Source organism: Candoia aspera, chromosome 8 (assembly GCF_035149785.1).
Source record: "Candoia aspera isolate rCanAsp1 chromosome 8, rCanAsp1.hap2, whole genome shotgun sequence".
Taxonomy (NCBI): domain Eukaryota; kingdom Metazoa; phylum Chordata; class Lepidosauria; order Squamata; family Boidae; genus Candoia; species Candoia aspera.
The window spans coordinates 75,143,460-75,260,844 of NC_086160.1; the positions used below are offsets into that span (position 1 = coordinate 75,143,460).

General features: G+C 48.3%; 1 protein-coding gene across 2 annotated transcripts; it reads right to left on the reverse strand.

Moving 5' to 3' along the window:
• Positions 1-28,307: 28,307 nt before the first annotated feature.
• Positions 28,308-108,589, reverse strand: ADAM33 (ADAM metallopeptidase domain 33). 2 transcript variants are annotated; one of them, XM_063309964.1, is made up of 24 exons: positions 108,377-108,589; positions 101,476-101,558; positions 72,884-72,960; positions 64,523-64,598; positions 62,440-62,516; positions 53,848-54,037; positions 52,944-53,009; positions 51,778-51,849; positions 50,325-50,491; positions 49,400-49,484; positions 48,287-48,429; positions 46,484-46,661; positions 45,445-45,534; positions 43,316-43,511; positions 40,677-40,785; positions 40,003-40,207; positions 38,654-38,731; positions 36,879-36,987; positions 36,092-36,239; positions 34,382-34,487; positions 31,738-31,980; positions 30,730-30,893; positions 29,696-29,713; positions 28,308-29,265 (listed from the first exon to the last, which is right to left on the reverse strand). In XM_063309964.1, exons 1-24 carry the CDS (start codon positions 108,525-108,527, stop codon positions 29,214-29,216), a joined length of 2,883 nt encoding a protein of 960 aa, XP_063166034.1. In that variant the 5' UTR covers positions 108,528-108,589; the 3' UTR covers positions 28,308-29,213. The 2 variants fall into 2 exon arrangements, with proteins under 2 accessions (XP_063166034.1, XP_063166035.1); XM_063309965.1 differs by lacking the exon at positions 38,654-38,731.
• Positions 108,590-117,385: the final 8,796 nt, after the last annotated feature.

Sequence of the window (117,385 nt, forward strand, 5' to 3'; positions counted from 1 at the left end):
TTCCTCTGATCAAAAGGTTCACAGAACCCCTTATTGGAGCATCTTCCATCGCTTCCTTATCCATGGGTAGACTCTGGGTCGCTGGATGGGAGGGGGTGTTGAGTTGGAGTGTGAATGGCATTATTATGGCTAGAGATTTATGGTGGTTCGCATCAAGGCCAGTCAGTAGAGATACACCAGCAGCACCACCTGGATGGGAAGGGGGGTGACATACTTTCGTGAGAAAGGAAGGCAATCAAGGAAATGTGGTTTTAAATATGAGTTTTAGCGGGAATTCTCCATTGGCAGCTTTACCTCTGTCCTAGCCATTTCGCTTCATTAAACAGGTTAAAGGATCCTGGGCTCCTGACTGCCATTGTGTGAATGCTCGAATGGTCTAGCGCTGACACTGAGTCTCTGGATAAACAAGAACAAAAAACATGGGAGGAATCCTAACATCCCTTTTGATGAAGCTCAGTGCTGGATCTGACACCACCAGAGAATTTCCAAACTTTAGGCTAGACTGGAAGAATATCCCAGAAGAAGGCGGGGACTAACCACTGCTGTATTGCTAGCAAGAAGCCCAACATCGATGTGTTCATTTAGTCACCAGAAATCAAACTTACCTAAAAGGAGATTTTTGTACCTTCAGGTGTGTATAAAATTGGACTGTAGGGCTCTGAAGGTATTTGTTTTTGGCAATAAATAATTTCCTATAAGTAAAAATCCATTCAGCAGAAACCTTCTGCCTAGTTATTGGGTGGGGGGGGGGGACGTACGCTACCTTTTTCAAAATTACTGGGGTGGTTTACACAAAGGGTGCCTTTCCAAATACAATTTCAACAGTCGGGATTTAGAGGAAGGGAAAAAAAACTAGAAAGCAAAAAGACCTCAAACTAAGCTGTTTGATGTTCAAGAACATGTTGGAGACCATAAAAATCTCCCTCTTTGGCACTCAGTCAACAGCAACTTGCAAACCTCCTTGGGGAAAGTATTTTATGATTTAGATGGCCACCATGGAGAGATATGAAACGTATCTGTGTTGCCTGGTTACAGGGAAGGCATCCCTGCCAATGGACTTCGCACATAACTTGGGACGGAGGTCTGCAACAGGTAACTGAGCTGACACAGGATACTGTTCCAAAGATATCATAAAAACAAGTCCTCCTAAGGGATCCATTTGAGCCTGAGGCTAGTGGGCAAAAAGAGGAAAGGCACTCTGTTTTAATACTTTTTCTCCTTATTTACTACAACATATCTGTTCCATGTTTTGATATTTTTTTAATAGAGATTGCCCACCAGGTCCCCTACTGAGTTCACTTGATCATCCTGTTAGAGGCTGCATCTCTTTCTCCGAGCCAACTGTTGGAAGCCTTTATCCTCTGGGACCACGCTCCGGACACCACTTATTTCACAGAGTCTTAGGGTAAGAAGGCACCACGGAGGTCTTCTAGGCCAACCTCCTAACCAGAGCCGGAAGCCACAGACCATCCCAGACAAATGCCCAACCTTGGCTTGAAAACCTCCAGGGAGGGAGCCCCATCAGGAATCAGGCTGTTCCACAGCTTCCTAGCTCTCACGGTCAGGAAATAAATTATAAATTCAAATGAAGTAATACAATTTCTCCTTATTTAGCATTTGGATCTCCCTCTGTAAAGCCTCCACCTGCTGGTTCCTGTCTTACCCTTGGGTGCTAAGGAGAACCACTCCACACCCTTCACCCTGTGACAGCCCTTCAAGACCGCGGTCCTGTCTCCCCACAGCCTCCTCATCTTTAAGGTAAAGAGGCCCTATTCTTTTAACGGTTCTTCATCAGATTTAGCCTCCAAGCCTTTCACCATCTTTGTTGCTCTTTTCTGCACCTTTCCTGCTTCCTTCCTTCCTTCTTTCCCTTCCTCCCTCCTACATTTGTCTTTCCTTCCTTCCTCCCTCCCTCTTCTTCCATTCTTTTCCCCCTCTTCCTCCTTCTTCCTTCCTTTCTTCTCTCCCCTCCCTCCCTCCTTCCTTCTTTCTCTCCCTTCCATCCTTCCTTCCTTCCTTCTCTCCCCTCCCTCCCTCCCTCCCTCCCTCCTTCCTTCCTTCTCTCCCTTCCTTCCTTCCTTCTCTCCCCTCCCTCCATCCCTCCTTCCTTCCTTCTCTCCCTTCCTTTACAGTATCCTCTCCCTTCCTTCCTTGTTTCCCATCCCTCCCTCCTTCCTTCCTTCTTCCATTTGTGTCCATGTGCTACTTCCTTGTCCATTTTTCTCTTTTTGTTCTCTCCGGGACAAAAGGGAGTGCCGTAGGAGAATAACTTTCACTTGTGAGCAATGGTAAACCATTGCAAGGAATTTCACCTCGGCTGCTCCTTTGAACTGAACGGAGGAACTGTTTCAATAAAACCAATAAATGTCTCATAGATTTAATTTTTTCTACAGCGTGGGATGTCAGACTGAAAATCTGAAGCCAAATTGGAAGTTTGCCTTCTGGGATAGATCCGAGCAATGTTGACCGAAGGAGGAAAAAAAAACGGCTGGGGGGTGGATTATATGAATCTACCACATTTCGGAGGGGGGGGAACAATTTTCCTACTGGAAGGGCGCCAGTTCCACTTCCTCTTTCCCCAAATAGCTTGATTATAATTCCCGATGGATCAGATATCCGAGAACTGCAGAGAAGTCCGCATCCAAGGGCCACCTTACCTTCATCTACTCAGCTCTGCTCTGACATAGAACCAAGTCCTCTGAAGCTGCAGAAGAGTGAAGACATTCTCAAACTTTATTACATATTTATTTTTATAGCACTTTAATGCTTCATGTAACTAAAGCACTTTAACTAAAGTCTTTATGACTAAATAATCTTAAAGATGATGCAATAAAAGCGTTTTTATTCCTTGTAGCCTGGTGCAGGCTTATCTAACTCTACATATGGAGGAACCCTAACCATGGCTGCTCAGAAGCACATCCGACGGAGCTTAATGCCAGAAAAGTGTAATTAAGATCTCAGTCTTTACGGGAGTGTGGCTGAGGTGTAGCACAAAATACAGATTTTTCTCACACACAGTTCCGTCTCTGAGCTCCTGGGCTACACAGGAATGAAAATTTCTAAATTCCAGACAGCTCAGTCTGTCATCAGCATCAGCATCAGTTGTTGTTATTATCATTATTATTTTATTGGACTTATGAAGTTGAGCCTTCAAATCAGTTTTGACTCCTGGCAACTGTCCCCTGAAGTTTTCTTAGCCAGATGTTCCAAAGGGGTTTGCCCTGGCCTCCTCCTTCCTGGGGCTGAGAGAAAGAGAGGGGGACTGGCCCAAGGTCACCCAACTGGGTTTGTGCCTAAGGCGGAATTAGTCCCCTGATTTCTAGCCTGGCTGGGGAATTCTGGGAGTTGAAGTCCACACATCTTCAAGCTGCCAAGGTTGAGAAGTACTGCTTTAACCACTACACCAAACTGGCTCTTATGGAACGCATGGGTCACTCCAACAATGAACGACCAGATCTGACCATGATATTTCTGAAGCAGCCAATAAGATGTTCCTGGAGATTTCAGAAGCCAGAAAGAAACATGTGCATCCTTCGTTCTTTGTTCACAGCATTTACCAGTTTGAAGTACAGTTCTCCTTACTTGTCATAGCGAACAGTCCATAAATGGATTCTCCTTTTATTTGCCAGAATTGATCAGTGCACCAGAGCAGCTTGAGTTGGTTCTTCCCTGTAAGGGATCTGTTCATTTCTCAGCTAGGACTCTAGGATGGTTCTGGCTAAATCATGATCATTGGAAGAAGAAGTTCCGGCTCACTCAGAACCCACAAACATACATAAGGCCAAGTTTCAACCCTCAACAGCATCTCACAGAGAGAAGAAGAGATTTGCACAGGGGCTCCTGTCAACCAGCATCAACAAGGCGGTGAGAAGCTCTGGGTGAGTGATTCAATTTCCAGCATGCACAATCAAATCAGCCCCTTCAAATCAAATCTTCAAACCAGTTTTGAGCACCCAATGGAAGCTGATGCTTCCACCTCACTTCAAAGAAATTCATTCAGTGATTCTGTGCACTCTCCGAGGTTTCCTGGGCTTTGCAGGATCTCAAGATCGTTACAGCTTTCCTTCCAAACTAAAGAGGGAGGTTGAGAGGCTCTTACGACTGATGAGATAAGCAGCCGGGGTATTTTATCACCTCTTCAAGCCCTGCCTGTTAGAGAAATGCTGCCCTGCACTGTTTCTCACTCTTCCATTAGCCTTTCTTTAGGTTAGGCTTTGCTTAGACAAGGCTTTGTTAAGCTCGGCTTTGCTTATGCTAAGCTTTGTTAAACTAGGCTTTGTTTAGGCTAGACTTTGTTTTGCTGGGGGGGGGGAGGGAGGGAGAGACTTAGATTTATTTGGCTGTTTTTGTGTGTGTGTGTGAGTTTCCTGTTCCTTGTATGTGATCCTCTGTCTTTCCCCAAATCCATATCCTTTTATCCTGATCTTTTCTTAACTCCCAATCTGTTTATCTGATCTGTGGCACAATCCCTGTTAGATGCTGCCCAGTCTCTCAGCTGTTCTTCAGCTCATTCAACCCCTTTCTATTCTCCTTCCCTTCTCAGTGAAGCCATTAGTGGACAGCCAGGACCACTGAATGGAGCACAGCTTAACGCAGAAGAGAAGCTGTGCACAGAAAAAGAATATTATCTTAAATAGCATTAATGAGCACGTTAGAGAAATATAGGTTATTGATCTTACACACTTAGCCCAGCCAAGCATAAAGAATTACACACTTAGACAAAGTAGGCTTAGAAGTCAGTAAAAAGAAGCCGTACTCATTTTATTTGGTCCAGTTACATCCATTCAGGAAAGATGATTCTTGTTCTTCTGTCCCTAAACTGAATTGACCCTTGGCCCTCATTGCTGCTGAAGGCTGCATGGAGAAAGGGGGAACCTCCTGACTCTAGGCCCATTGCATGGCCCAAGATGGAAGAGCTGGAGCTGCATGCTTCTTCCCAGAATGGTGAGGAAGTGAGGAATGTGGGAGGGGCAACAAACAGCTTCCTCCAGAAGCACATAGAGAATTTGCATCCTGGAGCTAACTCAACCACATGCTAAGGAGGCATGCAGATTTGCTGGGACCTCCAACACTCAGCACTACCCACCGTCCAAAACACTCTTTTCTTTCTTTTTGTCTCTGTCTTGTGGGAGAAAGTCTCCTACATGTCATATATGGACCTGTGATAATGTGCTTGCTATTAGGCTACTGCATATATTATATATGTATATACATCCTTGTATATTACATACGTAACAGTAGCCATATACTTCTCAAGGATAATTTTTTAAAAAATTGTTACTCGAGCAGCATTCCTGGAAGAGGCTAATCTTGCCGATGAGCCAGGCCAAGAAGACTGCCAGCTCAGAAAAGCAGCCAGTTACCAGTGATGAGCATTTAATACTTTAAAAGAGCTTATTTTTTAAAATAGTTTTTGAGAAATTTTATTCTTAAACTGAAGTAAAGCACTTTCTGCTTAGTTCAGCACAACTCCTTGGTAGGCTCTTTGATAGGTAAATTAGAGGCTGCTTTGCAGTTCGGTCCTCTTCCCTGCACTTTCTTCCTTAGAAAAGGTGCAGCAGAAATATTTTAAACATCTAGGGTGAAAAACCCTTGAAGTTCTCTGGATGAAATTTCTCAGGGTTCATGTCCTCTGAAAAGCCTACTGCCCTCGTTAATTTCACCTTACACCAAAATAATGAGAAGAAGGCAGCTGCAGTCCTTTTGCTGCTTTGCCATAGGGTCAAATCTTTTACTGAGTCCAAGGTCAAATCAGTTTGAATTTAATAGCATTGCCTTTGAAATCTGAAATTCAGATGGGCATGTGCCCCTGTCCGTTTCTGAATCTGGATCAGATCTTGCTCATTTACAGAGCCCTACAGTTTAGACCAGTGTTTTTCAACCTTGGCAACTTGAAGAGGTATGGACTTCAACTCCCAGAATTCCCTTAAAGTTGCCAAGGTTGAAAAACACTGGTTTAGACTGTCCTCTTCAACCTTTTAAGACCTCACTTTCTTTAACATCACACTGGTGTGGCAGGAGCACTGTTCTTGCAACCCTTCTTGTTAGCAGCCCACCCACCACTTGAAGGCTGAGAGTGCCAACAGGGTTGAGGTAGCTGGAGCAATTATTTTGTGAAGCGTGGGGCATCTTCTGCACCCCTGGGCTGCACACATAAGCAGCTCCTCCAGCTAAAATACACATTGTAAATGCTACTTACTCACTGTCACGGCAAAGCTCAGACTCAGAAGAGGAGACCCACAAATAACAGTCTGCTCCCGTTCCTAGATGAACTGTCTGAGGACCTGTAGACAGTCGAGGTGGGGCTGACCCGTAATCAACAGGAACGGCTGCCGTCTGGCTCTGAAGATGAGGGGTGTGAGCTGCTGACCACCACCCCCAGCACAAGGGCTCACTCTGCTCGGCTTCTTGCAGGAATGGAGCCACACCCTCCCATAACGGGCAACGTGAGTGCTGGCTTTACTTACGTAGAGCAGCAGACCCATGCTTCTCCACTGAGCCAACTGTTTGCTAACCCCAGCTCAGGGCACCTTGAATCTTGACTTTTGAATCCTGTGACTTTGACCGGCTGGCAAACCTTCACGGATGCCTTGACTCTCAGATCTCGCTGAGATTACTGTTTCGCTGCTGCTTTGGACTTGGAAATTTTGAGTAGGCCAGACCTGGAAACCAAAGTTATGAATACTGAAACTGCTTTTATCATTGGGTCACAGTAACGGAATTTTGCAAGTCTGAAGGCGCTTCCCCCCTCCCTCCCTTTATCTTCATGAGAACTATGGAGGGTCTTGTCTGAGACACTTTCGCAGATTACATTTCTGCCCTGGACTCAGATTTCTCTTATCTGACCATTGCCTGGGCTGTGGCTCTTCCTCTTGTCTCTCACAGCCCATTACACTTCTGGACTGTCTTAAGGCAAGCTTGCTTGACTTAAGGCAAGCTTGTGTGTGTGTATTTGTGCTTACACTCTTCCTGTCATTCAAGCCCTTGTTTTAAACACTGCCAATAAAACTTGCAACCGCCTCTCTTGTGAGTTTGTACATGTTTGGCCCGAGAGAGGAACTTCCAAATCAGTTTGATATATTGGCTGCCAGGGGTCAGAAAGGCAACAATGAAGATGTCAAAGTTGGCCAAGCCGATGATCATGGAAGAACCCCTTTTGCTGACCAAGAGGAAGGACAATGAGAACTTTCCATAAACACGAGAAAGGTGTGTGACACCATCAAAGCTAACAAATCAATTATATATAGTCTTTCATGGACTTGGTTGAAATACCCTGGATTCCTGCTGAGGCATCAGTATCAGTTTTTCCACAGAACCACGTGGCTATTGCTGAGGCAGCCAAACCAGGAAGGCTTGGCTCTTTCCTTGTACAGAAATGAGCTTGGCTTATTTAGAACAAATATAACTGCAAAAAAACAAGGGAGACCCACTTTTTCAATGCTCATCATTCTGAGATACTTCCATGTAAATACACCTCATCTTCAGGGCAAAGCTTCTTTACAAAAGGACAGGGGTCATCTCCTTCCTCTGGAAGGCTCAGAAAAATATGTCACAGACGTACTCAGGTTTCTTTCTCTTCCCGACTAATTTCTTTTTGCCTTAACCAGAAAGGTGTCATTTAGATTCTATTAAAACAAAGCCTTCCATTAAATGCCATGGCACATCCTTCGGGTCACGCTGTCCATCCAATTGCGGCACAGCCATTAACAAGGCAGAAGCGACAGGCAGAAAAGCGGTGCAGAACATTAAGTGACAGGCGTTCTCCAAAGAATCAGCCACGGCCCCCATTATCGTGATGCAGAGTTGGCAGAGCGTGTAATCATCCCCAGTTGGTATTCATGACGGAACATCAGATGTTTGCTTTGGCCCTTGGGACGTTCCAAACATCCCCAGTCTCGTGGCCACTGATGGAGATGCTTCTGCACAGGGTGGGTGAAGGGAGTCAACACAGCGATGGTAAAGGAGGGAAGGAAGGGACTTCGACTGCAGAGTTCCACCATTTTGGAATTTCATTTCTGCTGGAGGTTGTTGCTAGTGTTTCTTAATCCTGATTTATCTGATTTAATCCACTACATGATGAGCGTCAGTCTAACCAGCTGGAGACTGAAAGGCCACTGGTCATTCATAAGGGATTTTTTTTCCACCCTCCAATCATCCCTCCTTTTCTCCTGCTTCATGAGGTGAGCCATGGCCTGGTAATTCTCTTGAAGGACAAGGAAAAACATTGGCTGAACACAACTGAGCAGCCATTTAGTTATTTGCTTCCAACCTCCGGTGAACCCTCTTTGGGGTAACAGACCAAATAATAACATCACCACTACCCCCCATAAACCAAGAGGATATGTCATAGGAAGAGGTCTAGGAAGATATCCCTCAAGAGGTGGGTCCTGCACTCCAATGATGCTGAGCCAGCAACCATCCCCCTCCTTGAACCCAATCTATGGAGTCAGCAGACTGATCCAGGCCAGATCCAGAGCGACCTCCAACCAGCCCTTGAGAACATCAATCCATAAAACTCCTAGCTGTAAAACCTACAGAGATTGTCTTATCTGTTTGCTCCTTTTGACCCTGTCTACCCAATGAATCTATTTGTGTTTGTATACAGAACTTGGTCTGAATTTACAGCTTTGAGATAAGCCTGACATATTTACGACAACCAGATAAAGGCTGCCATTTGTGAAACCAGGACACTATAATACAGTCACAGCTGCCTGGACCACCAGCAGCCAAATTGGGCAGCAGGCCAGGGAAAGGTGGAAAATGGTGTCCCAGCAACCAACCTTCACCTGCAGCTTCATCTGAGTGGTCATCTTTGTTGGACATTCTCAGAAAGAGGTAGGCAATCTTATTAAGCCTGAAGGTCACTAGAATCTGAGATTTATGGGGTATGTGCATTCACAAAAGGCCTCCAGGGTAGAATGGCCACAAAACATCCATTGACCACAAGATGAACCTGTCCTCCAAGGATGTTCTCTGCCATTTCAGTGGAAGTCTGTAGGTCCCAGTAGTATTGCTGCAAAAAAAAAAAAAAATACAAGAAGCTTGCGCTTTGCTTTGCTGCTGACCAACTTCCTTCATTATTATTCCTGCTTTTATTGTTGTTGTTAAAAATCGGTGGGACAGGAAGCCTGGTGGCAACCAAGGAGGAACCCTTCAATCTGATGCCAAGAAACTGACAGTTGAGCTTTCCAGAAGACAGACTGAAAATTGAGGAGGAGGTACCTAGTGTAATTTAAAGTGTCACTCACCCTCCAGTTGATGCTAAGGCATGATCAACAACGTTAATGGGTAAAGATGTGTTTAGCTAGTTAATCAATGATATTTAAATTAATATATGAAGCACAGCCTTTCACTGAGGAGCCTTTTTTGAAGATCTCACCCCCAAGAAACTGGAAACCGGTTAAAATATAATTGACTCCAGCTATCTATCATTACTGAGCTGAAAAGCTATGTTAGGTTTATTATACACAAGAATACTAGATACTGTGTGTGATAATAGATTAACATCAACAGAAACCCAAGTTAAAGCCATTTAACCTTATTAGAAATTGTTAAAAGCTAGGCTGAGAAGATGGCTCCATAGTTCCCCTGAAGACCTTTAAGAAGATAGTCCTCCGATATCTGTATCAAACATGTTCTACAAGATGGAGGCAAACAACGGAAGAGTTTGGTCCCAAATCACCATCAGATGAGCCAGTGAGCCCATTTACTGATGGACCACTTGAAGATGGACTTCCAATCATACCTTGGAGATGATGTCTAATGATCGTGGCTAAGAGCCATCAGATCTGGGCTGCAGATGCCTGTTAGAAGTTTGGAGCAGCAGAAGTTTGGAGTTCCTGTATCTCTCTGAGGCCACACAGTAATCATCTGACATTTTGCATCCCATATTTGATAACTCTAGACCTTAATAATACTTAGATGTGTGTGTGCCAGTCTCGACTCCTGACAGCTACCTGGACAAGACCATGCAGTTATCTTGGCAACCTTTTTGGAAGTAGCTTGGCATTGGCTTCTTCCTGGGCTGGGAGAGAATGACTGGCTTAAAGTCACCCAGTTAGGCTTCGTGCCTAACTAGAACCCTTCAGTTCCTGGTTCTCAGCCCAGTGCCTTTAGCCACTACACCAAAATGGCTCTCTTAATAATACTATCATCCATAAATTTGTCTAATTTCCTTGGGAAAACTATCCAAGTTGGAAGCCATCCCTACATCTTATAATGAGCACATTCCACAGATTGTGTCCTGTCTCAAGAAATAACTGCCCTGAATCTTCCATAACCCTGAATCCTCCCAATGGGAAAGAGGGAGGAAAAAAAATCTAATTTAACAAAAAGAATATGGAGGAAATCTTCTTATCCACTTCCTTCATTCCAAACATAATTGTATACTGTATATTTCTATTACAGTTTCTATATGCAGCTTTTGCTATAAACTAACATTTGGAAGAGATTCAGTTTTATAAATGTGCCCTTCATTTCTCATATTGGCCTGGGTGGTGTGAATGGAACACATTTCTCCTTCATCCTTAGCCAAAGACAGCCAGTATATGGGCATTTGGCTGAATCCAGCTAATTACGTTCTTACAGGCCCCATTAATTCATTAAATCAGACTTGGCCACCACCTGGTGCCTCCAGATGTTTGGACTTCAACTCCCAGAATTCTCTAGTGAGAATGGCAATAACTGAGCATCCTGGGAGTGGAAGCCCACACATCTGGAGCCCACACCTCAAAGGTGCACCCTTCAAAACCAGAAATCTGGCAGGCAAAGCGGTTTGCCAGAACTAGAAGCCACCATTCCCGTTAACAAAAAGTACATTTTGGAAATTGATGAAGCCAACCATTTGCAATTCATTCTTCATGAGATTTGGCAGTACAATTGTTGATGTGTCCAAACCGCAAGCAGGTATTTTTTTTTATGATTATTATTGTGCAGCTCTCATCATCATTGTAATTTCAATAGCACAGCGTAGCTCATTTGTTTTGCGGTTCTAGCCGACTCAGACTGGATGTGAGTCGGGAGGGGGTGAAACACGGTGGGAGGAAAGTTTCCAAATTACATTCACAATCTGTCCTGATTAAGAACATTTGGAATCCCTTTTCTGCCTCTTGTTTAATTTAATGTCTTTCCATTTTGATCCAGTGAGTGAGATGGACTGAAAGAGGAGAAAATGCACCTCTTCAAAAAAGAAGAAAAGAAAGCAAAATATAGAATGGTCATTCTGACATCAATGCCTAGAGCATATCATAAAAAGATAGATTTGCAAACACCTTGAAAACAGTGTGGTTGTTGCAGAAATCAGCATGGGTATCTCCAGCAAAAACCTTGCTAGATTCATCTTATCTTGTTTTTGATTGGGTAACTTCTTTAATAGATTGTGGGAATGTGATAAACATACTATACCTTGACATAGTATACCTTGGTAAAGGACTTGACAAAGAACCCCATAACATGCTAATTAGCAAACTAGTTAAATATGAGATGAATGGTGTGAACATTAAATGAATACCTAGCTGGTTCAAAATCATACTCAGAAAGAGCTTGTCAAAGTTTCCTCATCAAAGTGGGAAACGGCATCAAGTGGGTCCTGCAGGGGCCTGTCTTCAATACATCTTTCCAAAAACCTGTCCAAGGAAGCTTACAAACGGTAACACTGATGATCGTAGATTATGTTGTTGACACCTAATGCAGTTGCTGGTCAGGTATCAAAAAAGGTGAATAATAGGAAAGATGCCCAGAATGCTTACAATTAATAAAGATTTATTAAAATGGTCCCCATACTTACAGCACTGGAGATTCACCCCCTCAGTATACCGTGGTGAGTCAGGATTGCTGTGAGGTGGGTAGTCCACGGGTTGGACTCACAAAAGAGTTGCTTTCATTGGGTGAGTTTTCCATTCCTTCAACCTCCCCCCACACCCAGATCCCTGGAGTTGCTTAGGCACCAGCAAAGGTTAGCACCATTAATCCCTATTAATGCGGATTAAGTGTCCAGCAGGTATTGGGTGCCTGCTAAGACAGAGAAGGGAAATAATTATCTAACGGGGGTTAGAGCAGGACGTTATCTCGCAGCTCCCGAGAGTAAATAGGAAGAGCTGGTTCGTCTAAGCAGCCTCTCTTCCAGGTGTTAATTGAAAAATGAGGGTCAATCACCAAACAGATGTCCCCAGCATTTCCACCAAGATGGAACTTGAAACCTAACAAGAAATAAGAGGGGGGGGGGAAGACATAAATGACTGGATTAAATAAAAGCTTGACGCCCCAAGTTCTTACAGTCTCAAGATAAACCTGTGAATCTTCTCCAGTTGACAAGTGAAGGAGGCAAAACTTCTCGGCTGCTAAGATGGCAGTGTTGAATTTTCTGCAGTTTCTGATATAGTCCATACATACATTGGATAAATAATTGGTTGCTTAGAAGTTTTGGGAATGTACTTTCAGCTTTTTCTAGGACCTATAAAGTGCATGTGTTTTATTCTTTATTTTTAGAAGTTTGCAAAATATAAGCAGAGAACCCAAATACACAATAAGAAAATTAAACTAAGCCAATGAATAAAAAATTAAGAAGGAAAAGGGGAAGAGGAAGGGGAAGGGGAAGGGGAGGAGAAGGAGAGAGATCTCAACCGAGAAATTCTTAAAGAACTTAACAAAATTTAACAAATTACCATACTAAAGGGTTAGGTTTGGAAGTAACACATTAAATAAACGTATGTTAAACTTATAGACAATCACTGATTTACAAAAAATACCATATATTACTATATTATCATCAGATAAAAAAGAAAAAAAATACTTAATAATAACACTGGATTATTGTAAAGTATCATAACATCTATGCCAAAGAAGGACATATTGCTTCATCATTTGGTTAGTACATCAGTGTTTCTCAAACTTAGCTGGCTGGGGAATTCTGGAAGTCCACACTTCTTAAAGTTGCCAAGGTTGAGAAACACTGGGCTATAGTAACAGAAGCTTGCAAGCCTGGTTATGCTTTACTCCCTTCCCCTTCTTATACTCATGTGAATGAGGGAGGTCTCTGTCCAAGACATTTACACATCCCTTCTTGTTTTGGGCTTAAGCCATGATTTGTTCCTAATTTCTTTGATCTCTCCTCTCTCTATCAAGACCATCCTCTTTACTCTTGAGAAAAGAGGGTGGGCTCCAATTATAAGAAGGAAGATTGTGACTCAGTGCTTGGGGGGTGGGAGAGAAGGACTTTCTAACAGTAAGAGCAGTTGGACAGAGGAACCAATAAAACAAGGAATGACCAGACTCTCCTTTGTTAAATGGGTTCAAGACAAGGGTGGTTGGGCATCCGTCTGGGAGGTTTTAATTTGTGCAGGGGGATGGACTAGATGACCTCAAGGACATCAATGATTCTGAGCAAATATTAAATGTGGGCTACTCTTTTGTTTGTTTCAGGGCCATGGTGAACATGAAAAGGGAGTGATTGAATGTATGCAGAGGAAAAACAAAGCCCTCTAAAATCACAGGATAAATGGCGCCGTAGGATTCCGCTGAGTCTCCTGGCAAATGTGCACCAGAGCAGTTTCCCAGCTGAGAATTTTCTATACAGATCCTTCTGGGCCTTGGAAGAGGAAAAATAGCTCCAGCCCAACTTGAGTCTCCAACAATAATTCAACTTTCATCTTCCGGTGTGCGTTTGCTTGTTTTCTGGGAAAAGCAAAAATAGAAACAGCTATTGTGACATTCGTGCCCAGCAGAAAATGAGCCTATTTACCAAATTATCATTCATTTTATGTCCATTAAGCAAAACCCGGCACAGAAAAAAAACACCGGCTCCGTTTCTTGTTAGAAGTCTCCATGTTCAGGCTAGCAGCCATGACCCCTGCGAGGAGGTGGGCGATCTTCACCTCATTTGCACTGCTTTCATGCAGTCAAAGATTCTTCCAAATAAACAAAACCTGTAAACACCAAATGGTCTCATCAGGGAGAAAGCAAGAGACTGGGGAGAAAACCTGGGCGTCAATTTAAATTCCCTTGTTACAAATAATTGCAAGCAAAACTGTATGCAATGCACATAAAGAGGTGTGTGGGGGGGTCTTGACTTTTTTTTATTCTCCCCCACCAGATGCTCAGGGACATGGGACAATGCCAGTCAGGGCCCGCAGACCAGGGGAAGCAAGCCCCACTGAGTCAGAAAAGGGTGCCCAGAAACCCACCGATAGCCTCCAATAACTTCCAGAGTCCATGAAACACGTCTGGGAAAGGGCCTGCCTTAGCGACAGCCTCCCTCCCTCTGTGCCCAGCAGTCAGGACGTGGCAATGCTCAGGGTCCATTTAAACATAATCACGAGGGATACGATTCGCCCTGAACGTGTGCAGGAAAATTACTCTTCTTTCTGATGAGCAGAACAGGTTGGCCCAAAGAAGGCACTGAAAGGGTTAACCTCCCAGGTAAGAATCTGCCAATATGTTAAAAGAAAGGGGAAACACAGAAACTCACCTGTATTCCAAAGGTGTAAGAAGAAAGAAAGAAAGAAAGAAAGAAAGAAAGAAAGAAAGAAAGAAAGAAAGAAAGAAAGAAAGAAAGAAAGAGGGAGGGAGGGAGGGAGGGAGGGAGGGAGGGAGGAGATGTGGAATAAAATACAGAAACAATCTCTTAGCTGCGAGATGAGTTGTTCAGAAGATTCAAATCAAAATCATATCCAGTATCTTTATGAGGGCCTTTGACCAGCCTTTTGTTCAGAAGATTGTTTCAAGAGGATTGCTCTAGCAAATCCCACGGCAAGGGAGGGGTTGGACTGGATGACCTCGGGGGACCCTTCCAAGGCTGTGATTCCATGGTATGATTTTGTGAGATCACACGCTTACAGCGACCCACAACTCAAGGCTTCGATTATCATTACATCGGTCAGGTTGCATTTACTGTTCCATCTGCCAGTAAAGACAAGTTCGAATTGTCGTCCTTTGACCCTGCACACCGGGTTTAGTTGCAAAAGCAAGGAAACAGCCCTTTCTGCCAGCCAATTTCTGGGAGGAGCAGAGATGGCTTCCCGGTGTTCTGCCTGTTCTTTAATCAAGCCCACAACCCACTTCACCAAGAACCCCAACGAGTCCATTTCATAATCTCTTAGGTTCACCCTGTAGTTGCCTTTTTGGGTCTTTGCAAGCCACATCCCAGAAATGGCTGGTTCCGAGATGGGAAAAATGTGGCCTCCGTCAGTTTTCCCCACAACTATCATACAACTATTCAGAGGAGAGGAACACACAGATTTTTGCCAGAAAATAGGGTCAGGAAGACAGGATGGAAACTGTATCGTCTGTGGCCAAGACCACATTATTGAGATAAAACTGTGTTAGTTCCACCATAATTAAGGGAGGGGTGTTGAACAAGGGTCCTCGCTCTTAGCTTCTTGCTCAAGTTTAAACCTCTAGTAGTGTCTGAGAAAGGCCATTTCATGGAGGAAAAAGGTAACATAACCAACACACCACATGATACTACAGCCCAGAGTCCCCTTTTTGGGAGAGATGGGCAGTGATAGAAATCTGAAATATAAATAAATAAATACTACATGCGACCTGCTGGGCTTGAGGAATCCAAGGCTGGGGTTAAAATCACTGGAAGAAACATTAACAGTCTCAGATATGCAGATGATACCACTTTGATGGCTGAAAGCGAAGAGGAACTGAGGAGCCTTATGATGAAGGTGAAAGAAGAAAGTGCAAAAGCTGGCTTGCAGCTAAACCTCAAAAAAACCAAGATTATGGCAACCAGCTTGATTGATAACTGGCAAATAGAGGGAGAAAATGTAGAAGCAGTGAAAGACTTTGTATTCCTAGGTGCAAAGATTCCTGCAGATGCTGACTGCAGTCAGGAAATCAGAAGACGCTTCATCCTTGGGAGAAGAGCAATGACAAATCTCGATAAAATAGTTAAGAGCAGAGACATCACACTGACAACAAAGGTCCACATAGTCAAAGCAATGGTGTTCCCCGTAGTAACATATGGCTGCGAGAGCTGGACCATAAGGAAGGCTGAGCGAAGGAAGATCGATGCTTTTGAACTGTGGTGTTGGAGGAAAATTCTGAGAGTGCCTTGGACTGCAAGAAGATCAAACCAGTCCATCCTCCAGGAAATAAAGCCAGACTGCTCACTGGAGGGAATGATATTAAAGGTGAAACTGAAATACTTTGGCCACATCATGAGAAGACAGGACACCCTGGAGAAGATGCTGATGCTAGGGAGAGTGGAAGGCAAAAGGAAGAGGGGCCGACCAAGGCAAGGTGGATGGATGATATTCTAGAGGTGACAGACTCATCCCTGGGGGAGCTGGGGGTGGTGATGACCGACAGGAAGCTCTGGCGTGGGCTGGTCCACGAAGTCACGAAGAGTTGGAAGCGACTGAACGAATAAACAACAAACGTGCTGATATTGACACCTCCAGAAAATATTAATATATTTACATTTTTCCTTCATGGCCAAACAGTGAGGGCCATTTATACTTGTCAGAAAAGAAATGTGATGGCACATCATCTGATATGCTGAGTTCTCCTTCTCTGGAGCTCTTCAAAGGGAGGCTGGATAGTTCTCTGTTTAGGGTTGCTTCGGATGGTGGCAGGATACAAATGGAATGAATATCGTCAGAGATATTCTAGAGGGTTGTACTAGGTGACCTCTAAGGTTCCCTCCAACTCTGGGATTATGACATCTGACGAGTGCCATCTTGGAAAAGGCTGATCTAGGTATCATCATTTTTGCTCATCTGGGCCATTGTTTGTGGGCAGTGTGTCACATCTGTCAGTTGTCCCCAAACTTCCATATTTCTTCACTATATATTTTGAGATAACATCCAGGTTGTTTATCTAACTTCTTATTAGTGACCTCGCTGGCATAAAAGACTGTGCCGGGGGGGGGGGGTCTGTTAATTCTAGGACCTACATCTGGAAGTATCTGTTGGACAGGAACATGTGGGCATTTGTCGGTATGGGTGCATGTGTGAATGAGGACACAGTTGAGTGTCCTTCCTTGTCCACCACCTTGCCCACAGTCTCTCCCACCATCTTTCCATGTTATGTAGAGACTTTCCACAAAGCCCTCAGCTTTTTACGCACAGGATCCCTCAAGGCCCAGAGCTCTTGAAGGCAATTGTGTGCAGCCTTTGCAACTCTGGTGCAGGAAGAGGGAAATCATTCCATGTTAGGTTCTTCAGGGCCAGACCAACATGCAAAGAGCTAGGCCAAACTATTTTCACATTAATTTAGCAAAGGTTTTAAAAGAAGACCCCCAAAGGGTTATGCTCCAACCCCTGCTGTGCTGTTCCTAATCCAGCCCCCAAGGGAAAGGCTGCTGTTACGATGGGCCACCTTCATGTTTCCCATGGGCTGGAGATTTTTGGCTTTGAAAGAGCTCCCCCTTTAAAGCAAGGGTGGGCAACCCGCAGCCCCCGGGCCAGATGCAGAAAGCGTCTTCTGAAATTCATTGTCGAAACGGCCAATTTCAGCAGCCCCATTTTAGGCTGCTTCAGAGGACTGAAGAAACACATCAACGGATGGTTTTCTGTAACCCCGGAGAAAGTTGGGAGGCTGGCTTGCAGGATCTAACCCTTCAAAGGTTGCCTATCCCTGGCTAGATAAATGGAGGAAGCTGGGAAGATGCTGATTCTTACTGGGGGTGGGGTCCAGGGGGGTGAGGGAGTATTATTTCCTAAAATATGCCTCACCCCACCTAAATTGAAGCTGGTAAAACATCTTCTCCGGCAATCCTCAAGAAACCATCGCTGGACCCTACCGTGCTGGACAATTTTCGTCCAGTCTCCCACCTCCCCTTTTTGGGGAAGGTGGTTGAGAAGGTGGTGGCTTTGCAGCTCCAGAGGGTCCTGGAGGAAATGGATTATCTGGACCCCTTTCAGTCAGGTTTCAGTCCAGGATATGGGACAGAAACAGCATTGGTTGCACTTATGGATGACCTCTGGCGGGAGCGGGATGGAGCGAGTGCATCCATCCTGGCTGTTCTTGACCGCTCGGCAGCTTTCAATACCATCAACCAAAGTATCATTTTGGGGCAGCTCAGGGAGTTGGGGGTGGGCAGTGGGGTTCTGCGCTGGTTCACCTCCTTCCTCCAGGGCTGGTCCCAATCGGTGGTGATAGGGAGCGAGAGATCTGACCCTCGACCCCTCCATTGTGGGGTGCTGCAGGGCTCGGTTCTCTCCCCTCTCCTATTCAACATCTACATGAAACCGCTGGGAGAGATCATCCGTCACCACGGGGTGAGGTATCATCAATATGCCGATGATACTCAATGTACATCTCCATCCCAGGTGAGGTAAGTGAGACTGTGACTGCCCTCTCTCAGTGCCTGGGGGCTGTGAGGGCCTGGATGGGGAACAACAGGCTTCAGCTGAACCCTGGCAAGACGGAGTGGCTGTGGGTTGATGGCTCCTTGGTTTCTGGGAAATTGTCATCTTTAGTTCTGGATGGGGTGGCATTGCCCCATTCAGAACCTGTGCTTAATCTGGGGGTCCTCCTGGACTCATGGCTCCTGCTCGAAGAGCAGGTGGCAGCCGGGCTAGGAGGGCCTTTGTGTAACTTTGTGTTGTGCGCCAGTTATGCCCCTTCCTGGAGCGAGAGGCCCTTTGAACGGTCACTCACGCCCTGGTCATCTCCTATATAGACTACTGCAATGCGCTCTACATGGGGCTACCCTTGAAGAGTATCCGGAAGCTACAGCTGGTCCAGAATGCGGCCACGCGGGCGATTTTGGGTGCTTCAAGATCAGCACATATTACCTCTTGGCTTCGCAAGCTGCATTGGGTGCCAGTTTGCTTCCAGGTCCAATTCAAAGTGTTGGTTATGACCTTTAAAGCCCTACATGGCATGGGGCCAGGTTACCTGAGGGACCATCCCCATAACATCGACCCGTCCCACCCGGTCATGCAGAAAGGACATGCTACAAACCCCGCCGATAAAGGAATTGCACCTGGCGGGGTCCAGGAGGTGGGCCTTCTCTGCAGCGGCCCCCACCCTTGGGAACATTCTGCCCCCAGAGCTGAGACAGGCCCATTCGCTCCCAGACTTCCGGAAGAACCTAAAAACCTGGTTCTGCCGCCTCGCTTGGGGCGGGAGGGGCACCAGTTCATCTTGTGGGTGGCTATTATAGATCTCTCCCCAACAAACAAGATCTGCGCTGCTGGATTTTATATTTCCTACTGTATATTTATGTTATTTTATAGAGTATTTATATTGTAATTTATGTGTTTTAACTGACCACAAACCGCCCAGAGTCCCCTTTTCAGGGGAGATGGGCGGTGATGGAAATTTGAAATATAAATAAATAAATAAATCCTGCCCTGTTCAACGGTCATCCACAAGGAGGAAGGGGAGGATCACAGAATCATAGAAGGAAGAGTTAGGAGAGACCCCAAAGATCATCCAGTCCAACCCTCTGCAATGTGCAGGAAAACCAGTTACACCATCCATGAGACCTGACTCTCCAGCTTCTCCTGAAAAACCTCCACAGATGGAGAACCAACAACCCTTCTCTTTCATACTGTACATGTCCATTCATACTTTCACACTAATACAGGGGAGAAAAAAGGAGATGATAGATGATAGATGGACAGACAGAGATATGGAGATGATGGACAAACAGATGATGATGATGATGAGAGGGAGAGAGAAAGGTAAACATGATAGATGATTGATAGATAGATGATTGATATAGATAGATAGATAGATAGATAGATAGATAGATAGATAGACAGACAGACAGACAGACAGACAGACAGACAGACAGACAGACAGATATGATGCAGAAAGAGAGACAAATCTAATCCACTGTAAATTAATATACTAAAAACCTCCACTAGTAAGATGCAAACCTCATCACTTGTGCCATTTGTGTGTGATGACTTGCATGCTCCAATCAAAGACATGTGTTCCCCTTTCTTCTCTTTCCCCCCAGCCACCCACTCAATGTTGGCATTTTTAATGCTGCAACTTAAAAGGGCCATAGATCTTTAAAATCCACCACCACCTTCCTCGCAAGCAAAGGAGATAAGGGAGAAATTCCAGGCAATTTGCAGAACAGCAGTGCTCCCAAGCCCTAAGTTTCCAAGAATGTGATAGGTTTATATATGCACTCCACCTTTTATCTCCCCTTTCCCACACAGAGCTTGGAAAGCTGAATTAAATTCAGGGCATGCTTCCAGGCCCCTCCCCATGTGAGAAAGCTGCCAAAACCTCTGAATAAGGCCCAAAAGTCATGCTGTGCAGATTTCCCCACCCCTTTTTTAAGCCAAAAAATGATGAGTGGATGATGCATTCTTTCCTGAAGCAACCCTTTCCTTCATTCCCACAACCAAGCTCTCTGGGCACCTGCCTGTGTTATACAGTATGTCCTCTTCTAATGGTTTGGGGTTTTGTTAATTTTGGCTTCAGCCCTGCAATTTGGAGTCTAATTTGGATCATCATCACCATCACCATCATCATCATCTTTATCCCTGAAGCCCAGTCCCATCCAGTTTCACACCAAGATCACAACCGTTCATTTCAAATAGTGCAGGAAAATGGAGAAGGGAGCTGTGGATGAAGTGAAGGAGACCCTTGGAGATGGCCCTGCGGACTTTCAGATCTGCTGACCACAACTCCCATCACCCTTCACCAGAGGGACAACCTCTGCAAGAGGCCACAATCCAGAGTCCCTGGCCCTTCCTCTAACCACCATACTCCTTTGCCACTTTGCCACCCTCCTGGCACTAGGGTGGAGGGGGAGAACTTCCAAACAGAAGACATAGCTAGCTTGAGGGCTGGTGTTCTACTGCTACAGATCCCTTGAGAGCCAGCCACAAGTCTTGTGGCCTGCAGGCTTAGGAGACCATAAGAGCTGAGAAGATGCTACCTTATCTACACTCTCTAGCCTGGGGCCCCACAAAGACCAAGAATGGGTTTTCTGGAAGGCCCACCTGCTCCCCCTCACTGGCTTTCACAAGAACTGGGGAGACTACAAAGGAAGAACCTCTTTTTATCTGTCGCGTCCTATCAAGGAACCTGTGAAACCATGGGCTGAGATTGAACAGGGACTGTCTGACCGAAACCTCTGGTTTAGGAACAAAACAGACGGGATGTAGCATCCCAGCAACACTCACATGAGATGATGTGGTGGTGGTGGCGGTGCTTGTTACTTATTGAGCAAGAACCCTTGACAGGCACTGGGACTCTAGGACAACCTTCCATACACAACAGGCCTAGCCAGGTAGCTACAGACTTAGTACTGTGTTTGCACAGTGGGAGAAACCTGCTTAGTTGTAACCAGATTTACCACTTGGTCTACGGTTCAACGTATTTGGTGAAGCAAGTCATCCAGTTACTTCAGGATCCAGCTTAAGCATCCATTCTTTATCAAGTCAGTGTCTCTATAAGTCTCCTGGCCTCTGGTACTTTTCTATTTGGAGTTAATAGTTGCAAGTTGGATGTCTTCGGGGGGATCAAAAAGGTCAAGATGGCAGCCAGGACCATGCAATCGAAGCCCTGCCCCTTTTTAATGTGTGATTTTCCATCAAATCGGAAAAGACAATTCACCGGAACATGTTACAACTGTAGCATAAGAGCAAAAGCGCTTATGGGGCTGGGGGGCGGGGAAGAGTGCAGCTGATGAACAGCACATTGTGGAGGACTAAGCAAGTCAAACATGTGCCCCATATCCAGCCCCACAACTTGTGGGTTTTGGTCTCGCAACACATGGGGTGGATGCTCGCATCCTGCCTCTGCGGTTTGGATCCCTCACGGAAGCTTTACTAGATGTCCTAATGATTGTTAATGCCTTAAGTGCCTTTTGGAGAGGATTAAACAAATCCATGAAGGTTAAATCCTTATTATTCCCATTAACATGACAATTTTCAAATATTTACTTTCGAAGGGAGCAGCTTCTTCACAACATAATTAAAACCAAACCATTGCTGGTTATTAAGCTCAAAAGGAGCAGCGAGGTGGGAATTGCAAAGAAGCAGATTTTGGCTATGTGGAGACAGGACCTTCTCACTGCACAGACCGTCAGATGGAGGATGTCCAAGGTTGGATGAGCCACAGAGCCTAAAACGGTTGTGTTGGGGTTCTGCAATTAAACATCCATGTGCAGGCGAAGTATAGCTTTGAGGATGAGATGAGAGGGAAACTCAGGAGGACCAGAAGGGGGAAGGAACTTCAGAATTGCTGGCTGGGGAATTCTGGGAGTTGAAGTCCACCCATCTTAAAGTTGCCAAGGTTGAAAAACACAGATCTAGTCCAACTCCCTGCCCAGTGTGGAATATATTCATTTACTGATTAGATTTACATCCCACCTTTCATTCAGAACCTCAAGGTGATGTACATACTGCTCCCTCCTCCCTTTTTTCCCCACAACAACCCTGTGAGGTAGGCTGGGCTGAGAGAAAAGGGACTGGCCCAAAGTCATCCAGGGGGCTTCTATGGCTGAGAGTGAACTTGAACCCAGATCTCCCTGCTCCAAGTCCAGCACCTTATTAACACTGGTATTCCAAGGCATGGAGCTTCCTGCCTATTCATGTCTAGGTTGGTCTGTCAGTTCTTCCTCAGCTGTACCCTATCCCTATCACAACCCTGTGGGGTAGATTGAACTGAGAGAGAAGAGGGAAGGACTTGAACCTGGATCTCCTCACTCAGTCCAGCATTTCCACCAGCCTCCCACATTGGCTGACCACCACAACATCCTCAACAGATGGCCATCAGCTTCTGCTTCAACATCTCCAGTGGAGAGTCCATCTTCTGAGGTAAACTACCCCATTCTAGGAGGCTCCATCTTTGATGATGCCTAGCCACGTATTTTCCAGGGTGGATCAGATGCCCCAGTCATTCGCTTTGGCTTGGCCCATTCCCATCAAGCTTGCACCTCCAACGTGTCAAGCATTATCCTCAAGATCCCTGTCTTGAGCGCCCAGTCTCAGCAGTTGGCAGCCTCAGGCTGATCTGTTCTGGACACGGAAACTCAGCTGGATCCAGCCTGCTCACACTTGGATGGGAGACCACCAGGGTATCCCAGGATGGTAGACTAGCCTGGAAACTTGAAAAAGAAATCCCAGAAGAAAACAAGGGGAAATCACCTTCATTCTACTGCCACAAAAATACATCAGTTGTTCATATGGTCAGCAGGAGCTAGGACTGACTTGAAAAAGATCACTTACTTTAACTTCAGCTGGTTCTCTGTATGTATCTTGCAATGGGGTATCTCCAGAAAATAAGGCCAGTAAGACAGAAACCTGCAGTAATATCCAATCCAAGAAGAGGTTCTTCAAGAAGCTCATAGAAAGCATTCCACGGGGTTCCTTAACTTACTCCGGATTTGCACCTTGAACCACGAGAAAGGACGGTTTCTGTTTTTCACAATGCAGTCACACTTGTAACCTTGGTTAACTAGCTGATGTTTTACACCAGCCTGGCTGAAGCTGATGGTTGGGAGCAGGCCAGTAGGCCAACAAGGAGGCCCGGGTGGGAACAGCATGTATAGTAATTACTTCATTGCTTAAACACTAATGTTTAAAAACCCTGTCTCTGCAGCAACGTGCAAATGCTCCCCTTCGTGGGTTGGAACGGAAGCGGTCACACCAAGGAGGAGAAACCAGTAGAACATCTAGGACACCTTGGAAGTCATGGACTCCCGTTGAGCATTGAGCAGCCAAAATCTGGCCCGAACATTTTCAGCTTCTCCAGCTTGTTCCAAATTCTCCAAGGACTCAGGTCCACCTTGATGTCAACATCTGGAGTCCCCCCACCACCCAAGAACAGTTAAAGTCAAAAAGCAGAGTGTCTCTCTGAGGTGTTGATGGCCTTGAACATTTCATGCCCATGTAAGTCATCAGAAGGAAATCTTTGCCTTTTATGATGCCCACAGATATAATAAAAATTCTTCCCCCTTTGACTTCTGCCCAGCTTGGTTCCAGTGAGCACCTAATCCCTCCACCAGGACCCTCTCTCTGGCCTGTACACTGGTTTCTTTGGAGACCTCTCAAAGTCAGTTTGGTCTAGTAGGCTAGAAACCAGGAGGCGGTGAGTTCTAGTCCCGCCTTAGCCATGAAAGCTGGCTGGGTGACCTCGGGCCAGTTCCTCTCTCTCAGCCCAACCCACCTCACAGGGTTGTTGTTGTGGGGAAAATAGGAGGAGGAAGGAGTACTAGGTATGTTCCCTGCCTTGAGCTATTTATAAAAATAATAAAGGTGGGATTTTAAAAAATCTAAAAAAATTATAAAAGCAACTCCAGACCTTCGCTTAGCAGAGCAGCAAGAAGAAACTGACTCGAGGCCCTCCTAGCTGCCACAAGAGATGTTTGATGGGTTTCATGACAAAGACCATCAAAATAAGATTTAGAGATGAGAGGGTTGGAAACACACACAAAGAAGAAAAGTTTCCAAGGAAAAACGGCCAATGCAACAAGAGCAGAAAATGTATTAAAGCATCGTTATTCCGAATTGTGGTGCTCTGTTGCCATCTGGTGGCCACTATGCATAATAGCAGGCACATAACTGACACATCCACATACACCGGATTGACTCTTTTTCTTGGCTTGCCCAAGCACTTACGGACTGGGCTGGATTTGGGCGTCATGGTAGCTATCCTAGAGTCATACTAGCCAGGTTTAGCAGAGATGAGAAGCCACCAGGTCTGCACTTGTTGGTCTTCAACTGGATGTGGGCACCCTCACCTCTCCTGCCAGGACGCCCCGCCCAGACTGCTTTCGGGATTTCCACAAAGCAGGAATCATGGAGAAAATCCATCTATGTGGCCACGAGGAGTCAAAAACTACTTGATGGCACATAATCAAGAACCAAAAAGCAGGAAGGTGAACAAATGAAACTTCCCACATCCTGAGTGACCCTGGTAACTTGGTTATACCAAAGCAAGGGAAGCCCGGCTACCAAATTACCGGTCTCTTCCCCGCATCAGCCAAAGCGCCTCGTTCTGCATGGGTCAGCCAGCCCGCTAAGCTAGCAGGACCTTTGGCTGCAAGATTCACTGGCGAGCCCAGAGCATCCCTCCAAAACACTCCCATTGGCTGTATCACCTAAGCCACGCCCACGGCTGTCCTTCTGGCCAATGGAGAAAGGGCATTGACGCAAGAGCGCAAAGGCACCTCTGGTCAGTGGCGGGGCTGGAGGAACTGGGCAGCGGTTCTGTAGTATCCCTGCCCAAAGGGGGTCCTTGACCCATCGGCATCGGGCATGGACTGACGCCAGCGGAGCCACGACTGGCTTAGTGCAGTTAAGGGTTCGTGTGAACGCAACTGACACAGCATAAGCCAGGATTTGCACCCAGAAAAAGATGTCTTTTCTTCCCAAGCCCCACCTTCGCCACACTGGCGCAGAGGAAGAACAGCAAGAAATGGCCCCAACCAGTTAGCCCCTCCCACTTCTTGCTTTAGCTCCTCCCACCAACCACATGCATTCCTCAACAATTCCCGCCCCCCAGGGAAATGCAGCTGTTGATCAAAATAGGGCCCCCCACCAAAGTAAACAGAATGGAGTTACTGCAAATTAAAACATGCCGTTTTAGTAGTCTACAATGCCAAACATTATACTGTCATATTTGCAACTTTTTTTATTATAATTTGAAAGGAGCACGTCAAAGTCTGTTCTCAGTGGATTTCAGGGATAGGCAAATAAGGATTTTAGAAAAATGAGAAGAGAGCACGTATGATTAATTTCCTGCAAAATGGACATGGCAGGGATGAATTATTTGGCATTTTCCCTGAATGTCTTAATGGTGCTTCATCAACTGCTTCTCTTTTAAAATTTGGGCTAGGTCTTCTACTCAGAATGATTTTTCATTTTACTTTAGTCTCTTTTACAACTTTTCCCGTGTAACTGTGGTGTACAAAAGTTAAGAGGGGTGAGTTACAATGAAAATAATTATCTTGACGGTATCAAAAGACTGCCAAGCATCTATATATAAATAATAATTCCCAAATAAGTTTATTCCTTATTGTTCAGAAAGGCAGCAGAGTTCTTCAAGTCAAAAGCACAAACATTTGGCAGAAAGATGCATAGCTGGCAGAGGCAGGGCAAAAGGAGTCAAGACGGGGTTCCAATTATGCAATCAAGGCAGCCATCTTGACTTTTCTGACCCCCCCAACCTCCTGGATATCCATTGCCACCTTGGATGCAAAGCAAGAAATGGCTTGCTTGTCTGAACACCACACTGGCATGGCAGGAACAACTGAAAAAGTGTCAGGACATCTTGCAGTGGTTCATGAAACGCCCCCAACGCGTTTGCATACGTCTGGCCCGCTTCCCTAATCCGATTCAATGCCCAAATAAATAATATTAATTAAAAAAAACTTTAAGAGGTTTCAGAGAGATTTAAGAAACAGGGAGGAGGCAGGCACTGGGTTAGAGCAAGGAAAACAGTCCCCAACTGCTAGAAGTAATGATGCAAAGCGCTGAAATAGCATTCCTGTGACTCACGAAACCTTCCCCAAGTCCATCCCATCATCTCACGCAGCGGCCAAAGGAGGGCCAGACTAAAAGACAGCGCCCCCCAAAAAAAGTCACACACTCTGAGATGTGGGACTCCCCGCCCTGCGCAACCCTGAGCATAGAATGCAACCTGCATTGCCTCTGAAGCGTCTCCTGAAACGACAGACAAGAATTTAGGTTTTTTTTAAGTGTTTATTTTTTTTTAAAAAAGACCCAAAGATTTCAGAGGGCCAGATTTTTCAAGTGGCCTTCTTTGTGCAGAGAAACGCAGGCGTCCCTTCTAGGATATACGTCGCAAAGTCTTCTAAGGGTATAGCAAAAAAAAGGGGGCGGAGCAGGGTTGGGAAGAGGAAGGGCCGTGCTGTTCCGACTTGGGGCCAGTTGAAATAGTCACCCAATGGCTGGTTTCCCCAGTCAAAAGAAACTTCTGGCAACGCAGTGGCATCACCGCGCACGAAAAGAAACCATTCACGAAACAGTGCCAACATCCCTGGGGCAAAAGCTTGCTACCGAGAGCTAATCAGTGCTTCTCAAAGGAGGGGAGGGGGCCTCCCAAGGGGGTCCAAGCCCCCCTCTTGGGCTCAGGACGTTTGATCCCAGGAGGCTGGAAGGAGGCTGTGTAGAAGGCACCTGGTGCGTGTTCAGAGGGGCTCCTAGACCCTGAAAATAAGGCCTTGGCATTTGGCCCCCCCTCCCAGGTCCAGAGGAGGTCCCAAGAAAGGAGCGGTTCACAGGTTTCATGGTCAGACTGGCTGCTTGGTCCACAGAGCACCAGTGCTCAACCTTGGCACGCACCTCTGGCCAACAGAAAGATGCCTCCTCCTCCTCCTCCTTCCCCGCGAATGGATCCACTGGGGAAACTGAGGTACGAAGCATCGGTGAGTAGAGGCACATTTGCCATTCACATCGAGTGTCCTTCCTTCCTTGCTTGGCGAGAAACTAGGACAGAAGATGACCTCCTAACTTAGTACAAAAGTGCAGCAGATGAAGCCATTCTCTCCTGTCCCCCCAGAGCCATGAGGAGAGGACAGTCCCTGAGACACCACTCTGCTTTGGACCTGCAGTACAAATAAAGCATTTTTCCCTCCCTCCCTCCCTCCCTCCCTCGAGTGCAGAACAGTCCCTAACCTTGGGGCAGCCCCCATCCTGGAGCTGTTCCGAGCCCATCTGAAGTCACAGACAGTGTTGGCTTTTCTAGCCCAGTCAAGCATGGTGAACTCCAGGCTCCCTAAATAATTTCAGTCCCAATCTGGTGTGTTCACTGTAGGCACAGCAGAAGAGCAGGGTGGGACGTGATCTTCCCCAGGAACCAAACTGGGGCTGAGCTTTCAGGTCTACCCCACAGTCCAACCCCAACTGGGTCTTCTTCTTCCATATGACTAAGCCCAACCCCAACCAGCCACCGCTTCAGAAAGCATCCTTCTAGGTAATGGGGGTGCTTTGAAAGTGGCCACAGATTGGCCTCCTCTCTTCCTGATCAAATCTCCACCATGCTCTTGGCCCTGGGTGGTGGGGACAGAGCAGGAGGGGATGGACAGGAACAGGATGCCAATAGGCAGAGTGGACGTCAAGACTTGGCCCACCTTCTATGATGACATCAACACTATCCTATTGTTGGCCATCAGTGCCTGTGCTGAGTTGGAAAAGGGGATCAAGCTGTTCCTCCTACGCTGTTCTTCTGCTGACCTTTGCCCCTCAAAGCAACAAGTTGACCCCCAAAGTGGAACTTCCTGGTGCAACTAGGGAGGGGGCACTTTCCAGTCCCAAAGAAAAGGTGAGGTGCCCTCCCCCGATCCCAGTTTTAATTCCCCGCCAACCCCAGTAATTTCTTTTCTTTTTCAAGAATGGAATACAATGAGATCAGCTGCCGTGGATTTTCATGTTGATTTCCTGCAGAGACACATCCTGAACCTTGTCGCTACAGATGTGTGGGGTAGAAACGCCCACCCAACGTAACTGGAGGAAGGAGGGTTGAGGGAGACGATGTTTCCTGTGCCCAATGAAGTCTTGGGTCTCCCTACTTCAAGGAACCAAGAAGTTGCCCAGGAATGTCTGTTCTGGCCAGCAGCATCTTCCCAGGGCATCAAGCAATTTTCCAAGGCCTTTCCTGTTCTCTGGAATCCTTTACATAGGAGATGTGCTCATAGGGAACCACTGGGCCCTCTTCCCCAGAAGGAAGAAGCAGATGTCAACAGCGACTCCAACAGAACTCATCAACCCCTGGAATAGCTCTACATCGTCTTCCCAAACTGGTGTCTTCCAGACGATTTGGAGCTGACTCCTATCATCTTCCAGATAGGTGATGGGAGCTCAGCCCAACATACTTGAAGTACGTCCAGCTGGGGAAACTGGTTTCACTCTAATGCTTTGCTCCATCATATGCCTGGGAAACTGGAGTATCAAACTGTTAATCTGGGACACCAACTCAGGGACAGGTCCACCCTATTCGTACTAGCAGTCCAGAAGAGAACATCTCATGAGGTTGTGCAAAACAAGGAGGTAGGTAATGATAGTCTCTCACGTTCACGAAGCTTCTGTGGATTGGAGTCATGAGTCTCAAGGTCCACCCCACTCTCTACAGCCCCACAATACACAGAAGGACCAATCGCATGAACCACAGCTCTCCCCTAACAGTTTCTCCGTTATTTGTAGAACTGTTTCTCTTCCCCCCCCCCAAAAAAAGTTGAAAAGGTCTCTGGTAACAAAAATCCCTGCGTTGGACCGCAGTAGTGCAAATGAGAAAGGCAATGTTCCCCAAGGGTCAGCCGAGCCTTGTCACTTCTTGAAGGGGAAGGAAGCTGGCTGGACTTTTAAGCCTGGGACGGGTCTAAAGGAAAAAGAAAGGCGACAGAACTCATAAATTCCTCAAAAGAACCTGGAGGAAAACATCCAAAGCCAGCCATGGTCCCACCTCCCACCTCACCCTCTTTCCGTACGTAGCAACCACACATTTTCAAAAAGTTCCTCAATAGGAATGTCCCCAAATGCATCCAGGTGGCCATTGGGGAACACAGAAGGTTGAACCTCATAGACCTGGGGCCCGAGCCCCTTCAGTGCAATTTGCACCCTCTTGTATTTCCTTCCACCCCCATTTCTGAAATACAAGCACCAAAATATGACACGCGCTGAAGCTGCTTCCACCGTGTGATCTGAACGGCCAGCAATCTTTCACGCAAAGTGCAAGCAGGATGAGGGTAAGCAACAGGGGAAGACGTGGCATTTCCCTGGAAGAGGCCCAAGGGCACGGTCACACTCACCTTTGAGGTGGCGCTGGCCTGAAAGAGAGGGGGGAAAAGAGGCATGTTATTAGCTTGGACGCCAAAGTTGTTTGCCATTGGGTGAAAGCACATGGCCAAAAGTCTCCCAACGTTTCCCACCTTTCTGGCTCCCTCCCATTTTGCGAGTTTGTAAATTCTGTGTCCTAATCTTGAAGTTGCAGCAGCTTTCAAGACTAACTCAATTTTTCAGGCAGAGACAGGCCCGCAACTAGGGTCTGCGTCACCCGGGGCAAACATGGATTCCGCACCCATTTTGGTGCCCCCCAGTGCTCATTTTGGCGACCCCCCAGCGTGGCACCTGGGGCACATGCCCCGCTTGCCCCACCCCAGTTGCAGCCCTGGGCGGAGAAGGGCAAATTGGAAAATGGCCCTTTTAATTGTTCAATAGGAAAAGCACCAGGACGTTGCTTTTTTATTTATCTGTATGTTATTTTTCAGAGTCAGTGTAGGGTGGTGGTTGAGGTGCTGACGTGGAACCGGGAGAACCCAGAAGCCAGCTGGATGACCTTGGGCCAGTCCCTCCCTTTCAGCCTTACTCCGCATCAGGCTTTGCAACCAGATGCCGATAAAGACAAGCCCCTTGTCACGTCACGCACTGATAGCTTTCCTGTAAGAACTTGGTGTAAAAACAGGTGTGCCCTGCAACCGGGTGGGACAATGCTAAGAAAATATATTTTTCGGTTTTAGAATCGGGAGCCTTTCTGCAGCTTCCTTAGAAAATAAGCAACGGAGCCTCTCAGATTAACGTCTGCCGAGATAAACGTTGCTTTAGACCGTCTCCCAATCTCCCAAGCTTAACAGTCACAAAATGCATTGGACCAGAATTGCTGCAACTTTCTAGCCGAACGTTAACGCTCAGACATAATTGGGGAGGGCAAAAGATGGAGAAAGTTTACGGTGGTGATGGAGGGCTGGCAAATTTCTGACCGTTGACATGGCTTCTGATTCCTCATCCAATTCCACCCCCAATTTCTCCATCAACAGAAAGGCATCCTCTTTCATGGCCAACTTACTTGAGAGGTTTTGAGAGACGGTTCAAGGCGCCAATTCCTGCTGGCTTGGAGTTGGCAGGAGGGACCATGACCAGCAGGGCTGGGCTCTGAGCTGATGCCACGTCCTTTGCCACAAGAAGATTCCTGGGCAAGGGTTTGTAAGGCAGCCTGTGCTGCGGGTTGACCTGACAAGGGGAGAAATGGCACGAAACCGCAGTCGGTCAACAGGATTTGGAGCCGGTGGGATTCTGCCCACAAAACTTCATTTTCTAATGGCTGCATAAGGCCATGGAGACTCCCAACATGGTTTGTTGAGCAAGCAGCGACTGAGGTGTGGTGCTGAGTTCCAAGCCAAGGTACACCGACCATGACTGGCAAAGCACACTCAAAAGGCTAAGCCATACATCAGGCGTGACCACACCATGGCTTGTGTGCCCAATGCATTTCCCCAGCGCTTGAGACAGGCCCCTGATAAACAGCAGGAAAAAAGCCCAATCTTCATGGTGCAACTTTGGGGTTTTTTCCTTCCACAATAAGGGGGGAACGAGGAGTGGGAAAGTTCTTGGGGGAAAACCTTATTCAACCCTCTATGAGAGGCCCAATTCCTACCTTTGAAAAGTGGCCATCTACGCTTAGCTCTAACCTGCCCCAATCCCTAAACATGGGGCAATTAATTGGTGCTCCCCAGTCGCCCTCTTGCCACCCCCAGGCCAAACAACCTGCATGGGTCCAAAATGTCGTACAAAGTGGGAATGTGCCCACGGCCTCCTCCAGAGCAACAGGATTCTGGTGGGCTAACCCCATCCCAGCCTCTGGGCACCCTTGGAGGAGGCATCTACAGGGGTGCAAGGGGGGAGTGACATCACCTGCATCATGATGTCATCGTGCGAAAGAGGCCGGGATGCGCACCAGATCTCCAGGACTTCTACTGGACATCTGTGGCCCTTGGATATATAACCTGCCTGCAGCAAATCGTGGGTCTCAGAACTAACCCCCAGCGAATGGGGTAAACGGGAACGGGCAACTCACCGGAGGGGGGCGGAGGGGTGTGCTAGGAAGGGGCTTCTTTGGAGGGGGCAGTTTGGTGTCCCCGGCTTTCAGAGGTGTGGCTGGAAACTTGTGGAGAGGTGGTGGTGGAGGCCTGGAAGGTTTGATGTCCCTCTGGAGAGGGGCTGAGGGGCCACAGCCAGGCCGCAGGGGCCGTACCACGTTGATGGGGTGGGGTGGCTCTTGAGGAGGGTTTTGCTTAAGCACAGAAATGCCTCTTGCTGCCTGGAGGGAGAGAACAGAGAAGAGAGAGGGGCCGTGAGGCTCTCTAGCAGAGACGAACCCCAGCACGAAGCAGATCTCCAGCCTCCCAGCCCTTCTGAGGCCAAGGGACCTGGTCTTTGAGCTGGAGAACTCCTTCACAGATTCTTCCACTTCCCCAGCGAGAAGGGACCCGTAAGGCCATCCAGGCCATCCCCACCCAGCTCAATGCTGGAATCCAAATTCAAGGATCCCTGAGATTCCTTTTGGGTCACTGATTTCATTATCAAACTGCTCTTTCAAAGTTTTTCTAACCTTCAGTCAGAAAAAACCTTCCTGTGCCTTAAATCTGACTGTTCTGCGCCCTGCACATGACTATATTTAATCCTACAGAGATCCAGGAAGCTCATGGTGCAGGTGGGCTTTGGCCTCCTGAGTTCCAGCTCGTCCTTAATTAAGTCACCTCTGGAAGACTTTTTTTTTCCAAATCACAGTAAATCACTATTTGGATAGATTCAGAGAATTCACAGTCCTGTTGGCCAAGTCATGATATCAAAATATTAGGGCTCCAAAAAGTGATCGCTCAGAGCTTCAGGTTGAAGATCATGTCGCTGATTTTATCACAAGGAATGAATTCTCAGAATCGAATCAAGTTTCTGAATGGAATCGATAATTTGAACCAAAGCAGGAGCCAAGCTATTTAGTTTCAAGCCAACTTGATATATTTATTTATTTGTTTGTTTATGGAATCAATAATTTGAACCAAAGCAGGAGCCAAGCTATTTAGTTTCAAGACAACTTTATTTATTTATTTATTTACTTATTTATGGAATCAATAATTTGAACCAAAGCAGGAGCCAAGCTATTTAGTTCCAAGCCAACTTGATATATTTATTTGTTTGTTTGTTTGTTTATGGAATCAATAATTTGAACCAAAGCAGGAGCCAAGCTATTTAGTTTCAAGACAACTTTATTTATTTATTTACTTACTTATTTATGGAATCAATAATTTGAACCAAAGCAGGTGCCAATCTATTTAGTTTCAAGCCAACTTTATTTATTTATTTATGGAATCAATAATCTGAACCAAAGCAGGAGCCAAGCTATTTAGTTCCAAGACAACTTTATTTATTTATTTATTTATGGAATCAATAATTTGAACCAAAGCGGGTGCCAAGCTATTTAGTTCCAAGCCAACTTTATTTATTTATTTATTAATGGAATCAATAATTTGAACCAAAGCGGGTGCCAAGCTATTTAGTTCCAAGCCAACTTTATTTATTTATTTATTTATTTATTAATGGAATCAATAATTTGAACCAAAGCGGGTGCTAAGCTATTTAGTTTCAAGACAACTTTATTTATTTATTTATTAATGGAATCAATAATTTGAACCAAAGCAGGAGCCAAGCTATTTAGTTTCAAGCCAACTTTATTTACTTATTTATTTACTTATTAATGGAATCAATAATTTGAACCAAAGCAGGAGCCAAGCTATTTAGTTTCAAGCCAACTTTATTTACTTATTTATTTACTTATTTATGGAATCAATAATTTGAACCAAAGCAGGAGCCAAGCTATTTAGTTTCAAGCCAACTTTATTTATTTATTTATTTATTTATGGAATCAATAATCTGAACCAAAGCAGGAGCCAAGCTATTTAGTTCCAAACCACCTTGACTGACTGAGTGATTGATTGATTGATTGATTGATTGATTGTATTTCCGTCCTACTGCAGCCAGAAAGACTCTTGCCAGCTTACAGAGAATATAGCACAACAATTTAAAACCAAATTGATGATTTAGTTCCAAGGATCAGATCAAACCGACTAACTTCCCAAATCCGCCGGATAATCTGAATGAAGTCAGTGACCCCGACTGGGTCAGAACTGATCTGTGCACTCCCACATAGCGTAAACCACATATCAGCTAAAATTACCAGGTGCTTTAAATTTCAAGCTGTGACAGCACCAACTTGGAAGTTGCCTTTTTGTACCTGAAGCTTTTTCTTCCTCCGGGCATATCCACCTAAGTTCTAAAATGGGAATGAACGTTATTCTGCATCCCATCAAGGACCCTGTCTTTTCTACTATCCCTCATTGGTTATGCTGTTTGTTCAGCAGCAGAATAGTGCAGAAGACAGAGGAAAGACATGAAGCAAGTAGCCATTGGACAGCATTTCTCAACCTTAGCAACTTTAAGCTGTGTGGACTTCAACTCCCAGAATTCCCCAGCCAGCATAGCTTAAGTCCACACAGCTTAAAGTTGCTAAGGTTGAGAAAGACTGCCACAGAGTGTAAAGTATGTACGCTAAAGTCTAACTTAAAGGGGATCCTTTAAGAGAAAGAAACACTGGAGAAAGAAAGAAACACTGAGCACAGAAGGTGATCATCAGCCATCCACTGAGCTGGCATGAGCTTGTTTACCTGGCTGGTCGTGCCGGGCTTTGCTTTGCTCGAAGAGGAAATGTCTTGCAAGGTGAAGGCGGAGTTAGCGTGCCCCTGGGTTGCTTTCTGATGAACAGCTCCATTCCTGCCAAGCAGAAGTAGAGAACAGGCAAGGCCCTTTAAGTACTCGAAAAAAATGAAGGTTACTTTCAGGCCTGTACACGGAAAACCTGACTTCAAATTCCGTGAAAAGAAAGAAGAGTTAAACACAGCAGCATCCGTGGGGAGGGGAAGGGGGTCAAAATCTGCAAGATGGTGGGTGTGGCTCACTACTGAAGCTCTGCCCTTTAGCACACATGCATGTGCAAAAGGGGTGTGGCTTCCACCATGAGACTACCCACCATCGTGCAAATGGTGACTTCACCCAGCAGAAGTCCCTAGTTGGAGAACATGATTCCTTAAATCTCTTCTCGCTCTGCTAAGCATAGTTGCCAGTTTTCTTACATTATTATTATAGGTGGTCCTCGTTCATTGACCACAATTGGGATGGGCAACTTGGTCATTAAGCAAAGCGGTCGCTAAGTGAAACCATGACTCTGCTTATAATTTGACTTCTGCTTTTCTTTGCTATACAGACCTGCGAAGATCATGAATGCAAGGATTGGTCACAAAGTTACTTCTTCATCACTGTTGTTAACTGCAAATGATCACTAAATAAGGCAGTCACTAAGTGAGGACTACCTGTATTATAATTTTTATTAAGTTTACAGATACAATCAGGGAAAAGACAGAAGAAGAATAAAAAAGGGGGAAAGCAATCCAAAAAAATAGAAAGGAGATTTACAAGCATCCAAAAGCTTGCTATTAAATTTTAAAATAACAGTTTCAGCCAATTTTCTACTGGTTTTTTACTGGTTTTAAAGCACCTTCCACTTTCCAGTAGCCAAGGTTTGGGGCTTTTTTTAAAAAAAATTAAAGCATTACATCACATTTTGGAAACCAGTGGAAGCCTAGAGATGCTTAGAGGCACTGTGGCGTCCAGAGGTCCAACTCAGAGTGAAAAATACTCCTGGATGATATTGTGATATGAGGCAACCTGACTGTTCAAGCATGGATCTTTCCAAGGCTCTGACAAGGTTTGGGGGCAGAATGAATGTTTGCCCGAGCCCCCTCCTTTTTTCCCATTTCATTTAATGTTTTCTCCATTGTCTTTTCTCCACTGAGATCAATGATTTCCAGTTTACAACAGATTACAACGAAAGCCAAATAGCAAAATAATTCTTGATGTTCTACAAAATTAAGTTTGTTGCCTTGAAGGAATAGCATTGATTCTCTCAAGCACCGATGTCTACTTTGGCTGGGTCTGTTCCCAGGCTCCCACAACTAGATCCGTTTAAGAGCTAGGGGCTGCATTCCTACAACTCGATAAGCCAGGATTTCACCTTGGGCAAGTTTGGGGTGGGGATGAGAGCTGGTTTCGCCTCTTGTACAAATCTGGAGCACTGGGTGAGTGTATGGTTCAGTGAAACCCAAAAGTGGGTTCATTCGTAACTGGATTAAAGCATGTTGTGTAAACAAGACCCACAGGTGGATATGGGGTGCCTTCCCGTGAAAAACAGCCAGGTAGAAGAGTTACCCATGTAATGACCCTGCAACTAACAGTGCGAAGGAGAGAGGGGGCTCATGGCAAGTATTCGGAAAAGAGGGGAGAGAGGAAGAGGGCTCAGAAATTGTTGGGGAACTGCCCACCTGCCTGTCTTCTGTCTCTTCCTTAAGCCCTTGACCCACTTGTTGAGGAGCGAACTCTCTCGCCTGTAGCAGGTGTAGAGACCCAGGAGCAGAGCTGGCACAAACAGCAGGAAGATCACCAGCAGAGTTATCAAGATGGCTTCATAATCTGCGAGAAGATCCACGGAGAAGGAGAAGGTCACAGCTGCAGACTTCAGTTGCCCACGCTGCCCAGCATTCCTCCATCCATCCATCCATCTATCCATCCATCCTTCATCCATCCATCCACCCAACCTTCATCCATCCATCCATCCATCCTTCATCCATCCATCCTTCATTCATCCATCCTTCATCCATCCATCCTTCATCCATCCATCCACCCAACCTTCATCCATCCATCCATCCATCCTTCATCCATCCATCCACCCAACCTTCATCCATCCATCCATCCATCCATCCTTCATCCATCCATCCATCCTGCATACACCCATACATCCATACATCCGTCCTTCATAACCTTTATCCCCACCTCAATCCCAGATAGATTCTAGGTGGCTGGGACGTGGCACTCAGAGGTAGACCGAAGAACAGCAACATGGAACCACCCCCCGTGGGGAGATGGCTCACTCATGGTTTGGCACAAACCCAGCAAGAAGGTGGCATTCCACTGTTTCAACAGGTACAAGCCCACACCTGCCCCCGTGTCTCACATGTGTCTCAGCTGGCCTGATTGCCCATGGTGGGGTGCACTGGGGGGGGGAGGCAGAGGAGGAGGGGGGGAGGAGAGGAGGGGGAGGCGGCAACTCACGGTCTTGCTGGACGGGGCCGCTGTCGACGCTGCCTCCCAGCCCCGGCTTCTCGCAGAACGGGGGGGCCCAGCCGGCGTCACAGTGGCAGTTCTGGTTGCTGTTACAGACCTGAGGCAGGCAGAGATCGCCTGGGGTGAGCCTCGCGCGCGTCCCCAGCTCCAGGGGCAGCAAGCACTGGAAAGGGTGGGCAGGCGGGCAGGCAAGCACGATCCTAAATGCGCGGATCCACCCGGTTCTGTCCAGGATAGAACCTTTTCCTTAATCCTTTCGAGTCACTTTTCTTCCCGCCCCTCCGTTGTCATGCTGACCAGCAAAGCCTCGCTGGACTGATCGTTTTTCTTTTCTCTTTAACGAGAGGGGACGCAATTCAATAGGCAGCCAAGGTACATTTTCCCCTCTTCTGTTTAAAAGGAGAGGCAGGCAGGCAGGCAGGCGGAACCGTAAAAAGGAGCGTCCGTCTGGTTACCTGGCTGAGCAGCCTACAGATTATTCCCAGTGTGCTGCCTTGGCCAAAACCACACTTGACGCGTTTCCACCCCCCTGAATTTCGTGGGGCTTAGACAGCGAAAGCTACTTAGCATGTGCCAATTTGGGAAGACTAGTGACGGGCCGAGGCACAGACTCTCTGCAGAATCACCTTAGCCTCGGACGAAGCACTGGAACACACCCCCAGCCCGTGCCACTGTTCGCTTCAATTGCTGTACAGGTAGTCCTCGACTTACAACCACAATAGGGACTGGAAAATTTGTTATTAAACAGTGTGGTCATTAAGCGAGGCATCAGGTGAGTGCAACTGATTTTACATTTTTTGCGGCGGTGATTAAGAGAATCACATGATCATTAAGCAGACCACGTGCTTCCCCATTGATTTTGCTTGTCAGAAGCCAGCTGGGAAGGTCACAAATGGCAATCGTGTGACCCCGGGATGCTGCAATTATTGTAAATACAAGCCGGTTGCCAAGTGCCTGAATTTCAATCATGTGACCACATGGATGCCGCAACGGTCGTAAGTGCAAGGACTGGTCACAAGTCACTTTTTCAGCACTGTCTTAACTTCTAACAGTCACTAAATAAATGGGTATAAGTCGAGGACTACCTGTAATTCCACAGAGAAGAACCTTTTAGGGCATTGGATGAAGCTGTTGACAGCCAACTACCCAGTGCTCTTCTGCTAGAGAGTCAGGAAGGTAACCTTGATGGAGATACGCAGGAACTGTTCCCTCAGCAAAAGAGACTGAAACCCTTTTTAAGTCCAGAACATCCAGATAATGTTAGGAAGCGGATGAGATAGAGACCTCCCCAAGTCACTGGAGTATAAGCGGGAGGAGGAGGTCCAGCACACTCCAACTTGCAAGGTTATTGTAGCCATCTCAATAAAAGTAGTTTTAGCCTTCCTGTGGAGTTGATTTCCTGGTCTGGTCCACTTAGTGGGGCTGACAGAAATCACACAGAGTGAGTTTTCCCTGGAAGGTCCGTTGGAACAGCTGCAGCTCTAACTGACACCCCCGTCTCACATTCAAAGGTGCACAAGATCAGCAATCCCTAAGGCTGCTAGCGGTGGATCGCAGGGACAGCCCCCAGAGACACACGCCGAGGGTTTAACTGGCTTGTGCAGGCAACGTCCACCCCCCGCCTCTCGGTCAGAAACACCCTGTTGTTTGAAAACTGCAACACATTAAATCAACGTCTTGCCTCATTTCTCCCTCAGCATCCCCCCCGGAGAAGATCGGCATCTAGCCTCAGAGGCAAGCGAAGGCTTGAGCCGCCTACTCACCCCGTGGCCGTGACATTTGGAGATGCATTTATCCAGTTCAAAAAAGGAAGCATTCTGACACCGCTGGTCTCTGCATACCTGCAAGGAAAATCCCCCCCCAGTCCGATTAGCTAATGAGAAAGAATGCTCTGAATTGATTTTAGAGTCAATTGTGATTAGACGTGTCTAATTGATTGACTGATTGATTGATTGATTGATTGATTATGTGCCATCAAGTCAGTGCTGATGCTCAGCAACCACATAAATAGATTTTCTCCCTAGCCTGGTCCTTCAGGTCTTCCAACACCCATCACCGCTGGAGACATGCCACCTCTGGGAAGCATCGTGCTTGAGATGGAGTGCTCTGTTTGCATGCCATCAAAGGCCCATGCGGACCTTGGTTGGAGAAGCTGATGTCACCACCGCCCCCGCCATGCACTTCAAAGGAACACAGAATTTATAGCCACCAAGTAGTAATTAAGAGGTCACCAGGACATGGAGACTTTTAGTTACCATTCAGTTCTGTGATGCACAAGCACGAAGGCAGACAGATATACCTGACAGTCAGCTACATGTAATTTTTCCCAGATTCCCCCTCTGGTGTCATCACATCTCCCAGGTCAGGAGGTTTATGGCCTGAGTGTCTCTCAGTGGGACTCACTGGAGTTCTACCCTCCAGCCAGAGGTCTGTTAGCACAACTGGGAGAGAGCATGTTTTGGTTCCATGGAGCTTCCAGCTTAACCCCAATGGCACCCAGTAGTGATGAGGGCAGGAACACTTGATGCTGTGTTCATACCACAAGCTTACTAGGTCAGGAGAAGACTGCCTGTAGATTACTTGGCAAGCACCTCAAAGAGAAGTTATTCTTCCAAGCAAGATTTTCTCAGGGTTTTCTTTAACAAGGTTTATTGAGATGGAAGGGATGAGTTACAAGAATTTCGGTTGCCAATTTCGAACCAATTTTTCCCCTTCATAGATCAAGGAAGAGACTTCCTTGGTTTCTTACCAGAGTTTTTCTGTAACACAAGGAGGTTGTCCTTTTCACTGATCATGGAGGAGACTGCAGGGGGCTATTTGCAAAACCATCTCCTAAATCCTGAGTGGTTTGTGAAGCATTCACATCCTGCACTCACAAAGATGCAAGCACCCAGAGACACAGACACCTAATACAGTTAGGGTGGACCTGAATTACTTCTTCTAGCTTAGCACGTCATAAAAGCCCAGCCAGTTTGCTGAGTTTATTACAACTGGGGCAACCGAATGAAATCTGCTGTACGGACATGACCACCTGCATCATGAAACAGAGAGGCTGGAAAATGTCCTGGTTTCTCTTCCCCTTCTCCTGAGGTTGCATCAGGAAAGGACTCACCAACCCATTTCCACACTTGGTCCCCGTCATCACGAGCCCCGGGTCAGACAGGTCTCCCTCATCATCCTTGGTGGCATAGACCAGGGTTCCTCGGCACTTGATCTCCTGCCCGTTAAACCGGATGGTGGTGTCCATGGAGATGGTGTTGGTCCCTTTGGGCTTGGCAGCTGGGCTTTGACACTGGATCTTCCCACACTTGGCATCTCTGGAAGGAAAGATGTCATGTCAGGAAGAGAATCCAAAGACTCAAGGAGAGGATCCCTTGCATCCGTCCAGGTGGCCCCGCAAACCCAAATATCAAGGAATGAGACTGAGCAGGACTCAAGCCAGGAAGCGCAACCACAAGCTGTGGAAAGCACCAGGGTCCCTCCCCAAGTATAGAATCATGGATGGAAAGGCTGCAAGGAACTACTGAGAGGATCTACACCAACCTTCTGCCCTGGGCAGAAATCTGCTGTACCTGTGCCAAATGGGAATCCAAGCTGTGAAAAGTGAAGCAAGAAGCAAACTTTTGGGACCCCTTAACTGTGATGGATTTGGATCGGAAACAGATGGGGAGCGGGGACCTGCAGGCTGACGATGTTGCAAACACCATCTTACTTGGCAACATCTGGGAATCAAAGGCAAGGCTCCCAAGAACAAACGTCTGGATACCTCTGCTGATACACACTCACCTCTTGGCACACTTCACGTAGTAGCCATGCCGGTCCTTCCCACAGTTGCCATACATGTCACCAGCCTTGTTGACGTCCTGGAAGCAGGCATCTGGGGCCGGCCAAGCTCCTGTGGGGTGAGAGAAGACCTGATTTAGTATTGGAAATAATTCTGTAGTGCTCTGCCATCTGGGCATGGAGCAAAATGTTAAAATACCCTCCATCTTCCCTCCCCCACTTCCCTCCTCCTCCTCCCTATATTTGGCGTGATCAGGAGTGAGGATCAGGACCGGGACCCTTCAGTTAGAGCCCCCAAGATTCCTGCAGGAACTCTGGGGCTTGGTGGGATCAACTCTTCCGGTGGATGCTTTTGGGGGGCTAAATTTGAGTGACCAGGCTAACAGAAGCCCTCTGAACCAAGGTCATGCTTCTGCTTTTCCCAGACACCCAAGAAAAGCCTACAGTGCTTCATAGGCTTGGTAGTCCTGCCCCTTTGCAACTCGGGCTTGGTTCTCCCCACCCAGGTCCCCACAAGAGAGACAAAAGCCCACTTCACCCAAGCTGTGTCCCCACCACTTCCTTAACCTGGTTGACGGCATTTGCCTCGCCTGCTATACTCGGCCACTGCTTCCCTCCCTGAGGCGGGTATGCGGTGTTGTGTGAACGCCCATCCCTCTGGCAAATTTAGGGTTCACTGTATTGTGGGAATCGAGAAAATAGGAAAATTCAGTGACCAACTGAAAGCCCAAAGGGATACTGCAGGACCTGGTTTTCAGAGACTGGGTCGCCACAGCTGCCAGATCTCTTTGGCTCCCTCTTCAACCAGCCTAAGCCAGTGTCGGGGAGTTCCCTAGGCTAGGATGCAGTGTGCAAAAAAGAACAGCTTTCTTCTGCCTGCCCCAAATCACTCGCCCACCGCTTACTTTCCACACATTGCTGATCATTTCAGAAAGCCCCTTCACCAATCTGTCCTCCTAAACTAGACTAAAATACACTTCAGAGTTTCCACTTCTTCGACCACTTCGGTTGTTCTTTCAAGCCCCTTTTCCATTCCATGAAAACCTCTGTGGAATGCCTTCCACAGAGAACATGGCATGCAGTGCACCGTGCTTTGATGTGCCAAACTGGTTGTTGTTGTTTTTTATGTTGCAGAGACTGTTCTTATTTATCTATGCCCTGCTAGATCTCAGGGTGATGTTGCATTCTATCCTGGTTTCAGTGAGGGTTTTAATACTGCTTTTACAACACGCACACCCCAGTGGTCTTTCAGTAAAACTAAAAAAAATAATACACTCAAATTTTGAGCAGCCTAAATACAAAAGGTGCAGATATGCAGGCACACCCACCCACAAATATGCCTATTAGCATCAGGCACACCAAGGGTCTTTGCACATACAGGGCTTGTAAGTTGTCGACCCCCACCCTGGCTTCCCTCCCACACTTGGGGATCGAAGACCGTAAGGGCATTAAAGGCAGGTCAACTGGAGAAATGAATAAAATTGTTTTTATGGTGTGTTGGTTTCGTACTGCCGTTATGACCGCCCAGAGTTGTGTCACGTAGGATGGGGTGGGTGGGGTTGGCAGTATAAATCAAATAAATACATAAATAGGCTGCAAATGCACCAGGGCGTTAGTCTGGTCCAGCCTAACCAGCAGACTCTGAGCAACTTCTGTGGCAGGACCGAGGTTATACCACGCAAGCTGCAGTACCCAAAGTGTCCAGGTGATGGTGCCCATCTCCCAACCAAAAGGAGAACTGGATATCATGGGGACAATTCCAACAAAGGAAAACAGGACCATGGTACAGGTAGACCTCACTTAACAACCACAATTGAGACCAGAATTTTGGTTGCTAAGTGAAATGGTCATTAAAAGAATCTGACCCAATTTTATGACCTTTTTTGCAGCAGTCATTAAGTGAATCACTGCGGTCATTAAGCAGACCATGTGGTCTTTAAGCAAATCATGCGGTTCCCCATTGATTTTGCTTGCCAGAAGCTGGCCAGGAAGGTTGACCATGGCGAACACATGACCACAGGATGCTGCAATGGTCATAAATGCAAACCAGTTGCCAAGTGCCCAAATTGTGATCACATGACTGCAGGGATGCTGCCACAGTCATAAGTGCGAGCACTGGTTGTAAGTCAATTTTTTCAGCACCGTCGTAAGTCTGAACCATCACTAAACAAATGGTCATTAAGTGAGGACTACCTGTATATACGATTATGTGCCATCAAGAATCTTAGCAACCACATAGATTTTCTTCATGAATGGCATGTGTATATGTATGCGTATACACACACACAAACACACATGGCTGCCATCCAAGGCTTGACTGCCTAATTCCAGGGGCCCTGCATGGCCCTGGCAGTCCTTATTCCACGATGTCCAGAGGAAGGGGCTGGATCTGAGTGGGAGAGCCCTGTCTGTCTGCAGACAATCCCAAGAGCAAGTCAACGCATCACTGATTAAGGCCTGGGAAGACTCCTACCAGGGACTTTGCAGGGCATCTGCCAGTCAATGTGGGAACAATGCAGTTAATCCCCTCCCACCAACCTCTTCCTCTGCCAAGAGGAGGCCAGCCTAACCAAAGATGGGCCTTCTTCTCAGATGGGAAAGGCTACTAGCTGAAAGAGAGCCAGAGGGAAGGGGGCGCTCACCTGGTCCCCACAGCTGGATGCACTGTTGATGGTGTGTCATGCACATGCCGTTGTTACAGTACTCTTTGCCATCGGAGCACATCGAGCCATCCAACAGGTAAACGTTGGCAGGGCAGTAAGGTGAAGCACCAGTACAATATTCCGGGAGGTCGCATGACCCAGCCGGCTCTCGACACGTCGTCCCGGCCGACTTTAGCTACAGAGGCCGCAGGGAAGAAAAGAGACAGAGAAGTTTCCATCAAAGCGGTAAAGGTGACCCAAGATTCACATCCTTCGTCTCGGCCGTCTTTGATGGGGTGTGGGGAATGCCGGCTCTGCCACAGCCAGAGCTGTCATGCAGGAGAGCACAGCCACGGGAGCACAGCTGATGCCCAGGATCCTTTGAAGACCTCTGGAAGTGATGGCCATACTGCCTAGGTCAGCCTTAAGATCACTCCCACGCAGAAGGATCTGGTACGTTGGGCAGGGGAAGCTGGGCTTTGGACCTCGATGGCTTATTCTCCGCGCTGCGGTAGCAGCTCGCTGGAGGAAGGGACTGGCAGTAGAAGGCGACACGGCAGCTACCAACTCAGACTGAGGGACCACAACAGGGAACACTGAGGTCCAGTGCACCAGCCGGAGGTGGTGGACGCAACAGCTACTTCCAAGGCTGGTGCTGATTCAGGAGACTGGTATGAACAGCCAGCTGCCCTGTTTTCAGTGAAAAGATCTATGTATCTCCTCATCGGGTCACAGGAAGGCTGTTGGGAGAAAAATCAGAAAGTCTCCACCATCATCCACAGGGGTATCTATTCCTTCTAAATGGGGAATGGTCCAGTTGGCGGATTGCCCTCTCTTCTCAATAGATCGTGCTACAAAGGATTCTGTGAGGACATGCTTAGATTTGGGCATAGGCAACTGGGAAGAATCAGACACTGGGAATTCCAGTCAGCCATACCTCGACAGCTACAGAAGCCAGGCCACCAGGAGCAGGGGAAGAAAAAACAAAGGTGGGCATTGCTTAAGGTTCTTCTTTCCTCTTCGCGGGAAGCAAAAATGTGCCAATTATTCTCTTGTGTATCTGTACTGGAGCCCAAGTTTGGGATTGAGGATGACACGCAAAATGCCTCCACTTTTGTATTTTGCATTTATGATGCTTTTTTTTCCCTTGCTTACTGCCCTGTTTAGTGACCGTTCGAAGCTACGACGGTGCTAAAAAAGTAACTTTATAACTGGTCCATGTGCCTCTGACCTTGCAGTGTCCCAGGGTCATGTGATCGCCATTTGCACGCTCCCAACAAGCAGAGTCAATGGAGAAGCCAGCAGGAAGGCACAAATCAAGTCACGTGATATGCCTAACGACTGTGGTGGAAGTGAGGTCATAAGTCTGTCATGGTCACGTGATGTCTTGCTTAATGACCATGTCACTTAGCGATGGAGTTGCTGGTCCCAATTGTGGTCATTAAGTGAGGATTACCTGTAGTATTTCTCCATCTCTTAAACCTTATTCTTTTTTTTTATTGTTAGAGAACAAAAAGCCCATCTTTTTAATCCCAGACATAAAAGACTGGATTTCAGAGATGTGTGATTTAACCATTTTTAAGAAAACTATATATTCAGTTAATCAGAAAATGTCACATTCTCCCTTTGAGGAAAACTTTTGAATAGGATTGGTCCATAATAAAAGCTTAGTTTTGCTTTTTAAAGATTTAAAGCAAACTTTAGGGGGGTAATCTCACACCAACCCTCAGAAAATTGCTCGTTTTAGGAAATACCAGAAAAGTATTTCTTTTTTTCTCATTTCAATTGCCATCTACAGGTAGTCCTCGTTTAGCAACTGCCTCATTTACGACCGTTCGCAGTTACTACAGTGATGAAAAAGTAACTTCCCAACCCATCCTCACACTGACGACCTTTACAGGTCTGTAAAGCAAAGGAAAGCTGAAGTAAAACTGTAAAATCATGATGTTCCACTTAGCAACTGCTTTGCTTAACAACCGAGTTGCCAGTCCCAAGTATGGTCACTAAACGAGGACTACCTGCATGGAAAGGTCCAATTTCCATTTCCACCCAAATCTGGAGAGTGTTAGACCCTTTGGCCTCGAGAGTCCCCATGCTCCACAGCCTTTGCCCGAAAAACCCTTAATCACCTTGCAGGAATCACAGCATTCTCCATGGGCACACTCAGCTCCAGCTTTCAGCGTGCAATTCTGGGGGTTACAGCAAGGGTTTGTGCACTCCTGAAAAAGAAGGTACATTTTTTTCACTCAGCGTCTGTATCTAAAGCAGAGGATTGTGGGGCTGGGAAGCACAGCACATTCTTCAGGTCTCTGCTGAAAATGCTGATTTTTTTCCACCCACTGTAAACACCCAGCACATCTGGCTAGTTGATGGTTTGGTATAGAGTGTGAGCCCGGGCAATTGGTACCCAAGGCTACTAATGTATTAGGTGAACACAATTCGCAATAGTTATTCATTTATTTGTGAAATGCATCAGGGCTGGGGCATCATCCTGGGCCACAAAGGAATTTGTAGGGGACATCCAGCATCTGGATTTGTACCCAGAAGCTCCCTGGAAGCCAGTGCAGCACACAGTGTAGTGGTGTCCCCTAACTACATGTGTGGCTGCATCCAGGACCAAATGCAGCTTCTGGATGGCCTTCAAGGGCAGCCCCACCCAGAACGCATTACAGCAATCCCAAGAGCAGGCGACCACGGCATGTGACTGATACGACTTTCAAGCCCTTTTGCAAAGCGAAAACTACAGCACTTAAGGAAGGGCAAAAATTATATTCAGCAAGAGCCACAAAAATCCTCTCGGCGATATAGATCAGCAAAAGACTTAACATTTAATCTAGAAAGTCCCAAAGGAAAAAGCAGGTCTGGTCTGGCGCCAGGCAAACAGGAGGGAAGGGTCTCCAAAAAAGTAAAGGAGGGGCTTGCCCAGTCACGGTTGACCTCTTGACTTCTTTTGACACCCTCCACAGCTGCCTCAAGAGATGATCCCAGGTGGGAATGCTGCCATGCTTCCTTTCCCCCATTTGCCCATCAGATGGGCCTGCTCGGGTTCGTCCCTCTCCCTGGCTCGCCGCGAGACCCAGCCTATTGCCTGCTCCCAGACAGCCTCTGCCCCCCCCCCCGCCACCCTCTTCTTGCTTCCCAGTGCCGGCCCCGTGACCCCCAACCTACCTCAGCCTCCCCACAGTCACATTCCTCCCCTTCCTCCAGAAATCCGTTGCCACACTTCTTGCCCACCACCAGGTCCTTGGTGTCTGGCATGTTGAACAGACAGGCGCCCCCCCCTTTCTGGAAGTAGCTCTCCAACTGTCTGCGGCTGCAGGAGCTGAACACTCGGGGGAAGGGGTGGCTGCAGGGAGGGGAAAGAGAAGAGGCCAACTCAGGGCAAGAGCGGGGTTTGGCAGAACTTAGCCAGCTGGTCAAAATCCAGGACGGAATGCCCCATTTCAAAACATTTCAACGTGATTGCTTAATGTCCTGTGCTCTCCACGCTGATGTCCGGATAGAACGGTCTGGGATTGGACCAACGTTCCTGGACTTGATACCTTCAAGAAGTGCTTGGACTACAATTCCCAGAATGCCTGTGCTGGTGAGGAAGCCCTGTGATCCAACCACATCTGGACGGCACCCGCTTTGGAAAAAGCTGAGCCTGGGTTATCTTTCTGGCCTGCCAGTGGTCTTCTCTACCCTTCTCCAGCCCAGCTGCTGAAAGTCTTCCCAGATGTTGGAGATGTTGAACACCACACCTGGAGAACCTTCCTGGGTGCAAAGCTGGATTTGTCTGGGGCCGGTTGGAACGCAAAGCCTCTTATCTGGAGTTCTTCCCCCACTCTGCACCTGAGTAAGCCTCCCCAACAGAGCCTCACCTGTGCATGCACACGCACAGACAGGCAACACCCACACCCACACACAAAACACCTCCTTGCTTAAAGTTCGCTAGGAACCCCGAAAGGTTACCCAGCTCCTGCAGAGCCCTGAAAACCCATCTTGCCGGTGCAAAGCCCCACTTTTCTTCCCAGCGCACGTGGTGTGCTCTGGAAGGGGGGCTGCAAATGGCAGACATTTGATCCGGCCCTTGTTCCATCCTGCCTGTTTGGAACCGCCCCTTTCCCTCACCAGCAGCTCTTCCTTGCTACCGTACAGCTGTCCGGTCCCAGCTTCCTGGCAACTTCAAGTAAACTGGTTTTAATTTACAGCTGCTGCAGTTTCCTCTGCAGGGCCTGGCTCTTGTGCCCTGAAAAGCTGGAGGAGAGCGGAGAAGGAGAGGGAGTTCGGGAATTCTCACCCAACCAGCTAGTCCACCAGGAACTGATTAACATCCTCGCCCCAAATTCAAAGTTTTTGCATTATTCTTTGGAAAATGTAAACTCCTTTGGGCTTTTTGTGAGGCTGTTATGAGCAGAGCTGCGCCATTCCCACATATAAACCCGTATAAAATAGCTTTTTCTTCCCCAATCCAGCATCCTCCAGATGTGCTGGGCTATAAATTCCATCATTCCTTGTCCAACTTGATAGAATGAGACTTAATGCAACTTGGGGAGAGAGACATGGCTTAATGGAGGCAACATGTGAACAGAGCCCACTGTTTACTGCAACAGCTCCATGCCCCTCATCCCCAACGCCAGCTTCTCTTTGGCTGTGCAGCAATGAAAACAAGGCAAGCTTCTAGTCCTTAAGAGTGGGAGGAACAGGGAGCAATCTCAGAAGCTGGCGCAGCAGCTGGTTGGGTTTCAGCGGTCCAGTTTCAAGAGGATCTGGGGGAACACAACCAAGAATTTGGGGGACCCAGGAAGTCTGAAGCCCCCATCAAACACCTTTGACGCACGTCCCTCTCTCTACTCACTAGGAGGCCGGTGACGAAGAATATGTCCCTTGACTCTGATGGCCACCTTCTCGTTCCTACCACATGCCCCTTCGGTGAGCCAGGAACAATCCAAGACAATCGCACCCCCAAACAGCAGGTCCCCCCTTTACCCGGTGGCAGCAGCCATGACACAGCCCCCCTGGGACGCCGTGGCCTCAACACAGCAGCCTTCCACGTCATGGCTCATGCCAAAGTTGTGCCCAATCTCGTGGGCCATGGTGGCAGCAGCTCCAATGGGCAACTCCGAGTGGTCCTGGGAGGAAAGAGGAGACTCATCAGCCAGAAGATGGGAGGGAGGCCAAGTTGGAAGGCTGGAGGGGGCAGAATTTGGTTTTCCAGGCATCTTACCCGGGGGGCTACCTAAAGAATAGGTGGCATCACCAGAATTGTGGGACTTTTATTTTTCAGTTCAATTTAGGGGTTTAAAGGATGTACTGCGTGATTCTTTCAAGTTGGGGGAGGAAAGGAAGTCCCCCATTCATTGGCAAGCATTCCCATCACCATCCTTAAAGCCACCAAAGAGTCACTTTGGCGAGATGGGTGGTGAAGAAATGTGAGGAATGAATGAATGAATAAATAGATCCTTAAAGCCACCCAGAGGAAAGCACGTTGCCGAAATTCAGCCATTTTGCTGCCAAATTTGGTGACAAAATCTCAGGGGTCTGGGGAATGCCCACCCCTGAGCTAAGAGGAGAGATGGGAGTCTGTGACCAAAATACAAGGGCCACATTGCCATGCCCTAATCTGGCCCCGATTTTAGCTTAGAGGGAGGGTGTTAAAATTCTAAGGAAGGAAGTTGAAGCGAGACATCAGGAGGAGCTTCCTAACTGTATAAGCTATCAGCCAGTGGAACAGGCTGCCACATGATGTGGAGAGTTCTCCTTCACTGCAGGGTTTCAAACAGAGGATGGATGATCCTCTGGTGGATCCTGCACAAAGCAAAGGGTTGGACTAGATGACCTCCAAAGTCCTTTCCATATACTTCTAATCTGTTACAGATAAACAGAGGATCCCAATAAGTTCTAGTGCTGGTCTTAGGACAAACTTCTGGTGGATCTAAGTCAGATTTGAACCTCAACACTAAAAGGTCTAAGGAAAAGCTGTCAGAACCACATGGCTTTCCTGGGAGAAACAGGATGTGTTGTGAGTAAAGAGCACTTTTGTCCCATATCTTTGATGGAGGAGCTTCCAATCACCAAAGAGGGGGGACATCTCCTTCTTACCATGCTTACACCACCAGAGTTTTCTGCACTGCACATGCCCTCCAGTGGCGCCATTCCAATGGTGGTCCCTTTGAATGTCATACCTCTGCAAAGAGTCATGAGAAAATGATGGGGGACGGAGGCAAGAATATTAATTGTGATCACTTGGTTTCACACTACATGCTGAACCAGGTGAGGGCAAGAGCTAACGGGCTCCCATTTGCCCAACAGGTGAACCTTGGTTAAGAATAACCTTGGTTTGCTTTTTTGCAGCTTATTCTGTTGCGTGAATCCACCCGACGGGCAAGCTTATGCTTCGATGCATTGTACAAGCCCAGAAAAGGGATTAATTCAGTTTACCAGCTGGGCTGTGTGGGCTTTGAAAGCGATTTGGAAGCAGTGCTTCAAAATGTGTGCAAATACAGGACCTCTCAGCTACCCATTAACACCAAATGAGAAAAGAGGTGACTTGTTTAACAAGTACCCAAGCGGTTCTGTGTTCAGGTGAGTTGCAAAGCACAGCACATCTTCCAAATTATTTCCAAAGTATGCACAGCATTAGCCACCAAGATGATTGAGTGACTGGCCGCATTACGATTCCACCATAAGCTACAGGACCTCCCAGCAACTGACAGCAGTAGAAGCATAATTCATGTACTCAGCATTGAACTAAGATCACAGCTAGAAAGAAAATCACGCGCAAGAAAGCAAGGGGTGCAAGGGAGCCCAGGAATGTCCTTCTGTAATCGCCAAGTTGAGAGGGTTGTGTGAAGGCTACCTACCTACATATCTATCTATCTATCTATCTCATCCCAGGGGGGCAGAAGTTTCAGCAGTCAGGGGGAGGTCAACGTCAAGATGGCAACCATACCACTGAAGCCCCAACCCTTTGTAACAAGTATTGTGCCACCATCTTGACTTTTTTGACTGCCAAGGAAGGACTCACGTCAGGAGCTGCGAGTTGTCGTACTTCTTGCGAGCTCTCAGCGTCTTTTTCCACTGGAGAAAGGAGATGAGGGAGGCGTGAGCATCATCGCTGATGGTGCACTTGTCTTGGTCCGTCCACACTTCCAGACCAATCAGCGCAACTTTGATGTTCAGGGACCTGTAAAACTGAGGAGAAGCAGGAAGAGGCGTCTGGGAGGAAAAATTGGACAAAGGAGGCCGCCGATGCCCCGTCGGATCCTGATGCCGACTGTGGCAACCCTGGGCAGATGGGAAGGTATTCACACCCACAGAAAGGCCCAAGGGAGACAGGATGCCAGTGGCATCTGGAGGGGGTCAAAAAAGTCAAGATGGCAGCTGTGACTCTGTAGTTGAAGCCCCAACCCTTCCTCCCCTCACATCCACTTTCTTTTTTCCTTTTAAGAGTGGATTTCCTGCCCGCTTACTTTCCACCCGAATGGGTCAGCTGCCTGTCAAAACACGAAGATTAGCTCAAAAGAAGCATCGTGCCCCTTTGTCCATCTTTGGCAGCAGAAACGTCGGGTGTGACTTTGATTTGTACCCCATTCCTCAACCCCCCACCCCTGCCCGGTGCTTTCCTGCCGATCCCATGAGATGCTCCGGAGCCTGCTGGAGAACAAGGAGGGTGGCGGTTCGGGTGCTGGACCAGGAGTGGGGAGGCCCAGATTCTAGCACCCCTCAGCCACAGAAGCCCTGGGGGGCTGTGAACCGGGGCAGAAGCATCTGTCCTTTTCGGGCATGCAACGTTGCAACACCTACTGTACATGAAAGGGGCAGGGCTTGTGCTGCAATGCCTTCTATCAGTCTGAACACACACCCACGCCCCTCTGCAAGCACCAATGGGCCAGTTCCTCCTCTCTGCCTCCCAGGGTTGCTGCCCTGAGGACAGACTGAAATGAGATTTCCCCACCCCCAATACACCAACTTGGACCCTTGGAGAAAAGGTAGGAGAAATGCCTAACCGTTAAATAAATAAAACCTGCATTCCTCTCCAGTGCAAGTACAGACAGTTCTCGTTTAACGACCACAATTGGGACTGGAATTTTGGTTGCTAAGCAAAGCAGTCATTAAGCGAATCCAACCCAATTTCACAACCTTTTTTGCTGCAGTCATTAAGAAAATCACCGTCGGCATTAAGCGAACCACACCGTCATTAGGCAAATCACGTGGTTCCCCATTGATTTTGCTTGCCAGAAGCCAGCCAGGAAGGTCGGAAATGGCGATCACGTGGCACTGTGACATTCATAAATGTGAACCGGTTGCCAAGCACCAAATCGTGATCACGTGATCGTGGGGATGCCGCAGTGGTCATATGTGTGAGGACTGGTCACAAGTTGGTTTTCCCAGCACTGCCATAACTCCGAACCATCACTAAACAAATGGTCGATAAGCGAGGACTACCTGTAGTTGGAATTCACCCAACCAGCAATTACCTTGTCTACGTAATTAGCAATCTCCAGAATCCGTTGCTTTGTGACTCCCAAGTTCTGCTTTTGAGCTTTAAACTGAGAAAAAAAAGTGAGTGAGAAAAAGGAAAAGAGCAGCACAGCAAAAAGCAACTGGTGGTTTCCTTCTTCAAAAAAGGTAAATTATCTCTCCCACAACCACCAGCGTGCGAGGGCACACATCTATCGTCACAGACGTTCAGGAAAAAACAAAAGACATTAAATAGCAAAACACCCATTTCAGGCCTAAAATGCACCCGCCCTGCTTCCCACCCCGCAACCCTTTTGAGCTTCTTCTAAATGCAAAAACAAAGCTGGGGGTGGGGGTACATTCAATGATTATACAAGCAAAAAAAGTGGTATGTTATCCTGGCTTTATAAAGAGGTCCAACAAATCCCTGAACAATCTAACTCGGGATAATCCCGGAAGTCCTTCAGATGACACCACAGATCCCCAGGAACGCCATAGAATGTGATGGTGGCCATCAACTTGATGCCTTCCAAAGGGATTAGACCAGCCTTTCTCAACCAGGCTGGCTGGGGAATTCTGGGAGTTGCAGTCCACACATCTTCAAGTTGCCAAGGTTGGGAAACACTGGGTTAGCCTAATATCTCGGAAGATAAACTTTCTGAGCGCCCCCATACCTTCTAGGTCACACAGCTTCTGCAGTTCGACTCATGGGAACCCAAGACAGGCCTAACGTAAGAAAGTTGGGTGGGTGTCACATTGTCCCCCGAGTTTGGAAAATGCATGGTGTTTTCGTTGTTTAATGTTTTTCATGGAGTTTGGCAATTCTAACACTGGGCTAAACTCAAAGCCCAGCTGATGGGAGCACTGGGGAGGGACCTTTGGTGTATGAAAGCTCTCCAGGCATCTTCAAGATTCAGGGGGACGTCAGAGAGAGAGGGAATACTTTGACCGTGTTCTAAAGCCAGCCTGACCCACAGACAATCCTTACATTTTTCCAGCAGTACAAGATGGGTGGAGAGTCCTCCGGGTTTCTGTGTTCCTGCCAAGGGAACATTGACCTCCAATGACAGGGTGGGGCCTCTACTGGTATATCCTTGTGGCGAATTGGGCAGCTATGGAGCTAACCATGGGTTCATTCAAGGACATGCTTGCCCCTTCCAGCTGGAAGAGAAAGGAGGCTCACCAGGGAATAATCTGCAACAATGAAGAGCTCCATGTATTTCAGGGTCCTCCAAGTATCCCTTCTTTTCTGCAAGACAAATTGCTTCGTATCACTGGGAGACAAAGAACGCAGCCAAGAGACCCCAGAACTGGTGCTCCGTCTTCTCTGCTCCCTTCCTAACCGTTAGGACCACATATAGAAACTAAATCAAACTGGGCAGAAAGCAGCACGTTCCTTCTTGCGTTTGGTAGAAACCCAAACAGATGTACCCTTAGTTATGGCAAAGAGCATAACTAAGGGTGGGTAGTTAACCAGATGGGTATTTTGTGGCTGGCCAGCCCCATCTTGGGAATCGTTTTGTAAAAAGGCACAGCTGCCACGGTCAGCCATTGTGTGGGTGCGCCCACCACACAAAGTCAAAACCTGTCCCTGCTTGATAGAGCAAGAAAGGGGAGCAAAGCAGGAGAATAGTATGGTTATTCAACTCACTGCACAGACCCTTGACCCCACAGAGGAATAAAGGTGGCAGTGGAACTGACTTCGTGCCAGAAGATTCTCTAACAAGTTTGGGACTTGGCCCCTCTTGACATACTCTTCCTCAATCTGGTCCTCTTGAGATATACTGGACTTCAGCTGTCCTAACCCCGGTAAGGAGGGCTAATGGGAGTTGAAACCCAAGAAATCTGGAGAATACCAGCTCTGGGAACACTGATAACTCCTCCTCCTTTTCAGACAGCCTTTCATTTCTTCACCCTACAGAACCTTACTTTCTGCCCCTCTCCTAACTCCAACAACTCCACCCAACAACTCCTTCCTTCTCCATCTGTAGCCTCTATGGCCTGACTTGCATTGACACATCTAGTAGAGGCTGGCCTGAATCCCCTCCATCAGCCTGGGCAAAGATCTGAAAATGGGGTCCTCCTACCCGCTGAAGTGCAGCTGGTCTGAAGAATCCAGCGATGTCTGCCACACTGTTTGGTAGCAGGCCACCTTGCTGGCAGGCTCCACCTTTGATCAACAAATCCTCCGCCCGATACAGGGTATGAGGTTCAGAACTGGAGTTTGCTGGAGGTTTCAGGTAGTAACTGCTGTTGTGATCGAGTATGATCAGCCCACTGGTTAGAGACCAAAAGAAAAGGATTATAAACCACCACCATTTCACCAAATTGCCAATATCCGCTGGATAATGGGAAAAGCCAGGGAGTTTCAGAAAAACATCTATTTCTGTTTTATTGACTATTCTAAAGCCTTTGACTGTGTGGACCAGAACAAATTGTGGCAAGTTCTTAGTGGTATGGGGATACCAAGTCATCTTGTCTGCCTCCTGAAGAATCTGTGTAACGACCAAGTAGCAACAGTAAGAACAGACCACGGAACAACGGACTGGTTTAAGATTGGGAAAGGGGGAAGGCAGGGCTGTATACTCTCACCCTACCTATTCAACTTGTATGCAGAACACATCATGCGACAAGCTGGGCTTGAGGAATCCAAGGCTGGAGTTAAAATCGCTGGAAGAAACATTAACAATCTCAGATATGCAGATGATACCACTTTGATGGCTGAAAGCGAAGAGGAACTGAGGAGCCTTATGATGAAGGTGAAAGAAGAAAGTGCAAAAGCTGGCTTGCAGCTAAACCTCAAAAAAACCAAGATTATGGCAACCAGCTTGATTGATAACTGGCAAATAGAGGGAGAAAATGTAGAAGCAGTGAAAGACTTTGTATTTCTAGGTGCAAAGAACACTGCAGATGCTGACTGCAGTCAGGAAATCCGAAGATGCTTAATCCTTGGGAGAAGAGCAATGACCAATCTCAATAAAATAGTCAAGAGCAGAGACATCACGCTGACAACAAAGGTCCGCATAGTTAAAGCAATGGTGTTCCCCGTAGTAACATATGGCTGCGAGAGCTGGACCATAAGGAAGGCTGAGAGAAGGAAGATCGATGCTTTTGAACTGTGGTGTTGGAGGAAAATTCTGAGAGTGCCTTGGACTGTGAGAAGATCCAACCAGTCCATCCTCCAGGAAATAAAGCCAGACTGCTCACTTGAGGGAATGATATTAAAGGCCAAACTGAAATACTTTGGCCACATCATGAGAAGACAGGACACCCTGGAGAAGATGCTGATGCTGGGGAGAGTGGAGGGCAAAAGGAAGAGGGGCCGACCAAGGGCAAGATGGATGGATGATATTCTAGAGGTGACGGACTCGTCCCTGGGGGAGCTGGGGGTGTTGACGACCGACAGGAAGCTCTGGCGTGGGCTGGTCCATGAAGTCACGAAGAGTCGGAAGCGACTAAACGAATAAACAACAAACCATTTCACATGGTTCATCCAACCAGGTCAAGAGGATGGGGCAGTGGCAATCTTGGGAAGACTCTGGTGGTTGAAAGGGGAGCCCAAGTGACTTCTGGCAGCAGAAACATGTCACTTGGCCAACCAACCCACCATGCTGGCTCTGCCCCAGCCCACAAGTGCCTGGAGTTGGGGATGAATTTAACATGTCCTTCTCATGCCTTGTTTTGTTACTATGTAATGTATGACACAACTATTTCCACATTTCATACACTGAGATGTCTCTTTATCCCCATACAGTTTATTTATGACTATGGCATGTAAATGATTGCTTGTGATTTTTGCCAAACCCTCAACTCAGGCACCTTGTAGAAGCTATGCTGATGTCCTGCATGCCGTGATGTCATCACACAAACAATACGATTTTATGGAATTGGCTTCAGTCATAATGCAATTTCATGCACATCATTTGTATGATGACATCGTAACACATGAGATGTTGCTGACCTCTGAGGACACCCTTGTCCCTCACCCATCCCTAGCAGAGTTGGCTGGTTTTCTGGATGTAGTTCTTTGACACGGGATGAGAGCTGAACCAAAACTCAGAGGTCTCCACTGGTGGACTCCACAGAAGTTATTTTGTCTTGGGCTCAACCTTCACCTCACCCTCACCGCAAACTCAGAAAATAGCCACGTTGGAAAAGATAGAAAACCGTCATTTCTCAAATTGAGACCTTGAGTTCATCTCACCCAAAGCTGGCATGCAATTGGTAGCAAACTTCTCAACCAGTGCTATTTTCCAAGAGGCAAATGCAGGAAATACTTCATTCTGAATTCAAAACGGCCTGCTCCAAGTTAAAAATAGTCATCCTGACCATTCTAAAAGTGTTCCACATTGCAGACAGTCCTCCATGGACTTCAAAGCAAGTGTCTGGAACTCAAACAGAACCTTCTCAATCGCAAACCATTTCCTGAACAGAGACAGAATACTTCCAAAATCTGTTTCAGGCTCAGGAAGAGTTGCAATTTGAAGAGTTTTGCATACTCTTACTATTTTCCTGAATATTTTTATGGAGGTTAACTTTGATGTTCTGCACAAAAAGCAGGCGACAACTTGCAGGGTTTGGGGGGGGGGTGTCGCTTTCTTGTGTCCTTCTGGCTTGAGGATCTCATCCCCACTAGGACTGGAGACCAAGACCTCCCAATTCTTACAAGCTTCTGCTGGTCTCCAGAAAGAGGATATCTGGGACAGAAGCCGCTTCCACCCCCTTGACTCTGATCCTGGCCAAGGATCATTTTTAAAAGACCAGTTAAAAGGAGGCTGAACGGAGACTGTTTTTCATTTTCATAGACTTTCATAGAGGGGAAGGGCCAAGGAATCCAAACGAGGGCATCCCAAAGACATGGTTGTCCATCCTCCACCTGAATGCAACCAACCAAGGGGGGCCCACCAACTCTCCAGGGAACTGATGCCACTGCAAAGCTCTTTGTATGATTAGGAAGTTTTTCCTAACTTTCAGTCGGAATCTGCCTTTCTGTAAGCTAAATCATTACTCCACGTCCTGCTCTGTGGACCTCTGTAGATGAAATTCAGTAGACATTGTCTACTCATTGCAAAACGCGCCCTTCCAATTCTAAGCCACGTTGTCCTGGCCTTCCCCGTGAGAAAGGGGAAAGGAATGTATGATTGTAGTCTTCTTCTTCTGAGGCCAGTCTGAGCTCACCACTTAGCTGGTTTTGTGGGTGGAGGGGGAGACATTTGCCCTCGATCCCTGACCTGATTTCCCCTGGAGTCCTCCAAGCCCCTGCAGATGTTTCAAGACTGGGCTGCTTCATGCACATCTGGGCGAAGCATTGCACGGCTTCCTCACCATATGAGTGGCCCGCTCTTCCATTCATCTGGTTCAACTTTCTCCCATTATCATTTTCTGCTCTGGAGGCATTGCTCAAAACTCACCACTGACCCTGCACTGCTCTCTCACTATGTTGCAGGGGAATGCTGTAAATGTCATTTTTAGAAAAAGGGACTGGCAGTTATCCAGGGGATAATGTGTTGCCAGAGCAGGAAAGAGACATAAGGGAACAGCAACAGCACCCCAACAACAAGTAATAAATTGGAAGAATCTTCATTTTATTTGCGAAGGAAGCTGCTAGTCCTCAGGAACTAGCATTCTGTCACCAGCATTCTCAACTACAGGACTATTTAGAAATCTGGTTTGCATCTATCACTCTGAATGTTTAATCTGTTGTTCTTTCTCTCTTTTAAAATTAGATACAGGTAGTCCTCGACTTATGACCACAATTGGGAGTGGAACTTCCATTCCTAAGTGATGTGGTCATTAAGTGAGTCACGCCTGATTTTACAACCCTTTTTGCTGTGGTTGTTAAGTGAATCACATGGTTGTTAAGCAAATCAAGCTTCCCCCATTGACTTTGCTTGTCAGAAGCCCCCTGGGGAGGTTGCAAATGGCAATCACGTGACCCCAGGATGTTGCAATGGTCGTAAATACATGCCGGTTGCCAAGCACCTGAGTTTTGATCATATGACCACAGGGACACTGTGATGGTCATAAGGGCGAAAACCAGTCACAAGTCACTTTTTGCAGCTGTTGTAACTTCGAACAGTTGTTAACAAAAGGTCATAAGTTGAGGAGTACCTGTGAAGTAGTTCAAAGAGAAGCAAATTCATTGCAGAGTAAGAGATACAGTAAGTATTCATGTAATAATACCAGACTGGATTCCAAAAAAGGTGCTTTCGGTCCAGAGGGGTGCAAATATAGTGCCTCGCTGCAACTCTTTAAAATCAGCCACCTTTTTCCAGGTTCCTCTGTAGCTGCCTTATGATGGCAGAAAAAGACGCAGCTGCTTTAAAGAATTGCAAAAAGGTGCTACAACATTGCAGACTGGCGTGGCAAAGCAACTTTCCACAATCTGATCCAAAGAATCGTGTGTCCTTAATAGGCAAGTCCAACTGAATAATGTCGGAGAGGTAAATATTCACCTAAAACCTTCTCTTTTTTCTCCTTCGGTAAATAAGAAAAACCGAGAGAGAGAGAGAGAGAGAGAGAGAGATGGGAAATATTCAGACAGCGCAGGCAGAGGATGGAGAAACTGAATGAAATTCTCAAGTGGGGACTGAGCAGGACATCTCAGACTGAACCCTGCAGCTGTTGGCTTGACCTGACCCCACTCAGCACAATTCCCTTCTTCTCTTGTCCACTTGCAGAGTTTCCTGCCAGCTAAAATGGGCCAATTTTGCTCTCCCCAACCCTGACGCTGCAGCACCACCTTTTCAAAGTGCACGAGTGCATTTTCTTCCTGGGGAAAAAAAAAAAAATAGCCTCAAGGCTGCATCTGAGCATGGCAAGATTTGGCTTGTGCATCGTGCAAAAGGCAACGGTGTTACCGTTTGCTCCTTTGCCACAGTCGTAATTCACATCTGCCCTGCCATCACCCAGCTGCTATTAGTTTAGGGCAGTGTTTCTCAACCTTGGCCAGTTGAAGATGTGTGGACTTCAACTCCCAGAATTCCTCAGCCTGGCTGGGGAATTCTGGGAGTTGAAGTCCACACATCTTCAACTGGCCAAGGTTGAGAAACACTGGGCTTAAGAGTTAAGTCTCCCTTCAGTTGCTGCAAGGACACCAAATACCAAATGCCTCGGGCGGCCTTCCTGCTGCGTCTCAATCCCTGCAAATTGGAAACAGGCCCAGCTTGGAATGTGTTGGTCCTTATCAAAACACAATATAAAACCATCACTTTACGGAGAGCAAACGGACCTCCTCGGAGCCTCGCTTGGGGTTTGCAGCTCCAAGCAACAAAAAGGAGGAAAAGAAGCAAAGCGGCAAGGCACACACACACACCCCAGGCAGGAATTCGGGGCTAGGCAGGCCTGAAAGCAGAGGGGTCTCCGTGGCCCCCCGTGGCCCCGCAAGGGCCGAGGGGCAAATGTGGAAGGCCCCCTGCTTCCTGCTGACATCAGGAGTCAGGAATGAGAATTGGCAGGAGAGAGAACGAGGGTGTCTGTCTGCGGGGCTACATAGCTGGGCAATGACTTCACTTGCCAGCATTCCTCAACCAGAGACAGGCTGGCAGGGCTATTTTGGGTCCGGCAGAAGCCAGCTCTGCTGCGGGGACGCCAAGTGGGAAGGTATCCATGCAGGAAGAGCCAAGGGCAGCCCCCAGCAATTCCCCCTTCCTTCCCACGCTCCCCAACCCTAAATGGCTGGAAGAGCATCAGCCTCCATTCAAAGGCATCCCCGCTTGCAGGACTAGGGAGGAATGGGGAGTCAGGAGAAAGTGGGGGGTGGGGGCGTTGCACAGCCCCACAGGAAACAGGAGCTGTGGCCTCAGCTAAGGCCCCTGATTCCAGGCGCCACAGAAAGAAGTCGGGGATTGAACGAGGCCAAGGGTTTGGGATCATCTCAAGAAAGAAAGAAGCCGGGAGGGCATTTGGATGAGGGGCCACCAGGAAATCTCAAGCTTATCTTCGAAGGCACAAAACTCCCCGGAAGGAGCTAGTAAAACATCACGTCTGCTTGGCTAACACGAAAACTCCAGGGTGCATCTGGAAATCGTTTGGAGTCCAACCCAACTGGAAAGAGACTTGACCTATTTTTTTCCTGTTCATTTTATATGTTAAAATGCTGTATGTATTTCTGAAATGCAGAAGTAAGAATTGGGCAGAGGCTGCACTATAGCTGACACGGTAAAAAATCCTGGAATACTGATGGATGAGTATTTAAAAACGCATTAAGAAATACGTGTAATAACCAGGTAAAAAATGAATTAGTAATACAAGGGAATTTTTCAACAACAGAGTCCAACTGAGGTACAGATTCGCCAAAAGGAAAGGCACCTTCCAGTATGTTAAGTTTGTAAAAACCAATCACAAGTTAAAATGATTCCAAATTTGGGGAATTAGTCTACCTGTGGAGGTAGCGGCTTCTCCATCTGTGGAGGTTTTTAAGATGAGACCACAATCCAGGGATGGTTTAACTGGTTTTCCTGCACGTGGCAGAGGGTCGGATTAGATTAGTGTTTTTCAAACTTGGCCCCTTTAAGATGTGTGGACTTCAATGCCCAGAATTCCCCAGCCAGCCATGCTGGCTGGGGAATTCTGGGCGTTGAAGTCCACACATCTTAAAGGGGCCAAGTTTGAAAAACACTGATGATCCTCATGGTCCCCTCCTCAGTTCTATTCTGAATTCCTTCTGAAGAGCTGAGCTAACCAAGCTAACCAGACACCTCTGAACATTTCCCACCCTGATGCCGACTAGGTACATCAGACTTCAAGTCCCAGAATTCATAGCTATTTGCCACCTGAGGATCCTGGGTCTTGAAGCCCATCTACCTGAAAGGTGGGATCAGGAAGGCTGCCTTCAAACGCGTTGGTATTTACCACCCATTTTTGCTATGGGAATCTGAGATTGTCATCTCCAACCAGAGCAGATAGCCCTCAATGAGAAGCAAGCTCCACCCCAGAGGTGTCTGGCGAGTCAAGATGGCAACCATGACTGTGTGATTGGAGCTCCTCCTGTCCTTTACGTGCAAGCTGATGTGCGTCTTGAGTTTTTTTGGCTACACCCTGCAGACGCCCCTGTTCCACCATAAAATCCGTTCTTAAATGCATCTCATTATCCATACATCCTGTGCGCTGGAATTCAGGAAGCAAGATATGGAAATGGGCACCGTAGAACCATATTTTTATGGGCCACTCTTGCAGCTGGGCCAGATATCTGCTTCCTCTTTTCCAGAATGCCCACCGGATGAGTAGACTTAATGCCAGGTGGTTGGGGGGGTTGGTTTCATTTTTGGTCCTTTCACTTCTCCAAAAGTAGCAGAAGGACCCTGGGATGAATCACTAAGAATCACTAGAATTAATTTCTTGGCATGAGCCCAAGTTCATCTATTTTGGGAGGAAAAATTTCTCGCCATTTTTTACAGGAACTGCCAAAGAGGATGACGGTGACTCTGTGTATCCCGTGCCTTTGTTCCAAGCAACCCCTCAAGGCAGCTTACTCCAAGCACCATCAAATTCATACAAGGATCTCCAAAATGGCTAAAAAGCATCAATTCACAATTAAAAGCTCAGCATAAAAGAAGTGTTTTTGCCATTTCCCTAAATGTGGGGAGGGCAGAGGCCAAATGCCCCGCTTTGGGAGCACATCTGAAGTCCCCCTTTAAGTGGTATGGGTTAGCTTTGCTGCCATATTATTGTATTGCGTCATTCTTTTTAATGCTGCTCCTTGTGAACTGCCCAGAGTCATTGGGAGTCGGGTGGTATAATGAATAACAACAACAACTGTAATGGTATGTGGGAAAGACCTTGGGAGACTGGGCCAAGAGACACTGCCTAGGGAACAGTCAGATAAGAGAGGGCATAGCCCACAGCTGGATACTGGGTGGGTCAAGAGGCTCAGAAGGGACCAACCCTAGTTTCTCAAGCTGTAAGGGAGATTTGTACTTTCAGACTTTGAAGATTCTGTTAATGTATCTTTACAATAAAGCAGAATTAGCTCATCCGGTTGTGATTCCTCTCTGCCTGTGAAGGCCAACATCAATCTTACAAGTCTGAAAGTACATCTCTCCCCCCTTCCCTGTCCTCTTCACGTCCTGAGAAACTAGGGTTGGCCCCTTCTGAGCCTCTTGCCCCACCCACTATCCAGCTGCGGGCTGTGCCCTCTCTTATCTGACCGTTCCCTTGGCAGCATCTCTTGGCCCTGTCTCCAAAGGTCTTTCCCACATACCATTACAATAATTCCCCAGAGGGTCCTCTCCTGCCTACCAGATAGCCATGTTCCCAGCAATGGCGGCATCTTCTGAAGGGCCTCCCCAATGATTTCAGAAAGGGCAGTTTCCAAGCAAAAGGGCAACGTCCTGCCCAAAGTCATCCCTAAGCCATTTAGGCTTTGAAGGTCCACACCAAACCCTTCAATTGTGCCTGGCAGAGAACGGGGAGCCAATGCAGATCGTTCAAGGCATGGTGTGATTCCCATATCTTGCACCAGTTAGCAACCTGGCTGCTGCATTTTGCACCAGTTGCAATTTCAGGACACTTTTCAAAAATAACTCCAAATCCAGGGCACTGAATCATCAACAGGCATTGTAAGCAAGGATTTGGGGTCTATCATACAAATGAAGCAGCAGATAAATATGAATGACGGTGTTTGTTCAAGGGGAAGCAAGTGGCTGGCAAACTCTCAGGGTCTTGACTTCTCTTCTTACCTGAACCCAGAGCAGGTAGTGAGCACCACCCAGGAATCCACGTGTCCTCGGACAGAGCCGTGAAAGTAACACTGTTCCTGGAAATAGAGGCCACAAGTGGGAAATATCAGCAATTGTTTGCAGGGTGCACTTGTGAACGTCATCTGCAGACATCAGACGGAATCATTCTGGATTGCTAGAGTATCTCAAATCTAATTAAAATTAATAATCACGCTAATTCCATCCCAGATGATTGTTCATTATGCTAACACACCCCATTTTAAGGTTACTGGAGCACAACGCATCATCTAAACGGCTGTTATCTGCCAACTAAATAATCTTTACATTATTCACTCGGCTCTTTCACTGACTAGCGGCTCACAGTAAATGCATCTAATAACTCCGCACATTGCCCAAACTTCTGTGAAAGCATCTTGTTAGGCAAGGAGAGAAAATGAGGGATAATTTGCCATTTAATAGAGGGAAGGGTTGAAGACAGCTTGCTCTCCCCTTTCCTTATTCAAGCAAAAGGCAAAGCCAACCAACCCAACTCAAACAAAGTTGCATAAAATCACTGGGTTTCCCCTACCCATCCACCAAAACAAGATTTTCCCAGAACAGCTAATTAACCCAGGCTACCCCGTTGTCATCTGATTTAAAACAAAGAATGTGTTTATGCATAACAGAAGGAAGTATGGCTCCCGAGGAACAGAAGAACCAAACAGAGTCAAAAGCTGATTTTAACATCAGCCAGATAATTTCTTCCCTTCCAACTAATGGTTACAAGCTACAAGAGGCTGTGAAATCTAACTCTGCCTTAGGCATGAAAGACAACTGGGTGACTTGGGGCCAGTCCCTCTCTCTTAGACCAACCCTCTTCATGGGTTGTTGTTGAGAAAATAGGAGATGGCAGCATTAGATGCACTACTTTGAGTTGGACAGGACAAAGGCAAGACATAAACTGGATGGATGGATGGATGGATAAATAAATAAAGCACACACAGATTTTACCACCCAATCTAGCAGCAGCATGTGCTGTCCCCTCTTTGGGGTAAAGCCTGACACATGCAATCTGTTAAGTCAACCTCAAAAAAAAATGATTTCCAAGCACAGATGAATCACCGTATTTCTGCCTCATCAGACTCTTTCAAAATCCATTACCCGCCTTAGACACAGGGACGGGGCGATTATTTCAGGTTGCAAACTCTGCGTTCTCCGATCGTGCTATCAGAATCAATAAATAATGAGAACAAGTATATTAAGGGCTAACTAAACCATGCTAAGTGGGCATGGGAAAGACATTTTCTTTGTTGTCAAAAATCACTTTGAAGATTGCTCATTCATTGTTCCACATCAAACTGGGCAGAAGTAATGATTGGGGTGTCCTGGGTCCCTACTCTTCCCTATTTTTACAAATGGTTTGGATGAAGAGGAAAATAGACCACTTACTACATTTGCAGGTGATATAAAATTGGTGGGATAGTTGGTTGGTTTTCTATCCCACCTTTATTATTTTTATAAATACCATAGAAGGCAAAATAAAACAATCTTGATAGTGAGAGAAATGGGCTGAAGAGAACAGAACGAAATTTCACTGGTGCAAAGATATTTACTCAGGAAACAGAAATAGATCTAAGGGTGTGGGGCAAAAACACCAACAATGTGTGAGATTTCAAGGTCAAGAACATCAGTATGTCCCAACTTTTTCAAGCAAGAGTGCTGCCATCTCATTCAACTTGGAGGCCACTGTGCTAAAACCTCATGAGGTTTGGTGACCTTGCAAGATTTCAGGCTTCCTTAAAGTGTTGGGGTGATTAGTATTTAAGGGAGTTCCAATATCCCCTTAAAATCAGGTCATGGTGACCAGCAGCTGGAAAGCTTGTTGACCTCTGCGATGTAGAAAGGGGCCAAAGATCCAAATCGGAGAAGATTAAAAACTCATCTTCAGAAACAGGGAGGGAAAAGTCCAACAAAGGCTTTGTTCTTAAAATGGCATGTAGGGTTTTTATACGTTAAAAAATCCAGGACCATTGAAATGGCCTCTGCTGCACTTTATCTCAAACCTTAATCACCATCATCACAAAAGCTCCCACATTCTACTTACAGTGTGGTTGGGTGGGACAATCACTTGCTGCCCGTCCTTGTCGTAATGGATCTCTGTGTAATCTGGAGACAGCAACCTGCAGAGAACAAGGAAGGGATGTGAGAGAAAGCGGAATCAGGAAGAGACAGGAATGATCTTGGCTACCCTGGACTGGCAGGAACAAAGGAGTGGCGTTTAGAGGCATTAGGGAAGATTTTCTAGCCCTGCCTTTGGTCTCAGGGCTGACGTTCTCCAAGCTAACGCTGGAGATGCAGAGTCTCCAAACCACATCACCTCCACCCAGTCCAAGATAGCTGAAGGATGATGGATCGGGGAAGACTGGCCTGGGATGTGCAACAGTCAGATCAGCTAAAGAGGCATGCAGGTAGCAAAAGTCTGCAGAGCTGACGTGAACGTGGTTTCATTTGGTCTTCCTCTTCCGTTCTTGCTTGTCTTTCCCATGTCTTAGATTGTAAGTTTATTCCAGGAGAGATGTAGAGATGCAGCTGTTCTCTTTAACTCTGTGGAACAGCTATTATAGCACAGGCACAGAAACTTCAGTAGACATGTGCAAATGCGCACAAGCAATTCTATCAAGGGAAGCCACTGTTTTGCACATTTAACGACCCCAACTGGCGTTTGCAGCCACATCAAGCAAAACACAGACTAGGTGCAGTGGTCTGCGGGAATGACCTTGGGAGACAGGAGGAAGGGCCACAGACTAGACAACAGTCAGATAAGAGGCAGCTGAGTCCACAGAAGGAATGGGGGCATGGGAAGCATCTCAGAAGGTTTTCTGGAGAGTAAAAGTAAAGGAAGGGAGAAATGCTTTCAGACTTGCAAGATCCTGTTACTATAGCCTTACAATAGTACTCATGGTTTGTGCTTCTTGTGTGGACTACCTCAAAGAGCTGACATGAGGCCTCACAGACTCTTGATGGTATGGTCAAGACTGTGCAGCTTCCCTTTGGGTGCTTCACCCTGCTTCATTTTTGTCTAATGTTTTGTTCAATAAGAGATCGGGAAGCCTCAAAAGCCTGCACACTTCAATGGCCTCTTTGCTCTCTCTTCACCTCTGTCCGGCTTTCTGATCCATAAACTGTATCTCAGAAGAAATTAAGACACCTACAGAGGAGGAACTGGAAACCGAGAAATGCAAACGTGGATTTCTTATTACGTGCATAAATCCTAGATCTTGCACAGATGCGGCCAAAAGTATTGGTAGCCCTCCAATGTGGAGGGCTATTGGAGGGGCACCAATACTTTTGGTCACATCAGTATCTGCCCTCCAGGCTCTTCTCCACCCACCCACCCCCTGCCAGTTGGTGGAGGAGAAACGAACGAGCAAAGCGGAGGACACCCCCGTCTCCTCCTATCGCAGGAATGCAGGACGCCAGAACTGCCTCTCCAAAAACACAACACAACAAACTCACAGCCAACTTGGCCCGTGAAGACAGCAGAGGGCTGCCTTAAATGGAGTAGCATGACTGTAAGTTGTTATCACAAGACACGCACCAGAGCAATTTATGGACCAGAGAAGTCGACAAAAGATTCCTTTCTCAGCGGCGTTTCCAGGCTTGGAAAGAAGACATGCGCTCGGCATGAATCACGACCATTTGCCCCCCGCCCCCAAAAAACACTGCTAGGCTTAGGACTTGTCTCCTTCCCCAGCTCTCACGACCCTCTGCCTGGAGACACTCCGCCACAAGGATGAGTTCATAAAACAAAATCTTTCCCTGAGCACTCTGGGTTCTGGGCACTGCTGTACAAAACAAACCAGGATTCTGCGCCAAGCAAAGCCCAATTCCAGGACGTTTCTATTTCGGCCCGTTAAGCAATCTGGCAATCATCCTGGGCCTTGCAGCGGCCCAAGATCGCACACACACACACACACACCACTGTTCCACAGTACGTTTTGCTCCTTTGAGTAGACGGTGGTGGGTGAAAAAGCAACCTGATTCATGACAGCACAGATTTTCCACTCCCAGCAAGAGAAATTCTTGGCTCCTCTAGGAAGCCTCTGCTGTACCCCCTTCCTCGGTTCGTTTTTTGACCATGAGGCTGCAAGTCCCACATGTTCTTCCTGCTGGCTGTCCTCCGAAGAGGGCAGGAGGCTTTTCAGCACCTTCAAACCGACACCTCTATTCTGATCGGGGCTGCCAAGGGCTGTCGCCCGTTGTAGGCAGAAGGCTCTCAGCTACCAGAGTTGATGCCGTAAAACCATCATCAGCCTTGAAGGCATCACAGACACTTCGTGGACTTTGCTGCAAGAGACTGATAGGGCAACCCCCCAAAGGAAAACTTAGACACCACCATCGCTATCCAGCAGCCTTCCCTGACCTGGGAATCTCCAGAGGTGTTCTATTAGGGTTCCTATTATCCCCGGCTAGTGGGAGCCATCCTGGCTGGGGCTGTTGAGCGTGGCAGTCCAACATATCTGGAGAATAATTCCTGGGACGATGGGTCTCTTGAGGTTGACTGGTCTTGAAGACCCACTGTTGGTTCTGGGTTAGGGAAATTATGCTTCCCAGGAAGAGATGTGGAAGCACAAGTGAGAAGGGGTTGGGTCCCATCTCCCGCCATGAGCACCCCCAAGGCTGGACCTGCATGGGGGCTGTTATGATCTAATTGCTTAGGGCACCGCGTTGGGGAAGAGCCCTCGGCTGCAAAAGGCTCTGGATCCTGAGCACTGTGTTTCCAAAAATTCTTGGCATTCTGAAAAGGAACAGGCCCCACCGTTATCAAGGGGGTCTCTCTCCCCAGACAGCAGCAGCAGCCCCCCCACCCTCATGACCTCATGCTGAATCACCCTCGGGCCTTCCTCTCCCATCTGCCTGCCGTCTCTCAACAGCCTCGCTCACAGCTTGGCTGGGACAGGCATCCAGCTCAGCTCAGCCGCTGACAAATCGCTTCCTGATGTTGGACCGGACAATAAAAAGCAAAGAACAAGACAAGAACATTAATCAAAAGCCGAGAGAGAGAGAGAGAGACGGGTGAAGCTGGAGCTCTCCTCCTACCCTTATGGGTCAACCATGGTGGGAAAAAGTAGATTCTTCCAAGATGGGCTTGCGAGGTCAGCCTAGCAGGCAGCTGGAGGAGGGGAGAGAGACCCTAAAACATGGGAGTGTCGTGTAGAAAGAGAAGGGCACAAGGCCCCCTAACCCTCCACCTTCTGAGCATGGGTGCTGCCCTACCATCAGACAGGCTGAGGCCGTTGCCTGGGGTGCACATGGGGAGGAGAAGGGACACTCCTGGGTTCACTGTTCCAGGCCAAGGATGCACCACTTTTTGGAGCCAAGGGGCACCCTTGCTACATGCAGGTCCACACTCCCAGAAGGACTGGAGGGGGCCACGGCAGGAGCAAAACTGATTTCCTCCTGTTTGCTTTTCAATGTGAAATAGAGGAAGATTTTACAGATAGTCCTCGACTTACGACCGTTCGTTTAGCGACCCTTCGAAGTTACAATGCTGGGAAAAGTGACTAGCGATCTCATCTCACATTTACAGCTGTCACAGCACCCCTGCAGTCATGTGATCAAAATTCAGGCACTTGGCAACCAGCATGTATTTCCAATGATCGCAGCATCCCGGCATCACGTGATCGCCATTTGCAACCTTCCCAGCCGGCTTCTGACAAGCAAAGTCAATAGGGGAGGCCGGATTCGCTTAACTACCATGTGATTCACTTAACAGCCATGGCGATTCACTTAATGACTGTGGCAAAAAGTCATAAAATCAGGCATGACTCACTTAATGACTGCCTCACTTAGCAACAGAAGTTCCAGTCCCAGTTTTGGTTGTAAATAGAGGACTAACTGTATTTAGCTGGTGCCACTGATCTCTGAGGATCAGCTGGTTCTTTCACGCCACAAGAAACCAGAGAAGTGCCATGTTGCGAGGGGTGGCAGAGACAAGAACAAAAGCCATGCGTCGCTGTCTGCGGAGTGTTGCAACCTTTATCACTCTGCTGCACGAGCTGCACCCCCTAATCTCTTTGCCTATTCATCCAGGCTTCACATTCCACGGGCCTAGGAGTCTAGCAAGCACTGCTTTTTGAAAACCACTAAACAAGTCCTGACATAAATGACCTCTTCTTAGCTAGAACCAGGGAATTCTTTTTTGTCCTCCAAAACCTCAAACTGTCACCTAGTAACTCGCATTTTGTCTCACAGGTGTCCACACTGCTTGATCTTTCCTGGGTTCAAAAGCAAAGCACATTGGGCTTGGTTCATACTTGGATGGGAGGCCACCAAGAAATCCTTGTTGTAGACTAGACCGAGAATCCACCAAAAAAGAACAAAAACAGTCCCCAAAGAACCAATTCCCTACACCAGTGTTTCTGAACTGTGGCGACTTTAAGATGGGTGGACCTCAACTCCCAGAATTCCAGGAGCATTCTGGGATCATACATAATGGGAGGGGATGGGGAGAGGGAGGGGAGGGATATAACATGATGGGATGGGAGTTTTGGGATGGGATGGGATGGGATGGGAAGGGGAGCAGAGCAAGCGTCATCCTTGTTAGCGCGGCTGCAGCCTTGCCTTCCGAGAGCAGCCTGGTGTCCCACCCCCGGCCTCTTCTGCACCAGGCGGGCCCCAAGCAAGGTGACCGTTTTCAGCAGGGGCGCAGGCAACCCGAAGAAAGCCCCCCCCCACCAACCCCCCCCCGCCTGTCCACGCTTTCCCTCCGCTTCCCCTCCTCCCCATCCCGCCCCACCCTTCCCCGGCCTCAGTCTCTCCCAGCGTATAAAAGAAGAGAAATAACATTCCAGAAGCCCAGGAAGCTGTGGGCGTCGGAGACAAAGGGAAAAGCCTCCCACCTGGTGACCGGCCGGGCTGATTCTGGAGACCGACACGCACGCACGCACACACCCCTGGCTCCGAAACTGTTTCAGAGCAAAGCTCTCCACCCTGGTGCCCCCGAGACACCCTGGCGACAGCTCCCAGACTTTGACCTTTGCCTACCTCACAAGGATGTTGTGAAGCTTGGAGCTCCCTTCCCAGCCCAGTTCTTGGAAAAGAAGCCACAGTTAGAGGGGACAGGTAGGAGCTAACGAGGGGTAGGAGGATGGGAAGGAGAAGTCTTACGCTCTGCCTTTACTTGAGAGTAAGCCTCACTGGACTGGGTGGGGACCTGAGCAGAAAGTCTCTGGGACTCCAGTGCAGATGATGAGCCAGCTATGCAGAGAGTTATTGTTATTGATTGATTTTAACATTAAAAGATTCGCGCTGGCTGATGTTCGGACAACACACACAGCCTGGTTACCGGGCTCACCCTCTTTCTAGGTTCACACATGCACTGGCCCATAAACGCTCCTAGGAATATGGGGAGGGGGGTCCAGAGAAGCAACTAAGACGAAAGCTACAGGTAGTCCTCACTTAACGACCACAATTGGGACCGGAATTTCAGTCGCTGAGCAAAATGGCCATTAAGCGAATCCGACCCGATTCTATGACCTTTCCATTTCACACCAGATCCTTTTCGCTCTTGGACACCATGCTCTGGCTTCGCCCCATCCCAAGGGGGCGAGGTGGGGGAGGCACAACGGGTCAAGCCAGAGGTTTCCAAGGTTTGAAATTCAGCAGGCATGCCCCTTCTTTCAAAATAAATAAGAAATAAATGAAAAAGCCTGGCTAGAGTCTAGGAGGCGAGCTGGGTTGGTCTACGGTGGCAAAAACATCAAAGGGAATCTGGTGGTCTTCCGAGAACAAATTTTATTAACAGGCAGAAGCTTTGGAGAACCTGCCCACTCACCCTAGAGCAGAGTTTCTCAACCTTGGCAGCTTGAAGAGGTGTGGATTTCAACTCCCAGAATTCCCCAGCCAGAGGTGAAGTCCACACCTCTTCAAGCTGCCACGGCTGAGAAAAGATGGGAGGATAGGAATTCTAGCGGGATGAGTTGGACAAGGCGGCCCCAGATGCTTCCTGACTTTTTACCCCTAACGGTACACATCACAAATTAGACAACCACCGGCGAGAACTACCTGTCAAGATCCTACGAATAACAACAAGTATACTAACCGGGGTCTTGGTGTTTTTTGTTTCTTAATGGAAGGTGGCATGCTGCACAATGCACCCAGAAAAGGCTCCCTTTTGTGCTGTTGCAGGAGAAACCAGGGCTGGGAGATTTGATTGAAAATCCCGCCCCACCCCCCCAGCAACTGCATCAATCTCCACAGTTTTGTCTCGGCTGCAAGGCTGAGAGTTTGTCTCTAAGATCAAGCAAGAACCGAGACAGGAATTCAGCTGCCCCAAGTTTGCGTCCTGCACTTCCACGGGCAACCGGTTCCCTAATGAAGCTTGAAAGGAAGAAGCAAATTGCAGCAAAGGATGACTCATGCTGGAAAATCATCTGTCTAAACAGGGGTCCTTCCATCCTTTCTGCCTGGGGTTGGAAAATGAAGCTGAAACTCTGCGGTCTTCTCCCCACCCACCCATCATTTCCTTTCAATTCACCCAGCTCACCCCTGAATGTTTCATCTCCTTGCTGCAAATTCCCAAAAGTTGTAGAACTGGCCTTAGATATGACAGAGACATTCACATTCTCACTCACTCACTCTCTCTTCTGCCAGATCCAGCTTTCCCCAAGTCAAAACAGACACCTTTTAACAGTCAAGCATTTCTTTCAACCCAAAGTCCTTTCTTTAACACCCTGCGGGTTAAACCGCTGAGCTGTCGATCGGAAGGTCGGCGGTTCGAAACCGCGCGGCGGGGTGAGCTCCCGTTGTTAATCCCAGCTCCTGCTCACCTAGCAGTTCGAAAACATGCAAATGTGAGTAGATCAATAGGTACCGCTTCGGCGGGAAGGTAACGGCGTTCCGAGTCGTCATGCTGGCCACATGACCCGGAAGTGTCTATGACAACGCCGGCTCCAAGGCTTAGAAACGGAGATGAGCACCGCCCCCTAGAGTCGGATTCGACTGGACTTTACGTCAAGGGAAACCTTTACCTTTACCTTTTACAAGCCCTGGCGGTGGGGTGTTCCTGGGAGGGATGAGTGAAGAAGAACATCGGGAGCGTGTGCCAAGGGTATTATATTCCCAGCGGGGTCAGCCAAGGCGTGAAGGTCATCCCAGCTTCCCAGCTATAGCCCGCAAGGACCTATACTGGGCAGCAGCAACATAGGAAGATGGAGGCAGAGGACCACTTAGCGACAATGGCAAAGGGACCAAGTCATACAGCACGGGAGAAGGCAATGGTGAACCAGGCCTGTATTTTCACCAAGAAAACCACATGGATAGGATAGGAAAAGTATTGACGCTTTTGAACGTTGGTGTTGGAGAAAACCCTGGGCAACCAAGGAAACAAACCGATGGATCCTTGAACAAATCAGCCGAGTTCTCACTCAAGGCACAAAGGACCAGGCTCAAATTATCCTACTTCGGACACCTTATGTGAAGACCCAGCTCCATGGAGAAGGCTCTGATGCTGGGAAAGCTGGAAGGAAAGAGAAGAAGGGGGGTGGACTGAATTACAGTGGAGATTGGAAGACCTGAAGGACCAGGCTGGGGACAGATCATCATGGAGAAAACCTATCTATGTGGTTGCTAAGAGTTGACACTGACTTGATGGTAAATAATCAATCAATCAATCAATTTCTTCCAACGATGGTAAAGGAACTCGTGAGTTGGTTTTTCAACAGAGTTCAGAGGTGGATGGAAATGCTTTCCAAAAATTGTCACATTGTCTGAACTTCTGATGTTTTATTTCTGCAGAAGAATGGGCTTTCTGGGCCGCAACCGCAGACGCACCTGTGAATTAGATGGCATGAAGCAGGACAGGACAGCGATGAGGAAGATGGATTTTTGATAATGGAGGACAGAGTTGCCTAGTCTGGCTGAGGATCTGAACTCCAACCCATCCAGAGGAAACCAGGTGAGGGTACCTGATCCAGTCAACTGATGTCCCCCACAGGCACAATAATTCCAAAATGAGATCTAGATTCAAGTTCACCCAACAAAGGAAACATCCTCCATTAAAGAAAGACCTGATACCAGGATTGTTTTCAGCCACAAACACACTTCACAACTGTTAAGCACTGTCAAGTATTGATTTCAGCCTTGCAGGAATCCCAGCAATTAACAAGCTACCTAACTCCCAGCAAGTTTCTAGTCCCTAAGGTTGCAAAGACAGGCTTGCAATGAATATGCAGAAATATCTAAAATGCAAAGGAAGGAGAAGAAACGGTTTCCATGGTTCAGAAGACAGAGACTTGCTGCCCTGTACAGCTTTGCTGTGCAAACAACAATTCCTAATCTGCAGGGTATGCAACTATTTTTAATCAGCATGCTACTCACAACTGCAGCATGAAGCATTTTGGAGTGCAAATGTTAATTCCTTTGGAGAGGACAGTCAGACTGATCTTCACATGCACACACTTACTGATTTTTTTCCAGGACCAGCACAAATTCCTTGCCTTCCACAGTCAGGGCTACCTCTCCATGATCAGGTGATGGAGCCTGCATTTGAAAAAACAAGAGCAAAGAAGACAGATTAAAACCGGAAACACACACTCTGCTGCCTGCACACCTGAACCAGAAGAAAAAGGAGAAACTGGGGTGTGCATCACCAGTCTAGTAAGGCCCAGATGACCTCCTGAAGCGATTACCCAGGGTGAGTGAAGGCCCCTTGGATAGTTTTTTCCATTCCTGTCCAGTTCTATCATCTTGCGGTCTTTTATTTCCTATTTTTGTTTTTGACTGTATTATTATTTTTTGTTGTTTTTTACTAGTCCCACTTTAGGCATGAAAGCCAGCTTGGGCCAGTCCCCCTCTCTCAGCCCAACTCACCTCACCTCACAGGGTTGTTGTTGTGGGGGAAAGAGGAGGAGGAAAGAGTATTTAGTATGTTCGCCACCTTGAGTTACTTATGAAAATAATACAGGCAAGATAAAAATTAATTAAATAAATACATAAATTTACGGATTAAATATATACAGGTAGTCCTCACTTAACAACCACAATTGGGACTGGAATTTTGGTTGCTAAGTGAAGCGGTCATTAAGTGTATCTGACCCAATTTTACGACCTTTTTTGCAGTGGTCATTAAGTGAATCACGCAGTTCCCCATTGGTTTTGCTTGGCAGAAGCCAGCCAGGAAGTTCAAAAATAGTGATCACATGATCACGGGACACTGTGATGGTCATAAATGTGAACTGGTTGCCAAGTGCCCAAACCGTGATCACGTGACCGCAGGGATGCTGCGACGGTCATAAGTGTGAGGACCAGTCATAATTTGTTTTTTCCAGCACCATTGTAAGTCCGAACCATCACTAAATGAATGGTTGTTAAGTGAGGACTGCCTGTTTATGTACGTATGTGTGTGCGTGTGTGTATATACTGTGTGTGTGTGTGTGTGTGTGTGTGTGTGTGTGTCCTAACAGTCAGGAACCATGCTGAGACAAGGAATAGGTCTCTAGTGTTTATTACTGCTACATAAACAGAATCCTAACAAACTGAAGAAGCGTGGGAAAAACCCAGACAGATAAACCCCAAAGGTTAAGGCAGGTCTGATCTGTGTCGCTTTGAATGGCTGCTTAATTCCTCAGTACTACGTCTGCGTTTTCCACCCTGGATGGGGGCCCCCTCCTGCTCGCCATCAGTACTCATGAGAGTGTGTGTGTGTTTCACTGGCTGGGTCCACCCAGCCCCTTAACGAGACCAGTTAAAAACCCAGTGACAGCATCTGCACAGGCTAAAGTCTCACGACCCAACCAGGTCACACCATCCAGGCGAGGGAATGTGGGGTTTGCTGCCCGTTTATATGCAGTGGCATGCCCTGCCAGTTGCCCTGCCAGCAAACATCCAAGCTCAGAGCGCACGAAGAGCTCTAAAGGATATCACAGTAGGGGCAGTCTTCCTAAACAGCCAAGGCTGTCTGGCTGTCTGGTGAGATGATGCCCAAACTGGGGAACCACCTCAGAAGGCTCAAAACTGGAGCCCATCAAGCGGCCGTCTCCCTCGATGTTGCCGAGACGCTGCAATGCCCAAACCACCTTGCTTTCGGGTGCCACCTTTCCCTGTCTTCCTGGCAGATTCAGCTGCTCCACCAGGAAGGGGACTGATGGGGGGTACCACCCGGCAAACAAAGGAGGGGAAGCCGGTGGCCTTTTTTCGGAATGACAACTCCCACCACCCCTCAGCCTTGACCGTGCTTGCTAAGGATGCTGGGAACTGTAGGTCAAGAACATCTGGAAGACAGCATGGGGGAGCATCAAGCCGACTTCGGCTGAGCCCAGGAAAGCAAAGCAGGTCTGACTTGGCTAGCATTTGGATGAGACACCACCAGGAAATCTCATGGTTGGATGCCAAGCAATGCCAAGCAATGGGGCCCCACAAAAAACAGCAGCTGAGCTCAATTTGGCAAAGTCTCTACTTTAACACCCAGTGAGCCAGAAGTTGCCCACTCCTGGGCTAAGCGATGGTTTAAACAGAATTTACCAAATAAACAACAATGGGCTGGCAGGACAAAGGGACGCAGCAATGGGCACACTGTCCCACCCCTTGTAATATCCAGACCCATACCCCAAGCCCTAAACCACAGCTAACAAATCAGAGCAGCTGGACCACAGGAAACACTAAGGCAGAATAAAATTAGAAAAACTGCCCCAGGACTTCCCTTGTTCCGTGGATGCAGACCTGGGAAAAGTACAGATGAGGCCCTTCTGCACCAGTGACCCAACTTTCAGAGACAGACACAATTATGACAAGGGGAGATTTCACCTACCGTGACATCAGCTGGAAATCTAACTCTGCCAAGAATCAGAGGCCTAACAAATTCTTCTTCTCTTTGGCTGAAAACTTTATTTGTCCAAAAGTGGAAGAAAGAACAGGCTTAAGTGTGGGGAATCTGCCACCCTGGGCCTAATCCTTGCCAACAGGGAGGACTTGGATGAAGCAGTGAAGGTGTCTGGAAGCAAAGCCGTGTTCGTCTCTGGTAGCCAAAAATCAGGAGGACTGACTAACACAGTTTAATAAGAGGCAGAAGCTTTCTAACGCACCGCATGAGTTTTTTGTGATGAAATGAGCTGCTTACACTTTTTTAGTAAAACTTGAGAGTCTGTAAAGGTGCCACCGGATTCCTCCTGTTATTTGGAACCTGGGGAGAAAGGGTCCGTGTTATCCTTGAGTTCATGAGTTCAAGGGAAAAGGAAGAGACAAGAGTCAGACTTATCAACTCAATTTCAGGGGGGAAAAAGTCTGGAAAAGCAGATTTTCATGAACCTGGACAGAAAGAAGTTCAGGTCCAGGGGCTTGAAATGGTGATGGAGAAGTGCCTGGGGAGAATGGGACATTCTGAGAAATGATGCCAAAGTGCAATCAAAAACTATTCCTACTAAAAGCAAGCATGAAAGACATCTAAAGAGACCAGTGTGGATACCCACAGAGCTTTCTCAAATGCTGAAGAGGAAAAGGGACCTGTCTAAGGAATGAAAGAAGGAAAGAATGAATGAGCAAAGAGGGAGATGTAGGTGTCTGGCGCATGCTAAACCTTCATGCTAAAGCTCAGAATATGCTGAGGCTTGCAAGAAATGCAACATAAAAAGGGGTCTTGGTGGAAAATAAATATTAACATTCATCAATGAATGGCTGTGCATGGATGATATGACCTAGCCTGGCAATGAAACGTCTGCAAACAGATAGCCAAGCTCAGAGAGCACCGGGGACTCCACAGGTCAACCCTGAGCTACGGAGATTCTCTTCCATTGGGGCACAGGTCCATCAGGAGGACAAAGTGACAAATTGGCAAGGGATGATGTTGAGAAGGCTGAGAAGAACACCTCAATTCCTATTTTGCGTCTCCACCCAGAAGAGAAACGGAGCCCAGGTTGGTCCTCACTATGGGATGGTCCAGGGATGGACCAAGAGAGGGCAAAGGAAAGTTTAACCTTTAAATTTAAACCAATCCAAGGTTCCAGGGATTATGGATGGATGGATTTCATCCCAGAGCAGGGAAGGAATGGTGGACAGGATGGCAGACCCATTCTCAACATCTTTGAGGACTCCCCCCGAAGACCAATGTTGGGACAGCAAATTTGTCCTCCTCTTCAAAAGGGGACGAAGGATGGAAGTTATGAACCCGACAGCTCGACATCCATGCTGGGCAAGGATCATGGGAGGGTTATGAAACAGCTATTTGTGAGCACTTGGATAGGAATGTAACAGCTAATCAGAGCCAGCAGGGGTTTGTCGCAAACAAGTCATGCCGGACGAAACCTATCTCCTTTTTTGATAGAATTCCTGCCTGAGGGAATGCCACATTAACGTACCTTGACCTCAGCAAAGCACTCAACACAATCTCCCTTGATAGTCTTGTTTAAAAAATGGTAAACTATGGGCTGAAATAGAATACTGCGGTTCGATGTCAAAGGAAGTGGTACGTGTAGCCTGCAACGGAGGCGTCATTGCTCTGAAAAGGGAGTGAACTTATTCTCTGCCATCCTACAGGGAAGGAGCAGAATCAAGGGCCTAAAACTACAAGGAACTAAATTTGGGTAAGGAATTAGGAGGAACGTCCTGATATTAGGAATGGCCAACCCACGGAACAGGCTGCCTCACGAAGCAGCATCTTCCCCTTCACCAGACGTCGCCAAAGAGAAGCTGGATAGCCACCCATCCAGATGCTTCGGAAGACCTTGCGCTGCCCAAGGGGTTGGACTAGATGACCTCCACGGTCCCTTCCAACCCTTACATTCTGGGTTGTTTGCCTAACGGCTGCCACTGGCCGGGACTGTACACTAGAACTTACAGGGTGCATTAGAAGCAACCACGCTACATCTCTGCGTGAATGTGTCTGTGCTAACTAACACGATGCAGTTATTATGGGAAGGTCGTGAATAAAGGAAACTCAGCATTAATTTTTATACGTAGACCTTTTATACACGCCCTTGCAGAAAGCTGAGAAACAGCCAACAATGGCTCAACAGGAACGATTCCGAACAGCTTTTGGCTTTCACCCACCCTGGAGGCGCACTGCGACCAACAAGGAGAACTGATATAGGATAAAGATCAGGTGGACACAATAGGCCCAGGAGAGCACCAGAAAGGAACTAGGCCGCACCTCAGAGGCAGAGTACACCATGGAGAATAAATACTAACAGTCACCAGTGAGTAACAAGGGTGGAGATCAGTGTGTAGAAAACCAATCACCTACAGGATCTCTAAAAAAGGAAATATAAAAATTGGGGAGGGGGCTTGGGACAGCTCTGGGGAAGCGTGTGGGTCTTGGGTTGGAGTTTGGAGAAAGGGCCTCAGTTCTGACTCCCCTAGGGATCCAGATAGTGCCTCTGGTTGTCAGGAAGCTCCGCTCGGAGAAACAAACATCAATTCACGGTCACAGGGTTCCTGGTTCGGGGAAGGCTGTGAGGCTTTCAACCAACCAGCATCCTCCATTTTATCGTCACCGCATCTTGGTCTGTTCGTCCGGAGGACAGATGTGCTACGCAGCCCCAAATACTATCTCCTGGGTTCTCTGGGAGAGCTATCCCAAGCTGATGGCTTTAGCACTTTGAAGGGAACCCAAGATCTTCTCCTACGAAAACGCCACCCCATCCCAAACACTTCCCAAGAAGTTGCTGTTGCTGTTTTCAGGGAGAAGAAGAAGAAATGGGCTCTTTGGGGGGTGGAGTTTAAATGGAGTGGTTTCAGGTAAGTTCCCTTCACCCGACATTCTCATCTCACCTGGTGAGGATATTGCCCTGGGGCTGGATCCAGTTCTCCATCCCAGATTAGTAACCCAGTAAGGGGAGAGAGCTAATCCTGGCTTTGATTGGAAAAATCATCTGACCTGTTTCTGGATCTGCACCTAGCCTCCAAGAAGGACCTTGCCATTCAAGAGGAGGCTTGCATTAAGACAGGGAGCACACACACCTTCACACACACAAACACACAAAGTGGGACTTCCACTACCTAACACCGCACGCTAGGCTTGGTTCGTGTGAACTTTTAGGATTTCTTCTCTGCGGGGCATAGCATGTGATGCAGATCCAGCCCGTTGGGACAGCGGTTTGATCAAGGTACTGTATTGCATTCACCCAGAAAATGGATTAATTCAAGACGCACATTTAGTGTGCCCTGAGAACCCGGTGTCATGAGTGCCGTTGAGCTAAAGTCATCAGCGCAATGGCACTCATGACAATGACAAGGAAATAGGTGAAGGGGTACAAGTTAAGTAGCCATCAACCCACAACGACTAACGGCTAACAAACAATAGCTAAACGGATCACGGAGCCACCCAAGCCATCAGCGGCAATACAACGGGGATCGCCCAGCTGAAAGCAATCAGCAGAAGAATGAAAACCTGAGGATGGGCGATCCTGGAAACCCTCAACCAATGGCAGGGCAACGCATGGGACAAAGGGGGGTGACGTGACCGAGAGCGAGGGGGCGCTGACCGGCGCGGGGTATTTAAACCCCGCACCGGCGCGCTCCTGTCACTCTCAGCTTTTTTCTACCAACGTTGTACCTACCCTGAAATAAACCAGAGCCTGCTTTGCAAACCAGTGTCTGAACGTTATTCAGAGGTAGGCAGCGCATGACATAAAGCTGAGAGTCATAAACTCAGCCTCGCCGAGCCCCACCGGACGACAACGAGCCGCGGGAGGAGTAGACGGCGAGAAGACCAGCAAGATGAGGCCGGAACGACGCGGGCAAGGAGGGCGAGCCGCGCGGCAAGAGACAGAGGAGGACCGACCGAGGCCAGAGGCACCGCGGACTCCCGGAGCCATGGACGCCCACCCCACCCGACCCGAGCCTCAGCTCCAACCCCAAGGGGAGATGGCGACGGAGGCAACCCGACCGCGGGAGGGAGCAGCACGACTTCCGAAACCAGCGGAGGACCCCGCGCCCCACATCGCACCCCAGCAACGGGCGTGGAGCGACAGCCCCACGATGCTCGACACGGAGGAGGACGACGGAGACACCCATCAGACGGAGGAGGAAGCGGACCCGCGGCGGAGGGACGATGAACCCCACCGGCAACCCACCCCCGAGGACGCGCCAACGGAACCGGCCCCAGCGGCGGCGCGGGCTGTGGACGAGGAGGCACGAGCTGAACTCGCGGCCATGCGGGCTCAGCTGACGGAACTCCGGACCATGCTCCAGGCGCTCATGCCCCCCGCGCCACCCAACGACGTCCCCGCACAAGCCCACACCCCGAGCGAAGCACCGAACACACACGGGCCAGCGGAGAGCCAGCAGACGGCACAGGCGGCCGACACCACACCCCGGGAAGCGAGAGGCGGGGCCGCACAAAACGCCCGGGCCCCAAAGGACTTCCCCATCTTCTTCGATGGGACCCCCTCAAAACTCTCGTTTTTCGTGACCAACGCTAGGGAGTTCATGGGGAGGCACGGACACTCCTATGACTCCGAGGCCGACAAGATCGCCGCCGTGGCGATCAAACTCCAAGACAGGGCGGCGGACTGGTACGTCCAACTGTACGAGTCCAGCTCCCCCGCCCTCGCCACCTTCCCTGCTTTCATCAAAGAGATGAAAACCTACTTCGAAGACCCCCTAGCTAAAGTACGGGCGAAAAGCGCACTCCAGAGACTTAAACAGGGCACACGCACGGTCCCTGACTACGCCCTGGAGTTCAAAGCCCTCGCGGGAAAGGTCTGCGACTGGTCTGAGACCACCCTGCTGGAAATCTTCAAAAGGGGGCTCAACCGCGACGTTCTCCAATGGGCCCTCTACCGCGACGACCCAGAAACGTTACACGGGTGGATCCACCTCGCGGGAAAAGCCGAACACGCGCACCGCACCTTCCTGATGACAACCACGGAAGACACAAACTATGTCGGGAAAAAGGTACCCGCACCACACGGGGGGATGGCCGGCCCCATATACCCAAAAAAGAAGTTCAACCGGGAGCCCTGCGGGAGGTGTGGCAAATTAGGGCACAAGACGGCGGATTGCTTCGCCAACCGACCGCCGACCAGCGCGCCCAAGCCCGCCCCGAAAATTAGCCCCAAACCACCCAACCCGGGGCCGCCCCCTCACCGCCGAATGACCGTGGCCACAGCGACACCGGAAGAGGGCTGGGACACTTACTGGGGGGAAGAGGACAATACCGACCCCGACCAGCCGGCGGGAAATGCTCCCCGCTTGCTCTGAGACGCGTGGCGAGGCAGGCGGTGGGACAGCAACGCGGACCACCTCAACGAAACGACAAAAGCTCCGTAATATTGGCAGCAATTCAACTCTCTGCCGGCAACGGAGCCACCACGGCCGCGGCACTAGTGGACTCGGGGTGCTCAAAAAACCTCATCCACCCCGACCTAGTCGCCAAACTCGACCTCCGCTGCTTCCCCCTCCCCACGCCGCTGGCATTCCACCAGCTGGACGGCTCTACAGCGGGAGGGAAACCAGCCACGCTACAAACCGAGCCGGTCACCCTGCAAATGGGCACTCACACCGAGCGCACGTCGTTCGTAGTCACGCCCATCGGACGGCCCATTGCAGTCCTGGGGATGCCATGGCTCGCGAAAAACAACCCGCGGATCAACTGGGCGACCCGCACCTTCACATTCGGCGACGGCGAGTATCGAGCACCAGTACCAGCTGGCGAAAGCAACCCCACGGTAGGACGAGCGGAGGCGACCACACAAGACAACGCCGCTACCACAGCAGACCTACCGGAACAATACGCCGACTTCTCCGAGGTCTTCGGAGAGGCAGAGGCAGACCAACTACCCCCCCACCGCAAGACGGATTGCCGGATCGACCTACTGCCCGACGTCCCCCTACCTAGACCAAAGATCTATTCGATGACCCCGAAGGAGATGGCAACCCTCCGGGAGTTCATCGATAAAAACCTAGACAGGGGATTCATAGAGCCAGCATGCTCACCGGTCGGAGCCCCCGTCTTATTCCGGGAGAAGAAAGACGGGACCCTACGGCTCTGTACCGACTACCGGGGCCTAAACGCGGCTTCCCTGTCCAACAAATACCCCTTACCCCTGGTGAAGGACATGCTCGCCCACCTGTCCACGGGCAAAGTCTTTTCCAAATTGGACCTGCGCGAGGCGTACTATCGCATCCGAATCAGGGAGGGGGACGAATGGAAGACGGCGTTTAACTGCCCCCTAGGCGCGTTCCAGTACAAGGTACTGCCCTTCGGACTCGCGGGGGCCCCTGGGGTGTTCATGCAGCTCATCAATGAGGTACTGCATGAACATCTGTTTAAAGGGGTCCTGGTCTACATCGACGACGTCCTCATTTACACAAAAACATACGAGGAACACGTAACCTTAGTCAGGCAAGTCCTCGACAAGCTCAGAAGGGCGCAGCTCTATGCAAAGCCCACAAAGTGCGAGTTTCACAAAGAGCGCCTAGACTATTTGGGGTATCGAATCTCCGGGGACGGCATCGAAATGGACCCCGCAAAAGTCGAAGCGGTGCTAAACTGGGAGCGGCCCCGCAACAGACGGCAACTACAGAGCTTCCTGGGATTCGCGAATTTCTACAGGTCCTTCGCCCGGGGGTTCGCTGAGATAGCCCTCCCCTTAACGGACCTCCTCAAAACCAAAGGGGTGGGGGACACCCGACGCGCCAAGAACCCAGGCACAGTGCTGAATTGGACTCCCGCGTGCCAGACCGCATTCGACAAGCTGAAAGCGCTGTTCACGACGGAGCCAATCCTCGCGCACCCGGACCCAGAACGGCCGTTCGTGGTCCAAGCCGACGCCTCAGACTTCTCCCTGGGAGCCATCCTGCTACAAAAAGACTCCACGGGGCTCCTGAAACCATGCGCCTACCTGTCAAGGAAGTTCTCCGAGACAGAGAGGCGATGGCACGTCTGGGAGAAAGAAGCCTTCGCGGTGAAATCGGCACTAGAGACATGGCGTCACCTACTCGAGGGAGCCACCCAACCATTCGAGGTCTGGACGGACCACCGGAACCTCGAGGCCCTACGAACGCCTAGACGCCTTAGCCCAAAACAGGTCCGATGGGCCCAATTCTTCAGCCGCTTTGATTTCCAGCTGAAGTTCATGCCGGGAAAGAAGAACTTTCTGGCCGACGCCCTCTCCCGGCTGCCCCAAGACGAAGAGCCCGCCCCAGACACCATTGGGACGGTCCTATCCGCCTCGCAACTGGGGATGGCCGTGACCACCCGAAGCGGCGCACGGAGGCAGCTCGACGCTACGGCGCAGCCGACGGCGGGACAACCGGCGACGGAAAGAAGGCAACCGCAACTACCAGGGGGAATGCGCACGGACCTCGCCGCCGCCCTCAAAACCGACCCCTGGTTCCTGGCAAACCCCGACAAGGTAACAATGGCGCAAGACCTGGCATGGGGGGAAGGCAGACTCTACGTCCCGGACTCGCAACGCCAGGCGATCTTGCATAGGTCACACGACGCCAAGCAAGCGGGACACTTTGGGTTCCTCAAGACCCTACACCTAACGCGGCGCCAATTCTGGTGGCCCGCGCTCAGGCGAGACGTAAAAACCTACGTGGCGTCCTGCCCAACGTGCGCTAGGGCCAAACGGGCACCAGGCAAACCCGCGGGGCTACTGCAACGGGTGGCAGAACCCTCCCGCCCATGGGAGGAAATCTCTATGGATTTTATAGTGGACCTCCCACCCAGCCAGAAGAAAACGGCCATTTGGGTGGTGAAGGACTACTTCTCAAAGCAGGCCCACTTCATCCCCTGCACGTCGGTCCCATCCTCGCAACAACTAGCCAAACTCTTCCTCATCCACGTGTACAGGCTACACGGATGTCCCGCACGTGTGGTGACCGACAGGGGCACACAGTTCACCTCCAAATTCTGGCGGGCCTTCCTGAAGCTGACGGGGACCCAACAGGCCCTGTCTACGGCTTGGCATCCGCAGACGGACGGAGCCACTGAGGTTCTTAATGCCACCTTAGAGCAATTTATACGATCATATACGAACTACCACCAAGACGACTGGGCTGAACTGCTCCCGTTCGCCGAAGTCGCATACAATAACGCCGTCCACACGAGCACGGGGAAAACCCCGTTCGAAGTAGTCTCGGGGCGCGACTTCGTCCCCATCCCGGAGCTACCTCAACCCCCGGAACCCCAGGTGGACGCCAGCGACTGGGGACGGAAGATCGCGGAAGCATGGCCAGTAATCACGGCGGCGCTAAAGGAGGCACAGGCTGCTTACAAAGAGCAGGCCGACAAGCACCGGCGCCTACAACCGACGTTCCAGGCGGGGGATATGGCCTATCTCTCCACCAAGTTCCTAAAGTCAACCCAACCCTCGAAAAAACTGGGGCCTAAGTACATCGGGCCGTTCCGAGTCACGCAAATAGTGAACCCGGTAGCAATACGCCTGGACCTGCCACACAACCTCCGGAGGCTCCACCCGGTGTTCCACACCAGCCTCCTAAAACCGGCAACCACCTCCCGATGGCACCCAAGCACGCCACAGCCCGCACCGCTTATGATCGACGGGCAACACCACTTCGAGATAAGGGACATCCTCGACTCCCGCAAACAACGAGGAACCCTACACTACCTGGTCAGGTGGAAACACTTCCCCCACCCTGAATGGGTGGCGGCGCATAACGTTAACGCGCCTGACCTGACCAGAGCATTTCACCGGGCATACCCCGACAAACCGCAACCAAGGTCAGCAAAACCAAACCCCCCCCCGCAGGCCTCCCCCCGCCTCCCGTGCCCCAAGGGAAAGGGCCCCCCCCAAGCCCGCGACTTGGGTGGACCTTCCCCCCCCCGGGACTCACTCCCCCCGCCCCGGGCCCACGGGGTGGTGACAAACGATCGCCAGCACCCTCCCCCCGCCCCCCGGCCGCGGGGGAGTGGCAAGCAAGTCAACAGGGCAACCTGGGGGCAACGCCCAAGAGACACAACAAAGGCGACGCACTCTAAATAAGAAAAGAAGGGCCCTACCTGGAGCTGAGAAGCACCCGACCAGCCACGCCTCTCGCCTCGCCGAACTGAGCCAAACAAACAGGGTGTGGCTGGAGCATGCGCACGCCAGGTCAGAACCCGAGCATGCGCACCATGGACACACCCTGGGAAGGCACGTGGTAGAGGGAGGAGCAAAGGGAGGGGCGACAACTACTCCGGCGGGAACTTTAAAAAAAAAAAAAAAAAAATGTGGCATTTTGACAGCTCCATGGGGAAAACCCAGAAACCCGGGGGAGAACACTATTCGGAAAGGGGGCAGTATGTCATGAGTGCCGTTGAGCTAAAGTCATCAGCGCAATGGCACTCATGACAATGACAAGGAAATAGGTGAAGGGGTACAAGTTAAGTAGCCATCAACCCACAACGACTAACGGCTAACAAACAATAGCTAAACGGATCACGGAGCCACCCAAGCCATCAGCGGCAATACAACGGGGATCGCCCAGCTGAAAGCAATCAGCAGAAGAATGAAAACCTGAGGATGGGCGATCCTGGAAACCCTCAACCAATGGCAGGGCAACGCATGGGACAAAGGGGGGTGACGTGACCGAGAGCGAGGGGGCGCTGACCGGCGCGGGGTATTTAAACCCCGCACCGGCGCGCTCCTGTCACTCTCAGCTTTTTTCTACCAACGTTGTACCTACCCTGAAATAAACCAGAGCCTGCTTTGCAAACCAGTGTCTGAACGTTATTCAGAGGTAGGCAGCGCATGACACCCGGCCACCCAGGGACTGAGCCTGGTGGGAACACTCGTGGAAAACAAGCGCGCATTGCAAAACTTCCCAGAAATGCCATGCTCTGCAAAGATGAGGTCATTCCTGCCACCCTGGTCCTGACCTCCTTGGTCTCCCTTCTAGTCTTGGCCATTAGCCTAGTTCAGTGTTTGTCAACCTTGGCAACTTGAAGATGTGTGGACTTCAACTCCCAGAATTCCCCAGCCAGCAAAGCTGGGGGTTGAACTCCACATATCTTCAAGTTGCCAAGGTTGACAAACACTGAACTAGTTGGTACTATTTCTCCCACCCTAATTGGTCTCCTTAGTCCTCTCGTCCCAAATTCCCAAGGGAAGCTAGATCCTGTTCCAATCCCCCTTCCCAGGCATCTTCTCCAGCCACCTCCAATCGGAATTTCCAAGACTTCTTGGCTGCAAAATGCTAATCTATGCTCCACCACCACCATTTCCATCCCACCACTGTCTGGCCTCCTTCAACTATCACCCGAGGGATTAACCCAAAGCAAAAACAATAGGGAGCAATTATCATCCACATCTCCCAGCCCCCAACTTCGAAGGCTCGGACGGGAGCCCAGCCACGCAAACATGGAAGGCTTTCTGAACAGCTGAGAGTTTGCCTTGCAAGTGGGTGCAAGATGCAAGACCTCTTCTGCACAAGGGTGGGCTCACACCCCCAAATCCTCCTCTGGTTTACTCAAGGAAGTCCAGCCTCTTCTAGAGGCATTTCTTGGTTCGGAAAGCAGCAGAGCTGAGCCACATTTCAATCTCGGGGGGAAGAAAAAGAGCAGAGGTCACAGATGATTTTATTCCCGGCTGCCCCGTCTTCTCCCAGATTGTGCAAGGAGCTGTTTTGGTGCATGGTTAGCTTTGGGGGAAGAGTGCAAAGCAGAGGAAAAGAGCATTTTCCAGGCCAAAGCGTGGAGAACGGCATTACCAGGGAGTGATGGAATGGGATGGAAGTGCTGCTCGCAAGATCCTTTTCCGGGGATCCTCCACATGCACCAGATCCATTTGTTCTGTGGGTTCTCCCCCCTCTTCCAGCTGCCCTGATCTTCTGCTGGAGTCCCCCTGATTCTTCTCTCCTTAGAGCAGTGTTTCTCACACTTGGCATCTTTAAGACGTGTGGACTTCAATTCCCAGAATTACCCAGCCAGCCATGCTGGCTGGGGAATTCTGGGAATTGAAGTCCACACGTCTTAAAGATGCCAAGTGTGAGAAACACTGCCTTAGAGGCATCAGGAAAGAAAAAGCGGAGGAGAAAGCACAAAGCCACTCTGGAAAAATGAAGGCGAAGGACAGGGTTCAGCCAAAAACAAACAGCAGCCACAGTGGTGCAGTCAAAACTTTGTCTGTTCTTTTTGCGTAGACATAAAAAATAGCGAAGCTTTAACTGCACCATCCTGACTCTTTTAACCACATCCTGCAGACACCCCTGGTGAAAAGGAGAAGCGAAGCACTGGTCTGCAGCACACCAGGTTTCTCCTGTGCAATGCACTTCTTTTACGCACAAAAGAGGAAGGGAGGTGTGTCTCCCGTCTGGAACACAGCCCTTGTTGAAAAGACTCCCGAGTTGCTCATCCTCAGCCGCCCTCGGCATCCTACAGAAGCCACAGCAATGGCTTGCCCATCCTGATGTCCCAGCCCAAATTCCATGATTTCCACAATAATGTCATGTCACATTCGAGGAGATTCATCCCATCTCAGCTGCCCAACATTGGCCCCACAATCCAAGTTACTTCCACACCTGGGTTAACAAAATTGCTGGGTCTGTATAACATGCAAAGCCAAATGAACTACATTATGGGTGAAAGTGATGTCTTGGTTTGCACCACCTTGAAAATACTGGCAGGGTTCCTACAATCTACAGGTAGTCCTCACTTAATAACCATTAATTTAGTGATGGTTCAGACTTATGATGGTGCTGAAAAAACCTACTTAGGACCAGTCCTTCCACTTATGACTGTCGCAGGATCCCTGTGGTCACGTGATCACGATTTGGGTGCTTGGCAACTGGTTTGCATTTATGACCGTTGCAGCATCCCACGGTCATGGATCACCATTTTTTACCTTCCCAGGCAGCTTCTGGCAAGCAAAATGAATGCAGAACCACATGATTCACCTAACACTCATGTGGTTCATTTAACAACCATGGAGTTTGCTTAACGACTGCCACAAAAAGGTCATAAAATCAGGTCAGATTTGTTTAATGACCATTTCACTTAGCAACCAAAATTCCAATCCCAATTGGGGTTGTTAAGCAAGGACTACCTGTACTATTCCAGGCAAAAGTGGGTATGATCAAAAACAAAGATGGCAAGGACCTAACAGAAGAAGAAGAAGAGATCAAGAAAAGGTGGCAAGAATATACAGAAGACCTGTATAGGAAGGATAACAATATCGGGGATAGCTTTGACGGTGTGGTCGGTGAGCTAGAGCCAGACATCCTGAAGAGTGAGGTTGAATGGGCCTTAAGAAGCATTGCTAATAACAAGGCAGCAGGAGACGACGGCATCCCAGCTGAACTGTTCAAAATCTTGCGAGATGATGCTGTCAAGGTAACGCATGCTATATGCCAGCAAATTTGGAAAACACAAGAATGGCCATCAGATTGGAAAAAATCAACTTATATCCCCATACCAAAAAAGGGGAACACTAAAGAATGTTCAAACTATCGAACAGTGGCACTCATTTCACATGCCAGTAAGGTAATGCTCAAGATCCTGCAAGGTAGACTTCAGCAGTTCATGGAGCGAGAATTGCCAGATGTACAAGCTGGGTTTAGAAAAGGCAGAGGAACTAGGGACCAAATTGCCAATATCCGCTGGATAATGGAAAAGGCCAGGGAGTTTCAGAAAAACATCTATTTCTGTTTTATTGACTATTCTAAAGCCTTTGACTGTGTGGACCATAACAAATTGTGGCAAGTTCTTAGTGGTATGGGGATACCAAGTCATCTTGTATGCCTCCTGAAGAATCTGTATAACGACCAAGTAGCAACAGTAAGCACAGACCACAGAACGGACTGGTTTAAGATTGGGAAAGGAGTACGGCAGGGCTGTATACTCTCACCCTACCTATTCAACTTGTATGCAGAACACATCATGCGACAAGCTGGCCTTGAGGAATCCAAGGCTGGAGTTAAAATCGCTGGAAGAAACATTAACAATCTCAGATATGCAGATGATACCACTTTGATGGCTGAAAGCGAAGAGGAACTGAGGAGCCTTATGATGAAGGTGAAAGAAGGAAGTGCAAAAGCTGGCTTGCAGCTAAATCTCAAAAAACCAAGATTATGGCAACCAGCTTGATTGATAACTGGCAAATAGAGGGAGAAAATGTAGAAGCAGTGAAAGACTTTGTATTCCTAGGTGCAAAGAACACTGCAGATGCAGTAAAGAGCAATGACCAATCTCGATAAAATAGTTAAGAGCAGAGACATCACACTGACAACAAAGGTCCGCATAGTTAAAGCAATGGTGTTCCCCGTAGCAACATATGGCTGCGAGAGCTGGACCATAAGGAAGGCTGAGCGAAGGAAGGTCGATGCTTTTGAACTGTGGTGTTGGAGGAAAATTCTGAGAGTGCCTTGGGCTGCAAGAAGATCAGACCAGTCCATCCTCCAGGAAATAAAGCCAGACTGCTCACTTGAGGGAATGATATTAAAGGCAAAACTGAAATACTTTGGCCACATCATGAGAAGACAGGACACCCTGGAGAAGATGCTGATGCTGGGGAGAGTGGAGGGCAAAAGGAAGAGGGGCCGACCAAGGGCAGGGTGGATGGATGATATTCTAGAGGTGACGGACTCGTCCCTGGGGGAGCTGGGGGTGTTGACGACCGACAGGAAGCTCTGGCGTGGGCTGGTCCATGAAGTCATGAAGAGTCGGAAGCGACTAAACGAATAAACAACAACACCTGTACTATACCTCAAAACACCCAATCCCATTTCAGACAACTTAGCTGGAACTGATCGCTTAATTAACCCATCCGGGTTTGCACCATACCCCAGACCAGCAACGAAGAAAAAGGGCTGGGTTTGCGTGTCTTGTGAAGCCACGAAAAAGCTCACAAGGTTCTGCAAACCCAGCTGCTACAGTGACTTCCTTGTTCAGGTTCCCTTGGTTTCCCAAAGAAACTTTCCCAATCCAGCCCAGGGATCAAGGCTTCCTTCTTGCAACAGTGAGCCCTGAACTATAGCAAAGAAAAGTTTCTGCCTGGCAATAAAGAAGAAAAACATTCCGGATAAATGCACGGCAACCACATTACAATCGGGGGGGGGGGGGAAGCAGGGTCTCCTGCTTTCTCGTGCTTTCCCAGAGGCCGCCTTGGCCAGCCCTCCCAACGCTCCAACTCTGAGCAAGGAAGAAGAATGTGGTGTGACACTCCACAGCACCTCCAAGCCTGGTTCACTCCAGCTTTGTGGATAAGACAGGTTGTGCATCTGCTGATACGGCCGATGACCCACTCCGGTGCTTGGACACGGGGGTAGGGGGCATCTCCGATGCTCCCCCTTCCCCAGCCAGAATCTAGGATCCAGAATCCAGAATCCAGAATCCCACCCTCCGCTAACCCTCGGCAATGATCTCAGCCAAACAACCCTTTTGCTGGGCGCCACAGGCGCTGACCCAGCAGGAGATCGGCTCCTTCCCGACAAACAGCCAACGGACCTCTAATGCCTGACTGGTAGAGGGCGTGAAGCAGAAGGAGAAAAGGAGCGGATTTTTTTCCTTTTGGCAAACGTGCTGCGGAAGGCCTTGGAGAGAAACGGTAGCACCGTTGTGCCGGTCAGAGCTTTGTCTTCCAGTAAAGTACCATCCTTTCACCAGCCCCCCTTTCTACCTTCTTACGCGTGGTGAGAAGCTGTGTCCCACCACCCCTCCTGTGTCCCAGCAACATACGTCTGGGATCACAGAATCACGGAGTTGGAAAGTGCTCCAAGGCATCAAGTCTGCAGGATTCACTACACCACCCCCAAGAGATGGCTCTCCAGCCTCCGAAAGTGAGGGGGCAGAAACCGCCGATGGACAGCTCGGTCAGGAAGCTCTTCCTCACGTCTAATCTGTATCGACATCCTTGGAGTTTCATCCCATTTGAAGTTTCATCCCTCTGGAGCAAGTGAGAATCTGAGCCCTCTACAGCTGTGTTTCTCAAGCTTGGCCACTTGGAGATATGTGGACTTCAACTCCCAGAATTCCCTACCCAGCCATTGCTGGCTAGGGAATTCTGGGAGCTGAAGTCTACACGTCTTCAAGTGGCAACGTTTGAAAAATACTGTTCTATAATGTGACTGTCCTTCAGATACAGGGAGTCCTCGCTTAACAACCACAACTGGGACTGGAATTTTGGTTGCTAAGTGAAGTGGTCATTAAGCAAATCCAACCCAATTATACACCTTTTTTGTGGCAGTTGTTAAACAAATCATACAGCTCCTCATTGAGTTTGCTTGCCAGAAGCAGACTGGGAAAGTCAAAAATGGTGATCACATGACCCCAGGATGCTGCAACAGTCATAAGTGCAAGGACCAGTTGCAAGTTGGTTTAGCACCATCATAAGTCTGAACCATCGCTAAATGAATGGTTGTTAAGCAAGAACTACCTGTATTTGAAGGCTGCTATCATGTGCCCTTTCAACCTTCTCTTCTGCAAACTAAATAGACCTAGGTCTTCGCACTGTTGCTTGTAAGACTTGGTTTCCCACCCTTTCACCATCTTGGTAACTCTTCCCTGGACTTGCTCCTCACTGGGGACCCAGATGATCCTAACCAGAACAGAGTGAAAGAACAAAAGCAAAGGACAAGCTAAGCAGCTAGTCCTCAGTAAATAGCTCTGGCTATTCTCCCTTGCTTTCCTTCCTTCTGAAGGAGGCACTTGCCAAACCAACATCCAACACCACGTCCAGAACCATCTGATTCTAAAAGAGCAACTGTCCATAAAAGCTTTTCATGGTTTGAATTTAGTTCCTTGAAGACGAGGAAGGGTAGAACCCATGTTGAGGTTTTCCTACTAACGATTAAGACTGCTATTATATCAAATCATTTTGGCCAGGTGAAGGGGTTGTATTAGATTGTCTCCTCTCACGTGCTTCATGCAAATCACCTGGGGGAGGAAACCTGCCCGGACTTGTTCTTACTTTCTTTTTTTTTTTTTCTGCCGGCAATGTAGGCGAGCAAGGCTTGCCCCAAGGGAGCTAAGTCCTTTAAATATTTTTTGCTTTTGTTTTTGCTTTCTGTAAATAAATTATTTTTATAGAAATGCTTGGTGTGTGACTTTTTTGACCTCTCCTGGGCTAAAGGCTTTCCCAGCATCTGCCAACAGGTTATGTGCCCAGTAAGCCCAGTAAAACCCAGAGAGATCAACTCCACACCTCATGCACAATTTAAAGGCAGGTAGCAAAGACCTGTGAAGATTTTCTTTGGAGCCACCTGGAGATTTTCCAGCAACTGCCAGTCTGCAGGACAAAGAAGCCAGCTGAGGTGACTTGCAAACGAAGGAAGAAGCCATGGCTACCTCCCAGCCCTCAGCAATGCCTCTGGAGCACCTATCAGAGACCAACTATTTGAATTGGGCCCTGAAGATGGAGATGTATCTTCGCAGAGAGAATCTTTGGCTGCCAATTGGTGAGCAAACCCCCCAAAATCCTAGTGCTGAATGGCTGAGACAGGATGAGCGGGCTAGAGCCACCATTATCCTGGGAGTTGAGGACAATCAGCTAGTCCACGTGCGAGGCATGCAGTCTGCAAAGCAACTTTGGGACGCTTTGAGAGACTTGTATGTAAAGGCAACAGCAGGGAGTAAAGTTACTCTGACGAAAAAGCTGTACAAAGCCTACCTTGCAGAAGGAGAAAGCCTTCCTGAGCACCTGCATTATATTCAGCAGCTGTTTGTTGAGTTGCAGGAGAGAGGAATGGAATTTACACCTCTCACAAAATCCTATATCCTCCTGTCCTCACTAAATGCAACGTGGGACACGCTGATTTGTACCCTGGAGGCTATGCCTGAAGCAGACCTCACCCCATCGTATGTTACACAGCGCTTACTCGCTGAATGGGAGAAGAGAGAGGAAAGATCCCCCCCCATCTCTTCTGGAAAGCTGCAATACCAGAAAATGAGGGAAAAGAAGGGAAAGGAACCTGAGGCCACAGCGCTAGCAAGCCAGTGATGCTTCACTTGTGGTTCAGCTGGACATTTGCAAAGAGACTGTGCCATGAGACCCAAGACTAGAAAGACAGAGAAGAAAAACACAAGGGCAACACAGAAGAAGGCTCTTCAGACAACCCAAATTGCACAGGTTGCTGAGAAGGGTAATTCTGATGTATGGGTGTTAGGTTCTGGGGCCAGTTGTCATTTATGTAATTGTAAAAACTCTTTTGTGTCACTGTCTAAAACTGAAAGACAAAGTGTATCTTTGGCTGATGGGTCTGTGACCAAAATTATGGGACAAGGTGACTTGTATTCATCCTGCTTGGGAGAAACTGTAAAAGGTGTGTTGTATGTGCCAAATTTACAATCAAACCTTTTATCTGTGGCACAATTGGCTGCAACAGGGTATGTCATAACATTTAAGAAAAATGGTTGTGAGATACGTAAAAATGGGAAATTGTGTGCTACTGGTATGTTAAAAGACTCCTTGTACATTGTGCAAAATGCAAGGAAGCCAAGCTGCAAGGCTGCAGTTGGCAACACACCATATCATGACCAATGTGTACACCTGATGCACAGGAGATTTGGTCATGCTAATTTCAAGTATATAGCACAAATGCCACAGCTGTGTGCTGACCTAAAGATAAAACCCTGTGATAAATACTTAGACTGTGTAGTTTGCAAAGAATGCAACACACTAAAAGCTCCTGTGAGTAAGCACAGTGACAGAGTTACAACTAGACCTTTGGAAATTGTACACTCTGACATTATTGGTCCTTTTGCTCCAAGTCTTGGACAAGCAAGGTATGCAATGACCATCATTGATGATTTCTCAAGATACACATTTATCTACATCTTAAAACATAAAGATGAGGCATTTGAGAAATTTAAAAGTTTTGTGACATGGGCAAATGGACAATTCCCTAGGCCTGTATCTGCACTCCAATGTGATAGAGGAGGAGAGTACCTTTCTCACAAATTCAGAAGGTTCCTAGTGGAAAAGGGGATAGAACAAATTCTTTCTAACCCTTACACCCCTCAGCAAAATGGTGTTGCTGAAAGAAAGGGCAGAACCTTGCAAAATGCGATGGAATGCATGTTAAAAGATTCACGATTATGTTTTAAGTACCGGGGAGAGGCAATATCTACTGCCACTTATGTACCGAACAGGTTGTATAACTCTGTGATTCAGGACACTCCATTCCATTTGTTTTATGGTGTGAAACCAAAGGTAAGCCATCTTAGAGTGTTTGGTAGCACTGCATGGGTTCACATTCCAAAACAGCAGAGAAGGAAAGGAGGCCCGACAACAAAGAAAGCCATCTTTGTTGGCTATGAACAAAGCCAGAGGAGCTACAGGTTCATAACGGGAGAGAAATTAATAATTAGCAAAAGCGCTTCTTTTGCTGAACAAAACTGGGGGAGATTAAATTCTAGCTCTCCAGTTGAACTGACCACCACAAGAGAACAGCAAGGACTTGCTGATGGTGATCTTTTGCCTGATGAGGACATTAAACCAGAAAAGCAAACTGAAGGTCTGTCTGATGAGATAGATGCTTCTCAGGAAAGTGATAGGAGTCAAAATTTAAGCCCTGTATTACCTCGCAGATCTCAGAGGAGTAATAAAGGCGTTCCTCCATCACGTTTTCAGGCTGAAACAGTAAAGGCTTTTCACATATTCACAGAACCTGAGTCTTTAGAACAAGTGAATGCTTTACCACCAGAGATTGCACAAAATTGGCATTCTGCCATGCAACAGGAATTAGCATCCTTGAAAGAAAATAAAACATGGAAACTGGTAAATCTACCTCCCAATGAACGCTGTCTGGGTTGTAGGTGGGTTTTCAAATTGAAAAGGGATGCTGATGGCAAAATCCAAAAATATAAAGCAAGGTTGGTTGCAAAAGGGTTCACTCAAAGGAAAGATTTAGACTTTGACAAGACTTTTGCACCAGTTACTAAAGGTGAATCAATTAGATTACTGTTAAAAGTTGCTGCACTCAAGGGAATGTCAGTTAACCACTATGACATTCAAACTGCATTTCTCTATGGTGATTTAGATCACAGATTATACATGCAGCAACCCCCTGGCTATGAAAAAGGGGAGACTCTAGTCTGTGAACTGCAGAAGTCAATCTATGGGTTAAAACAAGCTGCTAGATCCTGGAACCAAAAAGTAGATGAAAAACTGCAGAATTTTGGTTTTGAAAAAGGAAAAGCAGATCCCTGTGTATATATGAAGAAGGACAAACAAGGCTGTATGTATCTGCATTTATGTTGATGATTTGCTGCTGTTCACATCAACAGAAAAACAAAGGCTTGATTTTGAAGCCTGCATGAAAAGCCATTTCATATTAAAAAGCCTTGGAGTTGTGACCAATTACCTAGGTTTGGAAGTACACAGAGACAAGGATGGTAGCTTTCTGTTAAACCAACGTGGTAAAATTCAAAAGCTCCTAGAAGATTTTAATATGCAAGACTGTAAACCAGTCTCTACTCCGATGATAACAGATTTTCAGAAAGATATAGGAGAAACTCAATTAACTGAGGCAGAGAACTATAGATCTGCAATTGGAAGTTTACTGTACATTGCAAATCATTCTCGCCCAGATATCTCAAATTCTGTGGCCATTTTAAGTAGACAGGTAGAGAAGCCTACATCTACTGGAAAAGCAGCATTGAAGAGGTTAATGAGGTATTTGCAAGGAACAAAGAATTATTGCCTGAAGCTAAATGCCTCTGGAACTGAGAAATGGCAGGCTTTTGCCAATTCTGACTGGGGAGCAGATGTCAGTGACAGAAAATCCACTTCTGGGATTTTAATTCAATTTGCTGGATCTAGCTTAGGCTGGCATTCTAGAAAACAAACACTTGTTGCTCTTTCCACTGCAGAAGCAGAGTTTTATTCTCTAACACAAACCTGTAATGAGGTTACATGGTTTAAACATTTGTTAAAAGACATAGGCATGGAAGTGAACCAGCCTATAACTGTTTATGAGGATAATCAAGCTTGCATTGCTATGGCAAAATCTGAAGCCTGCAGAAGTAGAACAAAACATATCGATATTAGATATCAATATATCAAAGATATAAGCAAAGGAGAAATAATGTTAAAATATTGTGAATCAAAAGACATGATTGCTGATATTTTAACCAAACCCCTTCCTGTACCAAGAGACACAGAGTTGTCAGAGAAGATTGGTTTGCATCTTAATCTGTAGTATAAAAAGGGGAGTGTTGAGGTTTTCCTACTAACGATTAAGACTGCTATTGTATCAAATCATTTTGGCCAGGTGAAGGGGTTGTATTAGATTGTCTCCTCTCACGTGCTTCATGCAAATCACCTGGGGGAGGAAACCTGCCCAGACTTGTTCTTACTTCCTTTTTTTTTTTTTTTCTGCTGGCAATGTAGGCGAGCAAGGCTTGCTCCAAGGGAGCTAAGTCCTTTAAATATGTTTTGCTTTTGTTTTTGCTTTCTGTAAATAAATTATTTTTATAGAAATGCTTGGTGTGTGACTTTTTTGACCTCTCCTGGGCTAAAGGCTTTCCCAGCATCTGCCAACAGCCCAAACCTCCATTCCTTTCTGCCCCCCTGTCTGCTAAGTAGAGGAATTGCACCCTGAAGTGCAGAATAATTCTAAAGAATCATCAAATTGTAACGTGTCTCTCTGATTCTGCCCCAAAGTGCGTTGGTTTGCCCTTCTCTGCCAGTCCGACAAGCCACCAGCCTTCCAACTGTTTGTGAGATGGACAGGACTGACCCCAAACCACAACTGCTTGATAGAGGATGCCAGGGCCCGCACAGATCTGTCAGTTGTAAATAAACAAGAGAAAGCAACTTGCCTAATTCAAGGCCAAGACACCTTTCATGCCTTCAGAGTCTATTACTGAGCTTTGCGCATGAATCCCCTTTGGATCTGCACTAGATCTGCTTTGGGACAAACAGAAATCTTCAATCTGAATTGAGCAGAGGGGGAAAAACCCGCCCCTTTCCAGCCAACCTCGTAGGAAGAGATCCGTGTTAGTTTATGGGAGCCCAAAATCAGAAGAGTCTCTGAGCATCTTTGCAATGAACGCGTTCTATGAAAGCGGAAGCTTTTGTCAGCTGCAGTTCAGAAATGAGAAGGATTCCAGCAGCACCTTGGGCGCCTAACAAATCGTATTAAAAGCTGCAGCTCGCCTATCAGATGTGCGGAGCGGCTAAGCCCACGTAGGACTTCTCTGCCTGTTGATGAAGTCAGCTGCAGCTCGCAAAAACGGCTGCCTTTTAGCAAACTGGAAAAAGGTGCTCCCAAATGCCGACAGATTTCTTCCTGCCTTGAGCAAGAACCGACTCTGCAGAATGCCGGCTGGCTGGCATATTGCTACCTGAAGCAGGAGTCCAAGGTTTGAAAAGAAAACAACAACAGCAACAACAAAAGGTGCAGCTCCATTTTTAAAGAGGAGGCGGATGTCAAACTGCAGCTGGAAACTTGCACCCGCCAGCCTCATCGCAGCCCTATTTTAAGGGGGGGGTAGAATTGTTTATTTTGTTTTGATTTGTCTTGGTTTGATTTTGCCTTTCTTGGTTTACTTTTGATGTCCCCCCGGCTGCCGTAAAATCTGCAACCACAAAGAATCCCTTTCTGATTCCAAGAAACGACTTCGGGCCATCCAAAGTGTGGGGCAGCGCTCAGCCATTCCTTCCATGCTGCCTTAAAAGGGGGAAAGGGTCATTTTCTCTCAACCCCAGAATCTTTTGCTTCTACAAACAAGATGTCTCTAGATGGGATAGCTCTAAAAATAATCTGGGCCTGCCCCTCCCCACCCACCCACTCAACTTCCATAATCCACCCTATAGACCAGTGTTTTTCAAACTTGGCAACTTGAAGATGTGTGGCCTTCAACTCCCAGAATTCCTTAGCCAGCATGCTGGCTGGGGAATTCTGGGAGTTGAAGTCCACATGTACTGGCTAGGGAATTCTGGGAGTTGAAGTCCACATGTACTGGCTGGGGAATTCTGGGAGTTGAAGTCCACATGTACTGGCTAGGGAATTCTGGGAGTTGAAGTCCACATGTACTGGCAGGGGAATTCTGGGAGTCGAAGTCCACATGTACTGGCTAGGGAATTCTGGGAGTTGAAGTCCACATGTACTGGCTGGGGAATTCTGGGAGTTGAAGTCCACATGTACTGGCTAGGGAATTCTGGGAGTTGAAGTCCACATGTACTGGCAGGGGAATTCTGGGAGTTGAAGTCCACATGTACTGGCTAGGGAATTCTGGGAGTTGAAGTCCACATGTACTGGCAGGGGAATTCTGGGAGTTGAAGTCCACATATCTTAAAGTTGCCAAGTTTGAAGAACAGTCCTCTAGACCGTCACTGCCCCAAAATTAGAAGCAATGGCTGAATCTGCATCACATGCCTGTTTGTTTTGATTCAACCCAACGCACACATGCTATTGTGCAATCTGCAGTGCTGCAGCGCACGGGTTTTATTGATACGCCCGCCTTTCTGTTTCCATAACACTCAAGCTGGCGATGTGGCTGGCTCCGGAAAGTCTTAAAAACATGGCTGTTCTCCCAGGGGTGGTGATCAGATGGGTAATGGGGCCCATAAAAGGGGGGAAATTGTTGTAAGGGTTGTTACCCATGACTGCCACTGTGTGTATATATTTGTTGTGAGGCAGGGGGTATGGTCAAAAAGGTCAAGATGGCGGCTGCGACTGCCTTCAAAGCACATGCAGAAGAGGCAGAGCGGCGGGGGAGCAAAAGAGGAGAAGGGAGGGGAAATTGATGTTGGGGGGGTGACTAACCCACCACACCGTCTCTTCCCATGTAGCCAGGGCAGGTTCTTGCTGTGGGGACATGCTCAGCTGCAGATGATCTCTTGCGGGAAGCAGCTGGCCAGCATTTTGCATCCTTGTGACTCACTGCCAGCTAATGCCCCTGGCCAGAGAAATGAGTTTGGCAAATGTACTACTCAGGGCAGGCCTGGTTCCAGGAAGAAAGGAGGAAGAGAGATGTGGTCCAGAGCCACACACTCAACACCACTGCGCAGACTGCAGGAAGCTGTTTTCCAACATCTGGCAGAGAAGCCAAGGGCCACCGGTGGCTGGCTTCCCTCCTCTTCATCCCAGGCTGGTCAGAGCACTTACTGGCTCTCTAGAGCAGTGTTCCTCAACCTTCTTAAAGTTGCCAAACACTGCTTTAGAGGATGGGTGCCAGCATCCTAGGGGGCTAAGTATCAACAACAGCCTTTGCCAACTTGGTGTCCTCCAGATATACATTGGACTACAACTCTAAGGTTGTGCAACTTTCCCAGGTGAGCGTTGCCCCACTCTACCTGGCCACACCGCCTATCCAGCAGCTGCTGTCCCACTGAGTCTGCAAAGTGAGGGGCAGAAGAAGGGAACATCCTTCCCCATGCTCCTGTTCTGGGGCCACTGGCAGGGGATGAAGAGCAAATGACCCATCTCCCCTCCGGCCATTTTGCAAACAGAGGGGTGGATGGTGCCAGCCGGTGTCAACATGAAGCCCATCTTGTCTGTTTTCAAAAGAACTAAGCAGGATTGGGTTGGTTACAGCTGGTGCCAGCCCTTCGAGGTAGTCCAGACAAGAAGCACTAGCTGTATCTTCACTGTGAAGTTACACTAGCAGAATCTTGCAAGTCTGAAAGTATTTCTCCCCTCCTCTCCTTTTACTTTCCAAAAAACGAGGAATGGTCTTTTCTGAGATGCTTCCTGTGCCCCTCTTCCCTCTGAGGGCTGAGATATCTTTACATGATGGCTGTCCAGGCTGCGGCTCTTCTTCCTGCCTCCCAAGGTCATTCCCACAGACGGTGACAGCTAGGACAGGAGACCACCAGGAAATGCCAGGACCAAACAACATCCCCAAAGTGGTAAACCACTTCCATATTGTTGCCAGAAAAGCAACAGGAATATATTCACAGAGTCACCAGGAGTCCAGCTTGACTCGAGGGAGACTTTAACTTTATAATGCCTATATGCCCTGGGCAGGATCTGTGCATGCAAAGAGGCAGTGACCAAGACCCGGTCACTGGCACAGGCAGGCCTTTGCAAAGGTCAAACCGAGGCATATCTGGGAAGGTTCTCGCCCTGTCTGAGGCTTTGGGCGGCCGCCACCAAGCAGCGTTGGCAGCCCCATCCTGCTGGAAAGGATCCAGAGGGCCAGCCGGCCTCCCTCGCCCTTCTCCCAGGAGACAAGGCTCCGGGTGGAAAAGGAGAGGTGGATAGGCAAGCAGGCAGGCCAAGCGGCTCCTCAACACCTCCGCCAAACCCCACCCCCAAGGAAGAATGCCAGGCATCGGGTGGAAGTGCCAAGCACAAAATAAACCCAGGGCTGCCTCACGTTCCCTGCTGCCGCTCTCGGCACCCTAAATATAGGAGGCGAAACAACAGCCAGCCTGCTGAACTTGGGCACCATCCCTCGGTTCTTAGGAGAATTTAGAGCAAATTCACTACTAAAAAAAAACCTGCACCAAAACCACACACGGAGTGGGAGAGCCGATTTAATTTGGGAAACTGAAATCAGTCCCCCGAGTCAGAAACAGGACCACGGATTGTTTCATCCAGGATGTCCAATCATTTAAGAAGGGGAAAGAGGATAATTCTCAGAGAAGGGGGCTGACCATGGTTTCTTCAGCTCCCCATTTCAGCCCCCCCACCCCATCCTTTATGCACTGTTTCTCTCCAGTGCTGGGAAATCACACGGCATCACCACTGTTTACAACTGGAAAGGACTTCCAGTGCGGCAGCCATATGTGACTCACTCCAGATTAAATGGTAAAATAGCGGCTTTCTAAATTCTCCATATTTTTCCTCGGGGGAGTGTGCGGGGAGGTATCAAAAAGTCACGATGGCAGCGATGGCCCTGCCATCACAGTCCTGCCCCTTTTTCTGGCAACGCCTTGTTCTTCTAGGACTTAGCTTCTGCTTCTTAATTGCTTCTTGCGCCTCGTCCTTCCACTTTTTTTATTCTGCCCTTCGATGCTTTCTCTCCTTTCCTTAATTTACAGCTTTACAAAAAATTATCCACGCTGGATTAAACATAACCCAAAGCAGGTTCAGCCAGGTGGTTGGGACTCTTCTTCAGCTACGTCTGATCTGGCTTGCAAAGCCTTCCTTTTTCCTGGGGGGGGGACACCCCAAACACTGGAGGTTCGTCTGCTTTCTTCCAGCCCTCCACCGACAGCTCCTATTTTCCCTTGGCCTTGGCTGCAAGGAGTGTGCAAGCCCACTGCACACATTGTACAGGCTGCCAACAACCAGCAGACAGAGAAACTGTAGGAAGGGAATCTGTGGCCACCGAACATCAGGAGGAATCGAGAGCACCTTTCCTGACAAGCATGTTTTATTCAAAGGCAGAAGCTTTTGTGAGGTGCAGCTTTTAATACAATCTGTTTGTCGGGAAAGGTGCTACCAGACTTCTGATTTCGGGCCAGAGAAAGCATCCAAACAGGGGTGGTAGGGAAGGGCTTTCAACACCACACACATTTCACTTTCCTGCAGCTGGAAAACAGCTGTTTCCAGAGGTGTCTCAGATGACTTAAGCAACAGTCTAGACCAATGTTTCTCAACCCTGGCAACAGCACAGCTGGCTGGGGAATTCTGGGAGTTGAAGTCCACACATTTGCCAAGGTTGAGAAACACTGGTCTAGATGAACAAAGGGACCTCTATCAACAGAAGACACCTCAGCCACCAGCATCGAACAGCTGAAATCACAGCCCCCACTTGAACACCGATCCCTTCTCTGCTTAGGTCAAAACCACACTGAAAATCAAACAGCTTCCATATCCACATTTCCTTTCTTCTCCCTTTTTGGGAGGATTTGAATCATCCCCGTCCCATGAACACTCCTAATCTTCTTGGTCTCTTCTCATCTGGATCTGGAGAACTTGAGACCTTCCCTAAAGCACGTCTTAACAGCTTCTCTTTGGTCACCACACCTGGACAATTTTGCCTGGGTCTGGAAACTAAGCAGGATTGGACCTTCTTGGATGGGAGGAAAACCAGGGTTGGAAGCGCAAAAGAAGGAACATTTCCCTTGACCATGAAGTCACCAGGCACCCAGTTTGATTCCAAGGGGACACAATTTTTAGCTTTTAAACTTGCATCTTGATGGGAGTGGGGAGAAGAGCTGGAAAATGATCAAAAATTAAATCAAAACCCGAAGAGCATGAATGCTCCAAGCCAACCATTACCTCTTCTGCCACGCCAACTGCTCGCCTGCTCCGTCCTCCCAAAATCCAGCGGGGAGTGACATACTCTCCTTGGGGTGGCAGCTCTGAAAATTGGAAAAAAAAAAAAGACAGAACTGAGAAACAGAAAATCAACATGCAAATCACAAAAGTGAGTTTGAAGAGAGCCAAGCCGAAAGGAAAATTTCAGCTTATTTTTTTTTAAACTTCCCTGCCAAAAGCCTGGTTCTTTCATCCCACCTGCAATGCTAAACATCTCCAGGCAGGCATCAATTACAGAGCAAGGAAATGAAGAGAAAGTGCCCTGCTGGGGTGAGATTTTAGCAAAGAGAAGAAGCAAAGCCTCTTGAACTGTGGCCCAGAAGCAAATGCAGGATGCCCACGGAGTGCCTCAATTGCTAACTTGAACAAAAATGAGAAAAAATGGGTTTATTTAAGAGGAGATAGGAAACGTCTTATTGACATTCTGAGCCATTCCAGCTAGAAGACAGACTTCTATTTCCACATGGTGCTGAAAAGAATCAGGATTCTCTCAATCTTCCTTTAGTAATCTGTAACCACCTTCTCTAATCTGCTGGAAGGGACAGATGACGATCTCCAAATTGGGTTGGCCTAACATGCTGGATTTGGAGGTTGTTGGGTCAGGCACAGGGGACCCAGGATCTAGTCCTCCTCAATAATGGAAGCTCTGGGCCAATCATACTCACTCAGCCCAGCCTACCCCACAGAGCTGTTGTGGGAGAAAACAGGAGGGGGGCATTATGCACACCACCCTGAATTCCTGAATGAAAAATGGAATATACCTCTAATACGTGTTTTGAAATGCAACTGAGAAGTTTTGCAATTCAGCATCTTGAGTCAACCAGGCCATCACATAGGCCATAAAACGATGCATTGGTGAACCCCGCAATTTGTAGTATCTTGAAGGTGCATCACTGCACACTGCATATGTCAAAATTGGTGGGCTACAGGCCATAATATGCTGGTTTGCAAAGTAGTCTCTAGATCAGAGACCCTAGCTTGCACAGAGGAGCGCGAGATATTAATTGCTTGTGGTATTTCGGCCAAATGATGCTAACACTCACTGGTATTGCCCTCACTGGTAGCTGGGATGTTGCACATGGCTTGGGTGTGACTAAGGCTGGTAACCCAGTTTAGAGATTCTTCAGCTAACTAAAAAGGGGAAAATCTCAACTGACTAAGGTCAAGATGGGGCGCAGAGGTGATGACCACAGCACATGGAAGGCTGCAACTTGGAAAGTAAAAGAAGGAATCAGAAACAGATTTAGCAAGTGAAATAAAAAGAAAAATAGATACATTGTGCAACTGGGAAGGATGAGGAAAAGGGAAGAATGTCATCCATTTGAATGAAGGTAGCCTGGTGTTCTGGAGTTGAGTTGATGAATCCATGCAGGGAAGTGAAGGCATAGGTTTAATTATGAATGGAACTGATAAACTAGACGCCAGAAGGTGTGGACTGACATCCTCAAGATTGATCTGAGAGTTAACAGAAGTAGGAACCTGGCTGGGGAATTCTGGGAGTTGAAGTCCACACATCTTCCGTTGCCAAGGTTGAAAAACACTGCTCTAACACAAATCCATATTCTGTGTCCTGGTGTCTGGTCTTGTAGAGAACAGATCCCAACCTTCTTCTGTGTGACATCCTATCAGGCGTCTGAAGAGGGCTATCATGTCCCTCTTGGCCTTCTCTTCTCCAGGCTAAACATCTGCAGCTCCCTCAGCCTCTTTCCAAAAGACTTTTTGGCCCTTTGATCATCCTTGTAGTCCTTCTCTGAAACGGCTCCAGTTTTTTTCAATCTTCCTGGGGTGCCCAGACTTGGACGCAGGACTCAAAGTGGGTCTGACCAAGACCGAATAAGGTGGAACTGAGACGCCTCATGATTTAGGAGACTGTGATAGGAAAACAAGACGGCTAGGAATTCCAGAGGTTGGAGCCTGGTTTCTCTGGAGACCAGCAAGCAAGGAGAGGTTGGTCTGCACACAAATGTGTGGCTGCAGTTTGTACCACAGGCACATATTTGGGTGTTGGTTGTTTGTCTCTTGGATGCCAAGTAAGGTGAGCTGGACGGTTTCTGCAAGTTCTGTGCTAAGCAACCCACTCAGCCAAATCAGAGTGGAAGTGGTGCATAAAGGAGCATTTTTCTGCTGAAGTAGGGCTACCGAGTATTGCTTAAGCCCAGGGGTGTCCACTTCTGGGCACCCCTATTCAAACAGGACAATGACACATTGGAGCAAGTCCAGAGTGGGGCTACCAAGATGGTGAGCAGTTCAGAAACTAAAGCCTATGATGAATGGCTTAACTATCTGGGTATGTTTAGCCTACAGATGACTAAGCTTAGTGAACAAAAACTAAGGGGAGGTATGATAGCAGCCTTCCGGTATCCTAAGGGTTGTCACAGAGATGAGGGAGTGGACCTACTTTCTATGGCCCCAGAGGGTAGGACCAGAACCAAGGGGTTAAAACTAAAAAAAAGGTAGTTCAGGTTAGGCTTCAGGAGAAACCTCCTGACTATACAAGCTGTCACTCAGTGGAACAGACCTCCACATGACATGGTGGGTTTCCCTTTGCAGAAGGCCTTCAGACAGCGGCTGGATGGCCTTCTCATGGACCTACACCGCATAGGAGTTGACCTCTACAGTCTCTTCCAGTTCTGTGGTTCTAAGTGAAGGAAGAACCTCGCCCTTCGGTCCCCCAATCTACCCTGTCCTTCTCAAAGATCCATCTAGGCCATATCTGGGAAGATGGTCCCACCAATGCCTGCTTTAGCCTGAAGCCCCCAGAGTCAACAGTGGGAAGTCAATTGTTTGGACTTGCCTCTGTGATTCCCCCATAATCTTATCAAAGCAAAGATGAGAAGGTCCCAAAGATGCAACAAGGTGATAACTAGAAAAATAAGAAGTTGGGGAGGAAAAGAAGCAGGGCGGGGGCAACCCCGAAGCTCTAGTTCTGCATAAAACCAAGTACGTCCTAAATCAGTGTTTCTCAACCGTGACCACGTTAAGATGTGTGGACTTCAACTCCCAGAATTCCCCAGCCAGCAAAGCTGGCTGGGGAATTCTGGGAGTTGAAGTCCACACATCTTAACATGGTCAAAGTTGAGAAACACTGTCCTAGATGGACACCCCGCTGACATCCACATTTAACCAATGAAGCACCTAGGTACCCCTTGTCCAAAACAACATGAGCAAGCAGGCAAGAAATTTTACTAATTTCACTTCTATAGCTTAAGGGGACTGGAAACAAAGCACAACTCACTTCATTACAAGCTATTTATATTTATTTTCCACCTACTCTCCTTAACAAGTCTCTAAGCAGCTCAAAGAGGCCATTAAAGATGAGCAAGTCCCGAAAGATGACCAACTACATGAGCACAGATCTGGTCAGCAAGGCTGTTTCTGGACACTGGACAGGCTTCCTTTGAGACTCATTCTCCTTGGCAGGGCCCCATTAAGATGGATGAGAATGTGCAAGCCTTTGAGCAGCAGTTAATTTAAAAAATGAGGAGGGGAGGAGATGTGCCCAGGGATGACCACACAATGGCCTCATTCCCACGGCATGCTCAGCGACAAACCAAGCTGATTGTGTTGTGGGAATGCCTTTGCTCGGCCTTTATGGAACCTGGTTCATCATGTCGTGGGAACCCATCATGTCTGACTGGCAATGGGTTTCTGAGGTGTCCCAGGTGGTCTTGACAGGTCAAGCAGCTGGTGTTCTTCAGAGGCTGCAGAGTGAGAAACAGACGAGGGGAACGCCCTTCCCCATCTTCCTGTTTGGTAGGGTTGAAATGCCATACATCAATTGCCCTTCCTGCTGTTTTGTGAAAAGGACAACATAGGTGTGGGTGGTTGCAGCTGGTGGTAATCTCAGATCTCAAAACGAAACCAGGTTGGGTAGATTACAGCTAGGAGAGAAAACCACCAGAAAATCCAATGGTGGAGGCCAGGTTGGGAGGTCAACCGCCTCCCAGAAGACGGGCAAACCACCACCATCTTCTGAGAAGGTCCTTCTTCTCAAGTTGCTTGAGAATTGGTGTTTTGGGGCTCACTGTATTGTGGGACTAGCAATGGGAAAGAGTGCTGATGGGGGCTGCTTTCTGTTGAACATCTTCATACCTCTGATGCCTCCCTGGTTCCTCCCACTTCCCCTTTCCAGGAAGGCTCATGGGAAGCATATTCCTCCTGGCCTTTCTCTCTGGGGTTCAGTGGAAGGGTGAGAAGCCAGGGAGGCTGCAGAGAGAGGACTGGCCAAGGAACAGCTGGACATTCAAGCGTGCCCTCTGCCCACCCCGTCAGCAAAGCGGTGCAGGAACAGCCCACGCCGGCCTCAGAAATGTCTCCAAAGTTCTTGATGCTCTTTCAACAGGCAATGAGAAGCAGCAAGGAAAAAATAGAAGTGAAACGTATGGCGTTCTTTCTCCCCGCAATGGGAGGCTGTTGCCCATTCTGCTCCAAAGACATGACGTTTTGTCCTCAACTCACTCACACTCGGCCATTCCTGGGTACCCTCAGCCTGCTGCTCTCCTGGTGTGTCTGGGAGGTGAGGTCCCAGAATTCCTAGCCAGAACACAGTAGGGAATTCTGGAATTTCTCCTCCCAAATACATTTGGAAGGGGGCAGTTTGGGAAAACCTGCATCAAACAACTGTAAGTGCTTTTGCTTATGTCCATTTTCCTTCTTCCCTTTCTCTCCTTTTTTCTCTTCCTTCCTTCCTTCCTTCCTTCCTTCCTTTCATCTTCCTTCCCCTCCCTCCCTTCTTTCATTTTTTTCAGTATGTGTTTTATTCTGCCACTCCCTGGGGGCAGGAGATACTCCAGTGGTGTCATCTTTACAAATACCCACTGCCTTTCCCAATCGTTCAAAAGTGCTCAGATTTCCTGGAACCAGGCAGCTAGCTGGGAAGAGCACTCAGCTCCTTTGCTTTTTGTCCTTACCACACTTTCTCTATTACTGACACACAAGTGCACAAGATGGACCAAACCAAGAAGATAAGTCTTGCTGACTTGCTCAATTCATGCACCTCTGTGCAAAGTTTTCATGGGGAAAAAAAACACCACCCTCTAACGGGATGCTTAAAAAAATGAAAAACACCATTTATTGTCACGCTCTCCAGTATCGAGTTTCTCATTTTGCACAAAATGATTAAATCTCCAGGAGGGAGAGACCGTGTTCACCAGTCAGCAACTTCTCTGGGTAGGCTACAGCTGCACTCTGCCCATGCTCTGAAACATTCCTGAAAACTTCAAGCCTCCGAAGCAAAAACAAGGCACATAGGGTCTGTAGTACAGCTGGAGCCAAGCGTGGTCAGCTCGATTAAACCTTGGGCGGGTGGGGGGACAACAGGATGTGTCTGAGAGCTGAAACCGTCAAGAGGGGCGGTATTAATATGTCTGCAGCTGGGAAGGGTCGGGATCGGTTTTACGGCTGGGCGTGAAACCAGCAAAAGTTGGTCTACAGACCCGTTAGCTGCTTTCAGAAGAAAACATGCGGAAGGAGCAGGGAGCGGATTGCACTGCCCTGCATCACAGGGTCAGGGAGAGGCTGAGTTGACCCTGTTTCAGCGTCCAAACTAGACCATATAGAGGCATGATGGAGCCTCGCCAGACCCCGCAGCCGCAAGGGATGTGGAGAGAGAAGGAAGGAATGCCTCTTGGAGAATAACAGCAGCAGCAAAAGCAACGCTTCTAACGCTGGTGATAGAGTAACAGCCAGCTCCAAGCTCTTTGGGAGCGAATCTTCTCCTGAAATAGGCACCCTTGGTCTCCAGGCATCCACGGCCTTTATCCTTACGGCCGGGACGCTGGGGCAAAACACATCCCAATTCCCACAGAGGAAACCCGCAACCTCGGGGGCTGCTGGAACATGCAAGGCCTAGATCAGCCCTCCCAAAAACGGGATGGGACCCTTCTCAGTTTGAACCGCCAGGCTCGCTTTCTTGATAAATCTCATCGCATTTCAATGAAATGCAAGCGTCTTTCGCTTGGTCTCAGCCCTCCCCGCTGCCCATCGGGGTGGGGGGGTGGCAGATTTGGCCTGGGATCTAAAGTGTGACAGCTTTGGTCGGGGAATCCCCAAATTCAGGCCTGTTGGCCTCTCCAACTCTGTGCTACTATGGAGATGCCTTAAAACAGCGTTTCTCAACGTTGGCAAGTTTAAGGCATGCGGACTTCAACTCCCAGAATTCCCCAGCCAGCAGAGCTGGCTGGGGAATTCTGGGAGTTGAAGTCCGCATGCCTTAAACTTGCCAACGTTGAGAAACGCTGTCCTAAAATAATTCGCAGGGGGAAAGGGGAAGGACGGTCCCTCTTCCAGCTTTTCGAGATGTTCCTGAAAGTTTCATTTCAATTTTAGAAAGTCCCGTCTGGCCTCAGCAGGGAATGGGGCCGGAAGAGGACCTCAGTCACACCAGGCTGGACTGCGGGCCTGCTCAGCTCCCCAGCAGGAGAGCTGACTTGGCCAGACTCCCCACACCACCCCAAAAAATAGCTTTATGCTGCTGAGCGTCAGTGCCCCGCAAGCTCTCTTGGGGAGAGGGGGCGATGCAAAGCTAGGAAAGCACTCCCTGGGTTAGTGCCCTCTGTTGGCTCGCCGGCGGGCACGGCAGCGGCCGTGGGGGATGTGCATGATGGGCTTCGGAGTCCAGCGCGTCCAGGAAGCTCCAGGTGGAAGAAGGCAGGCCTCCTTTCTCTCCCGATCGGACGCAGCCCGGAGTTCTTCCTTCTTTCCGCTGCCCGGACCCCAAAACACGCAGATCCCCGCTTCTCCCCCCGGCCCAGATCCTCCGACGGGAGTGGGGCGGCCCCCCGGAGCCCTCCCTACCAAACCCCCCCCAAGGCAAGCCGCCCAGGGAAGCCCCTCGGGGGCGCCCCGAGGCCACCCTCCTTACCTGGCGGTCGGGCAGCCTCCGCGGGGCTGGAGCGCAGCAGCCCCAGCAGCATGTGCAGCGCCGCCGCCCGGGCGAGGAGCAGGCGGCGTCCGGCGGGCCGATCCCGGAGCGCCCGGCCAGCGCGGCTCCGGAGCGGGGCTGCCCCCTCCATGCTGCCCGGCTCCCCGGCGGAGTCTCTGCTGCCCTGCCCTGCCGCCCCGCCGCCTGGCTCGATCGCGGCTGCCCCGCTGTAACGAGAACCACATGGCTCCGGCAGCCCCTCGCCCCGCCCCGCCCCGCCCCGCCGGCCCCGCCCCGCGCCCACCCACTCACCGACCGGCGAGCCCGCGAGCTGCGCGCCGAGGGGCCGCCGGTGAGGAGGAGCCTCTCGCCCGGACTGGCTGCTGGCGGCGGGCGCTCGCTCCGCGGCGTTGGCCCGACCCGCTCAGGCAGCTCGGCGCCCGGGCTGAAGCCGCGACCGGCCTCGCGGTGCGGTGCTTCTCCCCTCCGGGAGCCGCGCGACGCCCAGCGGGGAACCAGCCCAGCCCCTGCCCCGGGGATGGCCGGCTCTGAAGTCGTTCCGACGGATGGATGGGTTAAGTCGATTTGTATGGCCGCCCATTTCGCAGATGCGACTCTGGGCGGCTCATGACACTCTCTTTTATCCGTTCAGTGTCCAATTCTCGGAGACTGCCTGGACAAGTCCCTGCAGTTTCCTTGGCAGGGTTTTTCAGAAGTGGTTTGCCATTGCCTCCTTCCAGGGGCTGAGAGAGAGTGGCTGGCCCAAGGTCCCCCAGCTGGCTTGGTGCCTCAGGTGGGACTAGAACTCAGGGTCTCCTGATTCCTAGCCTGGTCCCTAAACGACAACACGAAACTGGCTCTCACAACACATTAAGAGCAACGAAAAAGAATCTCCACAAAACAAGCCAGTGTGTTCATTTAGCCACAAATGTCTGGGTTCACACAGCATAGCCAGCCAGACAGTAGGCCTGGTTTCTGAGCCGGAAGGGTTGTTTCACCACGAATCACTCTGGCTTGATTCTATAACACCCCTCATGCTAAACTATGGTCTGTGAAATAATGTGGCTGAATTCACATACGCTCCTTTCCATGGTCTTGTACAGCAGCAGCATGGCTGCACCAGAAAGAAGTCATTTTGCCTGAAAGAAAAATCGTAAAATCTGAATCTGAACAGAATGCTTTTCTCTCCTACTAGAAGTAACTTCCTGAATGTCTGTAAATATTATACATGTGTATCTGCAAAGAGAAGAATTGGATGTGGCTTGCAAGATAGTCTCTAGATTAGAGATCCTGGCTTGCTCAAAGTAGCAAAAGCAGGCAGGAGATAGCATTGAACTTTGGCTGGGCTCATCCCATCCTGGCTAATATAGTCCTTAACACATGTACTGTGTATGGGACAGGCATAACTAAGGCTGCAGACATCAGTATTTATCAGCTGTGGATGACGGAGGAGTAAATAGTAAAGAGTGAAAAAGGTGATACTACAGAGCATAGAGAAGTGTGTAGAGCTTCTGGGAAGGGTGAAAAAGGAAGCTTGGAGAAATGATGAAGTGGAAGGGGCTATGGATGAGAAAAAGTATGAATGCTGCAAAAATTAAGAGAACGATATCATATAATGTGTAAAGAGAGTCTGGAATATTCTGCCCCTGGAGGTGAGACAGGCCCATTCACTCCCGGACTTCCGGAAGAACCTAAAAACCTGGTTCTGCCGCCTCGCTTGGGGTGGGAGGGGCACCAGTTCATCCTGGGGGTGGCTAGTGTCATAGATCTCTCCCCAACAAACAAGATCTGCGCTGCTTGGATTTTATATTTTATATTTATTTTATTTTTATAGAGTTATTTATATGGTAATTTATGTGTTTTAATTTTGATTGTAAACTGCCCAGAGTCCTCCTTTCAGGAGAGATAAGCGGTGATAGAAATTTGAAATATAAATAAATAGAGAGAGAGAGAGAGATAAAAAGGTAACTGGAAGAAGACACAGAACATGTATGATTAAAAGAGGCAGAGAAATTAGGTTTGGGTTTGCTCAAGAGATGGCCGTGCAATTTGTCTAACGTGTGTGTGAACACCTCATTGGTATCTGAACTGAAGGATCTCATTATTATTACCCTACACCGAGGGGAACATAGCAAAAGAGGAGGAGAAAACTACAGGGAGACTCATTTGTTAAAGCGTGAATGGTCGAATTCTGACCCAAAAGGTTAAAGAGGTGACAATGTGTGAAGTTTGGGAAGGGCAGTGAGCCCTCATACCAGTGTTTCTCAACCGTGGCCACTTTTAAGAGGTGTGGACTTCAACTCCCAGAATTCCCCAGCCAGCTTACTGGCTGGGGAATTCTGGGAGTTGAAGTCCACACCTCCTAAAGTGGCCGCAGTTGAAAAACACTGCTTTATACCATTCAGGAGGCGTAGAGACCAGATGTTTGCTCTTCAGCAGATCATTGAGAAATGCATGAATGTGAGAAAGAAAGTTGGTTCTACATTTGTTGGTACAGAGAAAGCACATGATAAAGTGAATAGGCCGGAATCGTGGAGTGCTTGGCACCGACATGGGTTTGAAGGCTGACTGCTGAAGGGGATAAGAGCAGACAATGATCGAAGTAAAATATGTGTCAGCATAAACAGTATTCTTAGGGAATGGTTCACTACTGAGATGGGAGTATCAGGATGTGCGATGGCCTCTTGCTTGTCTCGTGAATTTATGAATAAATGTGAAAGAAATGCTTGTGGTGATTTTTGTTGTTTGGGAAATGACCGTCCTGCAGATGATAGCACGTTACTTGCAGCAAATGCTAGCCAAACTGTGATGTTTCAAGGAACATGGATCTCAAAGTTCACGTTCCAGAGGTACGAAGATAATCAAGAGCAAAAGTCTATCACTGCCCAGAGTCCCCTTTTCGGGAGAGACAGTCAGCGATAGAAATTTGAAAAATAAATAAATAAAATAAAAACGGAGAGAACGATTGCAAGATACCCACAAATGGCACAACACTAGGACAGGGCGATGAACGCATGTACCTTATACAGGTAGTCCTTGACTTACGATCACAATTGGGATGGGCACTTCTGTTGCTAAGTGAGGCAGTTGTTAAGTGAGTCACACTCAATTTTATGACCTTCTTTGCCATGGTCGTTAAGCAAATCACTGCAGTTGTTAAGCAAATCCAGCTTCCCCCATTGACTTGCTTGTCGGAAGCCGGCTGGGAAGGTCACAAATGGCAATCGTGTGACCGCAGAATGCTGCAACCATTGTAAGTGTGAGCTGGTTGCCAAGCATCTGAATTCTGATCATGTGACTGCAGGGACGCTGCAACGACTGTAAGGGTGAGGACCGGTCGCAAGTCACTTTTTTCAGCACCATCGTAACTTCAAACAGTCACTAAACAAATGGTCATAACTCGAGGACTACCTGTAGAATGTTTTAAGATGTGCAAATGCTAGCAGAAGGGTAGTGGGAAACTGCAAGGAATGAATGATTGTTGAAAGAAGCAGAAATGGCTGTGTATAAGAGTGTCATGCTAACTTTGTCACGCGGAAGAGAGAGGTGGAGCTGTCGGAAGAAACGAAACAGTTGGGTGTAGAACATGTGGTACTTAACAGGCATGTGTGTGGCAGAACAAGAGTTTGTTGGGGGGAGAAGGAATGGGGATTCCGTGCAAGAGGGATCAGTACAGTTGCAGAATCATCTTGAGATGGCAGAGAGTGCAGGAGGACTGAGCTGCAAATCAGATACATAATGGAAGAGCAGCTGGGCCAGGCGGAAGCAAACCCGAGAAAGGGCTAGTTGGCTAGATGTTGCGGGAGAGCCAGGTTAGCCCAGGGGAGCCAGAAAAAAACGGGAGGCATCTGAGAGCACCTTTCCAAACCTTATTAAAAGGCAGAAGCATTCACGAGCTTCATCAGGCGGGTGGGATAGGTAGACCGATGTAGAGTTTCCACGCGTCTCATGAAGTCAGCTGCACCTTGCGAAAGCTTCCGCCTTTTAATAAAAGTTGCTAGCGGGAAAAGGTGCTACTCGATGTCTTCTCGTTTGTGGTTGGCTGCAGCTGATGAGGTCCTCAGAAAGGGAGAGGACATAACTAACCTTGTGGGCATGGCAGAAGCAAGGATGGCTAGTGAGGTTGGAAAGGTATGGCCAAGTGCCATGAATGGTTTGATGCACGGGTAGTCCTTGCTTAATGACCACAATTGGGACTGGAATTTCGGTTGTGAAGCGAAGCAGTCATTAGTGAATCCAACCCGATTTTACGACCTTTTTTGCAGCAGTCGTTAAGTGAATCGCTGTGGGCATTAAGCAGACCATGTGGTCTTTAAGTGAACCATGCGGTTCCCCATTGATTTTGCTTGCCAGAAGCTGGGCAGAAAGGTTGAAAATATTGGTCATGTGACCACAGGATGCTATGACCGTTATAAATGTGAACCGGTTACCAAGCGCCCAAATTGTGATTACGTGACTGTAGGGGATGCTGTGACGATTTTAAGTGTGAGGACCAGTTGTAGGTTGGTTTTTTCAGCACCGTTTTAAGTTTGAACCATCAGTAAACGAATGGTTGTTAAGCGAGGACTACATGCACATAAATAGATTTGACTCAATTTCTTTTCCTCTCTTGCTTTTCTTTCCTCTGCCTTACTATTATTCCTTTTCTGCACTGCCCACTTTGAAAGGGAATGGCATGATAGGTGGGAAGCATATGGAGGCAAATATAGCCGCAAAAATCAGGCTTCCATTCTGCCTGGAGCGAGCTGGGTTGGAGTCCCTTGGGCCAAAGAGATGACTCAGATGGGTAATGTTTTCGTTTTCAATTTCCCAGTTCAGTCCACAGCCTTGGAGTTAGTATTAACCAGGGCTGATCCTGCTTTACCTTTTCGTGATCTTTCAAGGTTAGCCACGCTTTTATTTAGTTTTTAAACGTGGATACTTCCTTTTGAGTAGGACAGATCCTCTTTTAAACAAACAAAACACCACTGGCTTGTTCCATCTTTATCTCCTGCTGGTTTGGGGAAGAGTCTTAGAAACATTGAAAATAGAGAACACTATGGAGGAAAATATCGATGGGGTCTCCCAGAGCATGATTCTTGGTCTTGTGCTGGTCAACATCTTTACAAACAACCTATAGCAGTGTTTCTCAACGTCAGCAACTTTAAGCCGTGTGGACTTCAACTCCCAGAATTCCCCAGCATAGCTGGCTGGGGAATTCTGGGAATTGAAGTCCACACGGCTTAAAGTTGCTGACGTTGAGAAACACTGATCTAGAGGGATGCCCGTTAAAAATACAGTTGACAGCAGGCCAGCAGGGCTGGCTAATACCTTAGAGACCAAAATCACAATTCAAAATGATCCCCACAGGCTTAAACATGGGGCCAAATTCCGCCTGGTGACGCTGAACACAGACATTTAAGGCCCTGCATCTGGGTAGGAAAAATCAAATGTATATGATGGGGAGACATGGTGTCTCAGCAGGGCATGAGAAGGGTTTTGGCGTTTGAGTGGACCCCCAGTGTGATGATTGCCTTAACCCAAATAAAACTCTCAGACTCAAAATCACAATTCAGGTTCTGGGTTTATTTAGAAAAGAGTGCAAACAGGTAAAAAGCTGAGAATGAGGAAAGCGCGCCTAAACTCAAACTAAATATCATCGTTTCAAACATCAGCCCACCCCCTCCCTCGCATACAGTACAGCCCCACATTCCCAGGTGCTCCTAACGAGCTCTGCTGATCAACGGGCAAAAAGACCTTGGCATTTAAGAGATAGCCCAAACACATTCCTCCCTGGCACAGTCCAGCACGTCTCGAGTACAAGGCTCTCAGCAGCACCCTCCCAACCAGCACACGTATCAGCACCTTGGCAAGCGAACCGTTACGATGCCTAAACTCCGCAACGGTGAACATGACACCCAGCTGAAGAGGCGCAAGCAGTGTGATGCAGCAGCTAAAAAGGCCAATGCCATCTCGGGCTGCCTTGCATGCGAATTTCAGGAGATGCTCACTTGGCTGGGCTCCGCACTGTTCAGCCCTCCTTGGAGTTGACGGTCCCCCTCCGGGCTTCTGCAGGAACTGGAGAAACGGGCTGGGTCAGAGGAGAGCTTCCAGGATGGTGCTGGGTCCCTAAACCAAGTTCTATCAGGACGTCAAACAGCGCTGGCGTGTTTATTTACTTTATTTATTTCTCACATTTCTTCACTGCCCTGGCTCACCAAGCAACTCTGGGCCGTTTACAATTCAATTTTCAACATTTAGCTTGCAAAAGAGAAGACTTGAGGGGACCCGAGAGGAATTTGCAGGTATCTCCAAGGTCGCCGTGCGCAAAAGGAGCACACAGCTGTTGAATTGCAGGGCAACCCGAAAACCAAGTGTCGAACGCCCTTTCCGGCCGCCTTTCCCCCACCTTCTTCCTGATCAGGGCAGAGAATTCAAAGCTGCCCTGCGTTTTTCTCCTCCCCGCTGCCAAAATGAACAACTAAAAGCGAGCTTTGCTTCTCATCTTTCTAGCCCAGTTCCTCGCTTCCAGCAACAGTCTGAGAAGCTCCCGGGGAGGATGCGAAGGCCCAACTTTCTCGTTTACCCCTTTTGTAGATGGTGGGGTGGAGATGCTTAATGGCCCTCCAGGACCTATTGAGCTGTGCTGTCTGGGTGGGTTGGTGGAAGGGCAGAAGATCCCTTTGAGGAACGTGCAAAAGCTTTAATTCATGCAGAGAGAGGTTGCTGACCACTTCCACACAATACATGTAACACCTAGGTTGAAAGGAGTCTGTGAGCTGTTTTCTGGGTTTGATGCCAGGCAAGGATCCCCAACCCATTATCTCCAATTTTCTTTTTCTTAATCCAATGATCTAGAAGTGGCTCAGACTGAATCCGTTCCCCTTTGAATCTTGATCTGCAAGCTCAAATTGAAGCAGGCAATTTGCATATCCCGAATCTCCAACTGGAATCCAATCAAACTCCCCCCACCCCATCCCCCAGGCAGGGTTTTCCTCCTCCATGAATATTGGACTCTTCCCTGAATGCCATTAAAGGCTCTGGCCACCACCCTATCTTGGAGCACTGAATTGGACAGCTATGGATTATATCAAGATGTTCTCCTTCTGCCCCAAGCTTTTCTGCCCACCCCCAATGTCTGTTAGCACATGGGCTGGGCAGAGGGAGGGACCCTTGGCCTCCATAATTCTGAAACGATTCAACCTCTGTGGCCAGGCGCAAGGTGACGGGGGCAGCCTCTGCATCCTGGTTTTCCTGTTTGGCCAAGTTCCTGCAAACCACCTTACCACTCAAATTTAAAAAAAGAAAAGAAAAGCTATTGTTGGCCCTTCTGCAGCTTGGTTCAGACCACAGCTTCAAAGGCAGGGGCGGGATCAGCAAGACACGCCACTTCCTCATGCAGGAATCACAACACTTGAGCCTTTAGGGGTGCGTCCCGCGGTTTAGGAGAACCTTGCCGTCCATCATTTATGGAGTGAGAGAAAAGGGGAGTTGCAACCAACAGAAAAAAAGAGATGTCTGCATCACATCCATATTTCATAGAATCCTTGGGTTGGGAGGGACCTTGGAGGTCGTCTAGTCCACCCCTTGTCCACCGCAGGAATCTTCATACCGTTCTGGTCAAATGAATGCTGACCAGGCTTTTCTTGAACACCTCCAGTGATGCAGCACCCACAACACTGCAGCACTGTCCCAGACAGACCCGGTGCATAACCTGGGGGTCCTCTTGGGACTCACAGCTCCTACCTGGAGAGCAGGTGTCAGCTGTGGCCAGGAGGGTTCATGTTGTGCACCAGTTACGCCCTTTCCTCATCGAGAGGCCCTTCAAACTCAGGTCACTCATGCCCTGGTCATCTCCCATATAGACTACTGTAATGCGCTCTACACAGGGCTACCCTTGAAGAGTATCCAGAAGCTTCAGCTGGTCCAGAATGTGGCCACGTGGGCAATTCTAGGTGCTCCAAGATGTAACACCTTTGCTGCGCGAGCCGCACTGGGTTCCAGTTTGCTTCCGGGTCCAATTCAAGATGTTGGTCACCACCTTTAAAGCCCTACATGGCATGGGGCCAGGCTACCTGAGGGACCGCCTCTTCCCCATTACATCCACCCATCCCACCCGATCATGCAGAGGGGGCATGCTGAGGACCCCATCTGTAAGAAATTCTGTCTGGCAGGGTCCAGGAGGCAGGCCTTCTCTGCAGCAGCTCCCATCCTCTGGAACATTCTTCCCCTGGAGGTGAGACAAGCCCCCTCTCTCCGGGACTTCGGTAAAAAACTGAAGACCTGGTTTTGCCATCGTGCCTGTGGCGGGGAGGGGAACAGTCACTCTTGGGGATGGCTGGTGCCCTAGAATGGCCCCTTTTATATTCATGGGCTGAAGTAAAACCTCACTGCCATCTGGATTTTATTGTATTTTATATTTTTATCTTCTATTTTTATCTATTGTACTATTTATAGTTTGTATTGAATTTTAAATTTTATTTCTATTGTAAACCGCCCAGAGTCCCTCCTCAGGGGGGGAGATGGGCGGTGATAAAAATTTGACAAATAAATAAAAAATAAAAATTTTCAACTTCTGCCCTGAGGTCTGAAAAATATCTCATGGGTTCCTCCAGGGCCAGAAAGTTGAGAAAGGCTGGTTTAATGGCTCTCTCAGTCAGGAAATTCCTCCTTAATTCAAGTTTGGGTCTCTCACTGTAAAGCAGTGTTTCTCAACTTTGGCAACTCTAAGCAGTATGGACTTTAACTCCCAGAATTCCCCAGCCAGCCATACTGGCTGGAGAATTCTGGGAGTTGAAGTTCACACCTCTTAAAGTTGCCAAGGTTGAGAAACACTGCTATAACGCTTGCATCCAAACACATGCAAGTACCCATGTGTTTGTGCGTGAGAGGAAAAGTGGATGGTTTGGGGCTTTGCTAAACCGTTCCACTACAACCAAACATGGCCACATATCCTAATCTCTGAAACACGGTTCTCAGGGCTTCAGCCACGACACTGGCTGGCCTCAGGAAGGTCTCCTTCTTCCTCTC

What these genes read in the sequence shown, in the direction of transcription:
- ADAM33 (XM_063309964.1), bottom strand. Translation starts at nt 108,527, where the DNA reads ATGGAGGGGGCAGCCCCGCTCCGGAGCCGCGCTGGCCGGGCGCTCCGG. An exon ending in CAGTTGGCGTGGCAGAAGAG is followed by an intron (nt 72,961 to 101,475) that starts GTAATGGTTGGC and finishes TTTCAAATGCAG; the next exon opens with GCTCCATCACCTGATCATGG. An exon ending in GTGACTGTGGGGAGGCTGAG is followed by an intron (nt 45,535 to 46,483) that starts GTAGGTTGGGGG and finishes CTTCTTTTTCAG; the next exon opens with GAGTGCACAAACCCTTGCTG.